The sequence below is a fragment of the Anomalospiza imberbis genome, chromosome 14, assembly GCF_031753505.1.
Source record: "Anomalospiza imberbis isolate Cuckoo-Finch-1a 21T00152 chromosome 14, ASM3175350v1, whole genome shotgun sequence".
Taxonomy (NCBI): Eukaryota; Metazoa; Chordata; class Aves; order Passeriformes; family Viduidae; genus Anomalospiza; species Anomalospiza imberbis.
In genome coordinates this window covers 1020228-1163976 of record NC_089694.1, presented here as the reverse complement: position 1 = coordinate 1163976, position 143749 = coordinate 1020228, and the positions used below count along the sequence as shown (strand labels likewise).

General features: G+C 50.6%; 1 protein-coding gene and 1 long non-coding RNA gene across 2 annotated transcripts; both read right to left on the bottom strand.

Moving 5' to 3' along the window:
- Positions 1-4873: 4873 nt before the first annotated feature.
- LOC137482227 (uncharacterized) lies at positions 4874-9887 on the bottom strand. The gene is made up of 3 exons (XR_011003933.1): positions 9320-9887; positions 6455-6733; positions 4874-4971 (listed from the first exon to the last, which is right to left on the bottom strand). It is a non-coding gene; the product is annotated as an uncharacterized lncRNA (long non-coding RNA).
- A 74268-nt stretch (positions 9888-84155) lies between these two features.
- PCDH19 (protocadherin 19) lies at positions 84156-143514 on the bottom strand. The gene is made up of 5 exons (XM_068204545.1): positions 141341-143514; positions 138084-138411; positions 115210-115268; positions 111694-111863; positions 84156-87342 (listed from the first exon to the last, which is right to left on the bottom strand). Exons 1-5 carry the CDS (start codon positions 143479-143481, stop codon positions 86753-86755), a joined length of 3288 nt encoding a protein of 1095 aa, XP_068060646.1. The 5' UTR covers positions 143482-143514; the 3' UTR covers positions 84156-86752.
- Between the last annotated feature and the right edge of the window lie 235 nt (positions 143515-143749).

Below are 143749 nucleotides of genomic sequence, written 5' to 3'. Positions count from 1 at the left end.
TGAGGACAAAGGGAAAGTCGTTGGAAGGGAGATTGGAGAAGGTGACTGAGACATTGCAGGAGGCACAGAGCAAATATCTGCTGGTGACAAATAGCCATGTGCTGCTCACGAGACCCTCAGCATGGTTTACTTCAGGTGGACCAACATCAGCAGCTCCTGGGCTCGGTGGGAGCCCTCGGATGCCTCGTGCCCTCCACGTACGCAGCCCATCTCTCACGGAGCAGTTCCTGCTTTGGCCAGGCAGAGCCCAGCTGGGGAGGAAAAGTCTGTGCTGGCAGAGACAGGCAGGGTTAGAGCTGCCTGTCCTCCAGTGGGCAGGGACGGTGCAGGGCTGCCCCTGCCCTCCCCACATCTCCACCAGGTACCTCATCTCCACTGGGACACCAAAGCTGAGGAGAGGATTGAACAAAGCTCTGAAAGGATAAGAGACTAACAAGACATGCTGTGTGGAAGCAGGCACAAGTTCCCTCCCAAAGCAGGCCCCACTCTTAAGCCCCTCTTGGGCAATCCCCCAGACTTTTGGAGTTTCTGGTTTCCTCTGGCCAAAGTTACATACCCAGGTACTGACTGTCCTCTGTGGCCAGGACTGAAGGAGACCCTGTCCTGTGGGTGACAGACGTTTGGCCACACATTGCCATCACACACACTGCCATCACACACACTGCCATCACAAGCAGTGAACTAAGCTTAGTTTACTAACTCAGTCTAACTCAGCTTAGCTCTTAAAAAGCTTTAGTAAACTTCTAGGAATGATGCTTTTACAGCTGACAGATGAGCCACCCTGATGGGTTATTAGTCATGGTTAGACAACCTTGCTAGACTTTATGTTACTAGTGAGTTTTAGGGGCCTTGCTTTCATTTTTCTTTCCCTTTTGTTTGTTCTAAGCAGCAACTCCCAAAATGACAAAACAAAATGCTTCAAGGCAGCAGCTGGAGCTTGAAATTAATAATAAAAAGTAGTTGAGCTGATGGTTGGTTGCAGAGTCATGCTAGCAAATGCATGTGTTTCATACAGCCGTGGTGCTCTTGAGAAACCTGCTTGGCATCCCCATTTCCATGGAACCACTGCTGGGCTGGCACAACGTCGATGCCAGGGCAGGCAGGGAACCAGGAAAGGGTCCCAGGGCTGGAAAGAGCAGAATTCCTGAAGGTCAAGGTTCCCTGGCACCACTGGGACCGGTGACAAACACAACCACGGACACTCCCAGCTGATATTTGCCTTGCCCAGCACACATTCCCTGTTCCTGGGCTGCTTGCAGGGAGATGGCATCCTTCAGCCCTGAGGAACCCACATTCACTGAAACACCGGAGACACACCATTACATCTGCAATAAACCTGCCCATTTTTCACAAAGGAAGGTAAAATCTGCATGAGTTAAGTGTATTTTCAAAAAAATCTCCAAAAGCCCAAAAGGCCAAATGAATGGCCTCACAGTTCCACAGCTGTGCTATGAGTTCAGCTAGACTTGACCTCCTTGCTACCCCTGGAATATGAAGTTAATAGCAAAAATATCTGTTTATCTGAGAATAGCACCGCTATTTCATAAAGCTTCTTTATTTTCCTTTCTGTATTGGAAAAATTCCCCAACATAAACTGAACATTACTGCAGGCAGATTTTATTCTCATTGTTCAAGGGTAAGAAGTGAATGGGAACGGCAGGAGGCCAACTATTCTCTAGCTACACAAAGTGAAAATGATATTTTGAAGAAGATCAAAACCAGTAGAAAATATTCAAGCCCTTCCATGATGTGTCGTATAATTTTGGCTGCAGACAGGTGACAACGATACAGTACCTCAACCTTGTGAGCAAAATGAGATGCAACAGTTTTTAATCAAACTCTTCTCAGGGAACATAAACCAGAGGAAAGCAGACAAAATAACAAGAGGGATTCTCAAGCAGGTCTGCTTGAGCTGTGATTAATAGTAACAACAATAAAAAAGCTTTGTATTCCCAGACTTTGCCTTATCCTCTACTACTTTTGAAGCACTGCTGTCTTATTAAAGAAAAGAGAAAAAAATCCCCATATTATTCCCTTCCTAGGACTCTGACAGGAACAAATCTGACAACTAAATGGCCAGGGTGCTCCTAGCTGGATGGCTTCACCGCATAACGTTGGAAAAAATGGAACACCTCTGCTGCTGCTTCTGGTTCCCCTTCTGCAAACACATCAAAACAAACACATTCAGGACTCAAACTTCCAGGAAAACACACACACATTTCCTGGCTTGCAAGTTCCTTCTTTTTGCAGGACATGAACCTCTCATTGACATAGCCGTCCTTCCTCCTGTTTGGTACCACAGGTGGTAACTGAAGTAGGAAAATGCTGGAATAAACATCTCAGAGGTCTCAGTGCTGGAAAATGTTAACTGTGTAGTAGCTGCTCTGTTGGGAGGGAGTTTGCTGCTTGAATAAGCCTGATTGGCACCTCGGGGCAGGTTTGGGTAAGGTGGGGCTGGTTGTGCTGCTGGAGCCCATCCCTGTGCTATCCCAGGGACACACAGACACACAGGAGAACACGCTTCTTGCAAGTGTTCCTGGCCACCAGACTCTATTATTAGTCCAGGAGGAGAACAGAAACACAAAGCCAAGCAGAGGGGGTTAACTCGGCACTTCGTTCCCTCAAAAGTCTCCAGGAGATTTCTGGGGTGGAACTGAATAAATCAGGAGCAAGGCAGAATCAGCACCCAGAGGGGCAGGGGACAGCTCACTGCAGCCACGGAGCCCCACACAGAGAGGCAGCTTTACAAACACCAGAGCTCTGGGGGCTCCCCGTGTGACACGAGCCCGAAAGGATGCCGCCTCGCACAGACACCGTTTTAAGCTCTTAGAACACATGAAAACAAATCTGACGGCTACAGTGCGAGTCCAAGCAGAGCACTTGAGCACTGCCAGGCGCTGCCAGTGCCCACCGTGGGGTGGGGGCGTGGGGCTGGCTCTCCCCAGCAGCAGCAGGCTGGCGCAGAGCACCCCTGGCTCCCGGCGGTACCCGCGCGCTGCCAGCAGACATCAAACCTCCCCTCGCAGTCATGGCAGGCACATCCAGTCAGATTGAACCCAGAGGGCACTGTCCAATTATAAACAAAACCTCAGAAAAGGTTTAGAGTTGGAGAGGGGCACACGGCAGCTTTACCTGCAATTGCTCAGCCAAGCCCATAAACTTGGCAAGCCCGGTTCCATTAGAGCTATGCTAATAGTAATTGTTAATCAGCTATTTAAAGTCATTCACATGAAAAGCTATGAGCTTTTTTTTTTTTTTTTTTTGAAGCTAGTATAAATCAAACTTATAGGCAAAAGAATAAATACAGAGAGACAGCTGTACAGATCACACTGTCACACCAATCACTGCTTAAAAGCACACACTGTAAATAGCAGACAAAATTCACCCCCAGTGGAATGCCATTGACTGCACGGGTGGGAGCTGCAACAGGGATAAATTGGCCTATCAAAAATACATAAAAATTTAGAAACAGAATTCAATGACGTGTGGAAGCAATTTATCACAGCTATGTCACTTAAAATGACATTATCACTAGCAAATCCATTAAACGTTATGGGTCCCATTAAGATTCCTAAAGGGCCAAACAACAAAGGAGTTGTTGGGATGGGGCAGGAGGGGATTTGTATGATGACCCAATGGCCACTGGCCACTCACCTGGTCCTGAGCCTGGGATGGACACAGCTAAGGAGCTGCAGGGTGACAGCCATCACCTGCACCAGCAGGACATGGCCAGTGTTGCTGGCAGCAGACACAGCATTGTCACCAGATCCATGCAGCAGAAGTGTCACTGGCTCCTCAGTCCATTGTCTCACAAGTGGAAGAGTGAGTCCACCAAAACACAGTGCTTCCGGAGCCCAACGCGTTTGTCCTCCTCCTGCAGTTTCTGTTGCAGCATCCCAGTTCCACAGCAGGAGTGATGCTGCTCTAGCTGGCTTCCCATTCTCAGTAGCTGCAGTTTGCAAAAGGAGCCCTGCAGGGAGTGGGAGGGAAAGAACGCAGACACCTTTATTTTGTGTGTGACTCTTGGGGTGTGACAATGATCTCAAGCCCTCCACGGACACTCATCAGCAGTGGGAGCCCAGCACAGAGCAGTGCCTCCACAGCTGGGCACTGTGCGTAGCTCCAGCAGGAGCTCTGAGGTTCAGTCACGGCATCCTGAGGGCATCACAGGATGTACTTAATGACAGTAATCATGTTTTCATGGAGATGGGCTGAGGAACGCTGCCTAAGTCTGGGAGTGTCCAAACTGAGCAGTTCTGCTCAGGGACTTGGGCTCAGGCAGCCATGAGGGCCAGGATGGCTTCGGTGACAGTCCAGCCTGGCTGGTCCAGCCGTGGTGAGCAGAGCCCAGCCAAGGCAGAGCAGCCAGAGGGGAGTGGGTGGAATGCACAGCCCAGCTGACGGAATAAAAGAACAACCAACCATTTTCTCTTGGGGAAAAAAAAAAAAAAAAAACCACAGCTTGCTAAATTGCCTTACCAGGATTTGATTATTGCAGATACGGGGCCAGGCAGCCTCAGTCACAAAACATTTCATTACTCTCACTGTAGCTGTGGGTCGTGTTCTCCCACTCTGTCACCCAGCATCCGTGCAGGAGCAGGGACACAGAGACTTCTGCCTGCGCACCGCGGCGTCTCGCTCCGCTGCCTCCGCAATTCCCCTCTTCTTAATATTTTTTAAAATTGTTAAGGACAGCAGGTATGCAGGAGCACAAACAGAAGTGTTGTCCCTTCAGAGATGTCGCTGAGAGGTCTGACAGCAGCGTGGGGACGGGTGGCCTGTGTCCTCCCTGCCACCGGTGCAGGGGACAGCTGGGGACCGCGGGCGTGCCTGCTGCTGTGGAAATGGGGCAGATCCAGCCCAGACAGCGGTGAGCATTCCCTTGATTTGTTCACAGGCTTTCACCCAGAAGAGAGAGGGCAGGAGGAGCCATCCACACTTCATGTAATCGAGGTGTCACAATGCATTAGTCTGGAGACATAAAAGAACAACAATTGCATCTTAAACTGTGATAGTTAATTTATTATTGGAGAACTGAAAGGCAAAGCGTAAGAAGGGCTTTTTTCCACACCCTGGATAGATTGTTAAAAGCCAGATACATTAATCTTTTTCTTTTCTTTTCCCCCATGGCTATAAAAACAGAAAGCTACCAGAGGAATCAAGAAGAGAATTGTAGGCTTCATGGCAACTTATGCCTCTGAAATTCTTCACCAAATATTTCTAGCAGGAGTTTCTAACAATCTCAAGCTGTATGACTGCTTTTTGTTCTTCTGCTAATTGATGTTTTTACACGGCACCATACCTAATCCCTGCCTCTTAAATCAAATTTTATTAAAATCCCTTAGCAGTGCAATAAAAAATAGTCATTTGGGCATTTATCCATTTCTTATTCCAAAATCCCAAAGCATTTTCCTTGCATCTGGTAGGCCTTGTAGGCAAGAGCTTTTATCCTCTGGTGACTGAAAGATCACCAATGCAACTGAAACAGAGTCACACATGAGCACGCAGCAGGTCTGGCAGGGAATAGCCTGTCCTCCCTCATCCAGCCCACCATCCACCCAGCCATTCAAGAACACTGTTTGTTTTCACATCTCTACTCTTCCCTCCTGACCACAACTTATTCCCCAAAGAAACAAAAATACCCCAGAAATGACCAGTTTCCTGGGAGCAGTGATTTGTTTCCACGCCCAATGGATTATGCCACTAATCAAATCCAGCATCTCACCAGCCTGAACACCTACACCTCATTCACAGCTGGAAATGTGTCAAAAGAGGTGTCCTTTAGATTAAAACCAAAGTAAATTTTATCCAAATTTTTCCAGGTGTTGATTACTGGATGTGGGTAACAGGAAACCGAGAAATATCAGTAAAATCTGGGCTGCTACATAAGGTAAAAGCAGTGTAAATGTTACACCGCACCACTGGAGGGTTTGGGATAAGAGATGGCCTTGGACCTCATTTCCAAATCAGATGCTGATGTTTGAAGTTGGACAGTAAGATAAAAAAGGCAATGAAATGGAAGTGCAACCAGAGGCTCTGTAGTCTCCCTCCTGCCTGCCTTTGTGTCCATCAGTCTAAGGGCTGCATCTCCCAGACTCGTCTGGTAAAAAACTGTGGGTGTAATTTGGACATACTGCTGGAGGCAAATAAGGCAACTTTGTCCATAATGGAAATTTTCACCGCATTAGGAAGCAAATAACTTCAGAAAAGGACAATTTGGGTTCTATATACATTGTGGGTTTATGTGACTGCAGTAAAAAGTCTGCAGAACCCAAAGTAACACGTTTCCTAATTGTCTTGATGTGGTTAGAGTTCAGCACAAAATGGGATACCAAATGAAATACAGCTATCACAGGCTGATCCTCCTCACTCAGATACTCAGTTATACAGAAAGTCACATTCATGCAGAAGCACACATATGTCCCCAGCTCTGCGTGCACACCCATCCACCTACCCACAGAAGACTCTTTGGATGCCCTGCTGTGACATTTATTGACAAAGCCCCCAAGGTATTGCACCTATTCTTCCTGGCATTACCCACGTAGTGCAAGATATAAAATTCTTGGTAGATGTTCTAAGTTTGTATTTAATAGACCTGGAGGCTCTGAGTGCCTTTTCACAGATTGTGTTCCAGCTGTCTGCCGATATTCGAATGTGCAGGTCTTGGTCCCATGCTGTGCAAACAGGCAGCCTCCCACGCATTCTGTGTACCGGGAGTAATTTATGAGTCTATCTATAAAGGAAATAACAGTGCGTTAAGAAGGGGTTATGTAAAGCTCTGAGATTGAGAAGTAGCTCAGTTAACTCAGTACAACTTCCCAACATCACCGCTATGTTTCAGCTGATTTACAAATACAGGAGGCCTTCAGCTGGTGATTCATATTCCTTCTGAAGCAGATGGGGGGGGGAGGGAGGAAGTATAATCACTGTCTCTACATAAATCTCATGTCACTGAAAGGCTCCTACCTTGAAACCTCATATTCATTAACCTTCTTTTGCAAATGCGAGTGTCTGAATTGAACTGCAAGTCCCAAGGCACCGGGGGATATTCTGGTACCAACCAAATGGATGAAAAAATAGCATATGAGGTGCTGGCCATTCGTTTTTCATCTCATACCACGGGCATTTCTTGCAAATTGCCCTTTATTGCAAAGGCTACAGGCAGTGCATTGGAATGCACATGAAGGGATGGGCAGTGCCTGACACCCCTGTCAGGAGCCCTGGAGGAGCACTGAGGCTGCAGCAGGGCCAGTGCAGAGGCTGAAGGGAATGACCATCACCACACACAGCCATCCATGCTGGGCACTGATGGCTCATCAAAACAAAACCATCCATTTGCAGGACCCTTTTTTAGCTTTTCTCCCATCCAAAATGGAAACCAGCCTGTAGGCTGGAGACACCTGTCTGCAAACCATTTCAGTCTTGCTTTTCAAAGCCAGTGAGCAGATAACGGAGTCTGAACAGCAAAACCTTTCCTACTTCAAGAGCAGGCTGTATTTAGCAGTCTCACATCTCTTCTGAATTGCAAACAAAACACAAAATGCAAAAGTTGCAAGCCACTCAGCTTAACAAGTTCAGCATTATTTATTTAATGTCCCTCAGAACATGAATATTTAAAGTGGACAATGACCTCTAAGCAGAAGAAAGTTATCAAAATCCATATGTGCCACCTCTCCACCCAGGGGCCAAGCTGAGTTTGCTGCTCGGCTCAGGTCAAAGGGGAGCAGAGCAGAGGCATCATCCTTCATCTCGGGCGGCTGTCCCCGACCTGCACACCTCCTGTTGCTACAGAAAACCTGCCTGCAGACCACTGGTGTCTGTCACCAGCCCGCAGCTCCTCTCAGGCAGCAGGGCAGGGGCCAGCGGGGCCTGGCACGGAGCCTCGTGCTCAGGCGTGTCCCCAGCGAGCTGCAGAAGAGGTGGCAGCTCCGAGATTTTGGCAGGCAGTCAGACTGCCCAGCCAGGGGTCACAGCCCTTGCGGTGTGCTAGAGGCTGACCTGAACTGTCACGTGGAAGGTTTAATCCCAAATGAATGTTTTCACAAACATTTCTCCCCACCTTACCCCAAGCTAGTGCCAGCATCAAACATTTTAACCTCACAAAATACTCTATCCATTTTAACTCTCCTAAAAAAAGTTTTCTCCTCTCCCAGCTTTCTTGAGACTCTTACTAACATGTTATGCACATTTTTTTTTCTTTTTGCAGGCATTTCTATAAAAATTCTCAGATATCTAGACAAAACCACTGACAATTCTCCCCAAAATCCACCAACAGCTTTGGTTTGAAGATTTCAAGACAAAACCAACAGTGAACATGGCATTTTTTCCACATTTCTCAGCCAAAAACATTGCTGATCTGAGGAGGTTTTTTGGTGGCTTTAGGAGCATCTCTGAGACCCGGGGTGGGGCCATCCCCAGCCCCATGCAGGCACCACCTGCACAGGATGTGTCATCACCGCTGTCACACGGGCCAGACATGCCAGGCAAATGGAGCCACGTGGAGCAGGCTCATCTGGAAATCAGAGATAATCATATTTTCCTGCCTGGCAGGCCCATCAGGGGATATCTTCGTTAGCGCTGGGGAGGCAATCAGAACGTCACCGTGATGAGAGCCATAAAAAGCTGTCCCTGAATCGTGTCAGTCACAGCCAGCCAGCCCAAGCCCAGCCCTACCCTCTCTCCTCCTGTCACACAAGTGAGCCAGCCCAAATTTAAAAGCCAAGGAACTGTCTGCCATTTTCTCTGGTGTTTTAGCCACTGGGACTCAAGCTTTGCCAACTGTTAGCACCTAATGTTGCAACCAGCTCATTTCAGTTTCAGCTTGTGAGATTTCTGGCATTTCACTTATAAAGATGCTGAGTTCCTAAAAAAAGCACTTTTTGCAATGGAAGCTTCTCATGAAAAATTGTTCACACCCATTTTTTTCACCTAAGTGTGTTGAAAGGCAAAGAAAAAAAGCCAAGAAGAAAGCAGCAAGCTAGCAGAGCTGGAGAACTCCCCGGGGAGATGAGACCCTGGCTGGTGTCACGCCAGTGCGATGGTGAGATTCACTCTGGTGTCTGCTTTTCAGGGCTGGGACCTTCACACGTTTCTCCTTCTGTCCAGGAAAAGGAAGAGCTGAAATAATCATCACTAAGGGACAGGCCCACACAAAATCTTCCCTGTGGGACGTGAATCCACCGCTGGCACAGGGATGCCTGTGCCATCCAGGAGGGTGGCTGGACCCGGAGCAGCCTGGGCTCTGGAATGGCTCCATTCTCATCTCACTGGTTCCCAGCAGCTCCTGCAGGAATCAACCACTCCCCAAATGCCTTCCCACCTCAACAACCGAAATCCCAGCTCTTCCAAACTGTCGTTTCTTCAGGCAGCCCCAGCACCCTGCCCTCCTCCTCCATCTGACAGCTCAGGAGAGAAAGCAGATTTCTGGGTGCAGTCTGACACCAGGCCAACCTGAGAGTTGAAAATCAAAGTGGATGAGAAGTAGATTCATTATAGACTAATTAATCGAGCAAAAGACTCCTGCACAAAGGTTGATGACATTCACTTCAGGATAATTTTGAAATAAATATGAGGATTCATAGAAGAAAAAAATGCTGTTGGGAAAAGATATTTTTTGAAGCATAAATATAGCTCATTTCTAGCCCCCCTCCTCCACATATCAATTAATGAAGCAAATCATCTGTCTGAATCAAAGATGTGGGGGAAAAACACAGTTATCTATTTGAACTCCAAAAAATTTAAGGGATTCTAAATGAAACATATAATTAGCCTGTAGGACTCTCTGCTGTAGGTTATTGAGGCAAAAAAGAAAAAATCCCTTACTAACTTTCAAAAAGGACTCGACAGCTACAAGAATAGCTTTTGCTGCTCTACAAAAAAGGGGAAAATGTTCATCTTCTGGAGACAAGCAGGCCCAGCCAGAGCCCAGCCCTGGGCTAGAGCGTTTGTAATTCTGCCCTTACACAGGCTCCAGCTGCTGTCAGGTTTTGCCCAGCTTTGTGTTCTTTTACTGGTCTTAATTTTTTTTATTAATTTTTTTAATTAATCTTATTTTTTTATTTTTTGCAGATTCAGGAGCATCTCTGTTGCCCACCCTGCTGCCCACCCTGCCCCTGGCTGGGGCAGCTCTCCATGTACTCACCTGACCTTCCCAGGACCACGAGGGAAACTGGGACCAAACCTTTCACCTGCCAGGTCCTGTGCTGACGGCGTTGGTGACTGCCACTGCTGAACCTCCATCAGGGATGGCAGCTCTGGGTCCCCTCAGGCCAGGCCATCAGCAGAGAGCCCCACACCGCGCCCGGCGTGCCAGGCTCCATCCCTCCCCGATCTGCTGTGATGGAACGCACACACAGGGCTCTCCACAGGGCTTTTCCATCAGGACACGGGGCTGACGGGCACCAGCTGGCACGGGAGGCTGCGTTTCCCCCAGCTGGCTGTGTGGTGGTGCTCTGCAGCTCCTGGGCAGCAGTGGCACGGGGCACTGACAGGGCTGGCGTGGAGAGAGCGCCCTGTGCCACTGGGGTGTGACATTCCCATTCTCTGCACAGAGACACAATTCTGTCGCTCAGGATTTCTTGCGGAAGCACAGAGAGAAGAAGAGAAAGCAATCTTTATCTCTGCCCCTCTGTTTTGCCCATGTGGAATGTGGTGTGGGGATTGTTCACCTGCAGTGATGGCTGGGTTGGATCCTGGTGAAGGTTGTTTGGGGTCAGTGACCAGTGGGATCCAGCTGTGGCTCGGGCTCTCAGCAGAGTCACGAGTGTGAGTTAGAGAGGTGAGTAAGAAGGAAGTGTGTAGAATAGGATAGTATCTCTTTAAATAGTGCATTAATGTAATATAGTATAGTTTTAATAAAGCTATCCTTCAGCCTGCTGATCTGGAGCCAGACATCAGCATTTCTGCCCTGACAGGGTTGCCACATTTTTTCACTCTACTGGGGCACGCTGTTAGAGCTGGGGCTGAAATGAGGAGTTCAGTGTCAAATCAGCCAAAAGGCTCGGCAGATGCTGTGGATACAGACGTGTAGGGAGGTTAACACTGGTCTGGACAAGGCTGGCTCTGGCTTTCACAGATGTAGCACAGAACGCTCCTTAGCAGGCACCCTTTTTCCAGAGATTATCACATGAAATACCTGTGGGTCACATCTGAAAAACTCTCTTTATCATGGCTATTTCTTTGGAAATGCCAGGCAGGACAGGCAGCACTTATCTTCCCCCAGCCCTGGATCTGTGCCTCACCCTCAGCATGCCTCTGGTGCCTCTGCTTGCATCACTGCAGAAACAAGTGCAGAACGCCATGGTGGGGAGCTGGAAGCATTTTCCTGAACTCTTGTACCACTGGAAACACCTCCTCACAGCCAAGGGGAAGCTCCTGCTCAGTGCCTGCTGATGAAGGTTTTGGAAACAGGCAGCTCAGCATGACCCAGTCGTGCCCAAGTAAGTGACAAATTGGCACCTCTGCAGGTAGAGCAGAGGTTCCACCAGCTCAGTTAAAAATGTAAAAGTTACTTGATCATGATCTTAGGGAAAAAAAACCACAGCAAACTGAAAATTATTCCCTCACAAATAAGATCACTTTGACTAAGTCACTCGCTTCCCCTTCAGAGGAGATTTAAGGTTTTTCTCTCTTCCTCTGCAATCTGGCTCCCTTTTGAAGTTAAAAGAAAGAAAGGTTCAGGGGCTTTTTTACTTAAGAAGAAAAAAACAACCTTCTCCTCTTTGAAACTATTTTTTTTAGACAATTGCTGTCTCAAATTTTAACAAATATTCGCTAATTTGCACCTTGTTCAAAAGCAAAAACAGTAGGTTTGACTTTTTTTATTATATTTTTTTTTGCATACTGAATGCTACTTTCCCATTCTTTGTCTTGGTGGCAGAAGGGAGAGTCTTAAAGAAATCAAACTACCAGCTCCCTTCCAGATTTTCACAATTTGTTATATAATTTCTTAAAAGGAGCCATAAGGCCACTTGGAGGGAAAACAGAAATCTTCTAAAAAGAAGAAAGAAAATAGATTTTTTTTCACCCATCTTCTTGTAGATGAAGTAGATGAGACTAAAAGAGGCATTTCATTTGAAACATTGAATTTGAGCCCAAGAAAAAAAGCTGACAAGGTGTCCCTGCTAGGAAATTCATTCTCAGCAAGAAGACAGAGGAAACCAAGAGATTTTCTTCAAGGACAAAGAGAAAGGAAGTTTGGAAAAATATGAGCTCAATTTAAAACACCGTTTTCTGGTGGGGTTTTTTTTTGGGGGGAGGGGGTTAAATTTCTTTTTCCCAAGCTGTATGAGAATAGATGTGTGGGTTTGTTTTCCCCAGGAGCAGAAGTGGGGTACCTGTTCCAGGTAGGGCAGGTGCAGGGACGATGGGCAGAGCTGTGTGCGTGTCCCTGCAGCTCTGCCTCAGAAACACCACAGGCCTTTAATGCTGGATTTTAGCAGCCAGGTGCTGGGGCTGCTCACACTGCTCTGTGTTGCTCCAGCAACAAGGAGCGCATCTGGGCAGCCACGGAGATTTCCCTGAGAGAACACCACCAGCAGGGTGCCACAGCCACGAGGAAAGGGGTGCCCACAAAACGGGGAGCAGAGAGACAGCACCGCGGTGCTCCTGCCCTTGGGGGTTTCGGTGGGTTTGGGAGCAGCCCTGTCAGATGCTGCACCCCCTTTCCAAGCATCCCCTGCGGAGGGGCTGGCCAGTCCTCCCACCTGCCCCGGGAACGAGCAGGACCTCCAGGCTCCTTCATCCCTGAGCCTGCCTCCATCCGCTCCCCCGCACAGGCACCCTTCGTCCACCTGCAGCTGAGGAGTGCTCCCAGCCCATCCCTTCCCAGAGGGAGCAGGTTCTCCTGCAGCTGCTGTGAGGAGCACGAGCAGCAGCTCCCCCACGCCGCCCCCAAACCTCATCAACAGGCCTGACAATCCTGCATGGGCTGGAGCTCCTCACGCCCAGCCCCACAGGTGGAGAGAAGCCCAGGGTGTCAGGCAGATGCTGAGCACTGCTTGGGGCTGGGGGGGAGTGGGGAGGCAGCGAGGACACACAGGGAGACACAGAGGGCAGAAGGATAAGGGTGTTTCTGGGTAAGACAGGCTGGTTTCACACCCAGCACTGCAGCTGGGCAGGGGTAAAGACTGAACGACTCTGGGAAGGAAAAACCAGCCCCTGGCTTGTTGCTGTTTGTGGGTTTATGAGCACCAGTGTGTGTGCTGGTGGGTGTGTTTGCACAGCTCTAATCAGCTAAACAGTTTGTCTGTAGCCCAGCAAGAATGGCAAATTAACCCAGGATTCTGGTGCTGGAGACATTTTGTACTGAAAAGATGTGCTTGGTGGCAGACTCTCAGATTTCCTCCTGGTTCACACATTCCATCAAGGATGTTTTCTCTCCAATATAAAGCATGGGAAAACAAAACCAAACAGCCAAACACCCTTTCCAATAAAAATAAATGAGATTAAGCATCAAAACATGTCTGCCATTTGCCTACAGAAAAATACAAAGTCAAAGCCTTCACTAGCAGACTTTCAGATCGTTTCAGTACAAAACGTCAGTTCATTTACAAGTTTCCTCCAATTTTTTTAATACTTTCAGATGAAAACCAAACCAGTATTAATCCAAATGGAACGTCTCATTTCCTCTTTCCATCTTTTTTCATTGAATTTTCCCTCTGGGACCGTCCCCATCCATTCTCTCCTCTCCAGGGAGCTCTGCAGATCTGTTCAAGGATGCACAGCCAAGACCAAGGAGTTTCCATGGCCCCGTTCCTGCCTGCACCACATCAGCTGAACCCAGACACATGGAACGTCCAGTTCTGGGGCCAGCCTGCCCTACCTGGCCAGGTGTGCCTGTGCTTCTCTCAGTCAAGAAGATTTGGCTGCATTTTTCCCCAGCGTGTCTCGAGCTGCACCTCCTTGGTGGGAGCACAGCACCGCAGCTGCCTCCACCGAGCCGAGGAGCAGAAGCACCAGCACCTGGTCAAATCCTTTATGGGTAACTTGATAGTGCCATGCAAATGAAAAGTGTTCTGCACCAATATAGCCTGGCCGTGATGCTATTACGATAAAGGTAATGGACCTGAGTTCCCCCTGCACCAGGGAACGGGTTTCAACCACATCCTGCTTCATTAGCAGCCACCCCGGCCCTCGTGCAGTCATTAAAGGTGCACTACAAAGCTCTAAGTGTGTGAAGGGGACAGGGACAGGTGAGCAGGGCAGAACATCGTTTCAGGGACCTCTTTCTGCTCATTCAAGGCACACAGCGAGGTCACCACTGTTTGTTCTTTTCCTCCCTCTATTCTTTACCTGCTTGGTTTTCACAGATTAGAAAACCAGGTTTCAGCTTTGCTGGCCCAGATTGTTCCTCCCTCCTCCCCAGCCATATCAAAAGCCACAGGAGGGTATTTATACAAGGAACTCTTTGCAGAGAATCCCCTCCTTGGTCCCTGTGGAGCACTGGGTTTGTTCTTCCCCAGCTCCATGCAGCAGAAAAGCTGCTTTCAACCCTACCTCCTGCAAAGACAGCAGTGCGAGCCCCAGCAGTGATGAGCCTGCTCCTGCCTGCACAGGGATCACTCCATGCCTGCACTGCCTCCACCCTGGCCATGTCCCAGCCCTGCTTTTGGTGGCACATGGGATTCCCATGGTCCTGCAACCCTGTCGTGATGCTCGGGGCTGCACCTCTCTCCACAGCTTGTGGGACTGATTCCTGCCAGCACCCAACAAGACAAATATCTCAATACAGAGCCATTTCTCCAGTTATTATTGTCTTAGCTTTTGGTAACAAACTAGGGAAAGCAGAAGCCGAGGTCTCCTCTTCCTCCTCACTGCTGGCACCCTTGTGCTCCCAGGCAGGAGCCATTCCCACAACCCCTCGCTGCAACTAATTCCCCAAGCTGCTTCCCAGCACCCAGGGGAGAGGAAAAGATCATTATTGCTTTCAAAATGAGACTGTGAAGAAAATATACAACCAGTCCAAAACAGTAATTGTATTTCCCAGGGTGGCCCTTCGCTGCCAGATACTGAAGGAACCCAGGTCCAGCTCTGGCTCCTCATCCCCAGCCAGCTCTGGGCACACAGCACATCAGTACCCAGGGCACTACTCTCTGCTGTGGGGCAGGGCAGGGATGGGAAGTCCCTGGAAGTATTTAAGGCCAGGTTGGGTCTGTGAGCAGCCTGGTCCAGTGGAAGGTGTCCCTGCCCATGGCAGGGAGTTTGGAATGAGCTCACTTTTAAGGTTCCTTCCAACCCAAACCATTCGCGAACCTGTGAATCTGTGATTTTCTTTTTTTTTATGATTCCATGGGCTAACAGTGCTGTCAGCCCCAGGGTTTGGCTGCAGGGTGCTGGCTGCACTCCCAGCTGGAATCAGCAGGCTTACCTGGGAGCACACCCCTGAGGAACCTCTGCCTTGCTGCCTCCCCTCCAGCCCAAAAGCCCAGGGAGAGCTCCCCCACACTCGCCCTCCCGTGGGTCCAGTCCCACCCCATCCTGCTGCTGCAGCCCTGCATCCCCTGCGGCTGCTGTGGTTTGAAGTGTTGTGTTTGTTTTCCTCCACTGTAGACGTTCAAGAATAGATGTGAAAGCTGGGGAAAGAGCTCCTAATGCCCCCTATGTCTCCCCCCAGGAGCAGAGCTATTCCTTGCTATGCTTCAGACTTTTAAGATGTTGCTGCCTCTTTTTTTCCCCTCCTCGCTGCTGCAGAGCCAGGAGCTGGGCTCGGGGAGCAGCTGAGCATCCCCAGCCCCATAACGGGGAGCAGGATGGGGCTCATGGCTCCTGTCCCACATCGAGCTGGCCTGCCTCCTCCCAGCAGCTGTAATGAAAGGCTTTGAACCTAAAAATGAAAGGAGAAAGGGAAAGGATGTTCCCTTTCCTCCCCTGGCACATCCACACGCACGCACACACTCCTGCGGACTTCTCCTTCGCCTGCGATATCAAATGGCCGTGTCTTTTTGAAGTTACCATGGCAGTGAGAGCAGAGCAACAGCACAACTCGCACAGGGGGAGAGAGCAAAGGAAAAACGCCGGCACGGGGAAGGGGAGGACAGAAAGGGGCCGAGAAGATCCTCTGATGTCTACAAGATGTGGTGCGGAAAAGGCTTTCCCACTGGAGAAATTAAAATAAGCAAATAAATATCCAGCCATGAGAGGGCAGACAAAAAGTAAAGAAAAGCGAGATCTAAGAGCAGAGCTGGGAAAAGGACTAAAGTAGAAGCAAAGCAGAGACAGAAATTCAACTAATTAGAGAACAAGGTGTGTGCAGAAAGAAAAAGAGATGTAGGTGAAAGAGGGTTTGGCATCCAAACCTAGAACGAGGATAATTTCAGGAGACAAAACAAGAACTGCCAGTGACAGGCTGCTTTGGGGCAGCCAGTTCAGCCACTGCCAGCAGTCTCAGGGTCCCCTCCCACCCTAGGGTCCCCTCCCACCCTACACCCAGGGGAGCACCCGCTGCCAGACCCCTGACTCTCCAAGGCCAAGCAAGGCCAGGCCCAGCTGATACCCTCTTGGCTGGGTTTGCTTGCACTGAGCAGCTCAGAACAAGGCTTGAGCTCAGGGCTGTTCCACATCAGGAAACCTCCACGCCCTGCTCAGCCCCGTGCTGCAGGTGCTCCCTGCAAACCCAGGCTGACCCCACACATTATCACACCCCTGCTGCGTGTCCACGGGCTGTAGCAGGTAGGGAAACGGTGGATGCTTCAGAAAGCTGGCACAGAGAGAGAGCACGGGGTGGGGAGAAGGAGGGACAGCCTTATCTCAGCCCAGACGCTGTTGCTGGCTGCACACAGCCACGCTGTGCCGCTCCGTTTCCTCTGTGCCGAGGATGCAGCTCTCGGTTCAGAATCCTGCCCTCACTGAGTCAGGAGCCAAGCCTTCCCTCTGCACCTGGATAATGTGAAACTGGGGCTCTGAGGAGCTCATGACCAGCCTAGAAAATCCCTTGCATGGCTGGCCGGGAAAGCACCACTGACCTGTCTTCCAGCCAAGATAAGGTCTCTTCTAGCGTGGATCCAATCTACCCCAGCGACAAGGACTCGGCATTTCCCTCTTGGGCTATTCCACAGATTTCCTCACCAGAAAGTCATTCAAAGCATCCCATTTTTTCTCAGCATGAGTCTGTACTCCCAGTAGAGCCATGCTAAATAATTCCTTTTTGCTTTGGAAGTTTAAAATCTTCATCTGTCATTTTGGCATTGTACCTTATTTAAAATGGTTGACATTTCTTCAATTCCAGGCTTACCTGGAGGGTGCTAAGCAGAAGACCAAGAGACTGGAAAACTTTGCAAAGCAAAAATCTTATAGAAGAAGAGTGTGGGATGAAAACAGCATCCCACGCATACTTAAATACCAGCATCCAGAGTGAGCAGGATTATGATTGCCTGGCCTGAAACAAATGGTTCCACTTTTGCTGCTGCTAATACCATTAAATAACCAAGAGAGCGAATGTCACTGATTAGAAAATAGCACAGAGCGCTTGCAAGCACTAATCAACTTCACAGAAATGTTAACTTTCAGACCTAAAAAACCCTTGACAGTGTCCCTGTGAAGTTATTTCGGGTGAGGCTCTGCATACCGGAGCTGTCCCTTCGCATTAGGCTTGATCCCTGCTCGCCGTGTGCAGCACGGTGAACCCTTAATGCTTTTCAATTACATGACAAGCCAAGCAACTTATTGGTGCTCTGTATGTTAATGTCCCAATATTTTTCATATTTATGATATCTAATTACATTTGCTTCTGATAGTGATGTAATGTTTAGGTATGGAAGATTGAGAAGACCTCTCTAATGTTAATATATTTACATTATTAAAAAGTAATGCATTACATAGGCAGTCTGCTGTGTAGGGCTGGATTTCTAGATGAGCTCTCAAGGCAAATCCATTATCTTCTCCCTCCTCTCGTCCCCTGTACAGATTCTGATAACTGGCAGTGTTTAAAGTGACTGCAGCTGGTATCATGGTGCCAAAAGGGAAAAGGTATCTTACACATGCATGAAATTAAATAGGCCCAGGGGTCTCAGAGGACCACACTGCATTACCAGGCAGGGGAATTCAAGACATTAGCTGAGAAGATCAGCATTGCAAAAATGGTGCAAACAAAACCCTCAAGAGGGCTGGAGAAAGGCGGGCTCCCTGTGCAGTGCCATCAGAGGCGCTTTCTGTGAAAGTCTTTTAGCTGGAAGAGAAGTCTCCTCAAGACCTTTTGGTTTTAAGCTGCCTTTTCTCCTTTGGCCAGGGAATTGTGCATGTCTGATGATGGTCAGGACACACTGCACATCTTATTGCCCTCTCCAGGTGAGGAGAAATGGTGTATTTATAGGAGAGGTTGAGCTGCTCTGTTCCCTAAGGATCACCTGGGAGGAACACATTCCCTTTGGAACTGTCTCCTCCTCAAATGCTTCCTCACCCATCACATCTTCGGAAGTTCACCGAAGAGGCCAAGACCCAGGCTGGTGCTTCATACATTTTTTAGACACACCTCCAGTAGCTAACTCAGGGCTAAAATGTGTTATTCAGTACTACACGTCTGGTTGACTCAGGAAAGATGTCAACTGCAAATGAAAATTGGGGGGACGGGAGGCAAAAGCTGAGGGCAGCCTTTCACCAGGGAATATTCGCCAACCCAGCAGGTGCTGAGCATCTTCATCCTCTGCTGTGATCTGTGAGAGATGAGCTTGAGCCACACCTCGTCTAAATCCAACAGCTCAAATACTGACTCCACAGCAAAACCCCTAAAGAGCCCTTCTCTCACTGCGAAAATGAGTGAGAAACACAAGGGGACACAAAGGTGTCCAGCAGCACCAGTGCTGGAGGAGAGAACAGCCTGTGCAGGGTTCATTTACAAATTCCTAATAAATGACAAATGGGTTTTTAATGAACAGCACCTGCAGCAGCGGTCTCGAGGCTCAAGTGGTTGACACTGAGAAAAGACAAGTCTGGGGCACACAAGCCCTGCTAATAAAACAAGATAACCAAACAGAAAAATAAAAAAACAACACAAATAATTTCAGAGTCTGTACCAACTTCAGTAACTCTACCTGATCACCCATGAGCTGCTTATAAACTATAGTTTGTGCTGTCAGTTACACATTAGGAACCTCCTGCCCAGGGCACACGCACTGTGAGAGACCCTGAGTGTCACCTGGAAGGACAGCCTGGCCCTGGACAGGTTAACTGGACAATGAGGAGGTGGGGAGGTGGCCCTCCAGCACCTGCTTCATTGTAGGGATTTCCAATCAGCACAACCTGCTCAGACCTTTCAGAAGGAAAATACACAAAACTAGGTCTTCCTGGCTATTTCTACTGCTTTGGATGTAATTTCTGTCTCCTTAGAGTGATGTGTGCTTACACTGAGGAATTGGAAATGACTCCTGAGTCAGTGATAGTGGTGGGGAGGAGGGGGTTTGCCTACAAGTCAGAACTCATCCACACTGACAGAGAAGTTGTAAGGCAGCTTCTGTGATTTCCACCCAAATTAAGCCTAGCACAAAGGAGGATTCTCAACCTCTTCCTTTAATGAGCACAGAGCTATAAGGACAATTACTCTGAATGAAATAAAATTAATTAACACACACATTTGGGGACTAAAAATGCTTATTATCTAATATGTATGAATTTGACCTAGCTTAAAATTAATGACAGAGCCAGGATGTACGTGGCATTCAGGTTACATAAAACTGCAATACACATGGTGCAAAGAGAGATGTTGCTGATCCTTTTAATATCAGCACTGTGAGAGCTCGGAAGAGCGGATGAAAGCATGTGCTGTACATAATTTTCATAGAAATTTGCTTCAGTTGAGCTTGTACTTTACATGTGTTTTAACAACTGAACTTGCTGGCAGGAGTGAGCTTGGCAAAGTGATTATTAGGTAATACTTCTATGAATGTTTTCTGGAGCTGGAATTCTCTTTTGGAAAAAGGCTTGCACAATGCAGCACTTTGCTTTCCGGGATGCCAGTAGCACTCACGTAATTGAGTTTGTGGTTGCCTGCATCCTGGCATTTCAGCCTGCTTTAAATGCTTGATCAGGAATTTTTATTCTTGGAGGATTCTTTCAAGGAGAAGCATCCATCCAACCTGAGAACATAAGTACACCATGTGGCCTACTGATCCAATTAGACTGACCAATGCACTTAAACTCCGGCATCCAGAAATATGCAATTAATTAATCACTTACATGCAGTCAACAGGCCACAACTTATTCGTCCAACTTATCTAGCAAGAAATAACTGAATTATGAGGACATTCAAGAACATCATAAATTGTTAGTGGATTACAGCAAGGCAAAGTTTATTAAATAACTCATCCAAATTACTTGGGCCATTTTATGTATGACAGAATAATTTTTGTGTATAAGAACTTCTTGCATGATGTTAAAGGGCAATTCTATCTGGATAGTGGCTGTGAAATCACATTTGGCATCTTGAGAACTCCAGCTCAGCACGCTTCTCTTATTCCAAAAAATGTAGACATGTGTAGTTTTACGCATTGGTCCAAAAAATGAGCTTAATGCAAGTGAGGCACCGCAGGCCCGCCTGTGCTGCCTGATAATACGAAGCAAAGCCCCCATGCAGACGAGAGCTCCCAGCCACCCTCACTGGAACCCCTCAGGCCTACAGATGGAGAGTGCCACCAAAAGCCACCCAAGGATGCACAAACGATAGAAATAAATCCTGCCACAGTTGTGTTTAGGACAGAGGGAGATCTGTGCCTAATTATAGCTCCCATTTCCCCAGCCAAGGCGAGCTCCTTCGGCGTTCCAGCGCCTCCCCCGCGCCTCCAAACCCGGGGGAGGGAGGAGAATTGGATGCACATGGTTCAACAGGATTTGGACCAAGGATGGCTGAAACTTGGATGCCTCGTGAATCCAGCTGTCTCCTACACACACAAATCCAAACAGAGACGATGTGAAAGGAGCACAATAAAATCTTCCCGGCTTGTGTTCGCGTGTCCGCAAGAACCTGGGCCCGGAGAGGAGGGAGATGCAGAAAGGATAAAATGAAGAGCTGACTTCCCATCCCTCTGCAGACACAGCTGTTAAGAGCACTCTTGGGAGCAGGTTTCTCAGGGCTGGCAGTGCCAAGGAAGGGGGAAAGGATGGCGAGTAACTCTCACTCCCTGCATGCTAGTTCCTGACTGTCCTTGGCACTGTGTGGCTGCTGTTGGGATTTGCCAGGGAGGATGGGCTGTCTGCAAGCCCCAAATGCACCAGGGGTGTGGGGTCAGCGTGCAAGGGGAAAGATTAATGGAGAAAAAGCCTTTTCCCATGGCTATGATGGGTTGAGGCAGCTCTAGGGACACAAGGGTTGTCCCCACAGCACCAGTGACAGGGAGTGGCAGTGAGAACAGAATGAAGACATGCCATCCCTCAGTCGGAAGGCAATGGATAAGAGTTTTCTGAACCAAGCCACAGGTTTTTGTATGTAACCCCATTTTTCTACAGTGAATTCTCCTGTGTATAACTCCCATGTAATTCCTTATTCAATACTTCTATAATCCTATTTTTCTTCTGGGGAGATTTCACTTCACTTCGTCTGCCCCCAGATCCTCATCAGGATAGAGGCTTGATTTGTTCCTGAGGGAGAAGACTATCACCACTCCTCCCAGCTGCTGTGAAGCAGTCTCTCAACCCTGCAGAGGCAGGACCCTTTCCTACTCATGTTATTAGCATTCCCTACTACTTGCATGTTATTTTTCTTTTTCCTCTTCATTCTCTCTCTTTTTTTTTTAAACTTCTGCAGAGAATTCTGCTTCAACACCCACATGTCTGCTATTGAAGCCAATCAGCAGGATTGACTCAGGTAAGTTCTTTTATTAGGTACTGATTTCTTTGTGTCTGATGTCTTTATCCAGACTCCTTTGAAAATCCCATTTTGGCTGAGCATATTGAAGCAAATGCCTCTCTCACTCTCTTTCATTAGCAATTTTAGGGCAGCTCTGGCAGGTTTTTCACTCCTCTCTCTTGAACTCAGAGGGAAAAAAAATCTGCAGTAGTTTTATCTCTTTTCACTGTCTCCAGAGGATGTCCTGCCAACACTCCCCCACCCCCAAAATTGGACAGAAAAATGTAGGTCTTGGGTAGTCTGATGGGCTGTGATTTGGAAGCAACAACATTTCACGACACTGGCTTTCTAATTTCCTCAGACTAGAATTAGTTCTGCCACCAACATTTTGCCCAGGGCCCCCAACCCCAGGAGTGCTCGCAGTGTGTGTCTCTCTCACATATTATTATGCTCCAATGAGGATGTTCCTAGCAGAGTTCTAACGTGTCTGGCACGGATTCATGTTATATCTAGGTTTTGACATTGGGCTTGCTCCTATAGAAGTCAATGTCAAAATTCCCTGTGAGTGTTCAAGCACAAGGATCAGGCCCACTTCCCTGATTTATGCAAGTTATTTTTATATGATAGTGAATTGGATGCAGTATTATAAAGCCTGGAATTAATCTGCATTCTAATATATTATAAAAACCAGCAAAAAAAAAAAAATAAATCCCAAATTAACATCCTCCTTAACCTTTATTTTTATCAAGTGTACTAAATCAACTGAAGAATAATTGCTCTGAGGACTATGCCAAATGACTGCACATTTAGTTTACATATTCCCTAATGTAATATGAATTGATGAACTTTCTGAGATACACATGATATAAATGATCATGATGTGCCATTCTTAATTTCTTTCAATTGTCTCTGCAAAAACACTTTGCTCTTAGAATGAAAAGCGAGTTCCGTGCATTCCGGACCCACAGGAGAGAAGGAAACATACTTGTAAGAATTTGCCCTTTTGGCAAGAAGTGGAGCTTTTCTAAACGAAAAGGTCAGAATCCTGCTGTACAGCCACTGGCTGGGACTGGGATTACTGCAGTGAGAAGATTAAAGTCCAACCCCTCTCAGCTCTAGAAAGGAGCAATCTGAGTTGGGCCCACCACACTGTGGTGGTCCTTCCTCCACGTCAGCTTCCTCGTGGATGGCCCGGCTCAGCTCCCAGCCCGAGACAGACCTGTCTCAGAAGAGGGGCAGAGTGGCTGCTGCTCCTGGTGCACCTTAGGGCAGCTCTGGGCCGAGTGCACGCACACCCCAGCTAGAAGGGCAAGCCACAGCCTCAGCCTGAAGGAGGGCAAGCAGTGAGCCACTGATGTCCCCTGTGTTTGGCCTGTGTCTGTCCTGCCCGTGGCGCCCAGCTCCCTCTGGCCAGAGCAAGCACCTCCATGAGTATGAAAACCTCGCAATGACCCTCTCTGCTTCTCCTGCTGACCACTGGCAGAGATTCTCTGTGGCATCATTTCACTACCACGTGCAATTACCAGATGTTTTCCATACCCTCTGAGTCTCCCAACCTTGTGCGACCTTGGGCACATCTTCTCTGGTCTTCAGTTTGCCATCTGTTAACTGGGGCATGATAATGTGTTACAGGTTTTAGAGCCAAATAGGATAAGCAATCATCTGAGTTGGAGTGCTGTATAATAGAGGCCACTGGACTTCCCTGAATTCTCTTTTCAATCAAAGCAAACCTCTTGGAAAATGTATCCTGCTTTGATTTGCTCATAGCTAGACTCTGAGGATGAAAAGGAAATGTGGTAAACGGTGCCAGCGCTAATTACCGTCACAGACGGATATGTCTGTGTACATCTCCCTGGATGGACTCCTGTGTTTGGGAGCAGAAGTGTCCAGCAAAAAGGTTTGCTGCTCAGATAGCTCAGACCACGATCAAACACCTTTCCTTTCCTGTTATGGCACTGAACTGTACTAATAACACACTCTAATAGTAATATTTATCAAATGCTCCAGTCCCTGCCTTCAGCCATATGGTTCCTCCCCAGACCTTGCCAAACTCCCCTCAGCGGGTTTGGCACCAGGGAAGGGATGCCAGCGCTGAGCTCTTCCCTCTCGCTGTCCTCTGCACACATTCCGATGGCTCCGGGCGCAAAGGGGGCCCCCTCTCCATTAACCTTGATGGGCCCTCCTGCAGTGCCAATAACAGCGCTTGGGGGGATCACAGAGCCCGCTGCCCAGGGAGAAACTTTTCTTCTCTGACACCTGTGAGCAATCTGGAGCCATTAGCCATTTCACTCCAATACTAATGATGCTCCCTTCAGTCATTATCGCGCTTTTTTATTTTATTTTTTTGTAAAACCCTCGGTAAAGCTGAATCTAACAGGTCATTAAAAGCCCAGGGAAGCCCTGACTGACTTGATCCCAGTTGTTCCTTATGTCTGACAAGATTTTCCCTATTGAGCATTTGACTTGCATTTTATGTTGCCTCATTAAACTGTGCTAGACTTTAATCAAGGTCAAACAGGAGCAAATCTGCCTTTCCAGAATCCAAACAGCTCGTACCTAGGTGCTGATCTGCAGCTTTCGTTGCTGCACAGGCTCTCCCCGACGATGGAGCCCAGTGGATTTCGTTAATGTGGGGCACGACCTGAACCCCACAGGGCCCATGGAAAACCAGGACACATGGTTGCTTATACCTCATTAAAGTCTCATCCAAATCCTACCCCAATGCCTCCGAAGTTCAACGCCTGGACAAGGAATCAGCGAAGGAAGAACGCTGTGTCACAGCATGAATAAAACATATTCTAATTTTATCAACACCTGGAGTCCCAGTCTTTAAAATCCTGAGGTTTTTTTTTTTCCTTTATAAGGTATATGATGAACAGCCGATTACATTTTTGATGTCTTTTAATGATCATAATTAAGTATGATCCATCATTGTAATTTCACCACTAAATCAAGGTAGATCACCATAACAGTCATGATAAATCAGGCTCTTTGCACAACTATTCCTGAGGATGAACCAGAAAATGAAGTTGGAGGACTTCAGAACCTCTCTGCCCCATCAGCAGGATGCTGAGCAGCAAGTGCATCCCTTTGGCACTAACAGGACGTGATGAGTGGAAGCACTCAGCTCCTGTCAGAGCTGTGCCTCTGGCCCTGCTCTCCCACATCTCAGCAAGTGCATTTTTGGTCACCCCTTCTGCTTATTTTTCCTCCTGAAAGTCCAGGGACGGTGTTCCTTATTTAAAGGAAGGTGGTACCTACAACAAAGAGCTCCTTGGGATATTCCCTCTGCAAAGCCTTGTGTTAAACAGAACACTGCTTTCAAAGAACAGGAATGAATGCACAGTCCCACCAGCCGTGGCTAAAGCCAAAGTCCTCACCACTGGAGGTCAGCTATGACCCCTTACCCTACCCATGTTTATCAACACTCCATATTACTCTCTAAGGGAGCTTACATTGGGACCATTAAGGCTTCAGATATCTCATCATGTGTTCCTTAACAGCAAAAATCTTGATAGAACTAACAAAATTAATTTCCCTTGGCCAAATTCAAGCTTGAGGGTCTACGTGAAAGTCTTTTCCAGACTTTTGTGTGCAATTTCAGTTCTGTTAGACACTGTTCTGCAGTGTTGCATGCCACAGATGGCTGCCTACCCAAAAAGTGTGATAAGAGCTCCTGGGAGTATAAAAAGCAAAAATCTTATGTAAGTTTCTCAGCCCAAAAGTTGAGCAAATAAGTGCTAAAGTATATTGCTGACTGCTCTAGAAGTCTCTGGAGGAAAAATAAATAGTGGCACTAATATAGAATATTGATTTTTTTCATGTAGTTTTGTGTGATAGAGCATGCTACAAGTTCACCAACCCAAGCTCTTAACAACTCATATAAGCGATGTGCAGTAATCATCATCCAACAAATGGGGAAACTGAGTTTTGTAGGTGTCAAATGCTGTTTTACAGAATGCCAGTGACCAACTTTTTCCAGGCACTAGGTATGGTTTCCTCCTAAAGAGAACAAAGAGAACAGAACAAGGTCCCTGGAGAGGACAGTAAAATGGTACATTTCCCTCATCATGATCCAAATGAAAAGTACAGTAAAGGCCATACATCACAGTGAGATTTCCCACTCTCCTGCAAGCTAGCAGAGGGCTCCCATCACTCTCAGACTTCTTTCTCACATTTATTTTAATCAAGTTTCTGTCATTTTCAGGTCTGGGTACAGCATGATCAGCTCGACCTGCCTTTGGCTCTGTGTCAGGGGTGTCATATTATCCATCCGTGTTACACGGGCAATGCTTGATAGCCAGGAAGGTCATTTCATCTCTGATAATTCCCCCAAAGGGGATATGAAGGTAGAATGATTACAGAGTCATATACCTTCTTGCAGAATACCTCATCTTTGTTCCTAGATTATTTAAATGATAAATGGAAATTGGCCAGGGAAAATCACTTAGAAATGAATTGTGGTCATAAGCCATAGGAAACACATTTGGTTTCCAGAAAGACAAAATAAAAATCATCAAAGCTCTAGTCTTTACTAGATACAGCCTAAAAACAGATGTTTAAAGTATTGCAGATTTCAAACCACATACGCTTATTAGGGAGGGAAACACCATGAGGCAGAGTCCTGCTTTTACGGGGGTATATCACCACACAAATGGCCCAATAATCTGAAATAACCTGTCCAAACCTGGAGCTGGTACTCTGATGATCTAGAGAGAAGGCATGTGTACAGCCAGGCTCTGTAAGCCAGAGGCACTCACATGCTAATCTTAGACTGTGCCAAGCTAAGAGGAAGCAGAGATGCTCCTACATAGCTAAAAAAATAACCTGAGAGCTTAGATCTGAGCTCTTTCCAACCGAGGATGACAGTACAGTAATTCTAAAAACGTATTATAATTCTACTTCCCTCTGTCATCCAAAGTTTTGCTTTTGCTGCTGCCTTTGCTCACATGCTTTGAAATACAAGTAAATACCTCTTACAACCACCTCTTTGTGCAATCAGCTGGGAGAAGCAGGCATGGGAATGCCAGTGAGGATGGCAAGGTTCACCCCCTCACGCTGCCCCTGCACAGCCAAGTGGCCTTGGGCAGCCCAGCCCAGCCCAGCCCAGCCCAGCTGTCTCAGATCTCCTGACTGCAGAATGAGATTGCAATAATACTGCTCTCTGATGCTTAATTAATGATTGGGAAGATCTCTGCACGCTATCTGCACTGTCAAAACGCCAGTGCCTTTGCCACGGTGCTGACAAGACGAGCCAGTGACAGCGGGCAGGTTGTGGTGCCGCTGGGCCAGCGCGGCGCCGTCCCCAGCGGCACCGCGGACACGCCGCTCTGCCCGCCCGTGCCCAGCTCCCGTCCCCTGGCTAATGTTTAAATCCAAAGGTCTTTAGTGCAGAGGCATTCCTTGCTCAGGATCAGCACGGCGTGGGATCCTGGTTCGTGGCTAGAGCTCGGAGGCGTTGTGGGAGTACAAATATTATCGATGTAAGTGGCTCCCTGCTTAGTGGCACAGGTTGAGTTTGTGGGCATGTACTGAAATCCACCTGCTTTTCCCCCTGCTCTGGCTTTTTGCTTTATTGACAGCTTAATCACCTTTGTGTCTGCTGCTTATCTTGGAGGATTTGCTATGAATTGCATTCACTTGCTTCCACTGTGACAATATCTACTTTGCTAATTAACCGCCTGGTGGACACGGTTACAAGCCACAATAAATATTTTCTGTCTGAGAGATTAATCATGATGCTGCCACCTGACCTGAGGGAGTTTTCACATCCTTTGATTTTGGGGTTTGTTTTTTTCTCATTTTCTGTTTTATTTTGGTGTTAAAACTCTCTTAGGTGTCTCACTGCAAATGCAAACAGATGCTTCACATCTTGACTCAATGACCCATTCTACAAACCTAAAACACTAAAACTTCAGGCACTGATGTTTCTATCAAATGAAAAGTCCATATACTCTTTTCAGCCTGGTACAAAAGATGAAAAAAACAAAGGTTAGCCTAGGGAAGATTAGTCTCCAAAAACCATCAAATCCTTGGAGACTACCAACAATATTAGTAATTACTGCTCAAAGCAAAGCTGAGTTGGCATGGAGACCACCAAGAGCTGGGTCTTTAAGAGATCAGCTCGTATTCAACACATATATTAAGTGCTGTATTAAGCACCTACTGAACCCCAGAAAAAATATAATCACAGAATTATTTCTAAATGGACTTCTTAGTTTTTCATGTCAAGAAAGGGGGCCATGAATTGAAAGGGCAAAAATCAGCATGGAGAAACATTTACCTCAGCCTCTCTAGGTACCATTAATCACCCTTTCTGGAAAGCCTGGTACAAAAGCCATTAAAATTTAAGACAGGAAAATCACTGCCATTCCTACAGCTACACCTATTGCTGCTGCTACTACTCTTAATTAAGGTCTGAGAGCAGTTAAACATTTAAATATGATAAGGCTTAGAGGTGAGCTGACTTGCCAAATGGGGAAGGAAAACATTGTCAAACAGAATCAGGGAGAGGAGCCCAGGCAGGAAAATGAGAGGGACAAAGAAACGCAGCATGCGCTGCCAAGCGCCTGCACTGAGACCAGCGGCTCCTTCTGAGGAGAAGCCAAAGTTATCGTGGTCTCAGACACTAAATATGAGCACAAATGCTGATTCTGAGGAGGCTTTTCTGCTCAGGTACCCTAAGGCATGTCTCAGAGGAGGTGTTCTTTTTTGAGGGCCACCTAACACAAGAAAGCAAGGTGCTGAACACAATGAGGATCTTTCCCTGGAGAAAAGCCCAGGTCAAGAGCCAATATGAAATGAAGAATGGGAGTCACAGCCAGACGAGTCACAGTTTCAGCTGTAGAAACTCAGTCCTGGAAGACCTCTGGGTGATGGAGGGGGTTTGCAGCATTGCTGAGTACAAACCACTCGACATAACTTGCGCTCAGAAGCGGCTCTGGGCATTACCCATGAAGTTATTGTCGTATTGTATAATCCACATTTGCTTTATGATGACACAGTGTCTTCCCTGCTGGATATTTTACTTTTCAAGCAGTAAGACAATAAACTACAGTCCCTGACAAGAAATGTTTTCATTGCCATTGTTTTAGAAACACATGTTTTCTCATTCACTATCAGCACCACCTAAATCAAAAGAGGTGACTTTCACAATAAATCAGATAGGAATGGCTCAAAAACTGATATCTGCCAGCTTGTTTTCTCCCTTAATGGTGCTCCTGAGGCAGGCTGAGATGCTTTTTCCCCGAGCAGCCCAGGGGAGAGGTGTGAGGAGGATGGCAAGGCACAGACAGAGGCAGACTGTGGCATCACAGTGGTGCCCGGGCTGGCGTGGGTGATCACTGAGCACCTCTCACGCTGTGATGGATGGCACTGCATAAAGTGGAGCACTGTGGGAAGTATGCAGAGAGATACAGGAGGTATTAACCATTTCCCAGCCCCAAAAAGAGGGGCTGAACAGCTCTCTTGAAAGTCACTGAGAGCCCACAGTACAAGAACAGCTACTGGCATGTGCTTTAGGGATCAGCACGGACTTCTGGTTGCCAAAATGAGGATGCAGATGCCAAATAAAATCCAGAGCTGTGGTTATGATGATCAAATTAATGGCTTAGGGTTCTCTTCTCTCCCCCTACAGTATCCTGGGACACAGAGGATAAACATAAACAACCAACAGGATCATCTTCTTCAAGCACCTAAGCAGATGCTCGCCCAGCTGGGGATAAGCACAGGTTGTCTCAGCAGCTGTGAGCTGCACTGCACACTTGCACTCTGCATCCACGGATGAACAATAACCCTGCAATATTCCTCCTCTTGGATGTTGGAGAGGTTTCTGGAGGATGAAAGAAGGGTAAATGGAGGAGCTGTGCACTGCAATTCTTCATCTCATTCTGCCTCAGCTAGTGAAGCACCACGCTGAAGTGAGGCATTAGCAAAGATGCCTGAGAGGAGCAGGTGGGTGGTGATTAGAGTTATTTCTTCTCTTGCCCTGGGTGAATCTTTTCTGTGCTAAAAGAATGTTTCTCACACACAGGCAGATAACTTATTCTTTCCATTGTCTGCTGCCCTCATTTTCCTCCACAGACAGTGGGTCCAGTTTCTCTCCTCAAGGCAAGGACATTCCTTGCCCTCATGTGGTCATTCCCTTCTCCTCAGACCATCACTGTGCTGCTGGTCATTAGGGCACCTCACTCAGACACAGCTTCCCCTTGGAGCCCTTACCACCTCGCCTCCAGAGCTTGTCTGAATTTTTACAAGTTCTGCATCTTGTTCCCGTGCATTCTGTATTCATCTACATCACCAGAGCTGTTTGTCTGCACTCTCATTATCTCAGACCTCCATTAACATGACACCCTCCAGGATCCTGAGGCGTTACAGCTCACGGTGAATATTGCTGCCAAAAGCAGCTCCTTTCCTGACACCATCACCCCTTTGTACAGCTTTCCCAGAGCCCTGGTCCCTGTGGCACCACACAGAATCTGTACCCATGTGTTCTCCCCTCAACTAGCCATCACTCCCAGTCCCAGCTGACACTCACCATTTTAGCCTGATGGTGCAAACCTCTGCTATTCTATTCCCTGGGAAACCTTTTCTTTCTTCCTCTTCTTACCCTTCAGGATAACAGAGAGTCTTTGTAAACATTCACCTTGTTGTCCTCCTCAAACATTCCTTAAGATGCCAGTTTGTGCTATAAAAATACAGACATCAATTAGACTGTTCACATGTTGCAAAGAGCATTTAAAAGGGTGTCTTGCATGTCCAGACCATGCTCTCATTATCTTCTATTTTTCCACCTCAATGTCTGCATTTCTGTTTTTCTTGTCCCTTAAATGGAAAGTTTTGTCAGGTAAAGACAAAGTTTTTGTAGAGAAACCTGTGCATCATGATCCTGCTCCACGCTATAGAATCTGTGGTTGATGCTGCAGGAATAACAGGGAAATTGCTCCTTCCCCTTGGCAATTTTCCAGTGCATTGCAGGGATGGTGTCTCCCTCAGATGTTTTCTGCTGGTTTCTCCTCCTGTTCAACCCTTGCCTGTTTTCTTGCCGAGTGCCTGCTCTCCAGTACAAGCTCCTTCCCTTCTCAGTTTTCACCTGTCCCCAGTTTTTTATCTCCCTTTGGAGGTTTTGTCCCTCAGCCTTTCCACCACTCAATGCCCTTGCTTCCATCGCCAGGGCCTACCAAAAGCCCCACTTTTTTTCTGCCACCTCCTGGTCTCTGGTTCTGCTCTGTCTCCCTGCTGCATTCCTGCTTCCCTGGGCTCTGTTCAGTCCTTCCACTGATAATCCACGTGGCCTGCTCTCTGCTCGTATCTTGAAACACAGGCACATCTCTCACAGATGGAAATAAAAATATATGAAAAGAGGAATGAGAGATAAGACAAGGCCCATTGCCTGTCTCATCCAGCACACTTCCACTGGCACCAGCTGTTCCAGACAAGAGTATTAAAATCCCCTGAGCAGCCTCAGGATTCAAACTCCCCCAACAGGAACATTCAACTGTAATCCCTAATAGTTACAGATCATTTTGTGTCTTAAGGCAGGAAGTTTTATGTGTCTGTATTAAAACATTATAATTCAAGACATGGATATCTCATAACCCAGATGTGGGAAGTAAAGCAGGACTTGCTGCTTTTCCAAATCTGACTCAATGCAAGGAGGGGGATCAGGACCTGTACTGCTCCTGCCCTGCTCTGATGGCAGGACAAAGTGGCGCTCTGATGGCTTTCTTCAGGTCACAGGACACGGTCAGTCCTTGGTGTCCCAGACAGAATGTCCCCAGCACAGGAAGGACATAGACCTGTTGGGATGAGTCCAACAAAGATGGGCTCAGCCTCTCTGCTCTGGATCCAGGCTGAGAGAGCTGGGGCTGCTCAGCCTGGAGAGGAGAAGGCTCTGGGTAGACCTGTGAGCCCCTTCCAGTGCCTGAAAGAGCTCTCAGAGAGCTGGTGAGGGGCTTTGGACAAGGGCATGGAGTGACAGGACAAGGGGGAATGACTTCAGACTGAAAGAGGGTAGGTTTAGGTATTAGATTGTTAATTAGATATTAGAGAGAAAATCTTCACTGTGAGGATGGACAAGCAGGGGCACAGGTTGCTCAGAGAAGCTGTGGATTCCCCATCCTTGGAGATGCTCAAGGCTGGGCTGGATGCTCTGAGCAGCCTGGGATAGTGAAGGTGCCCCTGCCCAGGGCAGGGGGCTGAAGTGATTCATCTCTCAGGTCCCTCCCAAACCATTCTGTGATTCTATATCCTAACCCAGGCAACCCTGCTATGTGCAAAAGGACCCAAGAACTACCACAGATTCACCTGGACTTTGCCAAAGCCATGTGCCAAACTCCACCATCCCCTGGGACTGCGCAGCATGGGTAAGGGCTGTTGGGTTGCTCCCACCCAGCTCATGCAGCATTCACAAGGACCCCACACTGCCAGGGTCTGGGAACCGTGCTGTAATTCAGGTTTTGCTATGATTCTGGACTGAGCTTTCAGCAAACTCAAGCCCATGCCTTATAGACCTCATTAACAAAAAAAAAAAAGAAAAATAAAAGAAAAAACAACCTTTGCACAGTTCTAATTTTCATTTCAACACCTCCAGGCTTACTAGAAAACTGTTTTTGTACCAGCAGAGACCTTAATTTGTATACAGCAACAAAACAAAAATTCCAAATTAAACATATGAATTCAATTGCCGAAAACCACCCTTTTACTAAGGGTTCAAATGTAATGACACTATCATTTAGAACAGCCTCATGTGGGTGTGTGCCTCCCAAGAGCCCTCAGAGGAAAATAAACCACATTAAAATACAATTCCTCCAGCAGCTTCTGAGATGCAATCAAAGCCTTACAACAGGGATTTTTCAGAAGACAGGGTTCTAGCTCAATAAAATCTATAGGTGGGGTAGTCCCAAATGGCTCATGTGCAATTTTTTTTCCTATCTAAAGGTGGAAATAATCTTTATATATAGCTGTGTGCACACAGAATCCTCACCATCAGAATTGCTGAGTCCATCATGCTTGGATTCTGGAGCTTGTAGAGCCCGTGTAAAACCAGAAATTGAGGATGTGGGGCAAAGATTGAGGCACAGGCACTGATGCCACCTGTTTGTGAGTACCTTATCTGGCTGGTCTGTCCTGGCAGGTACCTGTGGGGAGCACCAAAACCTGATTATTTCCCCCAGTGTGAGATTCAGGGGGATGCAGCTGATGTAACCCATGGGAGTCCTCAAAGTCCTGCTGGCACCAAGGGGTTTTAAAGAAACTAAGGAGTCATGGTGCAAAAATCAAAACTTCTCTTGAAATAACAACTGTTCCATTGAGACAAAGCTAAAAAGGGAAATAAACGGCCAGTGCTTGCAGTGGAGAAGGTTATTTGCACTCGGGACTGCCCAGCATATTTCTGTTTGAAATGGGAAATGCTCTGCTTTGGTCTGCAGCTTCTGAATGTGTTCAAGTGGAAACAATAAATAAAGAGCACAGATGTGGACATAGCTGTGAAAGGGTTCCCATCCAAGAAGCCATTACCTGGGCTGGGATTCCCTACCCCCGGGAAAGAGGCACCTAAGGAGGCTATAAAATCAGGAATGTCACGCAGGAAAAATAAAGGGGACAATTATTTACTGTTTCCTGCAACACAAGAAGTAGGAGACATCGCTGTCTGGAAATGAACTGCAGCTGATTCAACAGAAACTGAGGAAAGCCCTTTTTCCCATGCTGCAGAGTTAAGCTAAAGTCCAGCAGGCCCCCAAATGCCACAGGGCTGTTGGTCACTGATGTCCAAGGGGTGGAAGGTCTTTTTATATCAAATAGAAACATATCAGGGAAGATTCTCTAGGCACACGTGGGTGTAGGCTTAGTCAAGCCTTCAGAAGACAGGACTTGCATGACAGCCCCTCAACAAAGCCCAGTACCCCGAGCAAATCCTATTTATTCACAGCTTCATTCAGTGCAAGGACCTCAGAGGTACCGTGTGAAATCCTGACAACTTGCTCCTTGTCTCTCCAAGTCCCTAGGTGTGATCAGAGGCAATGACTTCCACCCCATAATCCTGCAGGCTTTGACCAGCCTGCTCCAGTGACGTTTGCATCGATCAGACAAACGGAGAGGAAAGTATTAATGGGATTATGCTCTGAAAACAAATCCTAAATACCCATCACATTTAGTATCTTGTGGCTTATCCAGCGAGGGCTGCTGCGATGGTCTGCAGCAAAGATCCTGGAGAGCCTGGGTGTGCTCTCACACAATCTCCGTGCGTTTTGCAATCAGATCCGCTCCGGGTGCCGTGCTCACCAGCGCACATGACTCACTCCCAGGGTGTTAGGAAGCATGAAGCAGAAAAACATCCATAAAGCATTAGATCACAATCCCAGTGACAGCACTGACGATTACCAAGGGGGCAGAGAAAAGGCTCATATTAAAGACTTTTACTAGGATGAGCATTTTGCAGCATTTAAAATTCTTTGAAGATTAAGTCTGTGTTAGAAGATACCCTTGCTCAGAGAAAGCCAACCTTCGGCCGGTATTATATGATACAGCTATGTGGCCATCTGGATTTTGACTTCAATCATTTCCATTGATTCACAGGCACTTTGAAATGCTTAAGTTACTACATTGGATTTAAATTTCAGATCAATGTTGTCTTTGCAGAGCTGCTCTGCCTGGGAGCACAGCTGAGCGGATGCAGCGCGGTGCCTGCGAGGGGCTCTGCTGGAGCTGGCACCTCTCTGACCCGGGCAGCTGCTGACCAGCACCCTCTGGGAGCTTCTTGGGGTCACTCTGCTCGTAACCTTCAAGGTTTTGGGTGTCTTGGACAGAACGAGGCCTTTGCACATTAAATTGTCCTACTGGCAACAGAAAAATGGCTCCAATTACCACTTTCTTGGCAACTAATTAACGAGCAAACAGTGTTGGGATGGTTTGGTTGGGTTTGTGAGAGGTTGGCAGCTGTTTGCTTCCACTGTGCAGTGCAGTTGGATGGACCTCACCATGCTTGCTGTCCCCACCACCTGAACCTCTGCAGGTGGCAGGAGCAGCCTCACCTCAGCCACCTCCTTCCTTCTCCTCCTCATGCCAGGAGCTCCGTGTGCCGTGCTGAGCCAGCACGGAGCCAGCCCGTGCTATGTAGGGCACAGCAGAACTCTGCCAGCTGTGCCACTGGGAGACATCCTCTTGTGCTCAAACATAATCAGCCACAGGTTCTTGCTCAATTATCTGCTTCGTGCAGTGAGGATGAACTTCTCCCTCACCCCTGACACGATTTCCCCGCTCGGCCTGGCTTCCCGCCCGGAGTTCTCCTTCCCTGCCAGGCCAAGCCTTCCGAGAGGGTTCACACGCTCTGGTTGGAGCTTTCTTCTTCTCTTCTGCTCCTGTCCACTGCTTTGCAAGCAGCCCCCACAGAGGGGATATTAGCTCAATCCCCTGGTGCCTCTTTTCCTGCGCACGGTGCTAATTACTGCGTTACATCCTGCAGCTTGAAAGGAATTCGCAATGAAGCTGACAGAATTGGACTGAGCACGGTGTAAGAAAGTGAAACTTGAGTGTCAGCAGAGCTGTGACAACACCACAGGAGATAATTCAACCAAATGCATCTGCCACCGTGGGTCCTTTGCCCCATAATAAAAGAAATGAGGATTTTGTGGTAAGCCAGAGCCTTGCATCAGTAACAAGAAATAACAAGAAATACAGCTCCTCCTGGCTGTGAGGGGCTGCCGACTGAAACAAAGACTCGTGCCAAGTTACATGTGGACGGGTCTCAACCAGGATTACATTTTCCCTTCTGTATTTCAGTACAAAAGTGATTCTGTTTCACAAAGCTGGAATAGGGAAAAAAGCCCACTTCCTCCTTTCAAGCTGCACACAGCCACTAAATCTTTGTTGTTCCCTAAATGCCTGACATCAAACATTCTGAAATCAGAGGAATTATCTTTTCCCCAAGCTTTCAGGTCTGTTCTATGGGGGTAAATCATGGCTGACATGTTAAAAGCCAGCAAACTTTGAAACAATTTTAGGAGATTCTTCCTCTTTTCCTGCAGCCTCCAATGCACTTAGGGATTAGTATCCAGGGCACCTATCATGAGAATCTTTAACCAGAATCAATAGAAGGAGAAATGTGTAATCAATACATTGATGAGTACAGCTTGACCTTTCCACAAGGACTGCAGGGACAAGGAAGCATTTAAAGAAAGTTTGGGTAAGTTTTCATAAAACGAATTTCAAATTTGCAGAAAGTTCTCGGCTATAAATAGATCAGGACAGGGAGCAGACATCAAACAGCTGCATATGCAAAGGGCCTCTGGCCAGCTTCTGGTCCAACTCCGACACACAGCCCATCTCCCAGACTATTTGCACAGCAGCCCAAGGTGAAAATATAAGATCAAGCAAAGAAAAAAAAATAAAGTACCAATCCCGTGCCGTGGCTGCAGAGAGCTCTCGGGCAGGTCGAGCCCCCTCCCCATTGCAGCAGGGTGATCTCACCAGAGCGGAGCTGCTGCTGGCCCAGCACCTCTGCCTCAAGATGGACAGCTGGGAGGAGAGAAATGCAGGAACAGAGGCAAAAGCCCGCCCTGGCAGCTCTGGAGCTCGGCAGCAGAAAGGCAGGGCTGAGCCTGCTGTTTCGAGAAGGCACACTATGGCTGCGGTGCCCAGGGCAGCAGCTGAAAAACTCCTTCAGAGAAGTACACAGCTAATTCATTCCCCCCATACTGTGCTCTGTGCGTGCTGCTGAGCAGCCACCATTGCAACCAGAAATTAGTGTGAGTGTGAACATGACCGAGTCGTCAGGAGCTGACTTATCCTGTGCCAGCCCTCGGCCGCCCATCATTTGGCAGCACCAGCCTAATGAGAATTTATGGCCAGCCAAGGAAGTTCTCCTGGGCTGGAGGATGGGTCATGGACCTTGGCTCGTGGGCTTTTTCTTTGCTGAGAGGACAGGTGTGCCTGGTGCTTCTCCTGGGGGAAAAGACAAGTAGTGCCAGCATAAACCAGAGCATGGCAGCACTCAGGCTGCTTCCCACACCCCAAAACACACCAGGGACAAGCATCCCTGGTCCCTCCCCAGGAGTTCCCTCCCCAGGAGTTAGTTCCCTTTGCCAGGGTCAGCATCCTTTGCTGTGAGTCCCTGGGCTCAGCTTTCCTGCCCAGCTTGCTGTGCATGGGTACCCAGGTGAGGATGAAGCCGGGGATGAGGGAGGGGAGCACCTGCATGGAGCACCCCCCGTCTGCCTGGGTACGGCCAGGGGAGCAGGCAGCACTCTGAAAGGCATGCCAGGAGATCCAACTGGAGTAGCAATCAGCATCAGGAACTGTGTAATCTTTCGCTATAGGTGATTTTGCAAGCAATTATATAATTACTGCTTTCAAGATTGGCATAAAAGCACCAAAGAACTGTGCCAAACTGAGCTCGGGACTTGAAACCACTTGGAAACCTTTGATAGAGACAAGAGGTGAGACAGGCTCAGGCTGCAGTGCTTGGAGGGGACTCGGTGACAGAGGCCTAATTTTCTACTCTGCTGCAGATTTCCTGGATGGGACCAAATATATCATTTTTCTCCATTTCTAAAATGGAAATAACCTATTTCTATTAATTTGCAGCAGCACCATGAGCTGCTGGAGGCAGCTGTGTGTTGCCCAGTACAGCAGGGTGTCTAGCCCATTAAAATAAAAACCTCAGCCTTAGTAATTGTGGCCAATTCAGGACTTGTATGACATGCTCAGGCTTTGAAAATTCCTAAGAAATCCAGCAAAGCACAAGGCTCTGTTTTGCACAGACAGTATATTTGCTTTAAAACATTAAAGACAGATAAATAGATATTACAAAGTATATGTTGTATATACATATATATACTCACACACTGAATTTTTCTTTAAAGCATCTCTGTTACATTTCCCCTGTAAGTGCTATTGCTTTTCCTGTGCAACTTCAAACCCTGAACCACGTATTTTAAAGCAAAGAAATTATGACCAAAGGTATAAATACGTCTTAGCCTACCACTGACTGACAACATGAGCTTCATTTTCATGCTTTATAACACAACCTGAATCACTAAATATATTTCTGTTCTTGTGAGACAGCATTCCACATAACTTTTATTTGTGAATAAAAGCAGAAAGATGCACACACACTGCGAAATCAGGAATAAATTATTTTGGCAGAGTCCATTACTCTGGGAAGTAGTCTGAATACCTGGCAACATAAATATAGACCAAGACTCACACTAGTCTGTCAGCAGCATTTGCAATGCTTGTCCCAGACTCCCGCGGTGTCTCTGCTGAGCCCGAGTCAAAGCATCCACTGTGAGCCCTCCCAGTGCTGCCCACAGGCCCTGGCTCCATCAGCAAGGGGCTCACTCTGCTGCTCCATGCGAAGCAACAGCCTCTCCCCTGGGTTTCCACCCACTCCCCATTGTCACAGTTCAGCCTCTGCACCCTGAGTTGTGCCAGCACCAACAGACACGGTGCCAGCACTCCCCTTGCAAGCCTGGGCACACAGAGCCCGTGGGCACCCCCAGCCAGCAGCACTGTGGAGGGATGGCTTCCTCAGAAGGCAGAATTAATAGCAGACACTTCTCTGGGGGGCAAGAGAATACATTAGTACTTTTTGAGAAAAAAATGGGAGCAGCTGAGGAGGACGGCAGTAGAAAAACAGTGGGTTTTCATCTAAATATGCAACCAGCAGGATTTTTGAAGAAATGCTGAATGACAGTCAAGAGAAATATCAAAACATCCTTCAGTCACTCTTCTCTTACATCTCATCCCTTTTCCTCAAGTCAGGGCTGCCACCAGCCTGCGCCAGGCAGAGGAGGCAGGTGGCTGTGCTGTGCCACTGCCCCTGCTGTGCCAGCCTGAGCACCACACACCCCACAGCAGCCCTGCCAGACCCCGGCTCTGGCCACACTGCTCAGCTGCCTCCAGCTCCTTCCCTGAGGTTTGGTGCGAGCAGACAGGCTGCAGCTGCCCCCACGGCTCCTTGCAGGCACAGTGTGCAGGGGATCCCCTTAGATCCTGTTGGGAGGGCTTGGCTTGAGTGAGCTTTAGGCTCAAAGTGGATGAAGCATTCCCGTGGCCTCCAACAACGGCAGCCAGTGACAGTGATGTATGGAGCCAGCTCCTCGTGGCTACACCTGAGCTGTAATCCATGTTCATCTTTCAGCAGGCGCGAGAACAAACGTGTCTGATCTACATCTCCTGTGCCCAGCAGTGAGCGTGGAATGATCTCTGCTCGCCGTCAGCCCTGCTCCAGCCATGACACTAAAGGCCAAAAAAAGCTACAGCCGATATGAGCGAGAGTATTTGCTGAGGTATTTGTGACCATTTATTGCAAATGCTGCTCGGCTCCTGGTGACTATGTAAATTATCATAGTGCCTGCATCTTTTCTGTCTATCCACTATTCAAATGCCTTTTTCACTCCAATCTTCTCATCAGCAAAAGATACCTTCAGGGTACCCTCGTATTTCTAAATATCCCAGAAACTGCAGATGATTTACTCTCACAGTCCTAATGCAGCTCAATCCATTCTCATTTTCTATTTGTGACAGCAGTAGTTTGCTAAAGAACATCGGCTCCTATCAGTTCATATCGTTGGTGACATCTTCCCAGTATCTGATATAATTTCTGATTTTTGCGCCTCGGACGGCAGCGCAGCCCAGCAGCTGCGTGTTCCAGGGAAGCGCGAAGGCACAGCCTGCATCCCCCACCAGATGGTTCTCCATATGGACACAGCAGAGGAGGACATACTGGTGCTGCATCACCAGTGGCAATCCAGGCCCTTCCCCCCAGCACGCTCTGACTACAGGCTCCACACGGGGCTGGGAATCCTAAATCCCAAGTTCTGCCACGTAGACCCAAAAGGCCTCTTCGCTTTCTGCTTCAGGAAGCTGCAGGCAAGCATGGCACACCACCCCAAGCTGCTGTTCTGAACTTGAATTTCTCTACTTCACCCATGAGCTCCTGAGCACCATCAGGGTAGCTCTGAGCCCCATGTGGAGGTGGATGCCATTTCTCCAGGGACATGTGTCCCAGTGTGCTTCGGAGGCCACAGACCAGCTGCCATTTGAGTGGAGCAGATAATCAAAGCCTGCCTGCTGCCAGCTAGAGGAGATCCTGGCCACAGCTCATTCTGCCAGAGCAGAAGAGGGAATCCCAGGGTAGTAGCCAGATCCCAATGTCTGTAATTACTTATTGACCTGAACATCTTCACTTGTACCTTCAGGTAGAAAATCTGTTTAAAATTCTGGAGCAGAACCTTCCAGACAGGATGATTGGACTGTCACCAAGGAGATTATTTTTCAGTGAAGTAACATACCCATCTCTGCATGAGCTATGGATCTGACAAACCTGTTCCTGGAAGTTTCCCTGTGCACCTCCACGGTGGATATTCACTTCCACACAAGCACTGGATTCATTTTTACCTCCACACACAGACACCAGCACTTGCACACCCAAGTTTCTTACAGAACCCCTCTGCAAAGCACATCCCACATCCCTCTTCCTGCACTTCCCTCTGGCTGATGGCACTAAACACAAAGAAATGCCACCCAAGGATGTGCCTGGAGAAAGGGCACAGAAGAGGAGCGTGCCTACTTTTTCATTGTGTGAGGAAATGGAGCATCTTCTGAGCCACCAGCCCCAGCAAAGCCTGTTAATAATGTACATGGAGACAATTCCAGTGGTCATCAGAGCAGTGGAATGACCAGCACCAAGTACTCCAAAATCCTGACTCACTACCTCAAAACACCTGAATTCAGCTCAATAAGTACAAAGAAAATTAGTGCTGAGCTCTTATCGCTTTCCTAGTCCTGAGCACTGAGGATGCACTGTCTTGTCATGTCCAGGAGTCCTCAGGTGAGCCCATCTGCACGTGTCCATGTGATCATGCAGGACCTGGGCATGCAGCAGCCCCCCACAGCTGGGGCAGCAGCTCTGAGCCCTCTGCAAGGGGGTCAGTGCCCAGGGGCACGAGGAGGACACGCCAGCCCCTCCTGCAGCAGCCAGCCCTGCTGCTGGCCCTGCTCTGCCTGTGCTTTGCTGGTTGGCACCCGAAGAGCTGCCAGGGCAGCAGGAGCCTGCAAGTGATGCCTGGTCCTCTGCGGGGGCTGAGGGGGGGAAGAGCAGGCACGTGCCTGAACAAGTGCTCGCTCCCAAACCCTCCCCTGCACAGAAACTGCTGGGGCTCTGTGGCCTGAAATCCCACTGGGCAGCAAAGAGCCCGACAGCTCAGCACAAACCCGGGACAGCTTCCCTGGGAAAAGGAGCTCCCAAGCCCAGCACCGTGGTCCCACACTTCCCACCATCCCCTGAGTGCAGAGGGAGCCATCCAGTCACGATATCCCCTTTGATCTTTGCTGGAATAAGAGGCTAAAAAAGAACAGATTGTTTTCTTAAAATGCAAGGGGGGAAGGAAAGAGGGTAAGAAGGAGCAAAACTGGCATGCTAGGTTCATCTCAACCACAAGAAAAAGTCTTTTTAGCTTCTCTTAATGAGGACTACTTTTTGCAGATACTACCTAATTATTGCAAATTGCTTCATCTTTTAATTGTTACTGCAAGGCAACTAAACATTGTTACGTTGATTGCTCAAGAGTGGATTGTTAATGGCTTTAATCATTTGATAATCCAGTAATACAATCAATGTAACTCTGCACCTTGTAGGAATAATTTTTGGATCCACACGCTAGGAAAGATATCTCGCCTTACCATGTGTCAGGCACCAGGGGCCAGGTCCTGCCAGCCTTGCCCAAGTGCAGCTGCACTGACTCTCTGGGAGCTCAGCTGTCCACCAGGGATGGGGGGCTGGACAGGTGGGACAGCAAGGGCCACCCTTTCCCTCACTTCTCTTGATCCCCCAATGCAGCTGTGGGTGGTTTTCACTGGTGATCACAGGGGAGCCCCAAAATGCAACTTTGAGGCATAAAAACACCGCTGGAAGGTGAATTCCTTCAGAGTCACTGGAAGAGAAGGGAGGAGGAGCACAGCCTGACGGGCTCAGTCAAAAAAGTCTGTTCTGACAGACAGCAAGGAGACTAATGAACTAAAGAGTTGCTTTGATTTAGTCTTCAAGGAAAAGGAGACAATTAAGAGGCTCTGTAATTCAATAACAGTTAGCAGGCAAAGGAGCTGTCACAGGCACAAGCAGCAGTGCCACAGACACCCTGCAGAGGGAAGGAGCAGTGGGACATGGCCTGGCACAGCCCCAGGGCCAGAGGGACCAGTGCCAGGCCCCTGGGCTGTCCCCAGCACCTCAGGGAGGCTGAGGGAAGGCAGGGGGAAAGCATGCTGCGTCCCGGGAGGGTGAGGGAAATCAGAACAGGCTCAGCTCAGCCTCCCTCTAACACCAGATAAAATCCAAGGGCATTAAATGAAGCACGTGTGGGAAGGAACCACCAATAAACTAAAGATATGAAAATCAGGCTAGCTCCATCCAGGCAAAAGCTGCCAGAGCAATTTATCCCCACATTTTCTAAGATGGTCTCAAGATCAGTAGGGTTTCATTTTCTCATGGGTTGGGACCATATTGTCCATCAGTGGTCAAGGGATAAGGCTGATGTTTGCTGGCCAGGAATCCATGGTGTTTCCACACACATGGTGCTCCCACTGCCACCAAATCTGCCTGCAATTAAAACAGAAACGAGCTCTCCACCCTTTGGTGATGGCTCAGAACAGTCAGGACCAAAGCTGAGGGGATGCTCCCAGCAAGCACTGGCCTTCAAGCCTTCCTGGCCCTGGCAAATGGAGCAGTACCCAGCCCTGGCAGCAGCAACCACCTAAAGCAGGAGTGTGAAATGCAAGCTGGTTCAGGCAGCCAAAAGCACATTACTGAATTAGTGAGAGGTTTTTTTCCTCTGTCACCTCTCCCTGCACTTAAAGGAAACTTCCGTCCCCAGCGGAGCGAGGCAAACGTGCTAAGGATAAGCTCTTTTGCAGAACAGAGCACCTGGCTGGGAGGTGAGACCAGCCGGGGGCTGGAACAGCCAGAGAAGGTGTGAGATGCCACCACCCACCCCAGAGCTGACCCTCTGGGTCATCCCCTCGCTGTGGGCAGGAGCCTCACGCCCTGGCAGCAGCTTGGCACAGCCCCTGCCCTGCACACTGCCCCCTGTGTGCTCTCATCAGGCAGAACCCACAGGGCTCTGAGCTGGGCAGGGCTGGGGCCATGCTGAGCTCGGCCACCGCCTCACGAATCCAGGCCCCAGTGTGGCCAGGGCGTGGGGCAGGAAAGTTCTGGAGAATGGGGGAATCTCGTTACACGAGCAAGGCCTTGGAGAGTTTTTCTGACAGTGCAATACCATCTTCTAATTTCAGGTTTTACACAAATCCTGCCCGTCGTTATCGGCAGCTCCTCAGCAGACAAGGGCTCGGAGAGCACCGTGTCAGATGCTGCATCTATCACCAGGAACATCCTCAGGCCAGTGGTTGCAGCTACACAGATCATAATTTTTATTATCAAAACATCATAGGACTCCTTACGTAGTGTAAATGAGATGAGCTACAGGAGCAAAGATGTACTGCTGATTAAAAATACATGTGCGTGCACCTCCACAGGTCAGAGTCCAGTGGGCAGAAATGTTAAGTGGGGTCCCACTGAGTGCCCTGCAAGGTCAATACGATTCAATAGTTTTATTAACAACTTGGAAGCCAGACCAGGGGTATGCTAATGAAATCTGAGCATTTTACCAGGATGGGAGGGTAGCAAATAATTTGCAGGACAGGAATAAAATACAATACGAGCTTGATGAATTAAAGAAATGGCCTGCAATCAATACAAAGAGATTCAGCAGGACAAATGCAAAAGATTAACACATGGGAAGGAATAAACAAAAGGAGAGAGGCTGTATGGAGATATCTGGCCAAACAGCTATCCAACAGAGAGTGGGCTGGGGGGGGATGATCGATTGAACAGAAGTCAATACCACCAGGCTGCTGCATCCCTGCAAGGTAATTATTCTGCTCCTCCCAGTGCTCCTCAGGCTGCTGTTTGAAGCAACACACCCAGATCTGGGCATGACATTCTAACAAAGACAGACAAGCCAGAAGGAGTTCAAAGGATGACAAAAAAATTGCCAAAAGAATTCGGGGGGAAAAAAAAAAAATCTTTGTGTGCATGTGAAAAATGAACAGCAAGTGTGAGGCCTGGCTCTGCCTTTGTTCCCTGCCATCCCCGGGACCCTGCTGAGGTACAGCTCCAAAACTGAGGCCGGGCTCAGACACACGAGGAGAGACATGTTAAGCCACAGGGTGCTACAGATGGACTAAAGGGACAAAACATTGATGCTGGGATTAATTAGGGCTCATTTTGCCCCTGGTGAAATTGCAGCACTGGGCCAAAGCTCCAGCAGAGAAAATTTAGGGGAAACTTAACTCTGTAATGTTTCTGCAAATTCATGCAATGGAAAGCAATGAAATACCAGAACCCTCCTCTTGGATGGAGCTGAGACCAATCAGAGCACAGCACAAAAAAAAAAAAAAGGAAAAAGATAAAAAAACTGATCCCAGTGCCCAGAGAAGTCTCTGGTTGGAAATGCTCTGCTTGCATCTACCCACCACACTCAGCCCCCACAGACTCTCCTGAGGAGGGGCTCCTGGATGCTGCAGAAAGCCCAGAGCACCCAGGAGCCCCAGAGACTCAGAACTGAGACTCACCTGACCCCCACAGAAGTAAAGCACCACACATGCAGCGCTCCCACCACCATCAAACCTGGCTGCAATTAAAGCAGAAACGAGCTCTCCACCCTTCGGTGATGGCTCTGAACTGTCAGAAATCAAATCTGCTTGGCTGCAGTTGGAGCAGGAACCCACCAGAGCTCCCTCTGCCCCAGCACTGAGAGCTGGAGGAGGGAGCAGGAGCTGGAGGAAGGCAGAGCCTGGAGAGGAGCCAGAGCATCTCTCAGTGCTCCAGCGTGGAGACGGAGGTCTGCAACTCCACAGCACAGTGTACAGACTCCTGCCAAAAGCCCAATTGCACCATCTGCCAAATTAATATTCCTATTTTTAATATCTCGTTTAAAGGGAAACATTAAGGGGGGAAAGGAGAGAAAAATAGAACACCACCTCACTGATTAGATTTATAAGCTCTGCAAGGAATCGCACCAGACATTGGGTCTGCTTCTTTCCTGTCCTCCTGTGATCAATCCTCTCTGCAGAGGTGCAGGGCTGCCGGGTCGAACACGGGGAAATGCACCACTGAACACCATGCTGCTGCTGCCACTGCCACTTAGTGAGGAGAGCAGAGTGGGGAGACTCGAGGAGATGAATCAACATGGTTCATTTCTTTGTGAGGAGCTCCTGCCCTGTCCTATTTCCATCCTGGAAGCAGCCCCTGCAACCTTGCTCTCCTGGGAGGCACACGGGAATTGCACCCTGGACATGAAGGGGAAAGGGGTGAAAGAGGAGATGAGACAGAGAACGATGGAAAATCCCTGCGGAGAGCAGAAATGGAGCGCACAAGCCATGTGTCAGGGAGGAGACAGCCTGGGGAGCGGGCAGCAGCGGCTGATGCTGAATTAGCAGGGGAGCACAAGCAAGAGGCAGATGCTGGGAGCCACAGCAGCGTCAGCAACTGCTGCCCAGTTGGGGCAGGGGCTGCTCTGGCTCCTGGCCAGCCGCCGGGTCCCCCTTCCAAAAGCAGCACCTCCTGAGGCTCACCAAGCAGCTCCCAGGCTGAGCAGCAGCCACCGCTGCTGATGCTAATGGAATTAAACATTAATATGCTAAACAGGACGAAGAGTGAGAGAGGGGCTTGGATTTCTCTAGGTAGCAGACATGTCTGAGGTTAATGCCTGCCAATTCTTATTTGCTCTGCCATGTCAAAATCCATGTCCTTATTAGCCAGCCCATTAGTCCCCCGAGGCCAGCAGCCCATTAGTTCTGTCCTGGTCCTCCCAGCACTTAATGCTCTCAAGGAGATTCGCTCTCACCCAGGCAGAGCATTCACAGCAGACCTGTTCCCACCTGGGAGCCTTTGCAGAGGACTAGCCTGGGGCATCAGGAAGCCAGCCTCAAACAAAGTGCTCAGGGAGTGCTGGCTTTACTTCTCCCACCCCGGGCTGGTGGCACGCAGGGTCACCCTGCCACTGTGCTCTGAAAGGTGAGATGGCTTCCTCACCTTCCTCTTCCTCCTCCAAAACACTTTGTGTCTGCTCCTACTCGCTCCTTGTTGACTTTACATTACAGATCCTATGGAAAAGGGAACTTTTCTTGACCAGGAAACAGTCCAAGTTCAGTCTGGAGCCGCACATTCAGTGTGGACAGCTTCCCAAAAGGAGACCGCCAAGGACACCGTGGATAGGAAATTCGCCATACCTCCAGAGTAAACAGTCTGCTACCTCCAGAGTAAATATTCCCACAGAAGTTTCCCCCCCCCACCGTGCAGGCAGGATCCTTCTGTTTCCTTCTATTCCCAAGCCTCAGATTCAGCAAAACACGGGAGCAGTTACTTACCTTTAATCAGGAGCATTAGTCGCTCCATTGAAGTCAATGGGACTTCTCAGGTGCTTAGAGCAAAGAATGTGCTCCGAGTGTGCTGCTAAGCCAAGGCAAGTGGTGGCTGATGAAGACAAGCAAAAAGCAGCCAACAAATGAACCAGAACCATCTGCAAATGGCTCCCAGCTGGGCAGGCTCCCTTCTATGCCTTAGACTGCTTTGCTTGCTGAAGAATTTTTCATTATGAATACAGAGCTCCTGCTGCTGCTACTGCTTTTAAAGTGCTTAGCAATGCCAACCCCTTAGGGTACTCCTCAGACGCAGCCAGAACCTCCTGCTTGCTGCTCGGGCACCTCCAGCCCCAGCCTGGGCTGGCCAGTGGCGGGGAGGTCAAAATATTTTAATCCGAATGGAAAATAACCCCATAGCCACTATATGGGGAACGCTGTGATGGGTGCACTCCTGCCTGAGTTAGGCTGGCTCAAGTTCAAACCACGACCTAGACATGCTGATGAGGTCTGAACATCATGATGAGCTCCCAAAGGAGGGCTATGAAGAAGGTGGAGGGTCTGGAGGGGAAGCCACATGAGGAGAAGCTGAGGTCACTTGGCTTGTTCAGCCTTGGAGGAGACTGAGGGGAGACCTCAGAGCAGTTACAATTTCCTTAGGAGGGGAAGAGGAGGGACAGACACCAATCCTTCCTTGTGGTGGCAGTGACAGGACCCGAGGGAATGGCCTGAAGCTGTGTCAAGGGAGCTTTAGGTTGGATATCAGAAAAAGGTTCTTCTCCCAGAAGAACTGGGGCTCTGGAATGGGCTCCCCAAGACAGAGATCACTGCACCGAGCCTGACAGAGCTCAGGGAATGTTTGGCAACACCTTCAGGCACACGGTGTGACCCCTGGAGCTGTCCTAGGCAGGGCCAGGAGCTGGGCTGGGGGTACCTTCCACCTCAGGATCATCTGTGACTTGATGTCCTCCAGGGCCAGCTGGCAATCACGCTGCAGGGGCAAGCGCCACGCAGCTCTGCATGCCACAGGGTGCTGTCATTTCCATCCCTGCTCGAGCTGAGTCCGTGTGAGGGCACCTTGAGAAACGCTTCCCCACGAAGTGTTCTCTGGATGTTCTCCCCTCCACATTCAGCACAGCTAAGGCACAGTTCGGGAGCGACACGTGGGCAGGCAGATTTGTGTTCTGATGCAATTGTTAGGCTGTGTTGGAACCTGAGGCATGCAGGTTGCCGTGGGAAGGTGGCTGTGGATACTTGGGAGGGAGGACCTGCAGTGGGAACTGCACCTTGCTCAGCCACCCGTAACCCTGAGAATGAGCATCAGCTAGAAACAGTTCTTCCTAAAAGCTCAAAATTCATGTTTTACAAATAAGCCCTTAAAAATTCACCATTTTCTGCAAGTAAACTGCCATAAAGTATTTACAACTTTCAAAGTGAATCTGAATGCAAAACAATTCTTCCCTTTTTCAGGTGAGAAGTTTCAGAAGCTCTAGTCCTGGAGCTGTTTTCAGAGTAGATTCTGCATGTTCTCTATTGCTTTTTAAAGACATTATAGGTGGCAGTTTGATTTTTATTAATTATTTCTACTGCAGCAAAACATAAGGCTGATGTGATGATGCTCTTATATTGTGTAGGAGTAGCAAATAATGAGATTACCAAGTTGTGTACTGCCTCTGAAATGCTGTATTTGGGACTTGTAACATTTGTTGCAACATACCCTGTAGACAGTATTTATCAGAGCAATGCAAAAAGAATCCATAATATTCAGCTGGCTGTTGCTGCCTGTGTGATGTGACTGCGATGGGAATTCAGGGAAACAGTTTGAGCGTCCTCCGCACAAGGACCACCCGTGACCACCACACAGACAATAAAAACGAGCTATCAGCCTGTTCCAGGACGCGTCCTTGAGCAGAGGGGTAACTCACAGACATGCCAGGGCCCAGCCCTTGTCCCTGGGGCCGGCTGGAGGTGACCTGCCACATCCTGGAGGAGCTGCTCCCCTTCCACGCAAAGGCCCTGTCCCAGCAGCCAGCACCCAGGAGAGGTGTGGGTGCTGGGGGCTGCCAGCCTCCCAAACCAGCTGGGACACAGCAGGCCCCTCAATCTTTGCAGGCAGCACCAGCCCTCCTTATCAGAGATGCCCACATGCCAGACAGGAGATGGATATCTGTTCCAGAACAGGATCCACCAGGCATGAAGGGAGAGAACTGCTGACAGAGAGAATGTAGCTTACTATTTAAATCCCACTTTAAAAAATGTCTTTTTTAATAAAATTTCCTTAGCAGAGTCTCTCTTGTGTACACAAAGCTGTGGGCAGATTTCCCAAAGGGTACAGCAGAGATTACAAGATACAGCTTAGGCTGGAGCATCAGGGGGTGGATGCTTTGAACTCAGGGGGTTTCTAAAAGCACAAGGGAAATTATTCCAGAGTTGGAGTATTTCACAATGTTTTAATAGGGGACAAATTACTCTTTTTTTCTACCCTCTGCAGATCTGTCCAAAGAATCACAAACATTTTTCCTCCTTCAAATCATTCTCTAGTGAGAGTGATAACAATACATCCCCAATAGCCTCACTCCACCTATAGATCTCAAAGCACTCGATAAAGTTTCACAGGTTTCATGAGAGCTGTTTTTCAGGGGCAGGGAGAGGTGAAGTGACTTCACTAAAGACCTAACCTAAGTGGTCGAATCAAAAAAGTCCCTTATTATAGTAACACAAAAGCTTCGTTTAAGATGCTACAACTTGACATCATCCCAAAAAATATAATGCCTTAGGGCATGACTCCACAGCCATTAACGTTTGTGTGAGGCTTTCCACTGACATCGGTGGAAGCTGGGGCTGCCTTTTAAAAGCTATCCCTTCATCCACTCAGACAAGCCTTTTTTTCCCATTTGCAGCTGATGTTCTCCAGCCTATTTTCTGGAAAGCGACGACTTTTCCATTTTCACATAGAGCAACTTTATTTCCATGGTACGCCAGTCTGCTTGGGATGTCACGGCGTGGCTCCCAGCGAACGCTAACGTGACATGACAGGCAGATGCAACTCGCCTCAGCAGGACAAGCCAGGGAAGAAGTTTAAAGCCGCTTTATTCCAAGGAAATGTGATGCAGACGGAGGAGAGACAGGGAGGACTGAATCCCCCATTTCTGCTTCCAGAGAGACTTGAAGTTTTACAGCCAGGTTTTACTGCCAGCACGACGCCGTGGCCCCAGAGCCACTGGGGACAGCAGGGCACTGTCAGCCGAGCCAGGGACAACTGCAACATCCCAAGCCAGGGTGACATGTCTCTCTGCTTGATTTACCAGCTCACAGTCACACAGCCAAGCTGCGTGCAAGCTCTGGTGTGCCTCTCCAAACACCCAGGAGACATGGTCTAGCAGAGGGGCAAAAGGAATAAATTATGTCGCCTACCCAGGCTGTGATGCCCCGTAGTGACAGCAAGACACTGAAGCACGGGGGTGAGTGACAGAAAGAAGGAAACATCCCACATCTGTGATGGCACGGAGTGGCTTGTGGATGTCCAGGAGGAGGAACTCATCACCCAGATGGGTTAAAGCAGGGAGAGGATCTGCATCAGGTCCCGTCTGGAGGAGGCTGGGTGCCTCCTCACCTCCCTGCCCTGCCAGCTGAGGAGCAGGAGCTGGCCAGCCCTGGTGGCAGGTGTGAGCAGCCCCCACGGGCAGCCCCTGCTCTGCTCCCTGCACCCTCTGCAGAGGGTCTGGCTCAGCCAAGCACCCTGGCTTTGGTCTAACAGCAGCCACACAGACTTCTTTGGGAATATTCCCCATCATCCTTCATTATCTCCCTGTGTGTGTTACCCTGCTTTTCCATGCCAGCCTGCAGCACTCCCAGCAAGAACAAGGGCTGCATCAGGGCTGGAAGAGCTCAGTGCAGCTTTGGACTAGAGCCTGCCACACAAGGTGTGATATTCCAGCCACACACAAGACACCACCACTCCTTGGACAGGGTGAGTATTTCTGATGACCCCAGAGCCTGCATTCATTCATTTGCCATGATCCACAGGCTGGAAGGCAACCCTCAGCTTCAACAGGACACTGGCTCAAATCCATATACATCAAACTGTATTTGCAGCATCCAAGCTGTCCCCATCTGTTACCCTGACTGGGAAGTTCACAGATGAGAAGCCAGAAAAGTTATAAAGTACAAGGTTCAGTCCCTGCTCTCCTGCAGATGTACAGGGCACGTTTCACTTCTCGCACTGTGCATAATCTCACCTGTCCCCCTGGTCCACCAACACTGCAGAAACATCAGCACCTGTGCAAGGCTGTCAGCACACCCTGCTCGGTGGCAGCAGAATTAAGGTCAGCTCGCATCTTGCAGAGCCCCAAACATGCACTTTTCAGAAGCTCCAAGCAGGCTGAGATAATTAATATCAATATTTACTCGTATTCATTAATATCCTTTCTATACAGTATGGAACACAGTCTCTAAATCCTGACGAGTGCTCTCCTGACTCTCTCTCAGAAGGCACGATTGCTTCTTCCAGCGAATTTTGCAGGACTGTGCCTCTCCAGCCCTGGCACCAGGAGAGCCATGGGCTGGGCTGGGCTGGGCTGGGTGATGACCAGCTCACCCTCCCACCTCCACCTGGAGCACAGCCCTCTCCAAACACCCCGGGCAGGGACATCGCTGGGAGGTTTGTGACTCCCTTTGGCCGCTCACAGGAGTTGGTGGCTGCTTTCCCCGGGTCTTGGGGGCCTGTTGATGTCCCCCCAGCCCGGTGCCTCGCTGGCGCAGCCGCTTCCCGAGAAGGGCCGTGTCAGGATGAGCAATGACTGCGCGGCAGCACAACAGCCTCTCAACACTGAAATTACTCCAGGCACAAAGAAAACACCAGCAAAGATCATACTCAACAAAGAGAGGCAGGAATTTCACAGCAGAAGAGAAGAATAGAGACTTTAAAAGCTGCTTTCATTTCACTTTTCAGCTATGTCCATGGACAGTCGAACTCCAGAAACGTTAGGGCTTGGGGCACACTGCAGGTCACCAGGATTTCCTCATTTATTGCTTATTTCTTATATAAGCTCACTACAAACAGAGGAGTCCTCGTCCTCTCTGCATTGTTTGGAAACAGCGAGACTGAATGGGATCCTTTCTCTTCCTCTCCTTCTCCTCTGAAGGGCTGCAGTAATGAGCAGAGGATGTAGTTCACTTCGCTGAGAGGGGAGGCTATTAGAGCTGCTGCTAAACACCCACATCAGAGCGGCTGCACACAGCGGCTCCCTCCTCTCCTCCTCCGGGAAGTCACAATCCAGCAGCTCCACTCAGCAAAGCCCGAGAGGAAGGCACTCCTAAAGGGCTCTGCCGAAAGGACCGACTCCCGGTCCAGCCTGACAGCTGCTCTGCACGCAGAGGTTTGGCTGTGGGGCTGCGGGTCAGCCCCGGCAGCTGGAACAGGCTGTCTGCAGGGAATGCCACAGCCACTGTCCACATGGATGCCTCATGATGCCAAGGAATTTAGGCTCTCTGAAAACTCCTGTCACAAGGCCAGGCGGAGATCGCTGTGACCCTAAAGAGATTATCACCTTAAAGTAGGTTAGTGTGTTAATAAATTAATTATGCATGCAGGTAGCCAGTTGTCTGAGGAGAGAAGGATTAAAATTACCTCCTAGATAAATTAGGAGCAAGACATCCTGGGGGGAAGGCAAAGAAAGGAAGATCCGAACCCGAAGGATTCCTGCGGGAAACCCAAAGTTGAGCCCAGAGGTGAGACCTGCCCCTGTGTGCCTTGGTGGTGGTGTGCCTGGAGCCAGCACCCTCCGTGTTCAGGGACTGCCAGAAGCACCATCACCCAGGACACAAACCACGTGGGGGGACACGAGTACTGGAGGTGATGCCAGCCTGCAGCTCAGGCTGCCAAAAACTCAAGGGCTGTCACTGAACTCCCAGTGGGATGAGATAAAGGCTGCAGGATCACCGGGTCCCTCCTCCCCCGAGAAGGCAGTGATTTCCATGAGCGGTGTATGATCTTTATTCTTTCATGCACAATGACCTTTAAAAGTACCGGCTAAGCTATTTGCATTGCCTGGCCCAGAGTTCCAACAGACAGCAGGAAGACAAGCATTAACCTTAATGGCTAAATCACTTCATGCCACCGCAAAGATGGAGCACTCCCATGAGCCGGCAGAAGACTGTTTTCATTTGATTGTTATCTATTTAAGCAGCAACAGGCGTCTCTTAAAGTTCCCAGCCTCCCAATGCTTGCCTGGTTTTCTGGAGGGGCAGCCCGGGAAGCACCGGGGGGTACTTTGGGAAGGAGGCAGGAGACCTTTGAAGGGATGAGGTGGGGTGGGAGAGGCTGTGCCCAGCACAGTCACACTGCCTGCAGTGGCTCCTCTGCTCCTGCCATGCAGGAGCAGGCGTTGGAGAGCTGCAAATCCAGGTTTGACCCCCAAACCACCCCGTGGCCCTGACTGAAGGTTTGTGACTCCTTGGAACTGGGTCTCACACTTTCTTTTCAGCGACAGAGTAATGTGCAAGTTATATTTATAACCACGGTACAGAAACAGCACAAAGAGGTGTAAATAATATCACAGTGTCCTCAGCACGTGACTTAGGTGAAAACACCTGCTTTGGAGTGGGCTTATTTATGTGTTCATACACACAGAGCCCAAAAGATGTAAGCAGTGCTGAAATTAATTCCAAGAAATTGCCCGTGGCAAAATGTTGTGTTATTCAGCCAGTTCTGATAATTAAAACCTCCCATCCCGTCAAGGTCAAAACATGGCCCTCATCCAAGCATATGTACTTCCATAGGAAGGTTTGAACTGATCCTAGAGATTCCCAGAAGGGATCCATTTGCTGTACCTCTGACAGGCACACAGCCACCTCCAATCACACGGCTGTTTCCTAGCAGCTCCCAGAATTGCTCTGTGATGATTTTGGAAGGAAGATGAGAGCAGAAGCTACAGAAATCACACAGCGAGAGGTGTGTGTGTGGGTGGGTGTGTGCTCCGACCCAGCCAGGGCACCCGCTCGAGCCTCTCCCCCTTCATCACATCAGCTTTAATGACTGCTTAGAATCAGACCTTGCAGAGGTCACAGCACCCCTAAGCCACAGGCACTGCTTTATTTCTGACCTGGAGTGCTGTCATTAAGCCACTGATGTCACCCCTCCCGGCCTGCAGCCCCCCCAGCACTGAGCAGCACCTCTCTCTCCAAGTGTCTGCGTGTGCAAGGAGAGCCAGGCTGCTGGAAGCCCGCCAGAGCAGCAGTCCTCACTCTGCCTGCTTGCTTCTCCCACTCACCCTCCCAACCCCGGGCTGTCTGGGACAAACGCATCCCCCAGAGAGCTCCAGGCTGCAGGAACTTCCAGGCTCACAGTCCACTCCCCACACAGAGGACAGGGATGGTGGGAGAGCTGGAGCTAGGTGCTATTTAAGGTCCTTTTCAACCCAGATCATTCTACAATTCTATGGCATTGTGCCTGACCCAGCCAAAACACAGACACAAGACGAGTCCTGCTGATGAGTCCAGACCTGGAGCACAGACGTGGAGGGGTGAACTGCCCAGGGGATGTGCAGGCACCTGGAAAAGCCAGCTCCCTGCCCGAGAGGTCAGGGGCTGCTGCCAGAGGGCACAGGAGACACCGGTAACAACTCCAGTGACCAGGGGAAGATTTGACACAGGACATCTGTCAAAGCCCTCACACTACAAACTACTGAGAGGAAGCATGCGATGGTATTATTGGAGCTTGTATTGTGCTGCTGAGCAGTGCTATTCTTCATGTCCTTTTGTCATTTAAGAGAGACTTTTGTGACAGCATTTGCCTATCTCTTGTAATTCCGTGCAGGTTTGTGAAGTGCCCTTTTTTTAAAAAAAAAAAAAAAAAGCCATACATTAGATTTCCCCGTTCTCATTTTTCATGATGTACAATACTGTCTAAATCAGTTTAAGATCAGGCCTGTACATCATCTCTGGAAATGAATACAAATACCTCTTATTCTAGTCAAATTAAATAATCAGGAGATACAGTGGCCACTCGCATATTGAATATGAAGAAACACAAAGCCTGGAGGTTTCTGCTGCTGTGAAAGCACCCACACTGCAGCCTCTCCATCCCGGGGTTACCACCCCAGGGAGAATCAAGGCCAGCACTGTGCCCTGCAGCAGCCTGGGGCCAGAGATGGTCCGCAAGGGGCAAGGGGGTCCTCAGGAATCTGCGGTGCACCTCTCCTCTCCAAAGCCAGAGGGATGCAAACACCTCATCAGCAGGTTACCCAGGACCTGGGCACTGCCCCCAGTCACATTTACATTTCTATGCACTTTTAATCCAAAACACAACTCAGACCTTAGTGTTCACTGTCGGTCATGCCTGCCTGACCCTGACCCAGCACAGGCTGCGGGGGCTCCCCAGTCCCTCAGCCCCGCAATCCCAGGACCAGCACACGGCCACTGTCCCTGCCCAGGAGTAACCACGGGCACCTGGGCTGGCACAGGGTTCTAACAAGCAGCAAATGCCTCACGGCAGCCTCGGTGGAAAGGGACATGGTGGCAGCACACAGTGCTCCTCTGAAAACCATTACCTCCTTTTGACTAGCTGCAATTACTCTAACTGGATGGAAAGAGGAGGAGCAAGTGTGGAGGGCAGCAGGAGGAGGCTGGGGAGCTGCAGGTACTGAGCCCCGGCCGTTCCTGCCTAGAGCCATGGGCATCTCTTGGCCGCCACGTGATGGGAACCCTTCATGGGCAGTGACCATGCAGGGCACCCCCACCTTGCTCTGACCACCACACGTGTCCCCACGGGGCAGGGAGCAGCACAGGTTCTGCTGGGCAAGCCCCATCCCTGCCTGCATCCTGCATCTCCCCAGCTTTTGTCCCTGGCTCCAGCAGTCAGCTCGGCCACCCAGCTCCCCACCCTCGTTTTGTATGCCCAGCCATGCCTCCAGGCAGAGGTATTAGCCTCCTCCTCAGCTGCTACAGCATGATTTTGTTTGGGTGATGGAAGCTGAATGCAGTAGTCAAGGCTGACACATAACGCTGATTGATATATTGGCGCATAAGAGTTTTTATGTTACTGGCAAGTGACTATCAGGCAGTGTGACTAGCTGCCTGCCCCTTTTCAACTCACCAGTGAAAAAATAAAAGGTAAAGCAGCAGTGGATGTGGCAGGAATGCTAAAGGAGATGCTGCCCTGCCAGCAGGCTCTGAGAACAGTGCCTGCCCCAGCCCTAGAGCCCGTGGCACAGCCCAAGGACTGGAACACCCGCCCACCACAGTGGTGAGGAGCTCGGCTCCTAAAGGAACCTGCAGGTAAAGGAGGCACTGGAATTTGTGCTTGGGATGAGCAGGACCACAGAGGCTCGGGGCCAGCAGCATCCTGCCCTCTCCCTGCCTGAAGATGGCCAAGCACACCTGCGTCCCCTTGTCCTCCCTGACAAGGACCTGGGGCATCCTCAGCAGAAGCGCTGCTGGCCTCACGGTGCTGGCAGCACCATGCAGCCCTGCAGCTCCAGGGAAGCAGCTGCCCTCTCCTGCACTGCCCAGCTTCCAGCAGCACCATCCGGGATCAGCCAAGTCAGAGCCCGACTGAGGGAAGTGGACTCAAACATGGGACTTGAGTAGTAGCTTTTATGAGCTTTACAAAGAAAAAAATATGCCTTTATAAAAGCTTAACAGCAGGTAGGCATAAGGCCATGAGAAACAGGGAGGTGGTAATGGTCTTTTGAAAGTAATTCCTTTCAACCATAAAACCAAGACTTGATGAAAATGATAAGCCATGGGATGTGGCTGCCTGATAGTGTATTAACATAAATGCTTCAAGCAGCAGCCGCTGCGGCCCCGTGAGCCAGAGGGAGCGGGGGAATTTGCAGCCTCGTCAGCCAACATGAGGAGCTGCTGCACAAAGAGCCCTGTGAGGAGCATGGCAGTGATAATTAACTGTTTAGCTGGAAATTGGCCAAAATTGGCCCACCTGCATGAGGTGCCCCTCCTGCCCTCCGCCCAGGGACAGGGCAGTCCCATCCCATCTCCTCCAGGCAGAATACACATCACCCTGTGCTTGCTCAAGAGCAGGTCTTGTTTCTACCTCATTTACCTTCTCTGCATTTTCATTCCCCTGGTCCCTGGGAGACAAGCAGACACCCCTGCAGAGAGGGCTCTTAGGAGACTCTTTCCAATTTCAGACCACCTTTCATCAGGGAGATTTTCACCTCCTCCAGACCATGGTGTTGGCAGGCTGAGGGCAGCCTCTGTGCCCTGCACTGCCCACAAAGCTCCCCGTGACTGTTCCCAGGAACACAACTTCTGACCAATGAATTTCCAGGATTCCACCGTCCCATTCCCTTACAAAACTAATATTCCAGTTCAGTGGTGTCCCTGCCAGCAGGATTTGGTTGCACAGTCTATTATGTTCCAGAACGTGAAAGGTCAGGCCTAAATGGGATTTTTCATTGTAAAAGTCACCTACATGAAAGACACGCAGTACCACCACAAGGCATTTGGAAAGCAGACTCCAGGATTATGGATGCACCATTTACTTCAGTTTATCCCCCAAACAGGAAAGGAAAATATTTGCCTCTCCCAAGCCTCAAGCTTAAGAAATTTCCTGGAGCTCTGTGGACTTTGGTGGCAGGATGTCAAACAAACAGGAATGCAGGGAGCAATAAACACAGCAGGACAGAAATCCTGCCCTGAAGTTTCATTCCACCTCGGCTCCACCCCAGGGGCTGGGAAGATGCTCTGTGGCTGGGTCCAGGTGCTGGCCAGCTGGGATGCTGCAGGTGCCAGGACCTCACAATGCCAGTGCACAGGGATGGGGCACGCCAAGTCTGACCACACGAGAGGAGAGGCGAGAGCCAAGGTGAATGTATGCCCCAAAGTGCTCCCCTCACTGCTCAGCAGCATCCCAGCCCATCCCAAACCTGCTCTTGCTGGGTTTAAGCCCCATCTCTCTGTACTATCTTCCATCTTTCTCTTCACGCTTCCAATTTTTACTGCCAGGATGAAAGGGCTTTGAAAGCAGACTCCTCCGAGGACTCAGGGAAAAAACGGATCAAGATGTGAGACTCAAGGGGAGAGGGGAAAGGTTTTGGGGACAAAAGAACAAAGGCACTTTGGCCTTTCAGGATCACGCGTCCTGCTCTGGCTTACTGCAGAAGATGCAGAAGAAAGGGAGAGCCCTTTCAGCATGGAAAAGCAGGGAAAGGTTCAGCACAGAGAGCAGCGGGAGTGAGAGCAGTCCCATTATCTGACAGAAGTAGAAATAAGACTGGGGGAAAGAATGACTTAAAAATAAAAGGAACATTAAAACGGATGTTTCCCGGAGCATAGGTGTGTGTGTTTCTTTCCAGGAGGAGGGCATTTGGAAGGATAAGCAGGGTTAAAGAGCCTCATTCATCTTCCCTTTACAACTGTGCTGACTCAGAACCTGGTCAAACAAGTTTAATCTTTTTAGCAACAACAAAGAGAAGTGGAAGGAGGGTAGAAAGAGGCCAGCCTGGATGGGCAAAGAGGGAGAAAAAAAAAAAGCACAGAAAGAAAACTTCCTTTTTACAGTTTTTGGTTATTCTTTCCACAGCAGAAATCTGTCCTGATAAGCTTAGGAAGAAAACCAGTGTCACTAGAGTTGTGGCTCTCTGACTGTGCTGCTCCCTGGTGCTGTCCCGCAGGATGGACCGGGGGGACAGTGCCAGTGCTGCTGTCCTGAGCCCAGGGTGGTGGGAGGGTGGCAGAGCACGCAAAGGAGGGTAAGGAGGAAGTCTGAGAGGTCACTGGTGGGGATGGAGCTGGAGTCTCCTTGTTCCCAGGCTCACACACTGACAGTGGCACGTGGTGCCAGCCAAATGCTGGCAGCCCTGGCATCCAGCAAGCCTCAGCTTCACCTCAGCCCTGAATATGTGTGAGCTCCCTGGGCCAGAAGAATATCAGAACAAGGCAAAGAAACTGTTCTTGTCTTTTTTTGGAGAAGAACAGCATGAGGACACCACCATCGTGTCTTTCCTGAAATGGAGGTGTTCATTAACAGCACTGCTCTGGAAGGAAAATGGCCATCACAACAGGAGAGAGAATGCTTTAAAAAATCAAATACGCCATACAAAATAATCCTACACTGCCTGGGAGATGAGGTCTTTTTCATCCTTAATTTCTGTAATTCCCAGTCATGCTGAGTATGATGCATCCTCATTTATAATGTAAGAGTTAAGGTTGGGGCAACAATTATTTTCAGGATCCTATAATCTCAACTGTAAAATTTCACCCCAGGCTGAAAATGAAAGAGCAAATCCTTCACTTTGGCATGAGCTGTGTGAGACACAAAGCAGTTCCACTGCTAGCGAGTTACGCAAATATAAATGCACATTAGATTCCCCACTTAACTATTTTTTTCTGATCTTGAGCCAAAAATAAGATCTGAACTGAAATATGAATTTTTCATTGCATGTTTCTGATTCAAGATGTAAAAACAGACTTCCGAGGCTGCAAGCATCTACCTGTCTCCCCCACCTCCAGAGCCCTGGAGATGTGTTTGCTGGGCACACACCCTGCAGACAGCCCCGGTGTCAGGCTGTGCGGTCGGCTGCTGCAGAGCCTCTCCGGAGCTGCTCGCTCCAGCCCAGCTCTGGATCCCTACCTGGCTGCACGCTGCCAGTCAGCTGCAGAAATGAAAGGGGAAAAGCCTGGCAAATGCTGCAAAACACAGCCCCCCGTGGAAAGGTCTGTGCACAAACACAGATCCCGGCTCGGCCGCCAGCGTGCCTGGCACCATCTGAGCCCAGCCTGGCTCTGATCTGTGCTGAGCTCTGCTGCCCCAGCCACGCTGTCTAGGGAACACCCAGCCTTGGAAGGGAGAGATTTTGATGGGAAAGCCCATGCTCTCCCAAGTCTGCCAGCCTCCAGACCTCAGCAGGCCTTCTTTGCTTGGGAAGGGGGTGCTCTGACACGAGGGTGTTGTGCAAATGCAGACACAAGCCCTGCAAAGCACACCAAGAACTGAAATGGTGAGAGACTGGGGATGGAAGGAGCAGGAATCCTCATGGATTGATGCCACTGGCAGGTCTTCAGCACATGCCACCAGAAAACACCCACCGTGCAGGGACACCTGGCAGGCCACGTGGGCCCTCTCCTTTGGTTTGGTTTGGCTGGATTTTTCTTCCTTTGTCTCGAAGGAAAAGCAGCATTCCCTGTCAGGGATCACTGCCCAGCAGGCTGGGCAGGGCAGGGCAGGGCAGGCAGTGGGAAGTGCTGTCCTCCCATCCCAGAACAGGCACACAGCAAAGGAGCCCCACAAGGAAAAAGGACCGAGGTTCTTTTGGCCATAAAACGTGATGTGCTACGACAGGCTGGGGAAACATCCATTACCATTATTGTTGCTCTGGCCATTAAGAGGAGGAATGGTCCCTGCTCTGGAGAGGTCTGCCCTGGTCTGATCTGGGAAAGCATCCCAGGACAGCCCTTAAGCACCTGCTTAAAATTCAGCTCCTGTCCAAGTGTTTCACTCATTTGGGTTGGAGTAAGCAAACACTTAGGGGATTTTTTTTTTTTCTCCAAGCAGAGACAAACCAAGGCCACCCAGACACAGAGCTGGGAGAAAAAACAGCAGGGGAGGCTTTTCCTTTTCAAAATATCAAGATGCTTTGAAAGGCAGCAAGACTGAGTCTGCAGAAGAGCCTGGGCCATGGGACACATGGCAGATGCATCTGCAGGCCACAAGGGAGAGGGAAGCCCTGAAATTCTGTGCAGCTGCAGACAGCTGTGGGTGCAGCTGTGCCGAGGGGGCAGAACCTCATCCCCCACACCTGCGCTCACCTTAGCTCAGGCAAGCACACCCAGAATGACCTCCAGGGCAAACCCTTCATCATTTTCAGGAGTGTAAGTGACTGATCTAAACCAGCCTGGCTGACTTGCCTGGACTGGGTGGTGGCAGGGGGCTGCTCCACCTGCAGGTGGTGAGAGTGGCAGCCCAGCCCGAGGTGAATACCAGAGTGGGACATGGCCCAGCACCTGCCTACAGCACTGCCTGAGGAGTGGACACCCCATCCTTGGGCACTCTGCAGCAGCTCTGGTGATGCTCATGGGGTGAGAGGGAAGTCAGACACCAATTCAAACCTGACTGCAGTATTCACACGCATGTACATAAGGCTGAGAGATGACAGAATTATATAATTTGCTTGGTACAGATTTGCTGCTCAATTTTGCAAAATGTAGCGTGTGATGCAGATTGCTATGAGTGTTTGTTTTTAAATACCAGATTAAATGGGCACATAAAATTACCGTAGCCTTGAGCTGATCCATTGCTCTATGACATTTAACGTTGGGTTGCATCAGTCATGCCACGTTGCGTTGCATCCCATAATGTAATGTGACATGACTGATGAATCCAGAGCTCCTGCTCCATCACCAGGGAAGGCTCACCAGCCTGAGAGCCATCCCTGGGACCGATGGCGCAGCTGGTGCTGCCACGCTGCTGCTCCTCCGTGGGCTCCCCGTCCAGAGCCCCCCAGGATGTGCAGGCACACGGGAGGGACAAGCAGGGTTTCCGGAGCCTAAACACGCCATAACAGGCTTTTCTCTGTTTTAACTCCTTCTCCTGGGCCTGGAGTTGCTCCCCAGTGAGCTCATCTGGTGCTCAGCACCCTCAGCCCTGCCTGGGCCCCGAGGAGCCCTCAGCACAGGAGGGGTTGAGCAGCCTCCGGGCTGGCAGAGGGCTGCACACCCTAAGTGGGCTGATGAGATGAGGATGGAAATCCACACTAAGCTGCAGGGAAGCAAAGTGGATTGGAGGGAGCATTAGCTAAATCCCTCAGTGAAAGGAGCAAGGGGGCTGGCAGTGCCACCGATGCTGACTTTGAAGCATGGGAGGTGGAAGAGACTGCCTGGGGACCTTGTGCCAGACGGACGGAGGTGGAGGAGAGAGGACAGGGGCTCAAGAGGCAGCTAGAGCTGCCAAAGGGTGCCCTGCACCTCCTGTCTGTCCTAAACATGCTCTGAGAGGGAGGTGAAGAAAATCACAGAGTTTTTTGCCAAACCCATGGAGAGAGGAGGGACCACTTTGCAGCACCAAGTCCACCTCCGCAGGCCCAGCTGTGCTGCAATGATGCAACTCATCACTCTGCACGAGATGGAAATACTGCACCCACACCCTGGAGCCTCTCCTTCACCCCCCTCTGTGGCTGCAGCCTCGCCTGGGATGCTCAGCCCCCACGGCTTCCCTCTGCATCCCACCTGCCTCACGCTCCTTCTGGGCACAGCCCGGAAATCAGATCAAGGAAATGATCTGGGCTAAAAATAACTTAGATATAATCCTTTAAACTGCCAGAGAGGCAATCAAAATTACGATATTGAGGGATTTGCATACAGTAGCTAAACGAAGATGATCGTATTTAAATTAGCAGGGGAAGGAAGGTCCAGCGGGCAGGGACGGGGCACAGGGAGCCCTGCTCTGCCCAGAGCAGCCCCTTCCCAGCAGGCCAGGCCCCAGGCAGTGCCCAGACCCACTGGCCCATCACACTCGGCACAGGGACGGTTAATTGCAGCGAAATGGGAAGGGGTGAAGGGAGCCAAATTGGCGTTCGGTTCTTGGAACAAGAGCTGTCCCTGACAGAGCGTGCACAGCTCCCTTCCAGAGAGCCAGGCTTTCCCTCAGAGAGCGCTGAACAAGCAGCATTTATTCAGCTACTACCACTCACGTGATTTTTACAAATGATTATCCCCTCTGCGTGCCACTCTGCCTGGACACTTGGCAGCAAGGACACGGCCGGAGCAGAGTCAGCCTGGTGCTGACCAGCACGGCCACAGCAGCACGCAGTGACCCAGCCAAGATCCCTTCCCAGTGGTGGAAGGGAACGGGCATCTCGCTGTCCACACCGCATGCTTGCTGCTCCTCACCCAGTGTGTAAAGTCTCCTGGAATGCACAGGGTTTAGGCACCAAAATGTGCGGGATTTAGGAGCCACAGCCCTGCTGAGCCCAGGGATGTGGGCTGGGACACGGGAGCACATCCTCTGCTACATGTGTACACCCCAAACCACAGCAGAAATTATCCACAGAACATCAAATACTGAACCAGGAAACTTCTCTAAGCCCAGCATGGGGTTAAGCTTTGAAATATCTCACCACAGGATTTTACAGATGATTAAAATTTACTGGAGTTCAAGAAAAGAAAGGAAATGAGTAGGAGAAAATTCCCTCATGGGCTGAGGCATCCCAACCCAACCCATTCCATCCCTCTCCAGCTCCTCCAGCCCACCGCAGTGCTGGGGGTGGTCAGAGCCCTCGGGGAGGCACGGGGCAGTTCTGCCTCTTCCTACGCGCTTCCCAGGGCTGTGGCCAGAGCCCCTCCCAGGCTGGCTGGCCCTTTGCTATGACCTGTTATGACTCCTCTTAAACCCTTAAAACAGCTTCGTTTAAATGTCAGTGAAAGATCACTGGGAAGAGCACATCCACAGCCGGTATCAGGGCTCTGCTGACAGCAGGTAATTTGTTATGTTGCTGTAACATGATCCTATCTCCAGCCAGCCCTCCGATGCTAACATTAGTTCTGAAAATGGAGTATGGGCAGTCCAGACGGGAAAGGCCTTGGAAAACTTTGTCCACGATAGAGGCACTGCTAGCAAATCCTCCAGGACCTAAAATCCCTCCTATCCCTTTAATCTCAGCAAAGGTGGCATTAAACATCGCTCTGTGGTCCTATAAGGAACCCAGGTGTGGAAGGGTTGGAACTAGGTGATCTTTAAGGTCCCCTCCAGCTCAAACCATTCTCTTAATGAATTCTCTTCCCAGAAGACTTTCAGGTTTCCCAGTGCTGGTGGGTGGTGAGTTCTGGGGGAACACAGGGCAGAGACAGGCTGTCCGATGGGGCTGAACTGCCCACGAGCACAGGCACATGGGCCCAGCTCTTCTCTAGGATTCTCTGCAAATAAAATCTATTTCTAAGATCTCAGACCAATGAATTTTCCCAGTGGATCTTTACCAAGTTACTTAGCTGAAGGCTCTTGGTAATTGTGATAGATTGAGACAATCGTCCTGGCTGGAGAGTGAGCAGCAGCAGGGACAGGGGATAAACACGGACAGCGGCTCAAGCCCCTGGAACAGATTTTATTTACACCAGGGACATTCATCAGGGCACAGCAGCCTGAGAGGCACAGTCCATCTTCAGCTCAAGGGGGAAGCGTGGTGGAAGGCACAGCCCCGGGAATGAGCCTGTGTCAAGGGCTGTAGAGAGCCAGGCTAAGGATGGCAGCCTTCCCCTTGGGACAGCCTGCAGGTCTAAATGGCAAAGGCACCGGTCACCCCAGATGACTGCAGTGATTTAAAAGCCTCCCAAATCCAATCCTTTAAGGAACAAGATAGAAAACTATAGCAGTACTGGGAAAAATAAGTGGCTAACACCCCACCTCCTAAGAGTCAGCAAAAGAGAGCAGGCAAGGAAGCTGCTGTGGCAAAATCTCCTCTAAGGTTTGATGCTAAAAGAGAAAGAATTAAATGTATAATTTTACACAGCACTTTTTAAAAAATCTATTTTCATTTTCAGAGATTGGATTTCCTTCTTGTCCCTCTCCCAGGTAATTTTCTTTCTGCTCTGCCTTATGCTGGTGATTTCTCACCATGCTTCCAGCAAGTGTGAATGGTGAGTTGCTCTGCAAACTCTGTTCCCTCTAGACTCAGATTATTATTCGCTATTGATTCATTGCATCCATCCACAAAGATGCGGACTGCAAAATGTCCAGGAGCAGTACAAGAAAAGCAATACAAAATACCATTAAAAATGCAAAGAGCCAGCCACGCAGACAAGGACGAGGGATATGAGCAATGGCAGCATCAGCAGGCTGTGGCACTGGCCCCCAGCTGCCCTCCGACCAACCCAAGGGAATCCGAGGCAGAGGAGGACAAAGCTGGTGCCTAATCCTGACTTTGCCCACAAAAGCAATCCAAGGAGTAAGGGCAGCAGCCCTGGTCAAAGACAACAGCAGAGGGGCCAGCTTCTCCCCAGTGCACCAGCAGTGGGAGCACACGAGGGTGTGTGGAGAGATCCCAAATTCCCTACAGCAGCAGGGAGAGATCCCAAATTCCCTACAGCCTAGTCCCAGTATCCCACTCTGTCTTCTGGTGACCTAGGGCAAAAAACCTTCCACCCTACATAGCCCCACACCCTACAACAGCCCCAAACCGGGGATGATGCGAGTGCCCTGGGAGAGACCACACTGAAGGGGTGGTTGTGAGAGGAGCCTCAAAATCAGACTTCTGGAAATGCAGGCAGGATGCCCAGGGACTGATCCTTCTGCTGTGTCGTTGGGGAGGTGAGGAGCCTGGCTTTCCCCGAGCAGGGCTCAGGCAGGGGAGCTAACCAAGACCTCCTCTCTCTGGGCAGGGCAGCAGCAGGCGTTTCGCCACCACCCTGGGTCTCCCAGCTGCAATCCAGATTTAAAGCAATTTCAAGCTCCTCTTCGCAGACTCCACTGTGAGCAGCACCTCACAGCGATGGTCAGAGGGCACCAGAATTTCCTCATCTCCTTTCCCTTCCCTTTCCCCCATCTCCAAACCCTTCAGGGTTTGCATTGCATGAAAGAGGAAAAATATATGGCTCACTTCATAATCCAAGCAGAAAAACCTATGTACACAGAGCACACAAATCATCTAATTTGGGGCTTTGTTTGCAGGAGTTTAATATTCATAATGCACCTATTTTTATATTAGTGCTACCCATGAATATAAGTGAATAATTGCAGCTGATTAAAGAAAAAAGAAAGGAAATGTTAACACTGAGACAAACAAACACTGACTGTGTGATAAATAGAAACACTCAAGGATTTAATTCCCTGGATGAGAGGTGGGAGGGGGCAGTGAGAGCAGGGAGCTCCTGCCACAGAATTCCTCAGAACTGACTGCAGCTCGTGTTCCTGGTTGCACCTTCTGACAAATAATTTACAGTGCTAATGGGGTTTTTGCTGTCCAAATGGTCTGAGCCCCAGTGCAATACTGGAAGTTTGTCTTTCCCCATCAAACTCAAGACTGAATTTGTGTGTTCCCTTCCACTGGTGGTTCACATACAGCTAAACTGGGCAGGCTGGGACTATTGTAAATGTAGGTGAACCTGGTGAGAAGAGATGATGATGTTTGACTCTAGTTTAGAAGGTTGAATGATTTTTATTATAATTAGATTATAATATATTAATATACTATTTAAAAGAGATACTAAAATGACATTTACTTTTTTAACTACTATATTTAACTTCCTAATAACTTGTGACTCTCTTTTGAGAGTCTAGACACAGGTGGATTTGATTGGCTATCAGGCTTAAACAATCTTTACTAGAATCCAATCAAGCACTCACCCTAGGTGAACAATTCTCCAAACATATTCTACATGGGAAAAACAAAGAGCAGAAACAGAAATCATTTTCTCTTTGTTCTCTCTGTATTCCTCTATAAAAAAATCCTAAAAAAACCAAAAATATACCTACCACACGGGACCACTTATCTGGGCAAGGGGAGAGCAGTGTCCAGGGGATGGGAGCACTGGGAGAAGTCCCTCTCGCTCCCCCTTTCCATGCAGCTGTCCCTGATGCTCACCCCTTGGCACAGGGAGGTGCCACCAGCACTGGGAGATGCTCTGTGCCCCCTGGCCCTGCATGAGGGGCACCCATGGCTCCCTCTTCTCCATGGCACCAAAATGAAAGTGTCTTCATCAAGCAGCAGTCTTGAAAAAATACAATTGATTTTCTGACTTCTGGTCAGATTTTCCACCAAATTTAACACCCTACATGTCGTGCTCAAAATAGAACCTCTAAGAGCATGAGGCATCTGTCGTTAAGGTTTATTTTATTATACAATATTACAGCCATTCGGGATAGATTGTATCCCCTGGCAGTTTCAGAAAAGTTTTTTCCTTGTATTCATTAGAAGGAAAATAAAGTGCTTGCAAAAACTGGGAAATCCCCAATTTCAGTTAAATTGAGTGCATTTCAGGGACTTCACCTTCAAGAAGGCAGCAAGATAATTTACATTCTGACCTAGATTTCTAACCCAAATGTATTTGCCTGAATGGGAAAAGACATTTCATTTGCTCAAGGGTTCTATTTATTTAATTAATTATCAAAGAAAAGGGATGGAAGGAAAGGCTTTCCTTCTCAGATTTTTACCAAAGAGCTGGGAAGAGATGAGACTAATTCTCTGCTCGCTCATAAGTGGAGGAAGAGTGGCCACTGTGTGATACCCAAGCCCAAAACTCTGTGCTGAAGCTCAAGTTGTAGGGTCAGTCAGTGCCCCAGCCCAGTGGGACCTCAGCCCATGGACACCCTGTGCTCTGGCCCATGTGGCAGCAGGAGCTCAAGTGACAGTGGCAAAGCCCAAAGATGTTTGGGGTCGTACAAGACACTTCACAAATGTTTCCAGAAAGTTGGAGTCCCAAACAGTGTGAAATCAAGGGGTTTCCATGTAGGAAAAATACTGTCTCCTTCAAGGAAAAATACTATCCCCCTCTATGGGAGAGTCCATGAAACAGCTCAGAAGGACCTTCAAGCACTGAACAGCTTACCTTCGCAGCCTGGGGGCTTCTGGATTTCTTTCCCAGCTAATTCGGTGCTGAGAAGGGAGCACAGCTGCTGTTTTGCAGGATGGAAGAGAGCAGCAGGCAGAGAGAGGAGTCCTGGTGACTCAAGCGTCCTGCGGGCACCTCCCCATCTCCTGAGCCCTTGCTTCCATGTTCCTCCGACGGACGGCACTGTCACTGCACTTACAAACACCCAATCCCACCCAGAGCAACAGTGCACAGTCCGGGGCTCCCCGTTTCACATGGTAATCTCTCCCTGCATCTCCTCTCCCTCCGCACGCTTCTGATGGAGTCATTCTGAGTCAGACGATTTCCTGCTCCAGGAGGAACGAGGGCAGCAGCACATCTGAGTCAGACAGCCGCAGGACCCTCCAGCAAGGCTCTTTGAAGCTCCTCACCTAACAGACTCCGCAAAAGGCACGTAAGGAGGGAGACAGAGCCTAATATTGCACCAGAGAGCTAATCACCATGAGAGAAAAGCCTTTGTGCACCGTGAAGTGCAGGTCAAAGCAGCTCAGCTCGAGTGCCGTCAACAACTCCTTGTTCTGACACAAACAGATGCTCATCACAGAGTGATAGATGAATGGAAAAAGCAGGAGAAATTGACATAATCACAAAGCAGCACCTTTAAATATGAGCGTGCTAAGATAAAACCTGCCCCTGCCCTCCACCTGCCTTCTGGCAGGTCCCTGGAATAGCTATGCCTGGTACATGACAAAAACCAAGTCATTAGCTCTCCATTTGCCGGCAGCCGATGCCTGACCTGCGGAATTCATCTGCCTAAGAGGTTTATTTTCCCTACTTCAGTGCTGACAGTTTCATCTTTCACCAGGCACACGTTTCTCCACCCTCCGAGCAGCTCGGCACGGTCCCGCTGAGGACAGGAGCCGCTCAGGAGCATTTCCCAGGGAAATGCCTGAATGGCACCTTACCTCCTGTCGCTGGGGACCTGCTCCTCAGGCTGCATGCGCAGCCTCCAGCACCATTTCAGAGCCACTGGGAGATAAAATCTCCCTTTTGGCAGCCCTGGGGTGACTCTGGGCAAAGGGGGGATAACCGGAGTGGCGAGTGTTTGTGCTCCGCGGAGCTCCCATTGTTCCCGGCTCTTTGTCTTCCTGCCCGATGCTCACTGGCCACCTGCCTTCCTCCGCGGCCTTTTGGAGAGGATTCTTTGCTTCCCTTTGTTGCTGTCCCTGCCCCACGCTGCCCGCGCCGCGGCGAGCCCAGCGCGGACCTCTGAAAGGAGCCGGCGAAGTGGCAGGGACACAGCGGGCCGGGACAAGGACACAGCGGGCCGGGACAGGGACACAACCCGGCCGGGACAAGGACACAGCCCGGCCGGGACAGGGACACAGCCCGGCCGGGACAAGGGATACAACCCGGCCGGGACAAGGACACAGCCCGGCCGGGACAGGGACACAGCGGGCCGGGACAAGGACACAACCCGGCCGGGACAGGGACACAGCGGGCCGGGACAGGGACACAACCCGGCCGGGACAGGGACACAGCCCGGCCGGGACAGGGACACAGCCCGGCCGGGACAGGGACACAGCGGGCCGGGACAGGGACACAACCCGGCCGGGACAGGGACACAACCCGGCCGGGACAGGGACACAACCCGGCCGGGACAGGGACACAACCCGGCCGGGACAGGGACACAGCGGGCTGGGACAGGGACACAACCCGGCCGGGACAGGGACACAACCCGGCCGGGACAGGGACACAACCCGGCCGGGACAGGGGATACAACCCGGCCGGGACAGGGGATACAGCTCTGCCGGGACAAGGACACAACCCGGCCGGGACAAGGACACAACCCGGCCGGGACAGGGGACACAGCCCGGCCGGGACAGGGGACACAGCCCGGCCCGGGACAGGGACACAGCCCGGCCCGGGACAGGGGACACAGCTCGGCCGGGACAGGGGACACAACCCAGCCCAGCGGGCACCGCCCGGCCCGGGACAGGGCTAGGCAGGAGGCAAAGAGTGGATCTCGCATGCTAAAAACAAATAAAACAAACAGAGCAGAAGAAAAATGTGAAAACGAGCCCGCCGTTCATGATGGGAAGTATTCATTCATACAGCAGAGGCTGCTGGTAACTTATCCAGGAGCTGCTGGATGAGAAGGGCAGCGAGCCTGGCAGGTTCCCTGCTGCATGCCCAGGCTCCAGGACCAGCCGGGCTGTGCGGGTGGCCGTGCCCACCGCCCTCCCTGCGCCCCAAGGGCCCGACCCACGGGCACAGGCTCCGTCTGGGAGGTGGTTCCGAGCTGGGCACTGAGACAGAGGCTGTACATCGGGCTCAGAGCATCCCTCAGCCACAGCCAACCCAGGTCAGGAGCAGCTGTGAGTGCGCCTGGCAGCACTGTCTGTCAGGGTGCAGGTTCTGCATCTCTCACACTGTCTGGAGCCGTGAGTGTCTCTACAAAAGCCAGTGCCACCTCCTTCTGCCCTGCTCCTGGCTCCACAAGGACTCCAGCCCCACTGCTGGCAGGCATAATCCTTCTGCTGTCAGTGCCCAGCTGACTCCAGCTGCCCAGCATCCACCCTGCTCGCTCTTGGAGCCCCTCTGCCTCGGAGCAGCCCCAGGCTGCCTCACCTTCCCAAGCTCTCCTGCAAGGGAGGGAGAGCAGCACCTTGGGCACCACGGGCGAGGGACTCAGCTGGCACCAGCAGGAAGAGCAGAGCCTCAGCAAGAGGAGGGTTTGCAGCACAGGTCTGTTCTCACACCTCCAGCCCATCCTGGGAGACAGAGTGACTCCACTCTGCACAAGCCACATGCTCCTGCACTGCTCTGTGCTAAGGACAGGAGACAAGGCTTTCCATGGGCATAAACCCAGCACACAAAAATAGATAATTCTCTGTTCGAGCCTGCAGACTCTGAATGTCGTTGAGGGAATAAATTGCCCCCGGGTACCCTGTGCCCTCCTGGCCCCAGCCCACTAAGGTGTTTGTGGGAATGCTTGCAGGTCGCCGCCTGGCTCACCCTGACTCACCTGATGCATCCCAAAATACCAACCTCCTCCAGCGAAAACCGCGGAGCTGAATTAGCTATGGTAATCAGCTCCACACGCCGCTCCTACCAGGCGCAGGCAGCGCAGCTCCTGTCGCCTGCAGAGCCGGGCTCCACGCCGAGTTCGCCCTGTCTGCAAGGACCTGCCCAGCTGTGACCCCGCCGGCCCCGGCCGTGTGTGGAGATGCCGTGCTGCTGCAGGAGATAACTGCTCTGGGAAGCTGCTTTGCACTACAGGGAGCACTTGCATACCAAAAGGCTTACAAAAAGCTGGTGTAAAGAAGATCCTTACTGCCGTAGCTCCACTATAACGTGTACCCTGACATACATCTGCTAAGACCTGGCAGTGTGAGGTTTATTTTTTCCCCAAGTTATTTTTTACCTCCCTCTGGTCCTTGATTTACCGTGCATGGGAGGATTTATACCTTCCAAAGAGCCTGCAAAACGCTTTGTGGAAGAGTGCAAAAGAAGGGTAAAACAGCACTGATATTTGCTGCTCCCGTGGGCTGGAGACGGCCGGCCAGGGGTGAAGGAAGGGAGGGTGGGAGGGGTCCAAGGGGATGCTGGGTGGGCCACACAAGCAGCTCCATCCCAGTTCCACTTTGCAGTGCCTGTACTGGACTGAAGGCAGGACAGACAGGGGGATGTCTGGGAAAAGCATCACCTTGGCTGGCCAAGCCTGCAGCTGTGACTTGCCCAGCGTGGGATCACACCCTGTTTGCTCCCCGCAGCCCAGGGACCTGGCAGGGAAATGCAGCTCATCCCCGGCCTTGGCTGTGACGGCAACCAGTGGCCTTGGCCAGCACAGCGGCTTCCCAGGGATGGAAGGACAGCGGGGCCAAGTGCCCTCGAGGATTTTGGCGCTGCTCCCCAGCACCACTCGCAGGGACACAGCTGTGGCAGTGGGAATCTGCCGGCAGAAATCCCCCGGCACCAGCAAGGAAGGGGAGTGCAGGGGGAGCCTGTCCCCCAGCCCAAACACTGTCCAATTAGCACATCCTGGCTCTCATTCCCACACTGCTGGCACGTTCTCCCCAGGCCCCGCGGAAGCAGCAGGCGGCAGGGGTGCTACTCTCACCCTGCTCAAACCAGGGAGCCGCTGCACAAAAACAGGCAAGTGAAACCCAAACACCATTTTGCCCAGATGCTCGACACTGGGTGATCAAAGCCTGGCTGAGAGGAGCGGCTCTCCATGAACTTGTGGGGAAGCATTTAGCCCAATTTCCTCAGGAAACGAGGCTGGTTGAGTCACAACTATTAGTCACAGTGCTTAATGAATTCTAAGCCCCTTGGCCAAGTTCAAACAAAATCTGGCTGGAAGGAGAGTCCACGAGGTGTCACATTCCAAGGGGCTTTGGGGGGATGCAGGAACCACTTCCCAGCCTGAGCACTGCCAGGACTCGGCTCCACGCTGACCTACACCAGAGCCCCGAGGGAGGCTCACCCAGCTGCAACACCCTCAGCCTCCCTTCTGTGCCTGGAGCATCCCTGGGGAGCAGGGACACCAGGATGGGCCGCGTCTCGCCCGAGGGGCAGGCAGCAGGAGCAGCCTCCGTGCCCGGCGAGGAGTCTGCTCTGCTCCAGCCCACAGTTTGCTGATTTATGTTTAAAACACAGACAATTAAATTACATGGGAGCTGATGCTGCTAAATGCATAAAGGCACTGAAATGCCAGGCCTCATCGGGTTGCCATGTAAATCACCATGGTTAAGCTGGTAACTGAGAGCACAAATAGCAGGGGCTGAGCATGCATCACCCAAAACTCCCTGCCAGCAGCAGAACCCAGGGGCACCTCGGGACAATGTGCAAGGATGGAGGGACACGACAGATGGGCTGGCATGGGGGCCTTGACCCATCAGGAGGGTTTTGTTTTGGGGATCACACCCCAGGTCAGAGCCACATGGAAGGGAGAGCCAGACTCCAGCAATTTACACACCCAGCAATTCAGGTTCCAGTGAACTAAAATCAATACAAATAAAGGAATAATAAGAAGAGACATTGCAAGGACAGATGGGAAAGAAGTAGCCAGCTACTCTGCTAGGAAAAAAGCACAAATGCTGCTGAGCTCCAGGCAGTTCCACAGAGGTTTAGGGTGTTGTGGGGCAGGTTTGGGGAGCTGTCCCACTGCACTACTCACCCCGCTCTTAGCTGGTGTGTTGCTGAGCTGAGTCAAGCAGCTGAACCAGCAAAAAGCCCAAACCTACAAAATAGAGCCCCATGGGATGACAGAGCCAGAGGGGCTCTGCTCCAGAGGCAGATTGCCCCATCCCCACACGGAGCAGTGCAGCTGGCTCAGCACAGGGCTGGGCAGCACACTGCCATCCACATCAGATCCTCTGCAGATCACAATCCAAGCCACATCAGGATTTTCTCCTGCAGGGAAGCTTTTGCTCCTCTCCAGCCTGGGAGACACCCACAGATGTGCCAGTGTCCTGAGTGCTGCCTCAGAAACAGCCCAGACGCGAAAAAAGGTTAGCATGTTTTCTTCAGTGCCCTTTCTTAACAACTCTGAGCACTGGACTTTTGCTGCTCATTAATTAACTCGTTGTTAATTAACTCGTAGCATTCCTGGCATGTGTCATTGAAGAGGAGCTGAGTGCAGTGGTGGGGAAGGCATGGGAGAGCAGGGGAGCAGCTCCTCTCAGCAGATTTTCACAGCAGGAGTGACGGAAGGAAGGCACAGAGCTTTGGGGATTTCTCTGGAAACATTAGTGCTGCCAAAGGTCACCCATTTCTGTGAGAGCTCCACGATTCAAACTAGCAGCCCTCGCAAGCCAATTAGCAGCAAATGCGACAGATCTGGATTTTATTTATGTAGCATCTAGCAAACAAAAGCAGATTTCAGCCCCTTCTAACAGGGACACAGAGCCTGGCAGGGCTGCGTGCTGGGGTGCCTTGGCTTGCTTGGTGCACTCAGCATGTCCCCATGGGTGTCAGGTCTTCAACAGCACCACAGGCTGTGGCAAAAACAGCACCCCACTAATTACCACCAGTGCCACAATGAGTAAATTTAAACTGAGCAAAAAGGAAACCCTTTTCCACACAGAGCACAATTACATGGCACTGTTTATTACCACCAGATGTTGCAGTAGCCCAGGGCACGAGCTGCTTCAAAAGAGACAACACACATAAACAGGGGAGCGGATCAGCTGGCTAGCAGGCCTGGCAGCCTGGCTGCCATCCCTGGCTCGGGGCATCCCATGTCTCTCCCTGCTGGAAGCCAGCAGGCTCTGCTGTAGGAAAGCTCAGATCCTGTTTCCAAGACCTTCTCCCAGAATCTGCTACTGGCTGAGCACAGCGCTGAGTCCTGGGCTGGCACAGGCACCCTCTGCTCTGCTCACGGGCAGCAAGGTGCTAAAGAGCAAACCTGGAGTCAATGGCACCCTGACAGGAGCTGGGAAGTGCTCCAGCTGTGCTCTGCAGGGCAGGTGTTTGAGGGATGGTTCAGATCCAGGCCTCAACTGATCCCTCCTGGTTGGGGGTAGCCACCTGCAGAGCTTTTTTGTTTTGTTTTGTTTGAAATCAGTACACTGCACAAGTCAGCCCATCTTCACAGGCTCACTGCAGCATTTCACACACCACAGTTGGACCTGCCCTGCGGGGCACACGGGGCTGGAAGCCTCCTGCAAAACAGAGCAGGAGCCCATCCATCCCCAGCAGCCCTGGCAGGTCATGGGGGGCACAGCAATGCCCCACCCCAGCCTCCTCCACACCTGAGGACAAGGAAAACGACTGCATCCCCTTTGTCACCAACTCAAACCCAAGGGCTGCTGCTCTGTCCACACGGGGAGCAGTGCAGCAACAAAAGCACATGGTGCTGCAGGATTAATCACTGCCACTCACTGGCGAGGTTCACACACACATCAGCCCAGCAGGAGCAGTGCCGAGCTTTGTCACTGCAGAAGTACTTTTCAAATATACATATAACAAACCTAACATCAAAGATCCTGAAAGAGAAACTTCTTTCAGATGATATCCCAGGCTCAGCGTCTACAGAGCACAAACAGAAGGGATGAATGATGCTGGAAACAACAAAGAGAAGTAAATTGTCTCCTCTGGATGAACTCAAGCTTAAAATCTCAAAAAGGAACTTGTCTTGCTTTTGTCTCTGCTGAAAATCCACCTCCTGCCTGGACAATATATGGCTATTCAGCAGGCAAGAGGCAGCCAGAGAGCTGGGCTGGAGCCTGGACAAGCTGTGTTTACAACCCCAGAGCTCACCAGGGGAACAACTGAACCTGAGCATTTGCTTTGGAAGGCCTATTCAGACCTTCATCATATTAATGTAATACATTAATTAACAGCAACAGGTCACCCTCTGAGGAGCCTTTCATTCAGTGAAACAACTCCACCAATGCTCACCTGCACCCCCCAGAACCAAGTCACACAGGGCTCTTGTCTGTCCCTTTGAGGTGATTAAACGGAGGATGGGGGAGTCTGGGTTGAAGTGGGCATTGCAGGGCAGCCCTCAAACCCTCCTGGATTGTTCTCACAGAAAATGCCTGGAGCCAGCCGGAGCAGCTCCAAGCCACTCTGCTGCAGTCCCTAAAGGTGGCAGGAGTGGCACAGCAGCAGGGACCATGTGCCCTGGGCAGCACCCACCTTTGACAGGCAGCAGGAGTCGAGGCTGGGGAGCACAGAGTGACAGCCGTGTGTCACCTGAGGAGAGGCATCCCCAGCCGGTGCAGGGGCTGCTGGTTCACCATTTAACAAGTTAGCATTAATATTTATTGCAGCATGTTCACAATTGTAAAGATCTTCATTTAAAATGTTTTGTGCCTCACACCCTGTCAGCAGGGAAAGCTCTATAAGGCAGAAAGCAGGCTTGCAGGCTCTAATGCAAAGTGATGGCTCCAGCTTCAGAAGGGAAGCCTATTTCCAGCAGGAACATCTGCTCTCGGCATGGAAAGTGGGTACCTAGCTGAGGAGGCTGGGAGCAGGTGGAACAGGAAAGCTTCTCCTCTCATCACAGAGCCACAGCAAGCGAGGTTCACCATCCATCCCCGTGCTTCCCTCTCCTCTTGCTCCAAACGCTGTACCATGGAGCAGGGGGTGGCAAAAACACTTTAATTGTTCACTGAGCAAGGCTATCCCACGTTAAATCCAGTGCCAGAAGCCACGCTGCTGCTGCCAAGGCAGTTCCCCGTGTCTCACAGGCCTGCAGAACCACAGCCAGCCTGGGGAGGAGAGCTCAGACCCCGGGGAAGGTGAGAACCGTCAGCACAGCAGGAGGAGGGAGAAGGAGAGGCTGAGCTGAACTAGGCAAGGGAAAGGTGAGAGGACTGCGAAGTAAAATAAAGATTAAGGTGGAAAAGTGAGAAGAACTTAATGCTAAGATCTGTTAAACCTCCCTCTTGCAAAGTCTTATGCAGGTGCTTAACTTTGCAGGCTGCGAGTAATCCAATTTAAGTCTCGGCAGGATTTAACAACTTTAATTCAGGGGAATTAATGATAGTGCGCAAAGTTAAGCACATGCTTACTGGGTAAAACAGTGTGAAAAAGGCTCCTTAGGAGACAGAGCTTCGTGACTTGGAACTTTTAGAAGTGGAAAAAAACACCATCAAATATATCAAGAAATAATCTTGCGCTGGGTTGGAAGAAGTGTTTGATGTGACCTAAAAGTCTCTTCCATCTCTGACTTCTATTAGTCTGTGACAAGACTTAAAAGGTCAGCCAGTCCACCCCTTTGCTAATGCAGGATTATTCCCCTCAGCACAGTGCCTGTTACTTTGCCCAGTCCAGCTTTAAATGAAAAGCCTTGCAAAACTTCCTCTTCCCCAGGACCATTATCCTCCCAATTCTAATGTGTTTCTTTTTGTCAATAGTTCTGTCAGTATAATGAAATCCTCACTGTGCTAAATTGCTAAAAAAGATCTAAAAGTCGAATCTTCCTCTAATATGACATGAAAGTGCTAGTATAAAAATAGGATTGTATTAGCGATTCTCCACTGTATTGTATTAACATCCTATTTCACTTAAGGGAGGCAGGACTGAATTATCTGCGGATTCCTCCAGCCACTACTCTTACAGAGCTGTGTATTTGGGGTTCAGAGCTGCATGACTTCCCATTAAAGCAATACAATAAAATCCTCTGCGGCATGCAAAATGCTGAGGCAAGCGTTTGGGGCACGTGCCAAGCACGGAGCCCAACCCTGGTATTCCTTGCACCCAAGCAAAGCCCACAGGCTCTGCAAAGCAGGGACATGGAAAGCAGTGTGGGAAGGCCAGTGGCAAAACGCGAGGCCCCAGGGGTGGGAAAGAGGGCAGACAGAGTCTGAGGAAACGGCAGAGTGAAAATACCCATTGTGGAAGCACGGTGTGGCGGCTCACAGGTCGGAGCACAGCCCAGGTGAGAGAAGGCAAGAGCTGGCAGCAGAGCCTTTGCATCCTCAACACGGCAAACCAGGCATCTGTAGCCAGTTTAGACAGCACGCCAAGAAATCCTGTTGCCAGGAAGGGGTCTGAAGCTCACATCACTCTTGAAGGAGCAAAGCCCCTGGCATCCTTCAGGAGGGGTGAGGAGAGGCAGAGGAGGGCTGGGGAGCAGCACAGAGGCAGTGCCTGAGCAGGCAGAACCCAGAGGTGACCTCGGAGCTCTTTTGGCACTGCTCTGGCTCAGGAGAGGCTGTGCACAGCCTCTGCCCACTGCTCAGTGACAGCTACACACAGCTCCTTCCCCACTGCACTGGGCTCTGAACACGCTGTCCAGCGAGAAACTTCGTACATCCTGTTCCTACCAGGATCCACAGAGGTCAACACAGATTTCTGCATTACCTTGCAATAAAACTCAACACTAGCACAGCCCCTTTTTCCTGAAAACCAAGTCTGAATACTCTGAAGGGCCCTAAGCTTCAGTGAAGCTGTGGGGAGCATCCCATTTACCAGGAATCTGTGGGAAAAAAAAAATGGTTTCATCTTGTTTCAGCCCACTTCTAGTCACTATTCCCAGCATGTTCTTCAGCCGTGCCCTCCCTGGGATTTACTGGGGCTTATTTTCCCAACACATGCTCCTTCATTACTATTCTTTTTCTTCTTTTCTTTTTTTTTTCTTTTTTTTTTTTTTTTTTTTTGTGTGTGTGTGTGTGAACTGCATAGCAGAAAGCTATTGAGCAGAAAGCCAGTGGGAAGCCACAGCTATTGTATCTCTGGTTTAGTTCCTTATCTGCTGAGGGGTCCTTTTGTGATTGTGTTGTGGAAGGACACGGAGACAGCGCCTTTTATCACCAGCACAGCATCTCTGGAATGAAAGGAAAGGCAGCGGGGATGCAGATGTGACGTTAAAGTATAAAAATCCACCATATGGTAAAGATTGCTTCAGCTACAGTCTGGTCAAGATGTTGACACTTTGGTTATGAAAAGCAATATGTATCTCTCTCCTGGTGGTTTCTGTTCAAATTAAATGTTTTGTATCAGGCAGAGAACTAATAAAGAGCCAGGTTTTCCCTCGACAGAGGACTAGTAACAAATATGGAGTAATGTGAAAGCTGACTTGAAAATTACTATTCCCAAAGATGCAATAAATGTAGAGATAAGATTTGCTTAGAGGACTCGAATGAGATAGATGCTAAAGGTGCTGCTGGTGGGAAGAGAGTCCAAGGGGAACGAGCAAAAGTGAAAAAGGAGCATTTAAGAAACACAGTCTGACCTGTCAGTGTTTCTGTTAGCACTGAATACCTCCCGGACATCGGGCACTGTTTCAGCCTCCCAAGCCCTCCTCCTTCCACAGCTCAGCACAAGCAAAGGACCAGGACAAAAAGGGTACCCGGGTGTCAACCACGGAGCGTTCGAGCAGAAAGCAGCTCCTGCCTCCCTCTTTGGGCAGGGATGCAATGCCCAGCGCCTGTGGGCACGTGTAGGAAGCCAGGGAGCTGCCAGGGAGCAGCTCTGCGGGCAGCAGGCAGGGCTCGGGCACAGCCCCCGTGGCCAGGGCTCGGGGCTGAGACGGAAATGGGAAACTGAGGGGCAAAACCAGCGCTAAACCATCCGAGGCTGCTCCCCCGACCAACCGCACTGTGGAGGCACGGCGATCGCAGCCTGGCTCAGGCTAAAATAAACTTGGCACATCAAATATTGAAGAGCCCGAAGTCTCCTCCCGAGGCCGGCCCAGGGCTGCGAGCCCCGTGCGGGCAGGCTCCGGTCCCGGCTGCCGGGCTGCGCCGCCTCGCCGGCATCCGCGCTGCTTAATGCGAGTTAACAGCAGCGGCAATGACTTATTTAAGAGCAGATCAAGAAATACCCCAGCTCTCTTTGGAGACTTCAAAAGCAGCCGAACACTACCAGTATCGCCCGATAAAGACACAGCTTTGCTGTACCATCTGCCTCGGGGAGCTTCCCTCCGCCGGCAGTGGGGAGGGGAGACGGGGCTGCCGCGGGGACAGCTCCGCAGAGCTGCGACCCTGCCGCCGCCCAGCCCAGCGGCTGCGGGGACCCAGGGGGACCCTTGCCGTGACGGGGGCTGCATCCTGCCCACGGCTGTCCAGCCAGCCCTCATCACCGTCAACGAAGTGGATAAACTTACTGAAGCCACAAGAAGAAAGAATTAAAGACAAAAAAAAAAAAATTAAATAGTCAAAAATTCTTTTTTTTTTTTTTTTTTTTTTTTTTTGCCTGGGAGACCCTCTCAGAATGACTGTGAGTGTCAATGCTGGCCAACTTCCCTACACCACCAGCCAGGGATGAGGCACTGCAGGATGCAGAGCCATGCTAGGGTTTGGCGACCGGGCCTAAGGATGGAGGAGGGATGGCAGAGAGCCAGAGCTCACTGCCAGCTTAGCAAAGCTCCTGCCTCACCCAGCCAGGGCAGCCACTGTTATGCTGTGCCTTCACACCCACGAGCACCCCCTGACAGAGGTGGAGAGTGAACCAGGGGAAGGCTGGGGAGGCAAATGGCAGCATGTTGGAGGCTTTCCACTGGAATTTAGAGCTGGAGACTTGATCCTTTTTCTCAGTCCCAAGCACAGGCAGGCAGGGTTGGAGCAGAAAGGCAGAAGAACCAAAGTGCTCTAATGCAGACCTTGGGACTCACTCGCTGAGCAAGGGAAGAACGTCCTCCATCAACTGATGGCATTTCCCACTGGGAAGCAAGGAACCCAAGTTCCATGACCAAAGTCTCTACCCCAGGCTGAGGTTGATAGGAGATTTGTTATTGATTCACTGTGGCCAGAATTTCATCCTGTGATTTAAACCTAACTCCTCCAAAGAGAATAAGATCAATTTCACAGAGAATCAAATACATAAAGAACAGCCTTTGAGCTGGTGTGCAGCTGACACAGAGAGGGGAGTTTAAAAAAAGGTTCTATCCTTAACAGAAGAGTTAGGAAAGAAAGGGGGGGGGGGGGGGGAAGGAACCTGGAGAATATTATTTGCTCATTTTCCCTTTCTCAGTCAAAACAATCCTGTTGCTGCCTGCTCTCCTCACGAGGAGCAGAGGGTTTCTGATAACAGTGCCAGGATGAAGCTGCTGCAGTCCCCATCCTTGGAGGCCCCTGAACAGATCCCCACCTCCCATCCAGCCCTTCCAAGGTGGTCCCTGCCCCATGAAGCTGCAGCAGCACCACAGTGGCAGGTCTGACATGCTGGGGTCTCACATCCACCAAGGCTGGCTCAGGTGAGGGGCAGTCCCTGCCCCAGTTACCTCCACGTTTGGGGATATGAGCTCCCACCAGTCAGCCTCCATTCCTCCTGTCTGGGAAGCTGAAAACCCTTACACTAAGCTTCTCTCTTGGAGGTTTTATTATCATAATTCCTTTTTATTTTTGCCTTGGAAGACAATTTGTCACCCTCAGGCAGCACAGATTGGCCTCTGCCAAGGCTGATGATCTGCTTCTGTGCCATTTTCCTCTAAAGCACAGGGCACTTGGAGCTTCTTATGTCCTAAAGCTTTGCAAGGGATCAGCCTGCTGTTTGACCCTCTGCTGCCATCCCAGCCACCTTCCCTTGCCCTGGCCAGGAGCACTTGCCAGCACCATGGCAGAGGCTTCTGCAGGCAGCCAGCCCCCTGCCCATTATTTAACTGCAATCCAGAGACAATTTTTCTTGGGAAAAGCTTTTAAGCTTGATCAGTGATGGGGTTAATATTGTTTGCCCTGTGTCTCAATTTTTTATCTGTATTAATGGAAACTGCCACAGCTGGGTTTTCCACAGCAGCACCACAGTGCTGCTTCCTTGGGTTGTTTTATTTTCCAGGCTGGGTTGCAGTGACTGATCACTCTGCAGCACAGCAGATAGCAGCCATGTCCCCACAGAAGCTGCCCAGACACCCCTGCCAGCAGCATGATGGCTACCCCAAAGCCCAGAGTTTGTCCCTGAAGAGCCTTCCATCCTGCAGAGCCCATTCTGCCAGCGAGGGCCAGCGAGGAGGGAGCTGAGCAGGGCTGTGCGTGGCAGCAGAGGTGAGCTCTATAATTGTGCACCTGCCTGTGTTTGTTCTGCCACGGCTCTTTGGGGACGCTCGCTTACATCACGTTCGGAAGGAAAGGACAACAACACAAAACAAAAAGCAGCTGCAAGTTAAACAAGTGGAAACCCACTGGGGCTGTTGGACACTGCTTCCTGCCCAAGGCAAGCAGGCAGCTCCAGCACTGAGATATGGGAGCAGAACCTGGATCCAGACAACAGAAAAGCAGAACAGGGACCATCACTTGCCCCTCTGGGCCCACAACAAACCCTGAGCTGAGCCCTGCTTCAAACAGAGATATGTTATATATATTTTTGCTCTATGCTTCCACGCCTTTGATTCCTCCAATTTATTTATCCTTGTCTTTGCGGGCTTAACAGTCAGAGTGTACAATAAGTCATTGCTTCTTAATCCAATTTGGCTCTATTTAGATATTCCAGTTTAACATCAAATGTAATAGAATAATGTCCAGAAGATACAGGAATGGAATCCATGGCTCTGAACGTTGCCCAGAGAGGGCTGCCTGCTTTCTTTGCTAATTTATCCTATCACTGGCTTCACGGAGCTGGCCTCCAGGCCGAGCCCCTCACTGCAGTCAGGGGCACGGCTGGGGGGGCTCTGTACCTCGGGGTGCACTACAGCACCCCTAGAAACTCTCCCACGGGAGAGGGACAGCCAGCCACCTGCCCAAGCCCAGAACCCTCTCCTGGGGAGGGCGGGGAGCTCAGGGGACCGGCGATGGATGCCCACAGGTCCCTGGGAGCGCAGCCAGCTCTCCGTTACCAGCAGCGGCACAGAGCAGCCCCCGTTCCCAGGGACTGCCCCGGGGCTCGCTGCATGCCGGGATCCTTCCCTCGGCAGCCAGCAGCGACATGCAGCACATCCCCGGGGCACCGGCGGCTCCAGACACAAGCGCTGGGTTTTTACCGGCGGCAGACGCTCGGTCCCTCCCCCGGGCCGCCCACCCCGGCGCTGCCGCGGACACGGAGCCCAGCGCCGCTGTCCCGGCACGGGGGGGACAGGGGACAGGGACAGCTGGCCGGGGAGCACAGCAGGGACACGTCTGCGACCTGCCATCGCCAATCCGCCAGCCAGCACAGCGAGCGGATGGATTAAACCGGGAGCAAACCCAGCAGCCGCAGGGCTCCGGCAGGCTGTGGCCGCGGCTGGGATGCCACGAGAAAAATCTTCCGCCCGAGGGGGTTTCAGCCCATCTCATCTCCCAGCCGGGCCATGCCTAGCCCTGGGCTGGGGCTGTGCGCTGCCCCCCCCAGTGAACCCCACTCAGCCTGGGCAGCCCCCAGGCGCTGCCCTCCCCTGCCCACCGGCCACTGCCGCTGCCCCAGGGCAGCTCACCTGGGCAACCCCTCCCCAGACCCGCTCGGCTCCTACCTGGCAGCCGAGGGCAGCCGAGCCCGTGGCGCAGCTCCGGCCCCAGGTCCGCGGGGCAGGCAGGGTCCCGGCTCGGGAATGCCGCAGCAGCCCAGAGCCTTCTCGGGCACGGGAACCGCTCTGCGGCTGCAGCACCGCTGCTCCCCAGACCGGCGGCAAACCATCCCCCTCAAACAAGCACCAGCCTGCCTCCCACAGCCTGGATTATCTCCTCTTACCCACCTGCCAAACGACTCACTAATGAGGGTGCAAACAAGCTGCAGGTGCTGGCACCCGGCTGGCTGTGAACCATTACCTGTGGTCTCTGTGCCAACACACACCTGTGACAAGCTGACCCCAGGCCGGTCAGATCCTGCTGGTTCAGTGATGGGACCTCATCCAGGTGTGATTACGTGCAGCTGACCTCTGTTCCTGTGCGTCCCTGTCAGGCAGGATGATGCTGGGTGTGCAGCTCAAGCATCTTCCCACGCCGGGGAAAGGGCTTCCCACGCCACTGCTCTTGTTCCAGTTCCACCTTGGTGTCACCCTGACTGAGCAGAGACCTTGTGGGAGCATTTAGCCTGGTAGCCACAAAGTGCTCCGTGTGTGAATGTGGTCCATCAATCAGTCAATTCAGAGGCAGTGGATGCTCCTCATCATCTCCTCCAAAGCACCCTCCTGAAAAACTACAGAAAATAAAGTCTCCTCTGCCATGCCTCAGTGGAGAAGTGTGTGTTGGATGTGTTTCCTACCCATGCTCATCCCTCTCACAGCCGTGTTTCCCTCGAACGTGAAGGTGGCAGTGCAGAGGACCAGCACCGTGCCCAGTCTCGGGGCTCAGAGCCTGCCTGTCCCAGTTGATCACCACTGGGATGGTGACGACCCCTCCTCAGGACCAGGAAAGTTCTGCCTGAGGTTTGCAGCCTCTTGAGTGCCAAAGCTGAGCAGCCATGGGACAGGGACGGGGCTGGGGTGGCACCCAGCCACGCGCTGGCTTCTGCAGGACCAGCACCTGGAGCCCATCAAAGCAAACCCACTGAGGCATATTTAACCAAACACTTACTTTCCATTTTATTCAATAATTGCTTTAATACTAAAATGCATTAGATGCTCAAAGCAGAGAAAAGAAAATCACATTTAGGTGGAAAACAAAGTTCTCATCAGATGAAAAAACCCCAGTGTGGCAGGTACACCATTTGGAAACAGAATCATAATAATTTAATAAAGCTGCTTTATCATCTTCATAAAATAGACAGAATGGTGATCCTTTTTTTTTTTTCCTTTTTCCATTTTGTTGTTTACAATGATTCAATCACTGTGAAAATGTACATAACATACATATCAGCATATACAACAATTTATTCTTCATATACTCGGCAACGGAGACACCATGACGAGACGTACCGCGCTGGGTCCCGCGGCCGCCGGGGCGGCTGCTGCTGAGAGCCAGTTTGTGAGGGAGGGGTGTCTGGAGGCTCTACCCCAGCTCAGACCAGCTGAACATCAGCTGACGCCAGCGAAGGCTCCGGCTCGGGCTCAGCAGAGCTCGCAGCGAGGGCGGCCGGGCTTCTCCCCGGCGCGTACCGCAGCTCACAGGTTGGGTCAGAGATTACCCATAGCTGCACAAGCAGCTGTAGCAACAAGACCATCAATTTTCCCCAATGACAGACAAATGTGTTTCCATTCAAAATTAGATTTTTTTTTTTTCCTCTCCCTCCCCCCCACCAAAGAATAATTTCAACATATTCATCAGACAGTGTGTTCTTCACAAAAGCAACTTGTTTCCTATTTGGAAAAGTAAAAATAAAAATTAAAAAAAATAGAAAAGAATTCACTTTTGCACAATGTGTGATCCACAGGCCACCTCCAGCTCACAACAAACAGGGAACGGCAACAACCTCAGTAGACAGTGCTTGGGGGGTGGATTTTTCCAGCCATCAGTTGTGCCCCCCAGCCCTCCACCATCCCTCCCGGCACAGCCCGGCAGCCTCGAGGGTGGGAAAGGCCGGGGGCTCCCAAGGGAGCAGGGAAGAGCTCAGGCCCTGGCCCCCAGCCCCAAAGCTGCTCCAGATGGGGTCCTCGTCATGCTCGGGGGAGAATCGTCGGTGCTTGCTGCTCTCCTGGATAAACAGGGGAGCAGAGCAAGTCTGCCTGAAGGAAACCAACAGATCCCAGCGATTTTTCCTAAACCAAATCTGAGGACAGGTTTAAGTTATTAAAAAGCACAATAATTACATCTGGAACCCTTCCAAAAAGCCTTCCTGCCCGCCCTGCAGCTCAGAACATTTTTTGCATGGCCAGTTTCGATGCGAGGAGGAAAAAAAACAAGAGACTGTAATTTGCCCAGGAGCCTGAACTCATCTCGAGTGACACAGAGGGACAGTGACAGGAGTACCAAAATATTGTGGAGAGGGCCAAGGCAGCAAAGCCAGGGCTGCTCTCCTGGTCTCCCCTTGGCCCCGCGCAGCAAGGCCGTACCAGGGAAGGGCCCCTCGCTCACATCCCCCACTGCAGCCTGGGTCAGCCCAGAAAACTGGTGTTTAAATGATTTTCTTGGAGGCATAAGGGTTTACTGACCTCTTTAATGCCCCCTTTTAATACAGAATTATTTCACATTCCTTCTCAGCTGTGCTTTTATTCAGAGTGGCAAGGAACGTTTCCTCTGGGTAAATTAGAGAAATGTTTCTATTTTTTCTTTTTTTTTTTTTTTCCCTCTTCCTTTTCAGTTAGCATCTAGTTTTCATCCAAAACACAAGGCTGGTGGTGGCAGCTCTGCAGGCAGGGGGCAAGGCTCGGCAGGAATTAAGGGCCGGCGCTTTTCCAGGCAGCTGGGGATGGTGATGGGGCACCTGGGGGGATCCCCACTCCCCACCCCACCATGGGCCATAGGGAAGCTGGGTCTCCTCCTGCCACAGGCGTGGGGTGATGATGGGGCCACATGGGGCCCTGTGAAGCCAGGAGCATCTGACAGACGGGGCAAGGCAGGCTCTGTCTCTCAGCAAACACACGGCAGAAGTTTCTCCTCCCTCCAAAAAAACCTCCCAGAGCTGACAAAACCAGGTAACATCAGAATAAACTCAGCTTAACAGTTACAGAAAACCCAGTTACTCCAAGAGCCCCGAGCCAGCTCCTCTCCTCTTTGCTTGTGTTATAATAAAACACATATTTGGGGAAAAAAACCAGAAATAAATGACAGCAGTAACAGTACACAGGCAGGAAACACAGCGGGAACAGAAACAACATATCCCTGAAAAATGGGCTCAGAATCCAGAAGAGGGGAGAACACCCCCAGTTTGCTTTCTGGAGGGATGCAGGACATCATGTTAACACATGGGATGGCAGCTGAATGAGGTAGTCATCACACCAGTGAGGGAAGCATCACAAATTTCATTAGACAACTGTTTTTTTGTTGATTCTTTCTCAATTCCTGGCCCTAACAAGTGGCAGGGGGAACAGGCTGACTCTGGACCTGTCTCGGACCAGCTGTGGCTTCAGGCAAGATCAATCTGCCCTAAAGAAATAAATGGCTGGAGTTTAACTTTATTTTGAGGATAATAACAACTGGAACTTGTTTTCTTGCTGTTTTTCATTTAAATAAATCAAGAAACAAATACTTTATCATGATATGCAGACCTAGAAAGACTCTTTCTCTAGAAACCACTAATTTCAACTTGCTGGTACAGCAAACATTGGCAAGAGCTATATATTTTTCCTTCCATAATCGATTTTAAATTCTAGGAAACTTTATTGAGGGTAGGAAAAATCTGTTCAGTGAAGGGTTAATAATAATAGCAATAATAATAATACACTAACTGAAATCCTCCTACCTTACTCATACCTCACTGAGGAATCATCACTGCAAGAGAGCAGAGAGCTGTGGAATCCCTTCCCTCTCTCCCTTCTACAAAATGGCTATTAAAGTAGCTCAATTTTCAAATCAATTTTACATGAGTAGATTTGTACCCACACAAAAAAGTCCTTAATTATGAGAAAAAATAAAGAATTGCTTTAATTTTTTCTCCATTAAGAAGGCACATTAATTGAATTAGTAGCGTTGTTACGTATCACCTGTCTGCCCCTAAATTAACATCACTATTGCTCATTCCAGACTTATTTATGATGCAGGGATAGAAAGAAATCAGAACACTCTAAATCCATGCCATGATGTCATACCTACATACACCCTCTTGGTGTAATCATGGCTAGGGAACGCTGACTGGGAAGTGCGTGTGTCTAATTGAGAAGGTAATTTAGATTTCTTAAAATAATTCCATCTCTTTGACTTGGAAATTACTGGAGGCGAGGGATATCTAAATCTGGGAACTGGAAAAAAACCAAAATAACCAACTTCTGGAAAAAAAACCTTTCCATGCATTGCCTTGAAATTATGCAAAAGAAACGGGTAAAGGGAAAAGTTCAGCACAGTGCATCCGACAATTGCAATCCAGGCAGGATTTTCCCAAAAACGTCTTCCCATAATGCCCTGTCATTTTCCTGCAGGAGCCGGGGGAGGCTGCAGGCAATGGTGGGGGCTGAAAGAAGCGCTTGCTCCACCAGGGCTGCAAACTGCAGGCTCCCCAAAGTTTAAGTAAGATGATTGTGATTTATTCTTTTTTTTATTCCTTTTTTTTTAAGCCTGAAAGCCTTTTGCCATCACTAGACATACAGTAATTTGCAATATCAAATACAATAATAGTACAGGTAAGTATGTGACAGCAAAAGGATTCATAAATGCAGGGGTGTCCATAGCAAAACACCAACACCTTGAAAGACAAACAACCTCGTGCTGGGTGAATTTGAACTGAAACTCACCCGACTGTCACTTTGAACAGTCCCACACAAGAAACAGCCGCTACTTTGTCCAGACTACAAAACCGCCGGGGTGGTTACTAAAGATGTCCGAATAAGGAATTGGCCACTCCATTCTCACCAGGAATGGAAATTTATCTTCGTTTTGAGATATAAAAATATATAAACTCCGAGGAGGGGATACCGAGCGCTCCTGAGGACCGGGGCTGGGGTCTGGCCTCTGCCCCCGCCACCCGCCGCCTCCCGGCCAAAGCAAAACACCGGCTCCTCCGCTCCGGCTGCACACCCCTGCCGCCTGTCGAGACACGTGGGATTGTCACATTAACGATAGCTTCATTTATAAACAATACATTTAGGGAAAGCTTTTAAATACAGCAATCTGTGAACCATTGGTAAGCGATAAAAACAATCTGCGCTGGGAGTCGTGCGGTCCCTCATCCTCATCCTCATCCTCTCTCGCCGAGTGCTGCTCAGAGGACGATGTCCTTTAGTCTCCGGGCGCCGGGCGAGTCCTTTTCCCGGCGTTCCTGCAGGAGCAGGTTGCCCTCCTGCCCGCTGCTCTCGCTGTCCGCGCCCCGGGGCTCTGCCTCCGTGGGCCGGGAAGGGCCACTGCTCCCAAAGGGCTCCCGTTCCCGGCTGCCGGCGCAGTGCCCGGCACCGTAGGGCGCCGCCGGCTTGCCGGACAAGGGGCTCTTCAGGTGCAGGGGCGAGGTGACGGGGCTGACGGCCTCACAGCCGTTGCCGGCCTCGCGGACGGCGCCGCTCACCTTGGGGCTGCAGGCGGCCGAGTCCACCGTTCTTTTGCCTTTGGGGTTGGCGAGCCGCTCCTCGGCCGGGGGCTCGCTGCCCTCCTTGCCGAAGGTGGCGAAGGTCCTTTTTGTGCCGCAGTCTGCGTAAGGCTCTGCGTCCACCGCCGTGGCCTCGATGGACAGGGCGATGACGTTCCTGCCATGCTCGGGGGACTTGGCGCGGCTGGGCACGGCGCCGCGGGGCATCCAGCACCTGTCCGAGTGGCCCAGGATGCGGCACTCCTCCCGGCAGTGGAACCCCTCGCTCTGCTCTGTGGGGAGAAAGCACAAGGGGGTGAACGGGGGAGCCCGGCCGGGGGTGCCCACACCCACCAGCCTGCGCGGGCCGGGGGAGACCACGCCGAGCTGGGCGCTGCGTTTGCCCCCCTCCCAAGGAGAGGGGATCCTACCCCAAACAGCAGTGACTGCACCTCAAACAGCCATCAGTTTCAGGGCTCTACACACTGGAGTTTAATTGCCAATAGGTTGTGTGTCACCTGTCACCACCAGAACAGAAGCCTGGAGAAGGAGTGACGGCAGCAAATCCATCACAACGGGGCTGTCCGTGTGTCAAGTCCTCAGAGCCGGTGGTTCCTGGGTTTAGTGACCAGTGTTAAAAGCCACCATGTTTTAAGCTTGGTTTGATGTGACATTTAAGCTTGACTTTTTGCAGAGAGGGGAAAGGAACAGAAGGAGGAAAGAAAAGGGGGAGGAAGGAAGGTTCTTTGTGGTTCTGCTGTATATGTGTGTTTTAACTTGTTGCTTAATCCCCACTGACCTCTCACACAACACAGGCTTTATAAATCTCCAAGATTGTCCACTCCACTGAAGATTAAATGTGTCATTCCCGGTGCTGGGGCTTTAGTCATACAGGAGCAATAAAGATTCCTTCTCTCGACTTGGGGCTGTCGTCCCAGCACCACTTTACAGTGCTGAAATACGGACTGGTGGTTTAACCCTTCCCAAGGACCATCCATGACTAGGTCCAAGGGCTCCCAGGTGAGTGCAAACCCCGGTGCCCAGGGCCTGTGTGCATTCCTGCACTGTCAGTCAATCCCAGAGGACTGCACAGCTTCACCTGCACATCACAGATGGACAAACTGAGGCTCGGGGAAGCAGCCAGGCTCAGCCAAGTGCAAAGCTGGAAATCAAATTCAGCAGTTTCACTGTGTCCAGCCTTTGCTGAGCATCCGACCGTGGCTCCTGCCGAACACCGCAGGATCCTGGCTGCTCTTCAGTCTCGGCTTTTCCTTCATTTGGTAAGAGCATGTAATTGCAGCTGCTCTCCTAAAGCAAAGACAGGGCTCCTTCCTCCCGTAACCTACACACACTCGGAGCAGCACTGAAGCCCTAATGCCATTGCCCACACGAGCCCACGCTCGGTCGGGCCGGGCTGACGGATCGAAGGTGCAGACTCAGCCTGAGTTTCGTCCCCGCCCGTCTGCAAACCATTCATTCTGATGCTCTGTACATCTGTGTGCATAACCTCCGCTCCTCAGACACATTGGTATTTCCACCACATGCGAGCACTAGGGCGGCTGATAAAAATTCTCAGCACATAACACAATGCACCAAAATATGAGCAGCTTAACACTTACAGAGAATAAACGAGTAAAAGGCAGACCTCAAAAAAAAAAAAAAGAAGAAAAAAAAAACCACACCAAGAAAGGTCTTTTTTTTTTTTTAAGAGACGAAGCCAATTAATTGAAAAATATATGGGTAAAACATCAGCTTTTTCTCTACATCAGAGCAGCAACTCATTGATGTGGAGCACAGGGCTGGGTAGAGGGGAGGAGGTCTGGGTTTTGGCAGCTGCCTTTACAGCAGCTTGAGAGGATGCCCTGAGCCCTACACACAGAACAACCAGCACCGAGCTCTAAAAGATCTTATACTTTGATTCTGTTAATTTCAAGTACTTTAGCAAAATAGAAAGAAAAAAAGAAAAATTGCCCAGAAAATATTGCTGTCTCCCTATTTATCCACAGCTTAACTTCAAAAGGGTGCTACAGGCATACAAAGTTGTGTAGTCTGGCTGTGATAGCAGAGGACTTGGTGATGGCTGGAGGGGCTACAGAAATATCTTGGATTCTCATCCCCGATGAGACACTGATTTATTGTGCTGTGTGACCTTGGGCGTGTTGCTGGAGCACACATCACTTCAGTCTCTCCACAAACATGAAAAGCTGGATCTGTGAGCATGCTGGGCTGGCTGGTCCAGCACGGGAAGGCACAGGGGAGCTGCTTCTCCTCACCTCCCCTGCCCAGCAGCACAGCTCAGCCCTGAATCCATGGCACCAGCACAGCCAAGGCAAACCTCACTCCAGAGGGAGCACAGGCAGGTTTGTCTTGCCGTGACACATTTATTCCAACTGGCACATTTTGCAGCTAGAAACAATTGGAGGAGTTCCCTGATTACTGCAAGTGGATATTCCTCAAAGCCTAGAAAGGCACCTGTGCTTTAAGAGCAGTTCACTAAAGGGCACTGGCCTGGTGCCTCTCTGCCAGGGACATGATCAGCTTTGGACATCACAATGCTTGTCTAGAACCTGCAGCAGCTGAAATGCAGGGAGGAAAGGAGCATTACATTAAATTACACTGCTTCAATCTTTTGTATTAGGAAAGGAATGTTAGCAAGTCTCAAAGAGGCCAGGCTGACAGGCAGAGGGGCACGAGTCACCATCATCCACAGACCTGAGACAACAGGTAGTTCCATGGCACATTCTGTCACTCTGCTTCTGTGCTCAGCACACATCTCAGCTTTGAGACCATGCCCTGCAGCCAGAAACCATCCTGCTCTCGGGGACAACATGTGTCCAGGCTGCCCAGAGCAGCCCTGACCTGGCAGCAGACACAAGGACCAGCACAGAGCCCCCAGCAGTAGCCTATTCAACGTGGCAGAATGGGCATCTTCAGCTACCCACCCATCCATCACTGTCTTAGCCCTGTAGCTGATATAAAATGATATTTTTACGCCTCAAGCAAGGCCTGTTGATACACAGAAACACCATTCCTCTGCTATCCCAGATCCAAAGGCATGCACAGCAGGGTCTGAGCTCCTCCAGTGGCTGACCCCAGGGCTGATCCCTGCATCCTCCTCCTGCCCCAGGCTGAGGCAGGCAGGGAGCTGCTGGGCACGCTGCTGGCGCTGCCCTTTGCAGCTCAGTCTGACTCACCCAGCGTTGATGGCACCCAGGACAGTTATTCACACTCACATTACTCTACTGTTCTGCCTTGTTCTTTATCACTTTAACAATCAGAAATAGAACAACAGGAAATTCTTTTACAGCCCTAGACCTGCCCTAGTCAATACAACTGTTCCTGTCTGCAGTGACAAAATGTTCTTGATGCACGGAGCAAAGCCCAGGTAAGAACCACCACAACCACGACACGGTGAGTGCCTGGCAGCCAAACAGGCAGCTCCCCACCCCTGTGCTCGTGGCAGGGGCTGAGCAGGCTGAAACTGCTGCCTGACCAGAGCTGGAGAGAGGCAAAGGGAGGGGGAGCAACAGAGGGACAAAGCGGGGTGAGACCCCCCCCGAGCTCTGGCACTGCTCTGTGAGCGTGAGCACCTTACCCTGACACACAGTCCCCCAGTGCACCCAGCTGGCAAGGACCTGCCAGCTGGCATGGGCTGGGGAGCACCATGGCCCAGGGACAGAGAACAGCACAGCCCTGGCATGGAGACCATCATGGCCCAGAGACTGAGAACACCTCAGCCGTGGGACAGAGACCACCATAACCCAGGGACAGAGAACAGCACAGCCCTGGCATGGAGACCACCATAGCCCAGGGACAGAGAACAGCACAGCCCTGGCATGGAGACCACCATGGCCCAGGGACTGAGAACACCACAGCCCTGGCATGGAGACCATCATGGCCCAGGGCATGACCTGTGCTGCACTTTCTAAGGGGCTGAGGACACTGCACACACCAAGGGGATAGTTCTGTTGCCAGTCAGGCTGTGGGGACACCCGTGGGGGCACCCATGTGGCAGCCAGCTGGCCCAAAGACACGCTGAGCAGCTCACCTGTGGGCAAGCACCCTACATGGGAGCTGCTGAACCAGAGATGTGCAGGTCCCACTGCAGCAATATCTGTGTTTCAGCCAGACTGCCCTCACCCAGCACAAATACAGAACCTTGTTTCAGAGCACCTGAGGGCAAGGTCCCTTTTAAAACATTCTCCAGGTACAAAACATCCTGGCAGAAGCCTTTTTATCAAGAGGTGAGCAGTTATCCTGAAGTCAGACTTGGCAGGAAAAATGACATTACTAAACATAAGCTCTTGCATAGCAAATATGAAATAACATAAAATCCACAGCCACCTCTGAAATAAATATGTTCCTCAACAACTAAAGCAAAATCCATGTTAAGCTCCAGATTTCAAACCAGAGCTCTACTTGTAACTCAGACGACCAGCACAAAGGCAACTGCTGTGGGTCTCAGCCAGGCAGCAGCTGCCGAGGACCAGCAGCTGCAGGAAGACCTGGTGGGAGAAATAAAAATCCCCCACCCAGCCAAGACCCTCAGCACTTCCCAATCCCACCGTGCAAGCTCTTGGTCGGAAGAGCAGGGACAGAGGATGGGTGCCCAAAAGCCAGAGCCCAGGAGGAGCTGGCAGAGGACACGTGGTGGGCACTGCAGCAAGAGCTTCCAGCGTCACACAGCACGGGCTCTTCCCTCATCCCTGGGGGGATTAAGGAATGTCCATGGAGTACGAATCCTCCAGCCTCCTGTCCAACAGCCACGGCCCTGCGGCAGAGCAACGCGGAGCGCGTGAGCGAGGTGCCCGTTCAGCTCTCACAGCAATTGAATTATCTCCAGTGGAATTGCAACGCTGGCCAAAGAGACAAAGTTAAATTGTAGCAAGGTGCAAGTGCCTGGGAATGTAATATTCCTGATAAATGGCCAGATGACATGTGCTGTTATACAATCTAAGGTGCAATTTGGGCAATGACAATAGTCCCTGGAGTTTCCATTTCCAAACAGCCGCTCGGTTCAATCCAATCCGTGTCAGAGCAGCTTTGCCGAGGTGAGTAAGTAGAGCTCATTTGTGCTATTACAGGGGAGCGGGGAAGAGGAGCGGGGGAGCTGCTTGAGAATCAGAAATGAGGGGAGAAAAAGGGGGACTGCAAGAATCCCAGCCTGCTGGGACATGCACGGGGCAGGGGAGCGCCGTGCTGAGCGGCCCCAGCCCACAGCCTGCAGCAGCACCACTCATGGTGCCTGTACCTGGGCAGTGCCTGTACCTGAACAGTGCCCGTACCTGGGCAGTGCCCGCAGCTGGGCAGTGCCTGCACCTGGGCAGTGCCCGTACCTGAACAGTGCCCGTACCTGGGCAGTGCCCATACCTGGGCAGTGCCCGCACCTGGGCAGTGCCTGTACCTGAACAGTGCCCGTACCTGGGCAGTGCCCGTACCTGGGCAGTGCCCATACCTGGGCAGTGCTCGTACCTGAACAGTGCCTGTACCTGAACAGTGCCCGTACCTGAACAGTGCCCATACCTGGGCAGTGCCTGTACCTGGGCAGTGCCCGTACCTGAACAGTGCGTGCACCTGAACAGTGCCCGTACCTGAACAGTGCCCGCACCTGGGCAGTGCCCGTACCTGAACAGTGCCCGCACCTGGGCAGTGCCCGTACCTGGGCAGTGCCTGCACCTGGGCAGTGCCCGTACCTGAACAGTGCCCGTACCTGAACAGTGCGTGCACCTGAACAGTGCCCGTACCTGAACAGTGCCCGCACCTGGGCAGTGCCTGTACCTGGGCAGTGCCTGTACCTGAACAGTGCCCGTACCTGAACAGTGCCCGCACCTGGGCAGTGCCTGTACCTGGGCAGTGCCCATACCTGAACAGTGCCCGTACCTGAACAGTGCCCGCACCTGGGCAGTGCCTGTACCTGGGCAGTGCCTGTACCTGAACAGTGCCCGTACCTGAACAGTGCCTGTACCTGGGCAGTGCCTGTACCTGAACAGTGCCCGTACCTGGGCAGTGCCCGTACCTGGGCAGTGCCTGCACCTGGGCAGTGCCTGCACCTGGGCAGTGCCCATACCTGGACAGTGCCTGCACCTGGGCAGTGCCTCTAACTGAACAGTGCCCGTACCTGGGCAGTGCCTGCACCTGGGCAGTGCCTGTACCTGAACAGTGCCCGTACCTGGGAAGTGCCTCTACCTGAACAGTGCCCGTACCTGAACAGTGCCCGTACCTGGGCAGTGCCTGTACCTGGGCAGTGCCCGCACCTGGACAGTGCCTGTACCTGGGCAGTGCTAGTACCTGGGCAGTGCCTGTACCTGAACAGTGCCCGTACCTGGGCAATGCCTTTACCTGGGCAGTGCCCACACCTGGGCAGTGCCCGTACCTTGGTAATGCCCGTACCTGGGCGGTGCCCGTACCTGGGTACTACCCATACCTGGGCGGTACCTGTACCTGGGTAATGCCCAAACCTGGGCAGTGCCCATACCTGGGCGGTGCCACAGGTGCCCTCGTGCAGGAGCCTGGCTCTAGCTCCACATTTCGGTGTTTCTTCAGCAACTGTATGATTACACTGTAATCACGATGACACTGCTCCTGGGTACAGCAAACAGCACGATCATTAAAAAATTCATTTCAAAATCTTCCTGGAAGCTAATAAATTTTACAGCAGTTTCAATCCTTTCTCATTGCAACAAAGAAAAGCTTAGTTCCAGACAAATTAGAAGTAAATTGATTGCCTTAGGGGAATCTATTCAAATATCACTTTTCCATGTTAGAAATCTCTTCCTGAAACAAGAAGAGGAGAACCAGGGAGAACCAGCACGGGAGCAATGTGGAAAAGCAAATCATTAAATCTCAGTTCATGAAACTGAGGGGCGGGGGCGGGGGGGGGGAATCAAACTTAAAATAAAATGCAAATGTCTCACCGGGGTGCGGGCCCAACATTTGTGACGGAATTTATGAATAATAAATATGAATAAATAGTAAACACGAAGGGATCAAACACTGTTGTGGCTGTTTACTCATGGTTAGCCATCTTTCATGGACAAAGCGCAACTGCATTATTTAACACTCCTCTTCCAGCTACTTCGGGTTTTCTTTTCAACTCCAGCACCTTCATCTTCTCAGGACCCAGCACCCTCAGCACACCAGTGGAGCCCACGCTCCCTCCACCCCAACAGCAGTGGCTGTTTCTGGCTCAGGATCCACCACATTACACTCCAGATAAAATAATAAGCTCCAGCAAAATACAAACAGTCCCCAGCAGTGGTTCATCATTCGCTTGTAAATTAAGGCTCTGCACCTCTCCCTTATCTGCTCTAATAGCATAATATCAGGAAACGAGAGGTGGGGAATAGTGTATTATATTTTTGACCTATGGGCTTTACAGAGCCTTCCTCGCCTTTCCTAATAAGAAATCTCCAGTCAATGCAGCAATGTAATCCTGGCGTGGCTTCCTCTGCACAATGCTCAGAGGATACTAATAACCAGGGTCAGTGACAAATTCTCTTTACCACAACAAGACTTTCTTTTCCTCTCTTTCACCATTATTTGGGATTTATGCAGGCTAAAAATGTTGTATTTTTAATCCTGGATTGTCTGTCCCAACACAGAAGGTCAACAGTGCTTGGACAAAGCACAGGAATTATTTTAATGAAACAAGGGCTGTCATTTAGATTAATTTATTGGGCAACTGCTGATAAGGACCCGTGGCTGCACGCAGCTCATGGGCAGAGCTTCTGGGATGGCCAGTGAAGTGTGCAAGGGGGCTCGTCCCCAGCTGCTGCAGACACACACAGCTCCCAGGAAATGCTGAGGATTCCCACTGATTTACACCAGCCAAGAGCTGGCCCAATTCACCTCTTGCCCTGCTCTGTATCACCATTAATAATTCCCTCTCTTCTGCAGAACTGTCCCTGTTTTATGAATGAGGACTGAGGGACAGGCAGATCTGGGTGCCTGCCTAGCTGCAAGCCCAAGGGGAAGGACAGGCTTGATGCAAAGGATTTCCTCAGGGGAATGCTGATGCCTCTGGGATGAGGAGCAGGCTTTGGGAAGAAGGGTGATCACCAGAAGGAGCTGGAGTGTGGGTACGCCATGTGCTACAGCAGAGTCAGACCCAGAAGGTATTATGGGCTGGAATGCAATTTAATGCTGGCTGCTCCCCTTTATCCAGGACCGCAGGCCAATCCCCACCTCATTCACAAGGAAAAATTAATTCCCTTTCAGAAGGCCGGCGGAACACACCATTTAAACTCCAATTAATCCTTTTCTTAAGTGGTCCATGGAGCTCGTGCTGGCCCCTGAGCGGCGGGGATTTCACCTCCGAAACTCCACTGCTCATGCCTCCATACAGGGCTCATTAGCATCCTAACTGCTCTGGGATTCGGGATCCAGCCCTGGGAGGGAGAGGAGAGCACTCTGGGCTCTGATGGACCTCTTCCATCTCGAGCCATTACTGCTCCACCACTCATGGGCACCGCTCCTATTAATGCTGACGGCAGCTCCGGCGCCGCCTGCACGGGCGCAGAATACAACCCCTGACTTCATTACTGGAATTCAATTTCATTAGCACTGGATACAGAGGGATTGTCCTAAATACACTCTTCCTTATACTTTTTTCATGTTAATGCAACCATTTGAGTATATTATACCCTGCAGAGATGGAAACATTTCTAGTCTGTTTAAACACATTTCCTACAACTGGGAGCAAAACTTTGTCTCAGTTTATGCCTCTGACACCAGCTGCCTTCCATTTAATGGGACTTCAGTCGCTAAAACAAATTAATCCAAAGGTTACTGTTCTCTGCTGTTGTCATAGATGAAGCAAATTCACATATTCTGTGAGGGTAAGGCAGGACCAGCCAGGCAGCTACATTCCAATGGCAGCAATAAATCAAATTATTACTCAGTCCTATTCAAAATCAGGCATCGGTCAGAAAATGGCAACTCAACGCTTCTGATAAAAATCCAACAAAACAGAAATTACAGTTGGGGGAGATAAGAAGCAATTCCTGGATGCCTGTACTGGGCCAGCTCCTGGCCCGGTGCCTGTCAGAGCACATCCCTGCCCTCTCCCCGGGGTGCTCGTGGTTAATGTCTTACTTCAACCAGCACCTCCCTTGGCCAGGACAAAACAGAACAACCCATCCTGATCCTCCTCCAGCAGGGATGTGAAGGCCAGGGTGCCATGGGGAGGCTGCCTGCCCCCTCCTCCTGCCACCCGCCCAGCACGGCTCCCACTTCCCTGCGAGGTTTCTGATGGCTCCACACAACCAGTGAGAAATAAAGGAGCTGAGGTTATAAATGCTGATACATAATTTACTCCTATTATCAAGATTAAACACATCTTTGCATGCTTAGCATAAAACAACTGCCTTTCCCCAGATTTCTCAAGGACATGCGTAAACTTCATTATTATCTAAATAATCAAAAGAGTATTTCACTAGAATATTTAACTGTCTGCCTACTGGAAACTCACAGCCTTAATCTAACACTGATCCTCTCTTGTCCTTCATGTAAATATTGTTGGGACATCAGCCAAAGCCTAGGGAAGTGAGCTTCATCTTGGTGGATGGGAATCTCTCGTGTCAGATACAGTCAGCCTGACTAATGAGACCTACAGCTTGCCAAAACCTACAGCCTCGCTGTCTGTTCCAGCCATTGAACGCGCTCAGAAACCCAGTGGCACCAGCCCAGCAGTCTACAGATCCCAATCAACTATCAATAGCTTAAGTGTAAGTGATTGTGTATGAAGTACGAGCCAAATGTGTTTCCTTTTTCAGTTTTAGGACCTTCAGTATTGTTATTGCACCAGTAATGCTTGCACGGAATTAATCACAGACGTACCCACAAGGCAAAACATTATGAGAAGCTCTTTGTACTTTCTAAAAGTGTGCAGCTCTGAAGAGTGGAGGGAGCTGGAAGGCTTCCCAGCACAATGGGGCGTTCCCCATCATCCAGAGGGAGCTGGGGAATTTTATGCCTTTTCTTAAAAAACTGAAATGTTGGTTGCTGGCCATCTCTCATCATGACATTGACCTCTCATGCCTCCACCCTGGAGCTCAGCATTATCCCCTGCCTGGTGCTCTACTTTAAGTCTTTTTCAGATGAACACGGGGGTTTTTCCATGCTGGTGGATCTTTACTCTGAAGCACAAGGATGTACCACGATGAGATGTTTGCCTAGAGGGGTGGGTGCATCAGAAAATCCCACAGGGATCTGGCACAGCCACAGGGACAGGTCTGCAAAAGCTGCTCTACATTGTCCAGCACCCAAGAGTGCCTGAGCCAGCACCATGACTCACAGGACACTCCTGTTCTCTCTGCATGGCCATGGAGCTACAGAGAGGGCTCAAAGCAGGCTCCAGCTCCACACCAACGAGGGATAACAGCAATGCCAGGGAAATGCCAGCTGTGGGTTACACTGCCCTGGGGCCAACAGAAAACATGACAGAATTGCCAAAGTCTGAGAATCTGATCCATTTAATTAGATGAAACTTCGTTCTGGCAATTAATTTACCTTCATTAATCCAAAGGGCAGATAAACATGCATGTAAAACTACTATAAGGTCAATAGTTAAATCTAAAACCTCATTATAAGCTTGGGGAAATGACTTTACCTGTGAGTCATGGACAAGTTCAATTCCAGCAATCCAGCTAGGGTCCTGTCCCACCCCATCCCATTCTTCTCACACCCACAACCATGGGGGTGAGATGGAGAGCGAGCCCTGGAGTATGTCTGGGGTTGTCAACTGCAGAGCCACAGGGAGATCACTGAACAGCAATGGAAAATAACTGTATTTTCATGACTTGCACAAGCACTGCAAGGAAAGCAGTCAGCTCCACAGCTCCAGCCCTCCCAGACAAGCTGCTGGCAACCCATGGGGACCTGGGCAGTGATTCTGAGTCCCACCTGGGGGCTGCACACCACACTGGGACCGTCCCACACAGCCCTTGCTGTGGCTCCAATGCAGAGGAGGGAGGCCCCTGCTCCCCAGGATGGGCAGCTCCAGCTCTGCCCCAGCATCTGCCAGTGCAGCCTCGGAGGATTTCTGGCTTCCTGAGGCACATTCCTGCAGCACTGCCCTGAGGTCAGGCTGGATTGTGTTGGCTCCTGGCCCCAGTTCACAGGGCTGTCAGCTAAATTGCACCACAGCATCGTTACTCTCAGTGATGGTGTGACAGACAGACAGAGCCCAGCTGGATTTTCAAAACCTAAGCACTTTGCAACACTGACAAGCAGGAAAAAAACAACCACCAACCCACAACCCTCGTAGTCTCAGCAGGTTTTAGCTGGAAATACCCAAAGCCAGTCAGTGTAAGACCCCACAAAGTCATTCCTCCTGAACCACTTTCCTGACCAAACCTTTTAGGTGTCACTGGGAAATAAAGAGCGATAGGTACCAGCCCCAGCCGGCGTTACCTGATTAGCCTAGTCCCCACCACATCCTCAACACCACCCTTCTTCAAAGGGATAAAGCACGGCCGAAATGACTGATGTAATTGGTGCTTTCAGACAGAGTTAGCACACGGAGATGAGTCAAGTTCATTACCCTGGCGCAGCACAGAGAGGACGCAGCCGGCGCTGGGGCCGAGCCGCCGGGGCTCCTGTTCCGCAGAGATGCACCACGAGCGAGGGGGCTCAACCCAAACGTGCCCCTCTGCAGTGGGACCAGCCTGATTGTCCCCCAGAGCACAAGGAGGAGGATGCCGAGGGAAGGCAGGCAGCACAGTCCTGCAGCAGCTCTGCTGGAGCCTCCCTACAGGGACCCACCCTGGCTGTCTGCAGCACACGGCTGTAATGCTGCCTCCTCGCCACTGCACGCCCGCCTCCTTGCTAAAACACTTACACATGCAGCATGCATTAGAATTAAAAAACCATTAAACCTCGGAAAGGAAAAACTTTGACAGGATGCGTAATATACTAAGTATAATTAATTAAATTGGATGAGGCACTGGGGGACGAGAGAAGAGTGGATGGAGACTGTTCTTGGAAAAGGCATGGTAATGCACTAATGTTCAGTGTGTGCCATTAAAAACCAGCCTTGGAAGAGGAGGATGAGCGACAGGGGCTTCGAGAGAAGGCACCAGCCAGTTGGGCACCTCGGGTGAGCAGCAAAGGAGGAGATAGCGTGACATGCGGCCAATTAGAGCCCTAAAAACTATAACGATGGTAGGAAAGGCACAAGAGAGATGGAAAAGCAGAAATAGCAGCAGGCTGCTAAACAGCAGTGCTCTACCAGTGATAGCCTCCTCCAGAGAGCTGCTCTCACCCACCCCACCAGGGAAGGACACCAGGCCACTTTCACCAACCAGCTCCAGGCTCCTTGGGGCTGAGAGGGGATTCATCCTGGACAGCATCTGGCTCTCTGTGGGATTATTCTTCAGCTATTTGTAACTCCAGGTGCAGTTCCTTAGCGTGGGCAGTACCCTGCTGCATCCACCCATCCCCTCGGCAGCGCCTGAGGTGGGTGGGAAGCAGCAACCAAAGACGGGGCCAGGGTGGGAGCATCAAAGGCAGCCCCAGCCAGCACAGCAGGCACAACGTGATGAGACAGGCACAGTCTGGCTGTTCAGCAGGACAAAGTTTTAACAGGCTTAACAACAGCATCAGCACTGATCATTAGGCAATTACAACTGCTGAAAGTTGACAAAGCACCAGGACCAAATGAATTATCTCCCCAAATCCTGCAGGCAGGAGCCTGGAAAAGAGAAAAGTCATTGTCAACAGCCTCTGATAGCTCACTGGGTGCAGAGCAGTAACTAAAAACTAAAGGGCTGTTCATTTACTCGCTGTTTTGAGAGATGAAAAGGAAAGGCCAGGAAATGAGATCTACAAAAATATTCTCATCACTCAGGGGGTGGTGGGAGGGAAGGTCCTGGAAACACTGATACAGCCAGGATTGCTCAGCGCCTGGGGACATCTGATTCAGAGGAAGGGACTGCGTGTGTTTGGAAAGAGAAGGCAGATTTTGGCTGGGGGAATTGGCTTCTGAATCATCCCCAGCCTTACTTGCTCAGTTCTGCACATTCCTGCACAGCTGCCAGCACCAGCCAAGGGACAGTCGTGAGCTCTTCTCCAGGATGTGCCAAATCCCACTGCTGCAGGGATCTGCAGAGCTCAGTCCACGCAGGACCAGGGTGACTCCCTGCTCTGCTCCCCCGAAAGCACGGGATGCTCAGCCCTGTCACGCCGCACTTCTCGGCACTTCACTCTGAGTGACTAGGCACGCTTTTCCGAAAAACATGCAAATGTGATTTAAAGACTCTAAGTGATACAGAATATATCACATCCCCTGGGAACCTGTTCCAGGGGGTAATTATTCTAATTCCTAAAATCATGCATCTCATTTGCAGCTGGAATTTTCCAAGGCAAATCTCCATCTCCCAAGGCTCTGTCTTGTTCACTGAACTAGGGAGATGCTCAGCAGCAGAGATCTCCTCTTCCCTCTGCTTCTGAACACAGGCTGAGCTGACCAATGTCTCCAGCAAGGTTCAGAGCACGTCCCCGAGGATGCCATCTCTCCCGGGTCCTATTTCAAGCCCAGTGGTCTCAGCTGAAAGAATCCTGATGGATTCAAAAGGCTTTGAGTGAGGTCCTAAATCTCCAGACACATGTTTGGAGGGTGAAAGCCAATTTTTTCACCTGCCTCAGAAGCTCCTGAACAGTGTCCAGAAAGCCAGGGGACATGTTTGCACTGACAAGGATTCTCCTCTCCATTCGCTTGCCATAGCTCGGTCCTCGCAAGGCAAGGCTGCTCAAAGAAGGGCTTGTGTGGATTTTTACAGTGAATTAATTCAACATATCCACCTAGTAACAATGGAGGGAGACTGACAAAGCAGAGGTCAGGCAATGAGGGAATTGCAGGTAGAACTGTTGATTTTAATTACTTGTCTTCATTAAGATGAGGCTCCTGGATCCTACCGTGATTACTAATGGGTCAAAATTTTTGCATGAGTGAATGTACTTCTGCTAAAGGGTGGAACAGACACAGGTTTTTTTTCATATTTTACAGGGGCTTCTCCACCACATGATGCAGAGAATTCCCAGGAGCCAGCAGCATACCAGAGGGGAGCAATCTATAGGTGCAAGATAAACATTTTTATGAGGCACAGAAGTGCCCAGAAAGAGCACGACAAGGTGGAAATAAGTGAAAAACAAGGAAAAACTAAGTTATAGTTGAGCTGTTTGCGTCTCCTTGGCACTTGAATGAGCTGCAATACGAGCATCAGGGCTACCTGTGCTCCTGACAGCACTGAAAGGAAACAAAAGTTTGGAACAAGCCAAACACATTCAATTTGCCTGAATAATTTAGGCTGCTGAGTTATCATGTGCTTCGTGGCCTGTCATCGAGAAGAGCTGCACTGCACAGGAAAGGTCTGTAAATCAATGCATCTGAGGGACCAAAACTAACCAGAGAGTGGCTGCAAAAGCACCTCCTGTCAGAACAGATGCAGGACATGGAAGTCACCCGGTGAGCGCTGTGAGGCACTCGGCATTCCTGGGCTCCAGGGGTGGCTCCCTGGGAGCCAGCCACAGGACACACATGGGACATCCTGCACACACAGCTCCCACTGAAACTCCCTGGGAGCCTGCCACAGGACACACATGGGACATCCTGCACACACAGCTCCCACTGAAACGGGCTGCTGAGCAGCAGTCAGTGGCACAAATAACAAATAAAGGGGCTACAGGAAGGCTGGAAGGGACTTGTGTCAAGGGCAAAAGTGATAGGGCAAGGGGGAATAGCTTTAAATTCATAAGTTAGATAAGGCATCAGGAGTGAATTCTCTACTGTGAGGGTGGTGAGACCTAGGCACAGGCTGCCCAGAGAAGCTGAGGGTGCCTCACTCCTGGAAGTGTCCAAGGCCATGCTGGATGGGGCTCTGAGAAACATGGGACAGTGAAAGGTGTCCCTGCCCATTGTAGGGGGTTGGAAGCAGATGATCTTTAAGTCCCCTTCCAACTCAAACCATTGTGTGATGATGATGATGATGATGGACTGGTAAACACAGAGAGTAAAAAACAAACCAAAGTCAACAAACAAACAAATCAGTGTACACCTAGTAACCTTCCAAGACACACCTGAGTATGCCTGACCCTCCTCAAACGTATTTACACCCTCCAATAATGCAGCTACTGTTCCCAAAAAACACCTTCTCTGCCAGTTCCTGAATTACTACTGTGCACAGTTTTAACTTCAGGTTTCCAGCCAAATTCTTCTTCCCACACGAGAGCTGCCCCTTATAGCTTCTCACCAAGCTGTACCTAATCCAGGATCACAGGCAGTTGAGTTGAGAAAGTTCCTCTCCTGGGGCAAAGCCAGATGCTCCTTGCCTGGCTCGGGAGCCCTTCGGCCCTGCAGGAGCTGACAGGGAACGTGCCCGAGCAGGCGAGGCAGCGCCGTGCCTGAACTCGCACCAGCTCCTGCCCTGCCTCATCTCCTCACTGAAGCAGTCATTTCCAAAGCAGTCAGAGGAAATCAAGTGCTCGACCTATTTTGGTTTGCAAGACATGAGGACACCCACCTCCCTTGGCTTCTCACGAAAATTTCCAACCGACACTCTTCACTCTTTCATTTTTCACATGAAACAGTGCAGGAACAACCACAAAACCTGCTCTCTCTCCAGCACGCATCCAGCAGAGCCAAGACTTCTCCCTAGGAAGTGCCAGAAGCTCCTCACCTTTCACCCCCACCAGCTGCAGGTCCTCAGCACCCCACGGGACGTGGTAGCCCCTGTCCCTGGCCGGAGGGACCCTGCTGTGACTGTCCCCACACCTCCAGCCGTGTGCCGGGGGGCTCCGCGGCGCTTCCCCAGCAGGCAAGGTAGCATCTGTGGTGAAATCTCACCAAATGATCCAAGATAGGTTTCTCCAGCTGGGACTGATTGAATATAGCCTGGGCACCGGATGATGTGGGAAATCAGTCGTAGCCGAGCACAAATTGCATGCATAGAGGTAATTACTGCAGCACAAGGTTGGTAGCACCACTCCCCACATGACAGTACATCTCAGCAGTTTTCATTTCCTATTGCTTCAATTCAGAGAGGGGGTTTTTCATCTTTTTTCCCTTTTTTTTTTTCCCTGCAGTTCAATTTAAACTCCTTTTCCTGCAGGGACTGACACTAACCCAGGATTTCTTTGGGATAAAGCTCTGGCTTCACTAAACCAGTCATTCCACACACCCAGATGTCCCCCTATTTATGACACCCAGACCTCGAGCCTGACCCATCTCAACACAACTCCACTGCCCTGCCCCAGGTGTGACTGTCACTGCCCAAAGGTGAGGTGACACAGCAGTGACCGCCTGTCACCTGCTGCCATGTGCCAGCCCCCCAGCCAGCTGTGGATGTTGGTAATGAAACACAATGTGCTGGTAGCCAATGAAGCCAGTTACAAAGCTAGCTGTTCTTCACACTTGAAAAAGGGTGAAATACAATAAGGAAAATGGAACAAAAAGGGGTTTCTGCTGAAAAATAAAAACACTAAGAGAGCTAATGCTGAGAGTGGGGAAACTGATCACTACCATTACAGATATTCAGCAAAAATAGGGGCCACCCTATGCGTTACCATGATTATACACATCATGACTAACACAGATCTGTAATAATACTTGCTATAAGGAACTTATTTTCCAAACAGACACAGGGGTTAAATGCAGGATGGAAGGGGAAATGACTGTGCAAAGGCAACAAACACCCAGCCAGAGCCTGGCACAGCCCACGCTCCTGCTCCCCAGCCCACCCACTCCCCACGTACCTGCGTGCACCGGGAGGAAAGGCTGCCAAACTTCTTAATAATTCTGTGACCCATTTAAAACTATCTAGTCTTACATTCATATATGCTGTATGAGAAATAAAATACAGCACTCCCGAGTTCTGAGTGGCAGCACTTCCCTCAAGACAGATAAAAGCTGCGAGTTCTCTTTGCTGTTTGGTGCCAATTATTACAGAGTTTTGACTTATATATTATTACATAGATCATTTAGTAAAACAACCTACATGCAAACCCAGTGGTGTGTCTCCCTTCGGCAGATATCTGCAGGAACTGGAGCAGCTCAGACACTCACCCATATCTCCGTACTTTGGAGACGGGTGGGCTCCTTCCCCTGCACCCAGGGGAGACACAGTCCCTGCCCTACAGCTCTCTAATTAACAGCCTAATTAACAGAGGTGCAAATGATTTATCGTTATCACACAAAGAAACGTAAATGCACCACGTTTTGGAGGGAAAAACAGCAGGCACCCAACTTGTGGCAGCCCCTCTGGAGATGCTGGCTCACACCTGAACCCCCCATGTACCGTGGCAGGGTCTCACCTGCTGGCACCCACCTGTGCCCAGGGCGCTGCCCCGGAGCCCCCAGGCCGTGTCCCTGCCCCCGCAGAGCCGGGGGTCACCACGCTGCTTGTGCTGATTATTCCTTTAATAAAGGGCCCTGTATTTTCCAGAGGCTGCAAAAGTGATGCGGGTTGCCATGGTAAGCACACACTTTCCCATTTAGCAGAATAATAGGCAGCTTTGTATAATTCACTGATTTCAGATGATTTCTCACCCCAAGTGCAAGTCGCTCAAGTTATATAAGTCACCTGTTGTTTAGTCAATCTGGCAATTTTAATTAGAATAAATTTTTATGATTCGTCTTTGCAACACTTAGAGCAGCTCTGCCACCAGAATGCCGAGATGTCTGTAAATTATACGGGTCCCAATCACATCTTTTTTTGCCGTTTTAATTACAGTAACATTGCAGCATTAATCATGTAAGCCTCTGTTAAACAAGTAACAGCCATCCCCTATCATAATTAAAAAGAAAGGCCAAGCAAACAGGAGCTCTGGTGTTTACCATATTTTCTCTGAAAATTATATTTTAACTTAGGAGTTTCACAAACAGTAGTTTTATTTGGCTCTAATTAGTGCTGTGAAGGAAACACCGAAAGGTTAATAAGAGATGGTTAGTTTGTAATGCAAGTTTCCCGGTGCCAGCCCCAGCAGTTCAGTCTGTTTTCAGAGTCATTAACGATGTAGATTGATTACAGGAGGAGATTGGGAAGTGCTGGCTTGCTGGGTTAGCAGAAGGTTTGCTTTTATTCATATACCTTCCCTACTGTTAAATCTGATGGCCATTACCTTGGCCACTTTGCCAGACTTAACTGCTGTGAGAAGGAAAGTGTTAAAGGTTTCCTTAGAAGTTACTGGCAGAGAGGGAAAAGAGGCCACATGAGCCTTTTTTTGACTTGTTTGTAAGGCAAAAGGAAGCTGCAAGCTTGCCTGAACTGTTTATTTATCTTAAAATATCTTAAAATCCAAGTATTGGGTAGCGGCCCTGGAAAAGGAGGCTTTGGAAGAGGCAGCATTAGAGCTACCCCATCTTCAGCTGAACCCTGAGACAAAGATCTTCTCTGCAAAGGTTCTCCTTGGGCAGGAGTTTAGGAACAGTTAACAAAACCAAGCAGAAATAGAAGCTGAAATTCTCTAATCTGAAATACCTCTTCTTCATATCTCCTATAAATTGCTCTCCAGTCACCCAGTAAAAATATGGGTAAGCAATGAGTGGATTTGACAAAATCTCATTAAAAAGTACAATGAAACAGTAGAAACTCTCCAAATTTCGGGGCTGATCATTCATCCATTAAAAACCTACACAACAGGGCATGGATTCAAGTTTTAGTTTTCCTCTCCAAGTTGCCAAAATGTTCACATCTGCTGAGTGTTCTCTGTGCTTAGGGGGGAAAAGACTTGAGGATCTAAAGGTTATAACTCGTGTGACCCTGAATGGAGTAACTTCAGTGATGAAGACTCCACAAGAACTACCTTTGAAGGAACCTGAAAACTGAAGGAAGAGTGCCAGGAATGTGGGATACAGGACAATGCTTCTTACGCAAACAAAGGAGGTTGCACATCTGTTTGTTATTTAGCTCTGCTGTTGCAAAGAGGGATTGGCTTCACTTATTGCTCCAAAGATGACTTCAGTGTCACCCCTGCCCCCCAGCACTTCCCAGCAAGGACTTCTCCAAGCTGTGCTCAGTGAGAGCAGCACTAAGGGAGAGCAGCACAAGGGATCTGCCCGTGCCAACCAGCAAGTCCATGCACAGCTTAAACCTCCTGACGTGAGCCCTGCCCTGCTCTGCTGCAGCGTGGAGGTGAAGGCAGCTGAGCTCGAAGGTGGGGCCACCTGTCCCTCTGTCCAGTTCTGCCTGTCCACACCGACCTCTGAAGAAGGAGATGAGTTACATTCAATGGTCCAACAAAAGATATTGTGCCCCTCCACAGTCCTGGTTAGGAATGTCAGCAGGAGCTGGGGAGGATGGAGAGGGCATGGACAAAAGCATCAGTAACCTCCACACGGAGCTGACTTGGATGCTCAACACGCAATCATCTGAAAGTGTGGGAATCATAAGACAATCAACTCCTCTTCCCAAAGACCAGCTTACCCACTGGTCAGAAAAATCCTTCTCAGGGCTTTCAAAGGACTGTGAGAAGCTGATTGCTCCCTCCAGGCTGGCCACTGCAGGAGCGCACTGAGGCTGCTTTACCAGAGCCGTGCAGTAATACAGAAATCAGAGGAGCTGTAATAATTGACACTGCCCTGTAAAGAAAGCTTACAGCATTCATCCATCTTAAGGGATGTGCTGTCACTCACAGATGAATGTTATACTTTATGTCTCGTGCTGCATGTATGAATACAAGAAATTAGGTACTTTCATTAATTTGTAGAAAAATCCAGAGAAAAGCAGCCTCCAAAGCCCTAGAATATGTCACTTAGGTCTTTATGTACTTGCAGCTCTACAGAAAGGCTTTTCTGCAGAGTGAAAGGGGGCTGTAGGTAGAACGACTGCTGGAAATCAGCTTAAAAAAATCAACAGTTTCTAATACCTGTGTTTGCCTCCGGTTAATACCATTAGTCATGTTCCCAATTCATAACTGAAATACACCCAGATGCTATGGAGATGAGCATAAGAACCAATTGGAATATTCCAGATGAAACCTGATCCCCTAAATGATGATACATCTGAATAATTTGGGATGCAACCAGCAAGAAAAGTTTCAGTGACTATCACAGGCCCACTTCTCCTTTACATCCAAATCTTATTTCTATACTGTGTGATAGCATAAAGAAGACTTAACATAACTATTTAAATATAACCCATTTCTATTCAAAGAACCCTTCATCTTGCTGGAGTTTATGGGACTCAGACACAATTAAATCCCCCCTGTGAGCAAAGTTACACAGATGTGGAAATGTATGCAGGATCAGGTCTTTCCAGATGACATTTCACGTGAACCTTTACTGCTGATCTGGCACCAGAAAAGTGGAAGTGATGCATTTAGAAGCAATTCTCTGTAGAGATCCATTACTGACATTGCTTAAAACCCTCTCGTTTTGATTTTAAAGCTTTTTCACTATTTTATGGCTGTGGTGACTATTTCTAACACTGCCATTTTATGATTAGCATGTACTTATTATTTTCATATTTTCTATTTTTATCTTAAATAGTGAATCTCTGCTTCATTAGACCAATGATTTTCTTTCTGTAATTGATGGCTAAAATACTGGCCAGCACTGGGAATTAAGATAAGTGTGAAATCTGTTGCTTCTAACATTAAAAACTTATATTGGAAATATCTCCTTTCTGATTTCTAAGCTGGCAAGAGCTCCCGTGATGACTTAGAGAGTACAAGAATGGCTCTCGCTCAAGGCAAGGTGAAAAAGGCAGTAGAATACATTTAAGCATACCTAGGTGCTTGTGCACAACCACACAAAGAAAACAAGCCAAACCTGCACAAGCACTATGACTGGAAGAGGGCAAGGGGATTTAAAGAAAAAAGTGCCAGTATGAGGAAAACCAAGGGAGGAATAACTACCTGAATCACAAAACAGAGTATCCAGCCTCAAAGATGCTAATTCAGGTCCTGAGGGATCTAATCAGCCTCTTTGTTGAAGTAAAGATAAAACTTTTTGACAGCAAACGCTTTCTGATAAAATGGAATTTTCAATTACCCTGTGAACATCTGGTCCGTGCTGCCATTTCCAGGGAAAACCACCACCACAGTCTGCAGTGTTGGGGAACATTTCACGCTGAGCTCTCCCGGTGCTGCTGGGAGGGGCAGGTGTCAGGAGCTTCCAACCCCATGGCAGAGCTCCTGCCAGCGCCTCACCCCACACCACCGTCCTCAGGGGCAGCGTGCACCACACTTCAGCTCCTCCTGGAAAGCAGGGCTGCCTCCAGTGCTGCACTTCGAGCCACGGGTACACCAGGATACAGAGAAAATCCACCCCATCTTGCAGTGAAACAGGCCGAGGCACAAAGGGGACCCCAGGATTTAATCCCATCCTCCAGCAGACTTCTCCAGCCATCCCAAAACATTGCTGAGATCCAGCAGCTGCTTGAGAACAGCCCCCTCGCAAAGAAATCCGTCTGGAGGTTCAGCTGAGGACTCCTTAGGAAGAGAGTACATATAAACTTCCAGCAGCACTTAGCACCTCCACAAATAAACAAACAATTACAGGCAGCCAGGCAATCGCTGAAGGTGGAACAGCACCAGTGCCCGCCTTCCTCTGCATCCCATTTGGTGTCAATTAGCAAGGGAAGGAAAACAATCCTGGGCTATAATGAACTCCAAATTGGGTACATATTAGAGCAATTAAAGCCATCTTTTCATCAGATGAATTTATAATCAATAATTAAGATCCTGAGGTAAAGAGGGACTGGGCAGAAGTCCTGCTCCCAAAATTCGCAATGTGGCTGAGCTCCAGGCAGTATTTCTGATGACCTGCTGCTACCCACTGAAGCTCAACACTCTCCATGCTATGGTTTGCCATTTTTCTGTAAATCTAGGTCATTTCCAAAGGAGGAGAAAGGGCTCCTGCCAGCAGGACTGGCAGCTGGTGTCACTCCCACCCAAGAGTGGCACCAGGAAAGTGAAACACCAGCAGCTCCCTGGGGCTCCCATGCCTGAGTACTCACCACTGGTGCCACTGGTTTAAGAAGACAAAGGAGCTTGGATCCATGCAGCCTACCTCCCTCTGCAGGAAATGCAGCATCTCAGTAGGCAAAGTCTGGCTAGACAGGTCCACACTGACCACCCCGAGCCACCCCAGAGGGATCATCCTCTACCACCCAGCTACAAGGATTTCTCCCAACCAGTGTCTGCCTGGGCAGATCCAGGGTTACCCACTGAGCAGATAAAGACTCAATTTATTGGGACACAGTCTGAGAGCTGGCCACTCATGAAGGACTCGTGGTGCCTCAAGCTGAGGTCCAAGCCCAGCAGAGACTGGCCACGGGGGAACCACACCAGGCTCCCAGCCAGGAGATCATTACCATCAACGAGCAAACTCCAACAACAACTCCCCACCCCATTTCTCTGGGATTACATGAGATGCAGCTTGGGCAGGGACAACAAGCAAAAGCAAAACATGGGTACATGAGCTGCCAGGCTGCTCTCCAGACAAGGACTGTGTATTTGAAGCAGTAGTCAGACAACAGTCCTGCACATCCTTGTCAGTGAACTAGTCCTGCGCATCCTTGTCAGTGAATTTCTGGTGCTTCCTCTCCACCCTGCCACTTTGCCCCAAGACCAGGTAAAAATTACCAAGCCAAAACCATCTCTTTAATCATGTGGGAACTGTTGTTATCCCCATCATCTCAGCATCTTGATTTTCCTCATTATTTTCTGCAGTTCCTGTTTGACAAATCAGCTCAGGCAACACTCTCTTTAACCTTTTTTTCTGCTTCTGTGACAGTAACCACTCACTTCCCCACCTGTGCTGCTCCTCTCATTGCTCCACCAGCAACCCAATAACCTCACAGGGTTACTCCGAGCTCTTCCTCACAAGACAGTGGGGTTCCTGCCGGACAAGAGAGCTGATTGCAGCACACCTGCCTGCAGGTGCAGGTGGGTGTCAGTGCAGCACTATCAGGCTGCTTTCCTCCCAAAAATAAACCAGACCCAGGAGCACCAAGCCCCTAGGCCACCGCAGGACCAGGACACAGACAGGTTGCCTTCAGAAGTCACCTTCTGGAAATACACCTCCTTTTTGGGGTGTATTTTACATGCAGTGAGGAGTCCATGCTACAGTGGACTGAACCATATTTACTTCTATCTGACTCCTCCGATGAGCTCTGCCTCCAACTCAGCCTCTTTAACTTATTTGCATTGTTATCAGAGCCAGCACGCAGGCTTATCAGAAATGTAATCCCTGTAAAACCCTGTCTGCAGCCCACTGAGATTGGGTTTTCTGCTGAAGAAATGTGACAAAAAATTAACAGATGTTGCTCAGACCATTCACCAGGATGGGAATCAATTATGAACATTTTTGCTTCTACAGTCATCCCTTACTACAAATGCATCTTAGGAAACCCTCTCCTGATCGAAATGAAAAAGCATTTCTTTGTAATAGAAGAATAATAAATGATAGCTATCAGCCTGCATTCTCTGACATGGTGCTGGTCTGCAGAGAATTAAACTGCCACTGTACAGTTATATAAATGTTTAATTTTTTTCATCTTTGGCCACAGTAGGGTTGTCTGGAAATACATTATCGCTGCGGATGCCATCCCTCTCCAATTAGTGCAGCTGGCAGCGTGGAATGTGTAGGTGACCTCTGTGTTCCCTCCTCGTGGAGTCTTACAGGGTTAACTATGGCCATTTAACAGACTCTATCGAGAATTAATACAGAGATCAGATTCTCTCCAGAAAAATCCCACACTCAGTGGCACAGATGGCAAGAACTCTCTCTCCCCCGTTTGACTCTTTTATGACAGCAAAACAAAGGCTTTTAATGATGTTTACCATGAATTGAATTAAACAGCTGAAGACCAGTTCATAATCACAGCATTTTGTTTTCATATCCTTAAGTCTTTTAGCAGTGGGGCTTCCAGTTGAGCCTCAGCTACAGCTTATCACAAGATATAGCCAAGTGCCCCGAGGCTCCCCCGCGCCGGAGCACCAAACCGCACTCAGGCTTCTTAATTGAAAAAGACAGGGTGTTTGCATAGGATGTTTGCATCCCTCAGACATTCAAAGCGACATTCATGCCCAAGTACAAACGACACTTGGGCTCAGCTGAACTCCTCTGACTTCCTTCCTCTAGCCAATACCAGTCTGATTTCAGAGCAGGACTTCATCCCTGCACATGGGGACGATAAGAGCTGAAAGCTGCCACCTATGCAGGTGAAAAGATGCAAACCCTCGCCCACTGGCCTGAGCTAATCTCTTGTGGGATGGCTGACTAATTGCCCACATGCTCTGCTGACCTTTGGGAAAGCTGCTGAGCGAGCTCTGGAGCTGGGATGGGAGCGCTGGGAAGCGCACACACCATCGGTGCTCCGGAGGCGAGGCGGGCAGGAACCAGCCCTGGGCACAGCGCCTCGAATTCCTGCCCTAATCCCAACTCCAGCGCTCCCTCACTGTCAGGCACCTGCTCAGGGCCCTGGGTTTTCTGCCTGTGAGTAGGGGACAATCCCAACTGCTCGCTTACCTGACAGGCGTGGCGTGAAGATTAATTTACTTCTACCCCGCGCTCTGCCGATGTACGGCGTTATCCCCAGCAAGCACTAAGCATCCTCGCTGCACGCCCGCCAGGGCAGCCCCAGAGCCCCCAGATGGGGCGTGTGGGGGGCAGCGGGCACCCCCAGGGCACAGCAGTGGCTCACCTTGCTCGGGGCCCTGGGACCCCATGGAGGGGACGCTGGTGTTGAGCACATCGTTGACGGCCGTGTCGCAGTAGAGGCCCCGCTGCACGTCGTGCTCGCTGTCCGTCTGGTCACTCTCCTCATGGCCGCTGTCCTTCAGGCTGTTCCCCTCCAAGTCCTTGAACGTGGAGCTGCTGGGGAAACACAGCTGTCACTGGGTGGGACAAGGTGGCCCCCGACACGCCCCGGGGACGGGAGGTGCCTGCCCTGCACAGCACCCAGTGACACTGCCCAGGCATGGGGAGCTGGGGCAGGGGCTGCGGGGGGGACCCTCCCTGACTGGCACCTCTGCACCCCAAAACACAGCGTCCAGCCTGCACCACCCCGCAGGCTGCTCCTGCCCCTGGCTGTGGTCTCAGCCTGTGGGTACCCGCAGGCTGCCCTGGGTCTTACAGAAGCTCAGAGTGAAGCAGGAGTTGAAATAAAATTTTAAAAATACACATTAAATTAGCTGTTTCTACAACTTGGCTCTCCCAAGTTGCACTACCTCATACTGAAGTTACACAAAATCTAAACCCCACTTTTTTTAGGTTATAAGCCAAATCCTAATCACTTCAAGCTTAAAAACAAAAGTCTTCCTGGAAACAGGAATGTCTTTTAATCATGATGATGTATTCTTATTTTTAAAAATAAACCAGTGATTCTGGGTCCAAGTTCATGCAGCTTCAAGGAAATCTGATACACAGTCAAACATCCTTGACAGCCTCTGCAAGCACAGCCACTACTGGAAGGACCAAGGACTGAGCTGCTCCCAGATTTCCCCCAGGGGCTGAGCTGCCCCAACACCCATGGAATGCAGCCTCCAGGCCAGAGGGATGGAGGAAGGGCAGCTCCTATGACGACAGGCTGAGAGAGCTGGGATTACTCATCCTGGACAACATTCTGGGAATACCTTAGAGCCCCTTACAGTTTCTAAATGGGACTTATAAAAAGGAGCAACTTTTTACATGGGCAAATAGTGATAGGACATCAAAAAAAGAGAGAGTGACTTTTTACACAGGCAGATAGTGACAGGACAAGGAGGAATGGTTTTAAACTGGAAGAAGAGAGGTGATATTTAGATATTAGAAAGAAATTCTTCCTTGTAAGGGTGGGCAGGCCCTGGCACAGGGTGCCCAGAGAAGCTGTGGCTGCCCCTGGATCCCTGGGAGTGTCCAAGGCCAGGCTGGATGGGGCTGGGAGCAGCCTGGGACAGTGGAAGGTGTCCCTGCCTATGGCAGGGGGCTGGAACTGGGTCATCTTTTAAGGTCCCTTCCAACCCCATTCTGTGACTCTGTGAAGAGCTGCATTTCTGGCTGCATTTGGGACCCCAACCCCCTGAGAGGGGCCATGCCCCAGGACCCTGGGGTGCTGCAGGGGCACCTTGAGACCCACCTGCCCCAGATGGCACAGCCACCCTGTGCTCCTTCCACGCCCAGCCGTGGCATGGGAAAACTGCACTCATTGGGAGGATCCAGCTGCACCCACTTGTGCAAACTTTCTCACTGGCTGATTTGGTGTGAAACGTCAGCGGAAGACGCGGCCCGGGCTTCAAAGCCCCAAAGAGCTGGAGATTTTCATTACTTTGAAAAGCCCTTTTGTGTCTCCACGGAAACCAAGCAGACCACCTACCATCTAATGCTCTGCAAAAGCACACGAGGGGGGAGCTCTGAAATACATATAAATTGGTAAACCTTCAAACATTACCTTTTAAATAAAGATGTCCCTATTGAAGCCGCTGACTTTGATTCCAGGAGACATCAAAGATTTTTAAGTTAAGAAAGCACTACAAATCTACAATTCATTTGTGTGAGTGTAGATGAGCAAGAGAGGCAGGCAGACAACACAGGAAAAGTACAAATAGATTAATTAAGTGCTGGATTTGAGAAGATTCACTCACCAAAGATAGCAGAGCTACAACATCTTCATAAAGGCAAAGAATGAAAATGATGCCACAGTATGTTACAGAAAATATTTTTTGTTCTCAGATGTCTACACAGCATTCCTGGCACCCATTGTACTTAAGATGCAAGACAAAGGTAGAAAGCAAGGGGAACTGCTGTCCTACACGGAGCTGCTGCTCGTAATGTGCAGGCAACCCATGTTACAAGGCATTTATCTTGCCTGCAGTGAGCCAGACCGTAATGCAGCAGCCACACGACATGTTTCCACGGCTGACACTTCTCTAAAGGATGGGCAGGTCTGGGGGAATCGGCGGCAGCAGCATTTCCCAAACAATACAGCCTCGGAGTAAGCCCCGCTGCGGCAGGCGGGAGCACGGTTTGCCTTTATCTTAGGTGGGAACGAGGAAAGATTAATAGATTTGGGTTTTTTTGAGTGTGCCTGAAGACTCTGGCGAGGAGCAGCGTGGCACAGGCCAGCCAACCCTCACAGTCACATCAGCATCAGTAAACACCACGGGCCACGCAGGCAAACACACCTGCCCTCCGCCAGCTGAACCCGCGCTCGCAGCTCCCTCACTGCTCGGGTTTCTAAGATGCAAACAAATGGGATCTCAGCCAGGCAGATAATTGGATATTTTTACTGCTCAGATCAGATCTCAACAGTTCAGGGCCAGCTTCTGCTCTCTGTAAAACCCTTGGTTCAGTGGTGGCTTCTGCAGAGTCACCGAGCGCAGCCGGGCTGGGCACAGGCATGGGCGTGGGCACGGGCACGGCTCGCTCCCCACACCTTGGCCAGGCCCTGGGGAGAGAAGGGAGGTGGGCAAGGAGCTGCTGGCCCCATCCTGCACCCTCCTCCTGTGCAGGGAGCTGGCCCTGCAGCCCAGTGAGGAGTACTGACCATGTCAGTGCCCGTCCGGGAGGCAGCACAAGCCCAGCCTCCTGCCCATGGGGCAGTGCTCACCTCTGGGTTAACGCAGCCCAGCAGGGTTCAGCTGGCTAACGCGGGGAAATCCCCAGAGACAATCCCTCATCACTGCCAGGCTCTGAGGACAGCACTATTTCACCCAAAGGGTAACTGCCAGGTTCAGCTGAACTGATTGTTTCCTTTCACACATGGGAAAAAATCAGCCTAGCCAAGTGCTGTTTGCTTTGGTATTCAAGCTAAAACAGCGAGTTAGAACCATGAGCTGCATCCAACCCAATTACCTGCCCCCAAACAACTTGTGTTTTTTTTAATTTTCCCCGCCTCACATGGCAGGGAGAGCTCACCACCCAAATCTATCCTTTTATTCCTGTGCATTCAAATGGAATAAACTCTCAGAATTTGAAAGTTGTCAGGGTAACAGCACTCTACCTCACTTACTGCACCTTCCCAGCATGAAGAAGCCAAAGAGAAGGAAAAAAAGATTCCCTTTACTGCAAACCATGAGCAATGGGACTTAATGGCAAGTAAGTACTGTTTTAAAATCAAATGATTACTCTTAAAAAGTTTTGCATATTAAAATAAGCAAGTGGTATATAAGGCAGTATGAAAGAACATTAAACCCTTGGGATCTGGCTGGGCAAAGCAAGCCCCTCAAGCAAGCCTACGTACCTTTTTATTAAATGAGCTCTGCTGTTCACGTAGTTGGAATCAAAGGAGTAGTTTTCAGTCTGGAAGGAGGAAAAAAAAAACGGAGATGGTTACAAGTCTGATTTCTCCATGACTGGGAAGAGCCAGGTTTGCAGGCCCAGGATGAAACCTCTCGAGAGGGAAGGAGCATCCCACGATGGCACAGGCCCCTGCGAGCAGGAGAGAGACAGGCATGGAAAACTCCAGGACCTGTCAGTCTTTCCACCAACTTTCACCAAAAAAAAGGCTGGCTGGTGACCACAGAACAGTTTGCAGAGAAGAAACAATGTGACTAAGCTCTGTTACAAAACTAATTGCTTTTAATTCCCTGATGGACTCAGTTCTGTGTGTGTCAATTTGACTGAAAGTTCAAAAGGTATTTTTCTTATTAGTGTATAATTAACATGTTAAAATATTTATTGCACAGATATGTAAATGCCAGCAAGGTAATCCCCTGCCAGAGAATTTAATGCAGGCACTTTCCTTTGTTTTACATCATTTCATTTGCAGAGACAGTGGGCTCTGTTATTAATAAAAAAGCAAACAATGGGTGGCATGCTTAGAAGTTAGAGAGGAGTAAAAGAAGGGAAGAAAAGTCAAAGGAGTTGTTACTTGCAAGCAAAACCCACTAACTCGTTCTGCTCTTGAAACGCAGTCTTTTAACCTCAGATTACACAGCCCCGGGGCTCTGGTGCTGGCAGCAGGTAAGGAACCAAGAAAAGCAGCCAGAAGGCAGGGGGAGAGCAGAGGGAAAGCCACGAGGCCATGGTGGGAGCCATCAGGGGGCACGTGGTGGGAGCTGTGCAGGGGGATGCAGTGGCAGGTGCATGGTGGGACGTGATGGGAAATGCACGGTGAGCCACAGTGGTGGAACATGGTGGGATCTGCACAGCCTGGCCAGGATCCTTCCTGCACTTCAGGGACCCCTGAGGATGCAGGATCTTGTACAAGTCAGGCACTCCAGTCCGCCTGTCCATCCACCCCAAGTGCCCCCAGGCCTGCAGGGATCCCACCTGGGCTCCCACCAGCACCAGCCCTGGCCCTGGCGTGCTCCCTGCCTCCTGAGCAGCAGAAGGAGCAGGCTCTGCTCTGCTCCCCTTCCTCGAGGACAACAGCAGCCTCCTCCCAGGACAGAAAAGGAACATCCACCTGTCCCCCAGCCCTGTCCTGCCTTCTCTCTGCCACGCTCCTCCTCGCCCCAGCCCCGTGGTTGCTCTCCTCCCCAAAGAGCCACTCTGGGATACTATGGCCTGTTTTTATGGCAATTATGAACATGGTAAAAATAAATGCATGCATCTTTAATGTCTCAATAAATAAAGGAAAGCAGAGTCTGCTGCTAACGTAATCACAATGGCAGGATGCAGGGAGTGGGGCCGCCGCAGCAGAGGCGAATGTGAAATCCAATCGTACCCCAGCAGAGGTTACACGGCTCTGCCAAGGTAATAAAGCAGAGGCAGCCTTGGTTAAGCATAACCTTTTCTAAAATACAGCACAATATCTAATTTACCAAACAGGAACCTCCCAGAGAGAAACACGCGAGGAGCAGCGAGCAGGGGGAGCCAGCACTCAGCACAGCTCCGTTATTACTTCCACAGAGTAATTACTGCTGGAGACTCTCGCTGGAGATTTACTGCACAAACTACTGGTCCCTGCAGCTCCTGCATCCGTGGTCCTGGCGGATGACTTTGGTGCTAAGAGCTCAGGAGCGGACACATGTATTTCCAGAGCACATGATACCCAGAACCTGAACACCACAGGAAACACCTGGCCCTGTGTTTGTCCATCAGTCCCGGCGCTGCCATCCCAAGGGGGTGGGTGCCACCCCGCAGCATTCCCCCCAGGCAGCCCCACAGCAGCCCCCAGCCCCGCAGACGAGCTGAGAGCAGCCAAGCAATGGAGGGCAGGAGGGCTGGGAGCCAGTTCTGGCACAATCCTCACGGAGTGGGGAGCCCCTGCTCTCACCCAGCACGGGCAGACGTGGGAACAGCTCCCACAAGGCCAGAGCCTGGGCTGGCTCTATCCCTGCATCCCCAGCCCCACCACCGTGCCCAGCAGCAGGGAGACCCCCTGCACCCACCACTGCCTCCACCACCTCCACCCCTATGCGTGCACAGGTCAGCCCTGGGAAAGCCACGAGAGGAACAGCTGGGTGAGAGGATGCAGACAGCAAGTTTCAATTTGTACAGGTACACTGAAGAGATTTAAACACTCAGAGCAGGGACACTGCCTCGCCAAGACTTCAGGGGCCAAGGAGTACCCAAGGTCATCCACAGGGAAAGTCTGACCACTGCCACCAAAATCCCACAGGCTGAGGAGACGCCACACGTGCTGCCATCAAACTGCCCAGATACAGACCTGGCACTAAATTCCCCTCGGACCAACATCCCTGGGAGCTTTGCTATTGATTTCAAACCAAAAACAAAGACCATATCCTGGCTCAACTCGTTCACCTGCGAGCAAACTCCCTGTGATTTCTGTTCAATGGACTGGAGTAATGTCCTTCCTGTGTACTCCCTGCTGTGTATTCCTGTGTATTCCCCTCCTCAGGATGCTCTGCACCACTGATAAAACCCCTACATCCACACAGAACAAGAGGGCTCCTGAGAAGTAGGACACAGCATCCGTTCCCAGGCTTGGAATTCCCCCACCACTGGACACAGCACAAGTAATGATAATTACTTCCAGATTTCAGGCAAAACAAGGAGTGACATGGCCACAAGGATGGGAAATCCTCTTCCCTGGGTCTGCACTCTCAGAGGTGAGAGCTGCCTGTGCTGCCCACGCTGACACAAGGGTGGGCTGCCCATCCTTCCAGCCCAGTTTCTTTACTTAGCCATGGGATTACCTGTCAAGGTTATCTCCATGCAGACTAGGGGATCAAACCAGAAAAATAAAAAAAGAAATGAGATTTTTCATGGAGAAGGGTTGCTTTACAGCTTGCATTATTCAATCCAAGTTTACTTGATTTAATTCTAGTTCATCCTGCAAGGTGCAACCACTTACAAACAGAGGCAAAATGATGGGAAAGGAGAGCGTCTTCGACATGTCAGCATTTTAATTGGGAAAGGATCCGCTCCCTCTCTTAATGAGACCCAAAGAACAAAGTCAAAGCACAAAAAAGAGGGAAAAGGTAAGGCTGGCTGGCACCGATGAAAGTGTGCTCTTCATCAAGTGCATCACTGAGAGGCTGGCCCTCATCTTCTTCATTATTTTGGCAAAAGCAAATGAACTGTCACTTTCTCACTAATCAGCATCACTCCTGTGGAAATCAAAGGGGAGCCCAGCCCCAAGTCCAGCCTCTCCTTTCCATGTTCAGAGCCAGGCGCAGCGAGGACCTCCCAAGCAGGCTGCCACCTCTTATCTCCTGCCCGTTGGAACTGAAGAAAGGATGCTCACACTTGTCATGATCAGCCCCACAGCCTCCGTGCCATGAATAAACAATACATTCCAGACACTGGGAAACGCTGAATAACACCTTGCATGAGGTCTCTGGCCTCGGCCTGCATTTCTCTTGGAGGACAGAAACCCTGCTGTCCTCAGGGACAGGTTTGTCCTTGCTTTCCAGATGCAGACATGTTGGTGTCAGTGCCATCAAAAAAAGCCCTGGCTTGCCATACAGCTTACCAGTGCCTAATATGGAAAACGCTTTTAACCGCTGCCTTGGCAACACAAATATAAATATAACAACAGACACACTCCGAATCGAGCAATCAGGAGGGAAATATTAAACTTTTTTTTTTTTCCCTAGCGGTTGCTTTTGGTTGAAGACTGCCAATTCCATTAAACTAAAAAAAAAATATGTACAAACGTCAGTATAACTCTTCTTGACCTGGATATCGATGGGGTGACTTCCCCGACAGCAAAAGGTCTGTTAGCAACAGGGCACTGCTCTAACGACTGCTCACTCTCCGCCTTAGAAACAGAAATAAACCCTGGAGGAGCCAAAGGCGGTCTAAGAGGAACTAATGGAAGTGCCAGCAGAAAGGGCAGCGGGCTGCAGCTGCTCCGGGCACCACCAGCACCGTGCAATGCTGGAGAAACAGAGGATGCTGGCTGGGTCGGTCCCCAGGGTGGGAGGGCTGTGTCCTGGGCCATGCCAGCAGGCTGGCAGCAGCACAGCCATGTCCCTGCAGCCTGCCCGCCTCAGGGCAGATGCCTGGCATCCGGTTCTTTATCACTCTTCCCTCTTTTCAGCAATTTCAGATGTGGGATATTTTTCAAACCAAACTCCACGGAGGTGAAAATCCAGCTCTCTCCACAGCATGTGGATCCAGGCTCTCGATAAAGGGTTTGGTTCCTCAGTCCACACATCAGCCCCCAGCAAAGCCCATGGTTGTTTGGAGCTGGACCCATCTCTCCCGACCCAAAGTGACAGGTATCCATCCATCTGCCAGCCTCTGCCTCAGAAGACAGCTCTACAGCATCTCAACACAGGGGCTTTCTGCCCTTCTTCTCACTTCAGGGTGAAAACATTTCTATCTTTCCACAAATTACTGTAAACCTGCTGCAACCTCCTGCCAAAGCATGTAGGGACTCTTCACAAAATGAGCTTCATAAAAATGACACATTTAGCACCACTTTTTCAGGGTTATCCCTTGAGCCTTTTTTCCCCTACGTGCCTTGTTAATAAAGCTTGCATGTCACCCTTTATTATTAGAAAACAAAGCGGACCTTTCTCCAAGGCTGCAATGTGCATCTCTCCTTTTGGGTTTCACAAAATCCTCCAGAAACATGCGACGGCTCCTCATCCTCTGCATCAAGCTGCACATCTCCACTTGGAGCACCAGGTTCCTGACTTTCCCTCTGTGCTGCAGGCATCACTGGGGACCACAGAAATGGCAAATTGCTCCCAAAAGTCCACTGGGCCTCCCTGGTGGGAAGGGTAGGGCTTGTAAGACCACTTCTCCTGGTCCTTCTGTATCCTCAGTCCTGTTCTCCATGGGCCACTCAATCACAGGCTCCAGCATCTGCAATAGAACTGATGCTGCCTATTAGGAGATCTCACCAGCATTTAATTTTTATGGCTTGAATTACATTGTGGGTGATACAGAATTCATGCAAATTAAATAAGAACGCTCCAGCTGCACTTGGGAAACAGTGAAAATTTCAAAGTAGGGACCAGGTCAAATGAAGTACGCATCAGCAATGAGGGAAAGTCATTATCATTTAGCAAGCTGCTTATTTAGCCCATGGGAAATAAGGAAGCGGTCTGAGACTCCTTCCCGCCGGGAGCAGGCGCAGTAGGAAGCCCCGTGGAGCACGGGACCGAGCCCAGGGCCCGCGAGGAGCAGGCAGGCTGGTGCTGATGCTGATGCTCTCACACGGGTGGCACGGCTGGCCTCCCTCTGCACACCGGCAGAGGCTCAGATCCAGCTCGGGGCTGGGAGCGATCTCAAGGGACGTCAGCAGAGATTTCCCCCTTGCGTGTGATGGCTCGTAATTAGCCCTGTGCTACTGGCCCTCCTCTGCCCAGAGCGGGCTCAGGGGCCAGCATGGTGACCAGGTGCAGTGCCTGACCCACGGGAGGAGCTCTGCTGCTGCTGGCCCTGCTGGCCACCAGCCCTGCTGGCCACCGCTGCGGCACCCACAGCCCAACAGAGCCCTGCTCCCCAGGTCCTGGCCTCCCACACCAGCCCCTCCTGCCATGGTGGGGTCAGAGGTTTGAGAGCAGCAGCAGCCCGAGGCTTTGGGGTACACACCAGTGCAAACCCCACCCAAACAGCTACTGGGGCTTCCACCACGGGAGAAAATCAGCAAATGCTGACAGCCACAGCGGGGGAGCGATGCCCAGGTCACACCAAGGAACCCAGCACCCTGTCCCCTGGCAGCCAAGCTGTGCTGTGGCTCTGAGACCCCTGCAGGTCAGCGCCTTTGGAAAGGACCCACCTGGCCACTGGTGCCCATCAGTAGCTCCAGCCACTCCATGGGCACTGGAGCACAAGCCAGAGGAGGGGGCAGAGGAGCAGAGGACACACCTCTAACTGCCAACAGCCCCAGGCAAGACAGAAGGGAAACATGAAGCAATTCAGCTCTTAAAGAGTATTTAGGAGCCAGTCACCTGGAAGAGCTGGAAGGACCTGACCTCTGGCATCTCCCTCTGCAGCCATCTCCCCCCACCCAGCTCGCTGACAGAGCTTCTCATACAGGAGACTGCAACTGTGAACTACCAACGTAGTGTCTCTGAAAAAGTAAGCGCATTTAGCATCTGATATTGATGTTTTATAATTAGATGTAATACAGCAGATCATTTTCCTGCACTTGATCAATGAAACCAGGGTTGGGTTTGGGGTTAGGCTGTTTTGCAGACTCTGATTGCTGCCCAAGCCTACTGGAGCAGTGCCTCGCTCGCTTCAGCAGGAACGAGCAGAGACAAGGATGTGCAAGCACAGCATCCATTTAGATTTACTATCCCCAAAATATAAACAGAATATTTATTTCTGGCCTTTTAAGTAGTAATTCCAAATTTAATGAGGTACAATGAACATTCCTCAGAGCCAGACTCTATGGCTACTTAACACCACCAAGCCTCTAATTACTGCTGCAGCTTAAATAAAGGGCATTCCGTTATGACAGACATTATTAAACACTAAAGGAACTGAGTCCAGCCTCCATTTTCTCTTGATGAAATAAAAAGCATTGCAGAGAAATCACTAGGAGAGTTCATCCTTTAGCATCACTCCTCTCATCAGACTAAGCAGCAGTATCAAGCCAGACTGTATCACAGTGCAAGCATCCCACTAATCCACGCTGAGCTCCTGTCCCCTCCCCAAATAAATACAGGCTTTGTCATTTTTTGTTTGGAAATGGATGGGAGGCAAGAGAAAAGCTGCTGCTGAGATGTGATTTTGAAAAAGAGGTATAGGATTAAAAACCCAGGTTGAATCCAGGAGCAGCAACACACAACAAAGCCAAAATTACACCCCACAAAGCCACAAATAGTGTCACCCAGTTGGATTTGTCAGCAGATCAGAAATCTACAGTATGGCTGTGAAGAGCAAAAATGCAATCCTAAAACACCTGCCTTACATTCACATGGTATCTATAACCCCAAGGCTTTCTGGGGGGCACAGCACAGGGGTCCTCCATTGGAACCATCACAGCAGATACCTGCTTGGCACCACTCCTCAAAATCCATTGAAAAGCAAAATACTGACCCAAAAGTGGGGCAGGCAATCTAGAGAGGAGCATACAGACACGTTCTCACATGGACCAAGAGCAGCCAGGAGGCTGGTGATGCTCTGGCAGCCACCCAGCTTCACCCCTGGCTGGCACAGGAGGGATTTGGGGGCAGCAGGGACAATGCCTCCCTCCCACGTGCCCACTGATGGGCAGGGGGCTCAGCTTGCCAGCCCCCTGGGGCACAGCCTTCTGCACAGGGCTCCTGCCTCAGTGTGCCAAGGAAAACGCCCTGCAGGGATGTAACAGCCAATAAACCTCATACAAGGGCGTTTTCCCATTACCTGTAGCTGGGACTTTCAGATGTGTAATGGATCCACACATGCAGCTTCCAGCACAGACTACACCCCTCCCTAGGCAGTGAGAGAAACAATCTGGATCTAATCAGCAGGCCCAGGATGATGGGGCATGACTTAAGAGATATGTTAGAAAAAACCTTTCAGAACTGTCCTTGCCCTGCCTCCTGCCATTAGGAATGAAAACAAATATAACAGAAGAATCTTTTTTTTAAATGTTCCCATCTCTAGGGCTAAATAAAACTCCCTGTCATTCACCTTCTGGACTGGCAGGTCAGACCAATGCATTTTGTAGAGAACAGGAGAAATCACACATTTGTCACTGCAAAAAGAAGAAGGGGGGAAAAAAGGAAAAAGAAAAACCAAAACCCAAAAATCATTGCAGCTGAGTTAAAAATAGGGAAGGCGTGAGATGCTGCTGCCAGCTTGGCACATCAGAGCAATGGGATGCCCGGGCTGCACCCTGAGCATGCACAAGCCCTGGGGCAGTCAAGGGCCACAGGGACCCTGGCCTGGCCCATTTTGCAGTGCAAACCCCATTTCTTCTGATTTTTAGGCAAGCAGACAGAGCTTCCCAACCTACACAGCCCCTAGTCGTCTTCCTCCCACGGCTTCACCAGAGGCCAGATCTGGTCCCACGCTTGCCCCTGGCACACGGTGATGGGCACCCAGACCCAGCCCAGGAGTGGAACCTCTGCACCAGCAGCTCCTGCCTGGCTTCAGCTCAAATCCCCCCACACAGGCAGATAATCAAACCAAGACAAACACTGTCCTGCTGGGCTCATGGTTTTATCATTCACATTGTTTATCTGGAATTGCATGGGAAGGCTTGCAATCAGGATAGCCTCAGGCAGCTCCCACTCGAAGCCTCGAGGGGATTTTGCTCACAACAAAACTCTTTATCAAAACCAGTTTTACCCTATTTTAATTTTTTTCCCTTCTTGTGCAGGAAAACACAGCTCTCCAGCCCACAAAATTACCCGGCAGCCACGAGACTGGCAGCAAATCTGAGCAGGACTGGCCTTCCTCCCACTGCCATGGGGAGTGGATGTGAAGCCTGGCTTTGCTCAGCTCAGCCCCTCTCAGAACCCACTGCCTCCCAAAGGTGCCACCAGCTCCAGCATCCCTGGGGACACCCTCTGCACAGCCCTTCCTCCCCTCTGAGCCAAGATACCAGCTCTGGGGCAGCAGAAACTGAGGAATTCAAGCTAACCGGAGCCCGTGCTCTCCCAGAACAAACTGTAGGGAAACGAATGACAATACAGCGCTCACCAGATATGGGGATCTCAGTCTGGCACTAGCTGGGTGCCCTTTTCCATCCCCACACTGCCCTTTCCCCTGCCCACAGCCACCCCACATTATTAACAGCCTGGTAAACACAGCCCGTTGGTTATTACAAAGATGCCAAAACCTTACTACTTCTTGTTCCTTCCAGTTAATGTACCATAGCCGAGGATAAATTGCTATTACAAGGAACTAAAAATAAAAATGTTTCAGAGGCCATAATTGGCTTGTCTTGTTGGGCTTTTTAAGGAGCCAAAGTACCAGTTCCAGGCTATTAGCCCTAAGGTTGTAGGAGAATAGTATAAAATATTTCTTCATTAAAACCCTACCTTCTCCATAGGGGTGTTTTTCTTTAGTGTTTTTTTTTCTCCCTTCCTTCTCTCTTTTTTTATTCCTCCTTTTTTTTATTATTATTATTTTCTCTTTAAAAGACATGCGTTATCAAATGAGCTTTAGTTAAAAGAGGGCTTCGAAAGCCCAGAGGTGATATAAATAGACAGAGCTCAGTGCAGTTGGAGAACCAGCCAGAGCCTTCACTCATCTATTCAGGTCATTTTTCTACAAAACTTACGTAATATTCCTCAGCTGCATCCATAATCTTGGGTCGTTTTTAATAATCAGCACCAAATCTTGCAGTCCTCGGGGAGACAGTGCTCTGTGCTGGAAAGCACCCAGCCCAGTGCTGTGGGACAGGACCACCACCACCACAGGCTGCAACCCACTACGAGGCCACCAAGGGTGCCCAGGGTGCTCCCTGAGATGGGGACTTTTCCTTTTGAGGTTTCTTTCCTTCTGAGGCTTTTTGGATGCTATTTGGTTATTAAAAGCTTTAATTACCACCATTACTCAATATCAACAACCACGACAGTCATGGCTTTGTTTTTGGAGGGAGCCAGGAGTTGGGTTCCATGATCCTTGTGGGTCTCTTTCAACTCAGGATCTTCTACGATTCTGTGAGAACCAAATCCATTTATTCAGCAAAACCCTCCTTTCAAAGGAAGCAGATGCTCTGCTGAGCGAGGACGCGGCGGTTTGGCACCTGCTGTCCTGATGACGATGGTGACGATGCATCAGCAAAACAGCTATAATCTATGGTCACAACTTTAAAATTGGCTTTAAGTCCTTGTGGAGCCTGCTCCGACTGACAGGAGCACCTTGGGACTGCCCTCACCACGCGCACGGAGCCGGGCATGGCAGCGACCTCTCTGTGACAACAGCTGGGTGCAGCACAGCATTACAACAAATAACGATAATATCAGTAAGGATGATGATCAATTTCTTGGTAATATGGCCCAGGAGGGGAAGCACAGCAGAAAAATTACAGCAGAGCTTCTAACCCCCTGCTTTTTCTCAAAAACAAGGTTGGATGACATGTTTCTTTGTGAAACAACAACAAAACAGGTATTTACTACTTTTATTTTGTGATGTGAAGGTTGCTGCTAAAATAAGACTACTTCTGTTAGGTACAATTGCTATTTTTTGATAGTGTCTCAGCAATACCTTGTTAAAAAGGGCAAAACAACAGTTATTAATTACCCTAATTAACCCAATTCATAAGACACATTTGTGTGGCTGTCATGACAACTGGTTTGACTAACTTGCCAAGAATAGCTTAGCTGTCCATTCAAATAAATCCCTGATAATTACTAGTCTAGTTTACTGGGCTTCTGTGATAATAATAATTAGTGCTACTGTACAAAAGGTCACGCTAAACAGTTTATGAATGATGCATTTCGCATGGTGATTACATGAGTCACACAGCATCCAGCAAATGGACACAGCCACATCTCCAACATGGAGAGCTGGGATTAGATCCAGCCTGTGGCTGCTCTGCCTGCAGACAGCATGGCAGGATGAGAAGGAGACAAAAAATACCCATGAGTTGGGTTGAGCTAGGACAGCCACCAACCTGCCTCCTCAACCGCTGCAGTGGCCAGTTGGCCACCACAGGAGATGGTCCTCGAACAGAGGCACTGGGAGACACCAAAAAGCTTCCAAGGCCAACCTGTCACATGTTGGTATCTCACCTCACCAGCTCGTTTCCCTCCCTTGCAAGGACAGATCATCACGGATCACCAGTCTGGTTTTAGTATGCTTCCATTAGGTTTAGGATCAACGACAAAAGAGGGGTTAGATCACCAAAGGCAACGTGAGCTTGGGGTGGTCAGTCCCAGCCCTCTCTGTCTTCACCTCTGCAGGAAGAAGCCCTCCCACCTGCAGTTTGGGTGTGTGCACAAGGAGCTGCAGCTCCAGCACACCCTGCAATCAGGGACTGTCCTGCAGGCAGCAGCTCAGCCCAGCACTGTTCCTCCTGAGGCTGCTGCTGGCTGCAGAAGGAGCTACCTCCTCCAGGACCTGCCTGTGCTCCTGACTGGGCTGTGCTCTCATTTACCTTCACAACAGCAAGCCCAGGCCAGTCAAATGTCATTTTAGCTTTGCTGAGGTTTATTGGTGAAAACTGACCTGTGGGATTCCCTCTGGCTATAACTACACAGAGCCACGGGAGGATGGGACCACACTGCACCCACGCTGAAAAATCCTGCAAAACCCCAGGGCAGAGGGCAGTGGAACAGGGACATAGCCAGGACATCCACTTCTAACACAGAGGACAGCTGCCAGCTCTGTGGAAATCTATGAAATCACTACATTTAGAATAAATTCTGATTAAACACCACATATGGTCCTTATTGTCCATCCCTTGTTACCGATCACAGAGGCACCTGCACGTAAACAGGGTCTTAATCGGCAAATATTTGTCTGCCAGGGCCCCCTCCTCCCTCACCCCCACCTGAACTTGCAATTATTCTTATTGATTGCCTTTAAAGAGAGCACCACGCACACGCCTCGAGCTGCCGAGCAAACAGGAGCAACGGTGGCTCCGCTGTAGTCATTACCAGGGCGAGCAATTGCCCTGTCACACATGGCAGGTTATGGCTTCAGACTGGAGGCAGCAAGGCCAGATGAACGCTTAAAACGTCGTTACAGTGTGAAAAGCGAGGATGTAGAAATGACACCTCCTTTCTCAACAAATCTGTTCCCCGAGCATCTCCCAGCTCCGTGAAGAATTCATCTCATTAAGGCTGAAGAGCCAACAGAGCCCTTGGAGGGGTGACACGGGCTTGTGTCCTCTCTGCATGGCAAAATAAGCACTGATGAGGAAGTTTCAGATCTGGGGAAAGATGGATTTGAGGTCCCAAAAGGATTTCAGTGCTGAGCCTGGGCTCACCTGCACATCCTCCCCATTTGTAACCAAAAGTACATGCCAGATGATGAGGTGCTGTTTTTTATCAGACCAAAAGGAGAAATTAGGGAAACCTGATGCCTGAGCAGAACACTCCCCAGTTTTCCCCAGTGAAGTTTGCAGCTCAGTTCAATATGTTAGTGCCTAATGAAGGTTTCCCCCACACTCTGCAGGGTACAATCATTCTCCTCCTAATGAGCATGTGTTAATGGCATATTAATGCTGACAACAACTAAGTGCAGGGAGCAAGAGATGAACATATTCCAAACTTCATCTCCTTTTTTCCCCCAAACAAAGGAACCCATCGCGTGGCTGAGCAAGCCCCAGCCTGGCAGGAGCCTGTGGCTCCCACGGCGATGCTGCCAGCTCTGGTCCAGGGGCTCAGCACGGGACACAGAGCCCAGATGCCAGGGCCATGGCTGCGCTCTCTCACGGACCCAATCCCCATAATCAGTTGCTGTCCAGGGAGAGCCTCAGCCCTAGAGTGGCACTGCCCCTAGGCACAGCCACTCTGGGGACTGAACAAGGAGGCAGAGGAAGCGCTCACAAACGCCTGAGAAGCGTTTCAGGGGCAGACAGGTCCGGGTGCTGTATCTGAGCCACAGCCCTGAGGATTCGCTTACTGAACGTCGCCTGAGCTGGGTCCCTGCCAGAGCATCCAGATGTGAATCTGAATATAAAAAGTCCAGGCGGGAGCAGGTGACAGAGGCGCAGGCGCGGGCTCCAGCCCCATCCTGGTGCCGGCGTCCCAGCCCATCTGGGTTTGTCTCAGCAAGTTTACATAAGCTCTCAGGCACGGAAGAGAACACATATAATGGGTGTTTTCCTGTTTTTTCATCTTCACTTGTGAAAACAGCTCTCAAAACCCTGACAGCTCCCCAAAACCAGCATCAGTCCGCCACAGCATGTGCTGCCCACCACCAGGCACTGCAGGGAAGAGGAAGCCTAATTCCCTAACTGTCCAACTTCCATGTGCTCCCACCATCACTTACATTTACATTTCCAGATCGATAATCGATGCGAGAATCAATAACAGGGAATTTAGCTACATTATAAAAACAGTAAAATCAGCCAATACTGAGAAATGACTATTGAGTCCTGTGTTTTCTGTACTCACTTAGTCTAATAACAGTGAATGGTATTTTCCAAGTACATTATTCAGCAATAAAACCACTGAATTATTTGATCTCTTTCTAACCTTTATGATTCTAAGCACTCTTTTTGACCCAGATTGAATGAGGCAACATCTGCAGAGCCTTTCACAAAATTGTACTCGGTGTGCACTATTGTAGGTCTGCTGCCAAAGATAAATGTTATTATTTTAAAGCCATCATCCTTATAATAGATGAGCAAACACACTGCATTAGCACAGCCTGCAGAGCTGAGCACGGGTGAGAAAATGCCAGAGGGGTTTCACTTAATGGAATTTTACATACCTGACTTAGGATGGGTTAATGCAATCCACCAAGACGGGAGTTTGAAAACCTGCCCTGTGGCATACACCTGCCATTACAAACGATGGTATAATCCAACAAGCTCCAGATCCCCATGAGAAACGTGAAGGATTCACACCCAGGGCTCAACAGGGCGTTGAGATGAGGACCTCCTCTACAGATGACTCTCCAACACGCTTTGACCTACACGGTTTATCACCGGCCTGGGTGTCAGGTGGAGCAGTGCTGGCATTACCTGTGGCTGCTCAGTTTCCATCAGAGGGTGTAGGAAGTGCAATACCTGTCACACATCTGCCTGCTGCTGCATCAGCTGCGCCCCAGCCTTCACCAGGCCTAGGAGAACCCGGTGTCATTCCATGTTGAACAGGGAGACACTTCAAGGCTCAGCACAAATCACTTATCCAGCTGACATAAGCCATTATTTCACTCCAAATTTAGACAAGGAGCTAGCGGGAGACACTGAAGCAGAGATGTTGTGCTTCTTCTCCAGCAAACCCTCCAACAGGTGCCACAGACAAGGTCTGCCCCAGCAGGAACAGTGAAACTGGGAGCTGCCAACAGCCCCAGTGTCCCTTTGCTGAGCCCTGGGTGATGCTCTCTTGGGGACAGTGGGGACTGGAACTGTGGGGCGCCCCAGGGGACAAGTCCCAGCACAGCCCTGCCAGGGCAGCACTGCCTGCAGAGCACCCCACCAATCACCAATTCAGAGCACGCTCTAATTTGAATTATAATTACACTTATAAGTACACAGATTACAACTATTTATACTACAAATAAGACCATCCTGTATTTTAATTAACAGAAAATGACTGGAACTCAACTATAGCCTCTACTGGGAACAATATCTAACAATTTATTGAAGCAAGGCCATGCCAGCCCCACAAGCAGCCCGGCAGGAGAGGGGGAGTGGGCAGGGCTGGGGGTCCCACCCATCTGAGCCCTCACACAAGAGCAGGAGCTGCTGCCAGAGTGGGCAAGAGGTCAGGAGAGAGGGTTCCCAGGAGAGATGGAGGGGAGAGGGCTGCCAGGAGAGATGGAGGAGAGAGGGCTGCCAGGAGAGATGGAGGAGAGAGGGCTGCCAGGAGAGATGGAGGGGAGAGGGTTCCCAGGAGAGATGGAGGAGAGAGGGCTGCCAGGAGAGATGGAGGAGAGAGGGTTCCCAGGAGAGATGGAGGAGAGAGGGCTGCCAGGAGAGATGGAGGGGAGAGGGCTGCCAGGAGAGAGGGAGGGGAGAGGGCTGCCAGGAGAGAGGGAGGGGAGAGGGTTCCCAGGAGAGATGGAGGAGAGAGGGTTCCCAGGAGAGATGGAGGAGAGAGGGCTGCCAGGAGAGATGGAGGGGAGAGGGCTGCCAGGAGAGAGGGAGGGCTCATCCCTGGACAGCCTGCAGGCAAAGCCTAAGGATGGAAGCAGGCAGGGCACAATGGCTCTGCCCTTGCTGGCTGATGGGAATTTAGAAAAGACCTGAGCAGGGCACAGTCAGTGAGGGCAGGGGCCCAAGGACCTGGAAGGGCACCTGGCTGAGGAGCTTCTCTGGCTCAAAGCCCTCAGGAGGGACTTCAGGAAATGGCAGCTGGAAAATACAGCTTTTCCACCCAGCCAAGCAGATGCACACAAGGTTATTCAAAGGCTACTGCACTTGGCCTCAGTGATGCCTGTGCATGAGCACGTGCTGTATGTAAAGGAAATGAGAGGGAGAAACCACAGAGGTCAAATCACTTGATACAACACAAATTCACTGGGATACTGCTGTAAGAAAGCCCATAAAGTATCATGCAAGACTATCCTTTTGATGAAATTTTAAAAAAACCTCACTAGAAATCTTTCCCAATTTAAGAGAAAATTCTTATCTGCCATGTAAATATAGTTGCAAAAGCTTTTTTTATAAACTTCACAAGTTATACATTAGAAATATGCATCAGAAATTCAAATTTTCCAAGAGGAAACATTTAAGGAACCTACCAACCCAAACCATTCTATGATTCTATGAAAACAAGAGAAGCCTCTCCACTTCCAGTAAAAGTGAACCATAAAACCCAAAGCAGTAGCATAAAAACAAATGAGATGTATCTGATTATATGACATATTATATACTCACATAATTAGGTGCAATATGTAATAATTCTATACACACTTTTTGTGTGCATAAGGATAGAAGTGTGAACATGGCAGTTAGGTTGCTGTTTCAACCTGATGATCTTAAATCTCCAACCTAAACGATTCTGTGATTCTATGCAGGATATAACAAATACAAGATACAACATTCAGCGTGTAACATATAACAATATGATCATATCCATGGGAGCACTCAGGTTTTGCTGTTAAATACAAGCAGCTACTGCCACACCAGCCCTAATCCTCCATGGACCCTTGGAGCAAACCCCTTTGGTCCCTCCCGACCAGGGCCCTACCACAGGCTAGAAAACCCTTGGAAAGCCCCAAGAGCTGCCAGGATGGGGTGGCAGCCCCAAGTCACCAATAGAAAACATGTGTTCTTTACTGGGGAACTTGGCAGTGCTCAGCTCTTAGCTGAACTCAATCTTAACTGACTTTTCCAACCGAAATGATTTGATGGTATTAGGAAAAGCTAAAGAGCGTTGAACCAAGGGCTTGCCTGAAACCCAGGGAGCGTGGCGTGGTTAAACGTGAATGGGAGCTGCTGTATTTATCTCTGTTGCAAGGTATTCAAGAGAATTTCTCCATACAACAGCTTGGAGCGATTACATTAAGAGATGTACAATTTGGTTAGGCTGACCTCAGAATGGAATAAAGAGCTGCTGATTTCCATAATGTCAGCCTCCGAGGCTCAGAGAGGTCAGGGAACCTACAGCGATACACAAAACACTCTGGGAGTAGTTAAGCTGAGAGATCTGCTGGGATTTGGAGCGAGCAGGGACAGCAGACAGGGAGGTCTGGGGGTCCCACCCCACCAGCCCTGGTCCCTGGCAATGCAGAGCGGTGCTGGCGGCCCAGGCAGGGAGCAGGAGCTGTCCCCAGGGAGGGGATAAGCAGTGCATGCCTAAAGTTGAGAGCACCACTCCTGTCTGGGGGGCTCCTGCAGGACAGAGGCTGGGGCTGGCTCCCGGGCAGGGCTGCTCGGGCTCCGCAGGGCGCGAGCAGAGCGTGACCCGCGCTTCCCCGGCACGGTGCGCATCGCGGCGCAGGCACAAAATAGTGCTGAGTTACAGTGACCTCCCAAGGAGAAAACAAGACTGGCAGCGCTGCCTGCGAAGTCAGCCTTGCCACGAGTGGAACATCATCTCTGATCGTGCTTTAATTATTATCGCTCCTGAAAATAAGCCTCATTTCATCAGCCCGGCCTGTCTCAACACCGCAAACTTTCTCCGGGTTGGAAATCATCTCCTTTTTCCCCGTATTTCCCTGCTCTATGCACAGTATTACTCAGAAGCAAGCCAAATCCCTTCCAATTATATATCCTGACGTTTCTCCAGCGCTGCACTAAAGCGAGGCCCTTCACTTCTAAATGGCATGGTTTATAACAAATTGTCTGTTATACCAGACAGAAACTGATTTCCTCAAACCCAGCATATTAAAGTGAGTACATTCATTCTGGTTGTAACACACAAAATGTGATTATAACAGACACTTTGGGGGCTTTTTAAGGCTAGTGGAGAAGAGGATAAGCTGGAGGGGAAGAAAGAATTGACAAGTAGAGAAATGACAGAGAAAGAGAAACAGCCACGCTGATTTCATTTCTTACAAAACAAAAATCTTTGTGTGTTGTAGAAATGTGCTTTAGTTAACACCGCCAGATAGCCAGAGCAAAAGCTGCCGGTGCTGCCTGAAACAAAAATTGCTCCGTTGTGCTTAGAAAACCATTTCCCACAGCAAGGAGAACGCTTTCCAGGTAGTACAAAGCAGATGTGAAACCAACGGGGCCTTATCCTGCAACTGTTGCTCCCTCAAATAATCCCTGCAGCCACGAGGAGCCCCAGCTAAATCAGTGTGAGTGAGGATTATGTGGGAGTGTATCAAGGTTGGGGGATTAGACCAGGATTATCACTAAAACCAGTAATTCCCCATCTTACTGATGGTGGCCATCAGCTCAGGAGGCTGTGGATAGCCACGGCCCCCCCGGCGCTGGCCACGGCTCTGGGAGCTGTTGGGTGTGTGGGTCCTGTTGGATCAGAGGCTGCTCCACCTTGACCTTCCTCTCCAGCGAGCCCTACCAGAGCAGGGCCACGCCTGATCCACGCTCTGTTCCAGTGCAGTGCCAGCACTGCCCTTCCCTCCCAACGCTGCCTCCACGGAGCCATCCCGGACCCCAGAGAGCCAGCCAGGAGCTGTGGGAGCCCAGGACATCCCTCTGGCTGCCGGGGCTGGCTCCAGACCCTTCCCTCCCAACACTGCCTCCAACACTGCCTCCACGGAGCCATCCCGGACCCCAGAGAGCCAGCCAGGAGCTGTGTCAGAGTCCAGGACATCCCTCTGGCTGCCCTGGCTGCCTCCAGACCCTTCCCTCCCAACACTGCCTCCAACACTGCCTCCACGGAGCCATCCCGGACCCCAGAGAGCCAGCCAGGAGCTGTGGGAGCCCAGCACATCCCTCTGGCTGCCCTGGCTGCCTCCAGACCCTGGCAGGGGGCTCAGAGACCTTGTCACAAAGTCAAAAACACCTGTGGCTCCGATTTTAGCCCGTGGGAAAAGCTGTCAACTCTGTGTGAGGAATTACAAGCCACAGGGGTTTGAGTAGTGTGGTAGCTGAGTTAACACAGGGTGAAAATGTGAAATTTTGGGGTTTTTAGAATGGGGTTCAGGGGTACAAGATGGAGGGATTTGGGCGTGTCCTGGCCTTCTTCTCCTTCTCCTTGCCCTCCGTGTCCTGCTGTGATGGTGACACTTTTCTGTTGGTTTAAGGTACAGACACACTGTCCAACATAAATGACAGACATTGGCACGTTATTGCAAACATGGCACACGGAGTTTTTGGGATAAAATGGTAACACCACCCCAGGGGGGTGGGAGTCTGACATAGACTGACCTGCTAGACAGACTGCAGCTCCTTGAGGAAGCATGTTCTAGATAAGGGAAAATAAACAACCTTGAGAAGCTGACCCTACACATCCCGACTCCTTTGGCCACGCAGGCTGGGAGAAAAAGACTTTTTACAATCTCAGGGTCATCTCGACCTCCAGACCCCCGAGAAAGAACCTCTCTGCCACTTCCAGCCTGGGACAGGCAGCCTCCCAAAGAGAGCTCTCCCCTCCCATGTCACACCTCCTCGCCTCTGGCATGCCAGGTCCTGCCACCATGGTGGCCCCAGGGGAGCCCTGGGGACAGAGCGAGCTGCTGTCCCCAGGGTGCTTCCCATCCTGGAGCAGCAAACAAACATCATCCTCCAAAGCGGTGCAAATCTGGGATGTAAAACTGCCTCTGGAACACAGACACAGCCATCACACACATACTGTTTACTTTTTAAACCAACAAGTCAAAATGCAGGCGTGGAAGTGCTACCCAAGGGTGGCTGCTCTACATGCAAGTCATGTCCCCTGGATCCTAAAAGACTCAGCATTCAGACCAATTTCCACACCACCCCAATGCCACACGCATTTTTATCAAGGAAGCTGCCTAATGGCTCCTATTAATTTTGATTTTTAATCTCCTGGTACAACTTCTAGCAATATACATGCAAAACCTGACAACAAGCCCTTTTGGTTTCAAAGCCAACTTCTCCAGCTCAAGGAAGATAAAAAGGAGCTCTCAGCAGCAGCAAAGCCTCTGAGCAGCAATGCCTTTGCAGCTCCAACGTGTGCCACTCTTCCTGCTGCAAAAACAAGTCCAAACACTAACGGGGGCCAAGGCTCCCGCTGTCAGCCACGATCACCAGAGCTGCTCACAAACGCTCCTTGCCATCGCTGCCTACAGCCACAAGGATGCTGAGAGGCTGTGGGCAGGCATCCCCGAGTGGCACCCCGGCACCCACGGGACCCCTGATTCCCAGCAGGGCCAGAGCACCCCGGGATATCCCCCACTGCCTCCCAATGCTCTCTCGGCAGCCGTACCCTGGCACAAGCAGAGACGACAGCCAAACCCAGCCCCTCCCAAAGGGAAAAGCTTTATAAGGGCGGTCTCAAACTCCTTTTGCATCCTCAGAGCGGGGTTGCAGCCCCTCAGACACCACTCTTTAATCCTTTCCGGATCACCGGGGAAAGATGAGAAGCACCAACAAACCCAATTATTCCCAGCCCCGAGACCTGCCACTGCACTAGAAGAAACATTTCCTGAAGCTCCACAAACAAGCCATCCTTGGGGACTTTTATTTCAAGGCTCCTGACTGTTAAAATAAATGAGGCTCACGTTAAAGACCAGCTACATCAGAAACCCACCGCTGCTGGGGCAGCACGTGTCTGCAGAGGCAATAGCTTACCCTCAGCCACAACCACCATATGCCAAGTGACACTGCCAGAGACACATTTACCTCGTATTTTATCTGTTACCAAGCCATGCTTTGCCTTCCCATCAGGAAAAGTCACTCCTAGGTGGAGCAGCAATGATATCTCCCCGGTGCTGACACCTCATAAAGCCTCCCAGGGGAAAGCACGGCGGCTTCATCACTGGAAGCGATTCAAACCAGCCCAGACAAAGTACCACTGGAAGCGCTGCAGGGAAGGCTTTGGCTCTGTAAACTCTGGGCAGGGACTGTGTTTATTAAATCCTCACCACCCGGAGGTGTGCCAATAGCACCCTGCACAGCCACGGCGTCACAGCACGGCGCCGCTCCGGCAGTGACACGCCACAGGGGGTTCAGGGCACCATGCTCCTCCAGGGAAACAGCTGCTGTGGAGTTTCTGTGTCACCCCGAGTGCCAGGACACGGCTGTCACTCTAGCATCAATGAACCACCTCACTCTCAGCGGTCACCGGGATTTTTAGACGTCAGTAGAACCCACACCACCAGCAAGATAGTTTTGCCTGCAACAGCTGGAAGCGTGACACTGGGTTTCTGCCAAAAAACATCGACATTCCCGCCCTAAACTAAACTTCCAAACCTTCCAGTTGGGATTTCTCCACCCTGATCCTGCCCTTTTGTCCAGAAGCACCTCCAGAGAGGGAGCAGACCGTGCCAGGACGTGTTTGTCTCGCACGAGAGCCGCCGGTGCCGTGGCAGGACTGGCGAGCTGCCTGCTGCCCTCGGCCAGCTCCCGGGGCTCTGTTCCACTGACACTCTGGCCACTCATTACCAGAGACAAACTTCTTCCTCCAGGCAAGCTACCAGCTCTTCACAGTGCATCTCACCTGCACAAGTGATGGGAAGGTGGGGCGAGCTGGAGCCGCAGGGAGAAACAACCATCCCATGTCCCTCACAAGAGGGTGAACCAGGCAGGGAAATCTCGGGAGGGCACCTTCCATGAGACCCCAGCCCAGCTGCTGTATCACAGAGAAGCACAGGCAGCACTGCCTTCTGCATGCCGCTGCCTGTTAATTTTATCAGCTGAGTTATGATGCTCCTGACGCTCCTTCCATCCTCCCTGGCACCTGAGACCTCCCACTGCCAGCATGCACTTCTGGATAATGCCAGCATGTGATGGATTTTGTGACTGGTGGCAGTGAATCACAGGCTGACAGGATGCTCCACTGCTCCAGTGCCCACAGCAAGGCACCAGCCAGAGATGCACTCCAGAATGCTCTCCAGAAAACTCTGCCCCAGGAAGACAGGAATTCCTCAGAGACCACTGCCCACAGCACGCCAACAGCAGTGGTCATCCGTATGGGCCAACACAACCTCTCAGAGCTGGTTCTGCCTCAGTGGAAGTCAAACGCCAGGGTTCAGTGAGCATTCTGCCACTACAATCACAGCAGGACCAGGCCCCCAGCACCAGCCCTCTCCAGCAGCCCTGCAGAGAGCCAGGCTTGACTCCCTGCAGCACCAGGATGAATCTGAAGCAGCTCCACTGCCTTCAGCAGCAGCATTTTGCATTTACACCAGCACACTGAACACAAAACAGAGTGAACCATAAATATTTCAGCTGCTTTTTCAGCTTTGTTATTCTGTTCAAAGCAGGAAACATGACAAACCTTTGATTGTTTTGTTTAAAACCAAACAATAATTCAAAGAGAGACAAACAAGCAATGTTAAATGATGCCTGTGATGTACAGGAAAGCCAAAGAATTAGAAGAAACTGATGAGGATGGCGTGGATCAGAGCGGCCCCTTTCCCTGCCTTCAGCAGGAACCACACATCCCTCCCATGCCAGGCAGGGTCCTGCACAGCGCAGGGACAGCACTGGGCCAGGTGTGCAGATGGTGACAATGGGGCATCCTGCACCCCAGCAGAGCCAGCTGCCTCCAGAGGAACAGCCACCAACACCGCTTCCAAAAACTTTTAAAAAGACTGCTGTGAAGGCAAGTGCCTCTTCCCCTGAGCATCACCACACTCAGAATCCTCCTGCCAAGCAGCCAGCTCCAGCCTCCCGGCCACGTGGAGCCAGCCTGGCCTGGCCACCCCCACCTGGGCACTCCTGAGGCTCTCTGCAGTGTCTGGGGATGAAACATCCACCCATGGCCACACGTCAGGGCTGCCCCAGAACCCACAGGTGAGCGCCAGCTGCTCCCCCCTGCCCATCCTCCATCACTGCCTCCCGCTGGGGTGTCCAGCACACAGAAACCACCACAGTGTGCTCTGCCCAGCACACAGAAACCACCACAGTGTGCTCTGCCCAGCACACAGAAACCACCACAGTGTGCTCTGCCCAGCACACAGAAACCACCACAGTGTGCTCTGCCCAGCACACAGAAACCACCACAGTGTGCTCTGCTCAGCACACAAAAACCACCACAGTGTGCTCTGCCCAGCACACAGAAACCAGCAGTGCCCTCTGTGCCCAGCACACAGAAACCACCACAGTGTGCTCTGCCCAGCACACAGAAACCAGCAGTGCCCTCTGTGCCCAGCACACAGAAACCACCACAGTGTGCTCTGCCCAGCACACAGAAACCACCACAGTGTGCTCTGCCCAGCACACAGAAGCCAGCAGTGCCCTCTGTGCCCAGCACACAGAAGCCAGCAGTGCCCTCTGTGCCCAGCACACAGAAGCCAGCAGTGCCCTCTGTGCCCAGCACACAGAAGCCACCACAGCCCTCTGTGCCCAGCACACAGAAGCCAGCAGTGCCCTCTGTGCCCAGCACACAGAAGCCAGCAGTGCCCTCTGTGCCCAGCACACAGAAACCACCACAGTGTGCTCTGCTCAGCACACAGAAGCCACCACAGCCCTCTGTGCCCAGCACACAGAAGCCAGCAGTGCCCTCTGTGCCCAGCACACAGAAGCCAGCAGTGCCCATGTGCTCAGCACGCCGTGTTGGCAGCGCTGGCACCACAGACCTGCACACAGCAGCTCAGCAGCGACCCGCTGCTGACGCCCCGGGCACGAGTCCTGCCCGCAGCACTCACCTCCGGCAGCGGCATGCCGTTGATGATGAGGTCGGGCTGCTGGGGGCTCTGCCCCGTGAAGGTGTGGTGGTAGATATGGTTGGAGCCGGCGTTCCTGCTGTTCTGGCTCTCCACATTGAGGAAGGTGCTCTCGGAGCGGCGGCAGCCCAGCGGCAGGGTCTGCTGGTGGTAGTCGAAGTAGTTGAGGGAGGAGGTGAGAGAGGAGCAGCTCACAACGTTCATTTTATCCGTCTCCTCCACGTCCCGCGGCACCAGGCGGATATCGTTCTTGCTGATCTTCTTCTTCTTGCTTGATTTCTTCTGATGCCCGTAGGAGTACTCCGCGATTCTGGGGGACAGAGGGAGAATGAGAAGCTGAGAGCATCCTAAAGCCTGCCCCGCTATATTCCCACACAGAAACCCAGAGGGCTTGGCCCCCATCTCCATGTAGGCTTCTTAGTCATGCACGTTACGTCATGGTTTGGGTCTGGTGGCACGACACGGTCTTTAGCTTATTTTCATATGTATAACGTTTTCAGGTCAAACATGTAAAAAAAAGGGAAGGAAGGATGCTTCTGTTTTGATCTAGTGTATGCAATTGCTGATATTTAGTCACTAGAAGTAAAGTCCAGCCTGCAGAAGAGAAAAATGGAGATGTTAAAACCCATGAAGTGAAAAGGGTACCTGCATTCATTTCCATGCATAATAAGGATTTTTAAAGTGATTTAATTTGGTCCCCATAATGAAAATTCAAAATGAATAGCAGATTCTTTCCCCAGTTCATTTTCCATAGCAGTAAATAAAGCAGACCCAGAAGCAGTCCTAGCTGACAAGCTCAATTCTCTCACACTCCAAAGGCTGTTTGTTTATTAATGCTTTATCTAAATTGCTGGTGTTTTGACTGTCTCCTGATCATGCCTGATCTTTTCTCCAGCTGAATTCCATTCCTGCCTCACACTGATGCGCACATCCCCTTCTGCTGGGAAATGCTTTCACCTTCTCAAAATCCGAGAACAACAACCGTGTGTTTTGCAAAGAAAAATGATCCTTTTTGACCTTTTTATTTTACTGCAAGCTTGTTTTTCTCTGCCTTTCCTTCCCTCTTTGCTTCCCACCTGCCAAAAGAATCAACTGACAAAGTGCCTTGTTTTCCTTCTGCAAAACACCAGAGGAAAAAAGTTACTGCAAAACACCACCCAAGCAAATAATGACAAATTATTTGCACCTTGCATTAGTTGGGTCTGCTCGGCTCAGAGTGACTGTGGTTCATCTTCCCACAGTGAGCACCACAACAGTCCCTGCCATGAATTTGTACACGCACAGCACTGGGCAACTTGGTTATTTCCTAGGGAAGCACATCAAATTCTATGCACAGTCAGAAATGCACATTTGAAAGTCAGGATTTTGCTTCTCTTCTTGTTATGATAACAGCATTAAAAAAAGATCCAATAGCTGCAACAAAAATAATGGGATGAATAAATAATACAGTTTATCTGGAAAGGCAAATCTTGGACAAATATTCTTGTTCCAGAAAGCTAATTGCCTGAGCATGAAAATGCCACTAAGTCGAACAGCCCTCATATGTGCCTCATAAATTAACACGTCGTTTGAAGAGTCTCCAGCAGCTCTGGTGAAGAATCTCTAACTCAAGGCACTGCAAAGCCTAAAGGCGTGGGGAGAGGGTGCCCCACGGTCGCTGCCGCTGCTGAGCCTGCCTGGTGCTTCCCCACCTCTGCAGCTGACTCCTGCTCAGACACACACTGAAACAGCCCGAGCACCCCCCTGAGTGTGCAAATAAATCACAGGAACGCAGGGATTTCTGTTGTGCCAACAGTCTGTATGCTGCTGACTCGTCTAACAATGCTTGATGAAGCTTTAATTGTTTTGTTTACCTAAATGTTTAAGTTTGGCAATGCGAGAGCCCAATTATTTCCTGCAGGCATTCATTTTTCTGTCCTTTCTCTATTGACCAATTATTTAATTAAACCGCACTTCATTAATCCCTAAGCCGTCACAGTAAACCCGGGGCTTATACGTATGTGGGTAGCTGCTAGGGGCACCGCCACAACACGATTTTTATCCATTCAGGTCCTCTCCCCTTTTAATGGGCCGAGCTGGCAAGAAACCTGGTCTGTGAGCTTTCACTTGAAGCTAGGCATCCCATAATACAGCACAGACCGACCTTTATTTGCAGATGATTTTTCCCCCATCGAGCAAAAAGGCTTATATACGCACTATACGCTGTGAAAACGGGGTACAATGCCCCGACTCTCCGGCATTATTTCTGCGTAAATAAAACTTTAAAGACCGCACATCCCCCCGCGCCGCTGGATTGCCAGGGGCGAGCGTGCGTTTCCAAGGTAGAGCAAAATTAATTTCCATCCCTCCTCCCCGAAACGACTCGGTGCCGAAGGAATGGAGAAGTCATGGCTATTTCACTAGTAACAGGATTAAACCATTTATGAGGCATTGCAGCTGCTCTTTTATGGCATCTGATTGATATTCATGTGTGGTTAGCATTTGTCTCCTAACTTGTGTAACACAGAGAATAGTAAAAGAGAGACAATAATCGCCAGGCTGTTACATATTCAGGGGACTGGGTTTCCCCCATCAGCCTTTCAGCGGCCCCAGGCGCGGGGCTGCCCTCCCCTCCGGCATTTCGGACCGCGGAGCACCCACCCAGCCCGGGCACAGCGAGAGAGCTGCAAACCCCCCCGGCCCCATCCCCGCCGGCCATGCCCGCTCCGGAGCCGGCCGGGGGGGCTCTCCGCTGCTCTCCGCAGTTGGCCCCACGGTGGCCGTGGCGAGGAGCCGCAGCGGGCACACAATAGCTCCTTTGAGCGGCCAGCGAGGCGCAGGGATGCCACCGCGCCGCTCGCACCGGCTGCTGCGGGGATGCTGCGCTGGCCGGGCGGCTTTCCCCGCTCGCCAGCCCGGGGAGCTGCGCTGGGGGACGGGGGGCTGCCCTCGGGAACCAGCCATGCCCCTGTAAAGCCGTTCTCCCCGCTTGGTGTGACGGAGCACGGAAAATCGGGGATGCTGCAACAGATTGTCAAGCCGCACAATTCAGTCGATTCGTTACTCTGCTCTCCTCGCAGAGAACAATTTCTTAAAGCTTTGCAAGAAATTTTCTTACAGGGACAGGAACCTCAGTTTTGTTCCTGAGGCAAATCCAGCCCTCTTCACCACCCCAAGTATCCAGCAGCAAATGCAAAAGTAACCGCGGTGGCAAAAATCAAAGCAGACCCGCAGGTGCACATAAACAAAGGTATCTTTACCTGCAGTTGTAGGTCCTGATTTCCTTGTTATCCCTTTTGCACTTGACTGCCACAAAGATCATGGTGACAAAAAGAATGGCTGCAATAGACCCCAGGGCAATAATGAAAATCAAGGAGAGGTTAACAGATCCTATGGACTCCTGGGCATCCAGGGCTGGAGACAGGTATATCAAAATCAAGGCAGAAGCCGAGAGAGATGTTTTCCCATGGTCATGAGCCACCACGATGAGCTCATAGGCTGTTTTGGCATTCTCCCCAAAGGCTCTGGTGGTCCTTATCTCTCCATTGACCTGGTCGATCTCAAAAAATCCTCTGTCTCCTTCCACCATTTCGTAGGAAAGTCTGCCATTTTCACCCTCATCATAGTCATCTGCCTTGACCACTGTCACCAAGTAGCCAACCCCCGCGTTCCTGGGGATGTACACCTCCGCCGTCCCATTGACCAGTGGCGGGGCCGTGATCACGGGCGTGTTGTCATTGACGTCCAGGACGATCACCCTGACGGTGGCATTGCTCTGCAGAGAGGGATTACCCCCATCTTTTGCCAAGACCTTGAACTCAAAGGCCTTGGTCTGTTCATGATTGAAGGACCTCAAAGCATAGATATCTCCAGAGTTGGGGTTGATGGAGACATAGGTGAAAACAGGCATGTCCCTGACTTGGGAGGGCACGATCTGGTAGGACACGCTGCCATTGAGGCCCAGGTCAGGGTCTCTGGCTGACACCGAGAGAAGGTAGGCCCCTGGGGTGTTGTTCTCCTGCACGATGACCTGGTAATAGGGCTTGGAGAAGTGAGGATGGTTGTCATTCTCATCGGTGATCTTGACGGTGAAGGATTTGGTGGCCTGCAGGGAAGGGATGCCATTATCCCTAGCCTGGATGGTAAGGTTGTACTGGTCCCTCTGCTCCCGGTCCAGCCGCCCATCCACCAGGATGGTGGAGAAGCTCTCGTACTCCTGGAGTCGAAAAGGCACGTTGCCCAGGAGCTTGCACTGCACGCGCCCGTTGGCCCCGGAGTCGCGATCCGAGACGCGCACCAGGGCGATGACGTACCCCGGCGGGGCGTTCTCGCTCACCTCCACCAGCTCACTGTTGACAGAGAGCAGGTTGATGAGGGGCGGGTTGTCGTTGGCATCCTGCACGCTAATGGTCACTTTGCAATGGGCAGGGATGGAGTTAGGCCCCAAGTCCTTGGCCTGCACGTCCAGCTCATAGACATGACCCTCCTCATAGTCGATGGCACCGCTCACCGTGATCAGGCCACTCTGGGGGTCGATCTGGAAGAGCTCCCGGGCCCGCTCAGAGACGTAGCTGTGGAAAGAGTAGAGGACCTGGCCGTTGGTGCCCTCGTCGGGGTCAGAGGCATTGAGGCGGATGACTGGCGTCCCCGGTGGGGCATTTTCAGGCACGCTGACGGTGTAGGCTGGCTCCTCGAAGAGCGGGTTGTTGTCATTTGAGTCGATGACGCGGATGCTCAGCTCCACTGTGCCAAAGTTGGGCGGGTCACCACCATCCAGCGCCGTGATCACGTAGCTGTAGTGGGACTGGGTCTCACGGTCCAGGCTCTTCTCCACCACCAGCTCAGCAAAACGCGACCCATCACCCCGTGTCTTGGTCTCCAGCCCAAAGAGGTCATTGGGGGTGATCTCATAGCTCTGCACACCAAAGCTGCCCGAGTCCGGGTCATAGGCACTCTCCAGTGGCACGCGGGTGCCAGGGCTGGCCGTCTCCGAGATCTCCAGCTCGATTTGGTCCGTGGGGAAGCTGGGTGCATTGTCGTTTAGGTCCTTGATCTCCAGCTTGATCACGCAGATCTCCATGGAGCTGGACATCACCTCCAGCGAGATGACACACTTGGGGCTCTGTCGGCATAGCAGGTCCCTGTCGATCTTCTGCTTGGTCACCAGCAGCCCGGACCCGGGGCTGATGTCCACCAAGTGGGGGGCCGAGTTGGAGACCACCCGGAAAGCGGCGGGCTGCCGGGGGTCCAGCACGAAACCGGCGTCCCGGGCGTCCTTGGCGACGTTGGCGATCACCGTGCCGGCCCGCTGCTCCTCCTCCACCGAGTACTTGAGGTTGACGAGGGCCCCGGCGCCGGCCCACAGCAAGGCGGCCCCCAGCAGCGCCGGGAGAGCCCCCATGGCCGCGCCGCCCCCTCCGCCCGCCGCGCCGCGCCCCGACGGCCGCCGGCCGCGCGCCTCAGGGGCCCGCCGCGCTCATGCGGGCAGCGCCCGCCGGGCTGCCCCGGCGGCGGGCGGGCGGCTGCGGGCACCGGAGCCGCGCTCCCCCGCGCACACGCCAACGCCGTCCGCTCAGACGCTCCGTGCCGGCGGCGCCGCGGAAGGGCCGGGCATGGCGAGCGGGTGCGGGAGTAGAAGCGGGGTGCTGAGCCGAGCGGTACCGAAGCGA

What these genes read in the sequence shown, in the direction of transcription:
- PCDH19 (XM_068204545.1), bottom strand. Translation starts at nt 143,481, where the DNA reads ATGGGGGCTCTCCCGGCGCTGCTGGGGGCCGCCTTGCTGTGGGCCGGC. An exon ending in ATCAGGACCTACAACTGCAG is followed by an intron (nt 138,412 to 141,340) that starts GTAAAGATACCT and finishes TCTGTCCCCCAG; the next exon opens with AATCGCGGAGTACTCCTACG. An exon ending in GTCCCAGGGCCCCGAGCAAG is followed by an intron (nt 87,343 to 111,693) that starts GTGAGCCACTGC and finishes TTCTCCCCACAG; the next exon opens with AGCAGAGCGAGGGGTTCCAC.